At 46.1% G+C, this 125,781-nt stretch overlaps 4 protein-coding genes and 1 long non-coding RNA gene across 8 annotated transcripts; 2 read left to right on the forward strand and 3 right to left on the reverse strand.

Moving 5' to 3' along the window:
• The first annotated feature begins 6,389 nt into the window (after positions 1-6,389).
• Dynll1 (dynein light chain LC8-type 1) lies at positions 6,390-8,759 on the forward strand. Its single transcript, XM_075982356.1, has 3 exons — positions 6,390-6,539; positions 6,696-6,833; positions 8,338-8,759. The coding sequence occupies exons 2-3, from the start codon at positions 6,702-6,704 to the stop codon at positions 8,473-8,475; spliced, it is 270 nt and encodes an 89-aa protein (XP_075838471.1). The 5' UTR covers positions 6,390-6,539; positions 6,696-6,701; the 3' UTR covers positions 8,476-8,759.
• A 2,253-nt stretch (positions 8,760-11,012) lies between these two features.
• Coq5 (coenzyme Q5, methyltransferase) lies at positions 11,013-30,743 on the reverse strand. The gene is made up of 7 exons (XM_075982342.1): positions 30,502-30,743; positions 26,707-26,856; positions 23,288-23,509; positions 18,268-18,374; positions 13,291-13,379; positions 11,831-11,942; positions 11,013-11,752 (listed from the first exon to the last, which is right to left on the reverse strand). The coding sequence occupies exons 1-7, from the start codon at positions 30,701-30,703 to the stop codon at positions 11,651-11,653; spliced, it is 984 nt and encodes a 327-aa protein (XP_075838457.1). The 5' UTR covers positions 30,704-30,743; the 3' UTR covers positions 11,013-11,650.
• A 4,981-nt stretch (positions 30,744-35,724) lies between these two features.
• Rnf10 (ring finger protein 10) lies at positions 35,725-74,223 on the forward strand. 4 transcript variants are annotated; one of them, XM_075982380.1, is made up of 17 exons: positions 35,725-36,338; positions 52,462-52,658; positions 56,228-56,427; positions 58,350-58,440; positions 60,479-60,663; positions 60,745-60,881; positions 62,681-62,841; positions 63,286-63,411; positions 63,657-63,912; positions 64,117-64,250; positions 66,064-66,181; positions 66,354-66,455; positions 67,551-67,706; positions 69,648-69,748; positions 73,317-73,371; positions 73,456-73,617; positions 73,936-74,223. In XM_075982380.1, exons 1-17 carry the CDS (start codon positions 36,182-36,184, stop codon positions 74,010-74,012), a joined length of 2,415 nt encoding a protein of 804 aa, XP_075838495.1. In that variant the 5' UTR covers positions 35,725-36,181; the 3' UTR covers positions 74,013-74,223. The 4 variants fall into 4 exon arrangements, with proteins under 4 accessions (XP_075838495.1, XP_075838485.1, XP_075838504.1 ...); XM_075982370.1 differs by having other exon boundaries at positions 36,031-36,338; positions 63,654-63,912; XM_075982389.1 differs by having other exon boundaries at positions 36,031-36,338; positions 63,654-63,912; positions 73,939-74,223.
• Positions 74,224-74,905: 682 nt separating this feature from the next.
• On the reverse strand, positions 74,906-77,640 carry Pop5 (POP5 ribonuclease P/MRP subunit). Its single transcript, XM_075982412.1, has 5 exons — positions 77,568-77,640; positions 77,337-77,479; positions 76,410-76,559; positions 76,205-76,288; positions 74,906-76,122 (listed from the first exon to the last, which is right to left on the reverse strand). Exons 1-5 carry the CDS (start codon positions 77,585-77,587, stop codon positions 76,010-76,012), a joined length of 510 nt encoding a protein of 169 aa, XP_075838527.1. The 5' UTR covers positions 77,588-77,640; the 3' UTR covers positions 74,906-76,009.
• Positions 77,641-81,806: 4,166 nt separating this feature from the next.
• LOC142855862 (uncharacterized) lies at positions 81,807-101,605 on the reverse strand. The gene is made up of 3 exons (XR_012911550.1): positions 101,316-101,605; positions 83,510-83,963; positions 81,807-82,966 (listed from the first exon to the last, which is right to left on the reverse strand). It is a non-coding gene; the product is annotated as an uncharacterized LOC142855862 (long non-coding RNA).
• Between the last annotated feature and the right edge of the window lie 24,176 nt (positions 101,606-125,781).

A 125,781-nucleotide genomic window follows, 5' to 3' on the forward strand; every position in this document is an offset into this window, starting at 1 on the left:
TTCAACACTTGCCTGCCATGCAGGAGGCCTTGAGTTCAGTGTTCAGCACCACCCAAAATTAAAGGGGTGGAAGGACTAAGTGGCCGGGTAAGCACTGGAGGCCCATCGACTAAATACGGTAGGCACTTAGGCAGGGAAACAAATCAGAACGTAATGGAGTTTGTTTTGGACAGGGGCCAAATGAAGTTCAGCTGTATCCTGCACTTGCTCGTCTACACAGACGCCTCCCTTAGAGGTGACCTCATCCAGGCCCGTGGCTTTAAATGTCTAAGATAAGCTGGTGACTCCCCAGATTACAGCTCTGGTCTGGACCTCTCCCCAGAACTCACACATCCAGCGGCACCTCTTGTGGAGGTCTATGCAGCATCTCCAGCTACACTTCGTAAAACAGAACTTGCTTCCTCTGCCAGCCCTCCTCACTTCAGTTCCTTCTTACTGTTCAAGCCACGTAGCTGAAGCTATCTTAATTTATTTAGGGTCTCACCATGCAACCCATGCTAGTCTTAATCTCCTTGTGGGCACAAGCGATCCTATGCTCTCCGCAGCAGCAGCTGAGACACAGGTGTGACCCGCATGCCCAGCTGGTGTCATCTCTGAGGGCCCTGTCTCCCTTATGCACACCCTACAGCTCATCAGCAAATCAGCTCCACCCTCAGGTCCAGCCAGAATCTATCCTTCTCTTCTTCTCTCATCCCACCCGTCACTGCTGTCCTGGTCCAAGCCACCAAAGTGTCACTTAGCTCAGGCTGGTCCCCAAAGCTGTGACCCTGATCTCCTGCCTCCACATCTTGAAAGCTAGAATTACAGACATAAGCATGCCCCTCACAGTGAGTTTTCACTTTTTCTACTTTGTTTTTATTCATTATATTCACTTGTTTGTTTACTTTTAAAGGGTTTTTTTTAATTATATATGTGTGGTCAGGCAGTGGTGGTGTACACCTTTAATTCCAGCACTCAGGAAGCAGAGGCAGGTGGATCTCTGAGTTTGAGGCCAGCCTGGTCTACAGAGAGCGTTCCAGGACAGGCTACAAAGCTATACAGAGAAACCCTGTCTCAAATCTCAAAGAACCAACATATATATGGTGTGTGTGTGTGTGTGTGTGTTTGGGTTGGGGGGTATGTCATGTACAGGTACCTACAGGTGTCCCAGGAGGGCATCAGATACCCTGGAATTGGGAGATACAGGCAATTGTGAGCTGCCTGATGTGCTGGGAATGAATCTCAGACCCTCTGCAAGAGGGACATGTGCTTTTAACCCCAAGCCATCTCTCCAGCCCTGAGTCTGTATATTTTTAGTTTTATATTCTTCTGCTATAATACAAGTTGGAGGAAAGAGATTTTTGCTTCCCAGGGCCTCACACATAAGCTCTGCCATGGTAATATGCTCTGGCCTTAGATTTCTTTCTCTTTTGTTGTCTTGAGGGTCTTCCTCTGTAGCCCAAGCTTACCTTGAATTTATGGTTACTCTTTCTGCCCCAGCTTGCCAGGTGCTGTGTTAAAGGCACGAGCCACTGTGTCCAGCAGTTCTCTTGATTTCTGCAGCACAGAGAAGAGTCCACCTGGTACCAAGTCCCTTTAGACAGCTCCCAGGCACCCTGATTGAAGGTCTTTAGGAACTACTCTGGAATCAGATTTTCTCCCAGTGAATCAGAATAGAGATGCCAGAATCAGAGTCCAAGTACCTATTCCTTTGTTTAGAATCCTAGAATAATTAGGTTGACTGAGGATCACTTTGCATAATTAGAGAGTAATACTGAGGTCACCTATTAAGTCATCTGGGCCCCTAGGCTCCTACCGTAGACTACAGGTTCTTCCCATAGTCAGTGCTGGGGTTAATGTGATCTGTGGGCATTGTCTTAACTGAAGTGAAAAGACTCAGCCTATTCTGGGCAACACAACACCATTTTCTACGAGGGGGTTCTAAGCTGAAGTGGAGGGATTAAGCTGAATACAGTCACCCAAGCAAGCATGCACACTCCTCTCTACTCTGGACTGTAGGAGTGATGTGACCACTCTACGTTCTGACTTGACTTCCCTGGAGCTGTGCAGCGAAGAAACCCGTTTCCTAATAACTAGTTACTTATCACAGCAACAGAAAGGAAACTAGAGCCTTCTGCCTGCTCTGTGGCCTGTGCATGGGGACAGAGGGTGTGAGATCTGAGACAGTCAGGAACATGCAGACTCAGTCCACATCTGTAAAGCGAGTTTTATTTTGAGACAAGGTTCACATAACCCAGGCTGACTTTGAACTCCTGATCTTCCTGTCTCCACTGCTTCAGTGCTAACATTCCAGTCATGCTGCCACCAAACCTGGCTTTAAGACCTTTTTTCCAGCCACGCATAGTGGAGCATACCTTTAATCCCAGTACCCAGATGGCAGAGGCATACAGGTCTCTTTGTGAGTTCAAGACCAACCTGGCATACATAGTTCAGAACAGCCAGAGGTGCATAGTGAGGCCCTGTCTCAAAGGGGGAAATCCATTTTTCCCTTTTTCTTTTTGTGTGTGCATGTATTTACATAGGTCAGAGGACAGTTTGCAGGATTTGCTTTTTTTTTTTTTTTTTTGAGACAGGGTTGCTCTGTATAGCCCTGGAGCTCACTTTGTAAACCAGGCTAGCCTCCAACTCAGAGATTCATCTGCCTCTGCCTCTGCCTCTGCCTCTGCCTCTGCCTCTGCCTCTGCCTCTGCCTCCCAAGTACTTTCACCCTTGAGCCATCTTGCTGCCTCTCTTAAATCTCCTGATCTTGTAAGGTGGAGGGGGGCGTAAGACCTAGTGGTTTTAAAATTTCAGTCATATTTACTAAGTACGTTCTCTTTCCTGGAACAGAGGAAAACCTACGGCCTTGCTTATGCTAGGCAACGACTCTACTGCATCCCTGACCCTAGGCAGTGACTTGATGCTGAAGATGGAACAGGGAACCAAAGAGGGAGGAAGGAACACAGAGGCATTAAGTAAGAAGGGCAATACGTGAGCTAATAATTCCTCTGGAGGAATACACGAGGCAGATATCATAAAGGGAATCTAAGTGTCACAGAACTTAATGGTATGACGGCGACAGAGGCAAACAGAGGTCAGGGGAAGGAGACACTTGAGCTGATATCCAACGAGACAGGGCTGGGGCGATGGCTCAACTGGTAGAGTGCTCATCTAGCATGCACAAGGCCCTGGCTTGAACTCCTTGTATCCCATCAAACTGGGTATGGTGAGTTCGAGGCCAGCCTGGTCTACAGAGCTAGTTCCAGGACAGGCTTCAAAGCTAGACAGAGAAATCCTGTCTTGAAAAACAAAACAAAACAAACAACAACAAAAACTGGGTATGGTGGCCCATGACTAAAATCCAAGCACTTGAGATGTGGAAACAGGAAGATCACAAATTCAAGGTCATCCTTAGCTATGTAGCTTTGCTAAATGGATAAATAAAGAGGGTCCCCTTGGGGCTGGAAAGATGGCTCAGCAGTGAAGAGCGCTAGCTGTTTTCCTAAGCACCTAGGTTCAGCTCTCAGCACCCACAAAGCAGTTTCCAACTGTCTAATTTCAGACCCAGGGATCCAATGCCCACTTCGGGCCCCAGTGGGCACGAGGTACAAATGTGCTGCACAGATACACAAATGACCAGAACACCCGTAAACATTTTAAAGAGAGAAAGAGAAAGGAGAAGGAGAGGGTCTCAAACACAGCAGCATGAGGACTGAGCGCCCACTCACTGCTGCTCTTATTCCCATCTCCTCTATTTATTTATTGGGGGTGTACTGAGACAGGGTCCATCTAGCCCAAGCTGGCCCTGGAACCATCCATCCAAAATTGACCTTGAATTTCTGATCCTCCTGACCCCACTCCCAAGCGCCTGACTCCCTTCCCTTAGCCTGCTAGGAATCAATTATATGGCCTCTGGCCCTACTCATCCTAGGTAAGTGCTGTAGCAATAACCCGTTCTCGGTTATTTATTTGCTTTGCAGTGGTCAAGACTGAAGATAAAGGCTCATGCACACTAGGCAAACACTGCCACTACCTACTCCGCCCCTCGCCGTCCTACCCCCCCCCCAGTCCTACCTACTTTGTCTGCTTTAGATACTCAGCTCTTTAGTGTAAACAAAATCAGCCATAGAACCGAGAAAAGCATAAGTGTATCGGCAGAGCAGCTCAGGTTCCAGGGTTGTCAGTAATGCCCCAGTGCAGTGGGAGGGCAAAGGCAGAAAGTACCCTGACCAGTCTCATTTGACAAACCTGTCAAATAGTCTGTCTCAATATTAGCTCCTCACCTCCAGTCCTGCCATTAGAAACACACACGGAGCTGGAATGGCTGCATGGCCTGTTAGCTAAGATCAAGGAGCTGAAAAAGCTTTTGATTGATACACAGACATTTTAGGTAAGGAAGTCTCCATTACTCTCATCTTTTTCTCTTTGGAGCGGTGTGCCTCTGGAAAGCTTAGTGTAAAAGAGTTCTAGGTAAGCCCTGTGTGGTGGTGAATGCCCTTAATCCCAGCACTCTGAAGACAGAGACAGTGGATCTCTGTGGTTTGAGGCTCAGAGCTACATGACAGAAAGACGCTCTCTAAACGAAACAAAACAAAGGTTCTAGGTTAATGAGTGTGAGTGATGAGAAAAAATGCAGAAACGGAAGTAGAAAACTTGAAATTCTACAACCTGAAAATTATTTAAGGAGTTTGAAAGATATGCTACAGGCATTTAAGGTTTGATGGTTCAACACTAGTAACCAATAAGATTCATTTAGCACTATAAGCCATACATAACTATGCAGAGAATCTACAAGCATTCGTTCATCTAGTGCTCCCACGCATCTATCAAGAGGTTTCCTCTTATACTTAGTCCCCCATAGCAAATAAAAAGAAAACAGGTATAAATAGTGCGGGGATGACTCCATTCCCTAACACCTTGCTTTTGACTACCTTTTTGTTTCATTCTGAGGCAATGAATCAGGATATGGTGCATGTTAGGTAAGAGCTCTGCCATCAGCCTATTAGAGAGACCTTATTTATTTATTTACTTATTATCTATTTATTTATCAATTTACTTATTTAGGTAGCATTAGTCATAAATGTACCTATGCCAGAGAAAATATCTTTGAGGATCACTTTCTTGTCTATTAAGATAGTTCTTCCTTTTCTTTTCTTTTTTCTTTCTTTTTTGTGGTTTTTTGAGACGGGGTATCTTTGTAGCTTTGGAGCCTATCCTGGAACGAGCTTTTTTTAGACCAGGCTGGCTTCAAACTCACAGAGATCCGCCTGCCTCTGCCTCCCTAGTGCTGGGATTAATGGCGTGTGCCACCACCGCCCAGCTAGTTCTTCCTTTCTAGAAATAAATCTTAAATTAAGAAGTTTTCCCCAAATGGACAACATATATGAGAAAAAGCCTCACCTGTACACACCCCACAGCCACCCACATTCCAACTCCTGAGATCTGCACTGGCTGGTACACAGACTGGATCTGCTTGGGATGATTCCCTTCCCAAACGCTCCTACACAGGGACTACAATATGAAATAAACATGTAGTGCTACGTTATAAAATTAGGAATTTACAGATGGGCGATGGTGGCGCACGCCTTTAATCCCAGCACTCTGGAGGCAGAGGCCGGCAGATCTTTTTGAGTTCGAGGCCAGGCTGGTCTACAAGAGTTAGTTCCAGGGCAGCCAGGGCTACACAGAGAAATCCTGTCTCGGGAAAAGAAAAAAAAAAAAGGAAAGAAAAAAAGAAAATTTAGGAATTTACGCTGGTGTGATAACGCATGGGGAGACCTAGACAGAACTGCTGCTAATTTCAGGCCACCCTGAGCTACCTAGGGAGACCATGCTATGGTGGGGGTGGGGAGAAGACGAACAGAAAAACAGGGTTCTGTGGGAGATCGTCGCACTTGCTCTCAAGCCGAGGCCTCCTCAGGCACGCACGCACAAACTTAAAGAATGAGACAGCAGAGCCACGACCCTTAGTGCAACTAAATCGGTGGCTCGCCCGTGCTTGGGAGAATCTCTAGAGGCCAGCGGCCACTTGTGTGGCCGTAAAGTGTGCTGACCCCGGGTGGGGTGGAAGTTGAGAGCGCCTGGGGTGGCGACTCCCCGTCTTCTAGAAACTGTGGCTAGAGAACACACCCTAGGCTACCCTCGGTGGGCAGGGCTGCCCTCGCACCCTTCCAGACAGCTGGGTGGTCCGAGCGGGCCTCTCCACCCGGGCTCCGCCTTCAGGGTGTGTGGGCCTGCCCGCGTGCGGCGCATCGCCTGGGCAACCGACGCTGTGCGCGGTGCATTGTGGTCTGCAACAAAATGCAGGGGAAAGATCCTGAAGGAACCATTGAATGCATGAGCCAATAGGAGGAGGCCGTTGGCTGCGCTCAGCCAATAGCGACGTGTGTCGGGGGCGGGGCCGAGGGCGCAGGGCGGGGCCAGGGATTAGGCGGCGGCGGCTGGCGTGGGGCTCCTTAGATGCGCCACGGCTTCGGTAGCGACCGGCTCTTCTTTGCTGCCTGAGCGGCGCCAGCACCTTCCTCGGGAGCTCGCAGCAGCCGGCTGGCCCCTGCTCCACGGTGAGTGAGGGCTCGGGGTTCTCCGGCCCCGGGGCCCGCGGTGTGGGCCGTGGGAGCTACAGCTTGGAAGCGGGTGGGGGCGTCGTCCTCAGGGGCCGGCCCGGAGGGCAGCGCGGCCTGCACCGACCCTTACCTCCCCCGCGCCTCGTTCCACAGGCAACCATGTGCGACCGGAAGGCGGTGATCAAAAATGCAGACATGTCTGAAGAGATGCAACAGGACTCGGTGGAGTGCGCTACCCAGGCGTTGGAGAAGTACAACATAGAAAAGGATATTGCGGCCCATATCAAGAAGGTGAGGACCTGGCACCGCACAGTTCCTTCTCCCCTGTTCCGCGTTCCCTGGGCGCTTGGCAGAGTTTTCCTGTGGCACGCAGGGCGGCTCTGTATAGACAGTTCTAGAAAGGACGTAAATGGATTTTGCTTTTCTCTTGGGAAGACCAGACCCTCAACGCCCGAAGTTGTTTTTTTTTTTTTTTAAATCCCAGCTCCTTGGGGGAAAGCGCCACCTAGCAACGGTTTCCAAGACTAGGGAGCAGCGAGCAGTTCCCCCTACTGTAGGATTCCTGCTCCGAGGATCCATCTGGGTGTTGTGGGGGGGGGGTCTGCTGCGTGGGTGTTTCCAGCCGGGCTAGGAGGAGATTTTGCCAGCCTTCCAGCCGGGAGTTAGTCGGCAGTTCAGGGAAAGTGGGTGGCAGTGGTAGTTGGGGGCATGAGTGGAGGCTTGGTAAATGGCAGTTTGTAGAAAGCTGGCAAGACTGCCAACTTCTCAAGCTGTGTTTGCTGGAAGGAAAGGAAACTGGAACCGAAGCCGTGGGAGGGTTCCAGTGGGAACGGGAAGATGAAAGGCTTCATATGGAACAGAAATGAATACCTTTTTTGACAAACGCAGCAGTATGTGCATCTAGACTGGAAGAAAGGCATTCGGCTTAACAGACGAGGTTTTCATACTGCATGCAGAATGAGATATGAGGAGCCTTAAAGAATTTTACATTGTCTTTGGCCCTGGTTCGATCTAACTAGTGAAGAAATTAACGTTTCCAGTTCTAGTGCCCGTTGGGATGGGGGAAGCGGGAAGCAGATACTCTCTAACTTGCTAATCTTTAAGACCTGGTAATAGCTGCAGAGAGGAGAGCAATTTTAAAGGCTAGAGTCTGGCCTAGCTAGCTGTCAGATTATGTTGCTAGCATTTTTATTTTTCAGTCCGGCTCGATTTAGATAATCTAGGCTTTGTCTTTTGGTCTTTCTACAAGTGTCATTAAGGTCTTTCTGGTCATCCTGGATTTCGGGTAGATGGTAGGAATAACCTGATGGACTACAAGTGCTGATGTCATCTACCGTCATCGAATATGTGAAGTCATCTGCACTAGGCATGGTGGTACACGCCTTTAATCCCAGCAGAGGCAGGCAGATCTCTTTGACTTAGAGGCCAAATTGGTCCACATGTGGGGTTCCAGGACAGTCAGGGCTATGTACAAAGGATGCCCCCCCAAGAAGTCAGGTGCAATCACTGACAGAAATGTCTTGGAAAATGACCCTTCATGTTTGCAGTTCTGTTCTCTGTAGGTGACTTAGAGTCGGGGAACATTCTTTTACCCTAGGAATTTGCTAGGGTTGTGAGTATAGCTCAGTGGTAGGGCGCTTTCTTTCCTAGCATGCCCAAGGCCCTGGATTCAGTCCCAAGTGTGAAAACAATTGAAGATGCCAGCATTTGCCCTTTCTGGTCTTACAGGCTCTGGTTTTTCTAGAAAGTGAATTCTCCAGGTACACCACTAAAATTCTGTTTTATTCTTTCCCAGGAATTTGACAAGAAGTACAACCCCACCTGGCACTGCATTGTGGGGCGGAACTTCGGTAGTTATGTGACACATGAAACCAAACACTTCATCTACTTCTACCTGGGTCAGGTGGCCATTCTTCTGTTCAAATCTGGTTAAAAGCATGGACTGTGCCGAACACCCAGTGATCCATCCAAAAACAAGGACTGCATCCTAAATTCCAAATACCAGAGACTGACTCTTCAGCTTTGCTAAGGGAACACCTCGTTTGAATCTGTTGTGTTTTGTGCGGAGCATCATCCTCTGTACAAGTTTGTGGTTATAAAATAATTAGTTAAACAGCTTACATTTGTATTTATTTTCTATGCCATACTTCTGTACCCCCCCCCTTTTTTTCCCTCCCTTAGGCCATTCCTTTAAAAAATAAATCTGTTTGAGATGTATGTGTGTGTGTGTGTGTGTGTGTGTGGTAGTTTGTTCAGGTAAGATAGGGTTGGAGCAGCTTACTAGGACTGCAGGGTTGAGGACTCACTGGGATTAGACATTTTAGTGCTCTTGGAATGTAATGCTTGACTGGCCACACTGGTTTCTCCAGATTATTTGGGCTATTAGGACCCATCCCTGTCACCCCAGCACTCAGGAAGCTAAAGCAGCACTATAGATTCCTGGTGGGCCTAGATCAGAGGGACAGTGCCTTGGGACTTAGCTCACTGGGCTGTGCTCAGAAATCAATTAGTAAACGAATCAGTTTCACGGAACAACCTGATTAAAGCTTGGTCACCAAGAGCTTCCTGTTGACAATTTCAGAGAAAAGCATATATGAGATTCCTTCCAGGCTGAGAACCAACCCACACTTACTTTATGGAAGTACAAGGGTCCCAGCAGGGCTGCCCTTTTACCATTTTCACAAGATAAAGCCTTGCTGCTTCACAGAATAGAATGCAGACTTGAACTGACCACGATCTGGGTAGCATCAGGTCAATTACAGCTTTAAAACACTTTTTGCACCTGAAGTTGTTAGAGACTGTGAGATTGCTTTACTGTTGATGTATGCCTGTGGAGGGCAGCTGGGCAGTAGGTTCTACCGTGTGCCTGCCATGACTCAGACTCAACAGCAAGTCTATTCCATAATTCATCTTACAGGCCTGTTGGCTTTTTGTGACTATCTTATGAAGCCCAGACTGACTTCACTTGCTCTAGCTGAGGATAACCTCTAACTAATCTTGAACCACTTGCCAAGCCCTGGGGTTGCAGATGTACACCATCTCTAGGTCGTTTTACCGCTTTGTGATAGTTGGCATGAAAAGATGGGGTATTTTGGAGTAGGAGCCTACAGTTAGGGTATTTCAGATTTGTATCTATTTGGACAGGTAGAAATGTTTCCATAAATTGAGTCCCTTTCCCTCTTTATGACCAGCTGTATATTATTTGAAACCCAACTGGAATTGACCATCAAAGCTGTAGTGCGCTAAGCAGACGATGGTCTTCATCAACACTCCTTAGACTAGACATTGAGGGTTTTGATCTATTTGATCTGGCCCATGCTTTCTGTCAATAGACTGGTAGCTTTTAACTTTCATTTTCAGGTTCAGATGCAAGAAAACATGTTGCTTATAGAAATAAAATTGGCTGGATGGTTTATGGATTATCAGTGCCTGCTCCTTCCTGTTAATGTAAAAGCCAATAGTCTCCAGCTGGCTGAGAAAAAAAATGTAGTTTAGCATGTCAGCTGCTCTTTCCTGCTGTTCTGAGACATCTGCAGTTGGCTGTCTGGGAGCCATTTGGAGACAGACAAGGTCTTATGTGATCTGTTAGTGACTCCTAGTGTGCTGTAGCTCTATTTATTTTGTTGTTGTCTTGATTTTGTGTTTGGAGACAGGGTTTCTCTGTGTAGCCTGGATGTCCTGGAACTCTGAAGACCAGGCAGGCCTTGAACTCACAGAGATCCATCTACCTCTGCCTCCCAAGTGCTGGGATTAAAGGCATGCACCACCACCGCCCAGCTTCTGCAGTTTCTTAGCAAGACTTGATACTAAATAAACGTCATGTTCAAAATACACGTGAAGCCTCTTAGCATCACACTGGACTGTACAGTACATGCTCTGCCTAGACCCATAAGGAATGCCGAAGGGGCAGCCTGTAGTAATGGTCTGTTAAGTTTTTTGAGGTAAGCATGAGCTCGGTGCGCAGCCCTAGCTGGCCTGGAGCCTGCTGTGCAGACTTGGCTTCAGCCTGCAGCCGTCCTCCAGCCACCTGGGTGCTGAGGCTGCAGTTTTGTGCCATCATTCAAGGCTCATAAGTACATGTATTCTTTAGATTTATATCTGTTTTACTGTTTATGTGTATCACTGTTTGCATGTATGTGTGTGCACAGTGCCCACAGAGGTCAAAAGAGGCATTGGGTCCCCTAGCATAAGCTACAGATGGTTGTGAACCACAGAATCAAACTTCAATTTGCAAGCATAGCGAGTGCACTTACCCACTGAGTCATCCCCCAACCCTGTTATAAATTATTTCCTTCCCCACTCTCTTCTTTCTTTTTACTATAAACATGTATAAATGTATTCTGACAAGCCCCGTTTACTAAGACTGCTTTCCTGATGGACACGAGGATGGTGCCTGGTGACAAGACTGACAGAAGGATGCTGACATGCACTGCCTTTGTTTCACCTCCCCCAAGAAAAAGGGACAAATAGTACCCACAATGTAAACTTTACTGCTTTACAAAATCCTACTTTTGCTTGTTTGCTTCTGGTGATGAGAACCAAACCCAAGCCCTCAACAGGCTAAGCATGTGCTCTCCCACTGAACCGCACCTTCAGCACCTGGTTAGTCTAGTATGTGCTCACCGCTGAGCACCTCACCAGCCCAGGGTTCTAATATTGCCAGCATTCTGACGTGGACCTGGGCTTTTAGCCCTAGATTCAACACTAGTCTGAAGGGCTGGTTCAAACCATCCTTGGGTTCCAGTGATCCATTATCCCTCTGGAAGGCATCTGTGACAGACGAGCTATGAGAAAGTTTCAGTACTGTGTGAGTGCTGGTTTTACCTGACTCCACACTGCACAGCCAAGTGTTAGCAGGAGTTCAGCAAAACCAGACGAGACACTTCTGGGAGAAGGCCCTGGTGGCCCGGACAGCTACTAATGAGAGCTGCAAAAGTCAGCAGGGGTTTGTTTCTTCCTTTTTGAGACTGGTCAATGCAGAACATGAATCCAAGGTTTGATGGCCTTCAAGAGAAGAGAGATGCTCAGCTACCGTCTCATCGGGGAGATTATCTTCCAGCTCCAGACCTCCGCTCAAACAACCGGTTTGTGTTGCACACAGAAAGGAGCTAAAGTTTGAAGCCAGAATGAATGGCCACGATTCCTGTTGTCAGGTTTTCATAGGTCACCTTCTGAAAGCCTGCATCTTCAATCATCTCCTTGAATTCTTCCTGAAACACAAGAGAAGCACATGGGATGCTTGGGTTTCGATCTCAGGGTGTTGGCTGTAAATTACAAAAGCTCTGTACCTGATTTGGGAACTTCCGAATACTTTCCACAAGGTACTGATAGGACTTCCAGTCTCCTGCAATGACCTCCCCAATGACAGGGATGACCTGGAAACTGTACAGATCATAAAGCCTAAAAAAAAAAAAATTTAAAAAAGGGGCAAAGATTAAGATTAGAGTGGATTCTGGGTGTATTCCCTGTACCAATAACATAAAGAAAAGTGTGGGGCTAGGGGAGATAGCCCAGCGGTTAAGAATGCTCTCTGTAGCCAGGCATGGTAGTGCACACACTTAATCTCAGCACTTGCAAGGCAGAGGCAGGCAGATCTCTTTGAGTTTAAGGCCAGCCTGGTCTATCTAGAGAGTTCCATGACAGACAGCCAGGGCTACATAGTGAGACCCTGTCTCAAAACAAACAAACAATCTTTACAAAAATGTGCTTGGATCAATTCCTTAATATTAAGTGGAGAGCCGGGCGGTGGTGGCACATGCCTTTAATCCCAGCACTTGGGAGGCAGAGGCAGGCGGATCTCTGTGAGTTCGAGGCCAGCCTGGTGACAAGAGCTAGTTCCAGGACAGGCTCCGAAGCTACAGAGAAACTGTGTGTGTGTGTGGGGGGGGGGGGGATAGTAAGTGGGACAGTGCAAGCCAGGAGTCGCTGACTCAGATGTCTACAGGGGTCAAGCAAGTGACTGAAACAAGGCAAGTAGGCCAAGAGCAAGGCCAAGAGGCCCACAGGGAGTGACGGCTGTGTAAAACTGGAGGAAAGGCAGTTAACTGCCTCTGACGCCTGTGTGGAGGAGTACACCCTACCAAGCAGTGACACATCTCATGTTTTCCAGTGAAGCTGGAAATCCAGGTTTCATGTTAATTTCCTAATTTTACGTTTTTAGCTAGCTGGTGGGTTTGAGATAATCTTATTCATTCTGTAGACTAGTCTGGCCTGAACTCATACAGACACAAGCAAGGGTTAAACTTGAAGTGATCCTCCTGCCTCAGCTTCCTGAGTGCTAGAATTACAGGTATAAGCCACCACACCTAGGATTAAATTTCTTAAAATACCATATGAGTGAGCCTGGCGGTGGTGGCGCACACCTTTAATCCCAGCACTTGGGAGGCAGAGGCAGGCAGATCTCTGTGAGTTCGAGACCAGCCTGGTCTACAAGAGCTAGTTCCAGGACAGGTTCCAAAACCATAGAGAAACCCTGTCTCGAAAAACAAAAACAAAAACAAACAAACAAAAATACCATATGAGTCAAATAAAATGAACCGTGTGGGCTAGCATGGCCTCTGGGTGTTTGCTGAGGCTCTTCTGGTCCAAGCATTTTCACTAAGAACTCACTGACCTTTTCAAGAATCCCTGCCCCTTGGTGCCTCTGAACTCACAAAGTCAGACGCCTGTAGCTTACTGGTTATTTTCTATTTTGGGGTGGGGAGCCTTTAGCTAGACAAGTTCATAAAGCTCTGCTATCAATGCTAACCTGGATATGAGGGGATCATTCACTTGGCTAAACTCCAGACAGAGAAACCGTCCTCCTGGCTTTAGGACCCGATGGGCTTCCTGGAGTGCCTAAGAGAAAGAGCAAGAAGAAAATCCTCAGCAGACCTCTCCACAATTCCAAGGGTCAGAGGCTCGTTTAGTTTCTATGTGCACTGAATGAAACATTCCCCATAAATTCCCTTTTACATCCTTAGGATTTATAATGCAGAAATTACCCCATGTTCAGGCACTTGCTGCCCTGGGACTAGAGAAAGTTGCTGATCAGGCAGACGGGCACAGCTCCATGAAGATGAAGCTTAGAATCATGCATTAGAGCCACAGTGCGCGTGTATCTGTGCACCACTTGTGTGCCGGTGCTTGCAGAGGGCAGAAGAGGGCATCATATCCTCTGGAACTAAAGTTAGACACAGGTGTGAGCTGCCATGTGGATGCTGGGAATGGAAACCTGGGTCCTCTGGGAGAGCAGCCATTGAGCTATCTCTCCAGACTCCAACATAACAATTTTAATTAAAGGAATATGACAGAAAACGACACATATGTGGATCATTCATTCTATATGGCACAGAATGCAGCACAACTTTACCCATTGAGAGCCTGGTGAGCCGGGCGATGGTGGCGCACGCCTTTAATCCCAGCACTTGGGAGGCAGAGGCAGGCGGATCTCTGTGAGTTCGAGACCAGCCTGGTCTACAGAGAGCCTGGTGAACATCATGGGAAATCTGCACAAATACAACCTACTTAGCTATTGTCAAAGAAGGAACTAAGAGTTTTATGTGATAACATGGAGAAAAATCACCACATAAGCCCAACCAATGGCTCAGGCCTATAACCCCAGCTACTTGGGAGACCACACAAGGCCAGCCTAACTTAATGAGACTACTAATGAGTATCTATAAAAAGCTCTTAAGCAACACAGACACATACAAAATCACTGATTTATGTGTGCGTGTGTGTACTTGTGTGTACGTGTTTCTGAAGACTGAACTCAGGGCCTTGCACATGCTAGACAAATTCTCTGCCACTTAACTGCAACCCCAGTACACACCTGGCCTTTTCCCTGGAACTTGCTCTATGGACCAGGCTGGTCTCGAAATCAGGGATCCGCCTGCCTCTGCCTCCTGAGTGCAGACTGAAAATGTGTGCCCCACAGTTAGCTCCTCCTGCTTGTATAGCCAGCACTTTACTGGGTGAGCCATCTCCCCAGTCCTTCCTAAGCACTGGGGTTATAGACATTGCCAGCACACCCAATTTAACAGACACACTTAAAAGGCACCAAATGCTGGGAGGTGAGTGTGAGGTTATCACTGACACAATCTTCAACTTTGATCTTATTCAAAAGTATTTCATTTTAATCTTACTTTTTTGTTTTTGTAAGATACAGTTGTTACTGGGTCTGGCTACAGGACAAGAACTCATCACATAAGACTCCTGTGGCCTTAAACTTGCAATGATGCTCCTGCTTCTGCCTTCTGAGTGCCATATCACAGGTGTAAGCCACAACAACAGGCAAAAACATGTTTCAGTCAGAGCATATAATAAACCTTTTATAGAGAAAGGGATGGCCATAAAAACCAAGCTACAGAGTGGGTGCTGGCTGCCTAGCACCACTACAAACTGCACAGAGCAGCAGAGAGAAGGGTTCGTTCTCACTTACAATCTGATAGGTTCCAGGCTGGAACAGGGTAGACCTTTGCCTGCAGACTCTGGTGAAGAGGTACAGGATGGTAAACTGCTCACCTTCACCTTGAAGTCAAGAAGCAACAAAGAAGTGATGTGGGAAGTCCTTCTGTATATGTTTTGTGTTTATTGGTTAATGAATAAAGAAGCTGGTTGGGCAAAGGCAGGGTGGTATAGAGCTAGGCAGGAAAACTAAACTAAATGCTGGGAGAAAATAGGCAGAGTCAGAGAGAAGCCATGTAGCTGCAGGAGAAAGACTCCCTTCAGTAGGCCACAACTAATGGGGAACCTTGTTAGCCAACTGTCTTTAAGAGGTGGGTCTTAGTTAAGGCGTGGCTTCGCTGAGTCCCAGGATAAAAGGTGTGCACCTCTGTGTGCATGCTCCCTGCACCTTTTCCCACAGGAATGTGCTTGGATTTCTCGTTTCCTATTTCATTAGTTTCCCCCTTATAATAAATATAATTGTTTTATCCTTAGCTAGCCTGGTCATTTCTACACACGACCTCATGGTGAAGATACATAGATTAATAAAGACAGGTTAATTTAAGATGTAAGAGCTAGCTAGCAATACGCCTAAGTGATTGGGCAAGCAGTGTTTTAATTAATACAGTTCCTGTGTGATTATTTTGGGTCTGGGCAGCCTCCAACTACAAATAAGGTGAGTTTTTGTTTTATTTTTTGAGACAAACTCTCATACAAGAAGCAGTAATACTTAGCCTTGGTTGTTTTAAATAGGATCTATCAGGCCAGGAGACATGTGCCTTTTTTAATCCTAGCACGCTACAGCCAGAAGCATACATAATGAGTCTAAGGCCAGCCACGGTAACAACATGAGACCTTTTCTCCAAAACAGACAAAACAAGCCCACAAAAACCAAAACAACGGCAACAAAGATAGGCTCTAGCTATACAGCCAAGACTGGCCTGCAACTCTAGCTCAGCCTCCCAGATCCTGTAATTGCTGTATATGTTGACATGCTTGGCTTAGGAAACTACATTCTAGCAAATTATCAAACCCAGAGAGAGGGTGGCAAAGACCCTCTGGCCTGTAGCCAGGGAGAAATTATATCTGAACTGGAGTGCAGTTTAGTGGACGGAACCTTAGCCTGGAGGAATCTATGGACGTCCCAGTAGCTAGTATCCTAACTAACTGGAGGGCAATCATGTGGCCGTTTGCAGAGGCTTATGTGCCCACGCCTGGTGTCACAAATAGTGCAGAATGTGGAAAAGACGGAAAATTTTCCCTTCATAGTAGCAAAGTAATTATTTACATGATTAATTTGTCTCTTCAGAGAGAGTTGTTGTTGTTTTTTTTAATTTATTTAACTTTATGTACATTGATGTGAAGGTGTCAGATCCCCTGGAACTGGAGTTACAGACAATTGTGAGCTGCCATGTGGCTGCTGGGAATTGAACCCGGGTCCTCTGGAAGAGCAGCCAGTGCTCTTAATCATTGAACCATTTCTCCAGCTCCCTATGTTTACATTTCTTTTATTTTCTCTTTTAAAGATGTATTTATTATGAGTACAGTGTTTTTGAACACCAGACCTCATTACAGATGGGTGTGAGCCACCATGTCGTTGCTGGGAATTGAACTCAGGACTTCTGGAAGAGCAGGCAATGCTCTTAACCTCTGAGCCATCTCTCCAGCCCCAAAGTGCTTTTTTTTAAATTAAAAAATATAGCTGGGTGTGGTGATACATACCTTTAATCCCAACACTTGGGAGGCAGAAGCAGGTGAAGCTCTGAATTCAAGGGCAGCCTGGTCTACACATGAAGTCACAGACAGTAAGTTCTATGTCAGGACTATATATGGAAACCTTGTCTCAAAAACAAATCACACACACACACACACACACACACACACACACACTCTCTCTATATCTATACCTACACCTATATATGAGTGTGCATGTGTGTATGCGCACATGAGCATGCACGTGGAGAACAACTTGCAGGAGTTGATTCTTCCACCGTGTATTTCCTGGACTGAACTCAACCCATTAGGTCTGGTAGCAAGTGCATTTACCTGGCACTTTTGATTTTGGTTTCCAAGTAATAAAATAGAGAAAGGGATAGAGGTGGCAGAAAGAGGGGGAAGTAAGGGAGAGAGAGAAAAATAAAAACAGGATAGGGAGAGAAGGGCAGGGAAGGAAGAAGGCTTAGAGAAATGCTAGACAGGCTAGACAGCTCAAGGCCCCTAACCGCCAGGAGGCATGAGCACACTCAACTGACCTATGGGGTTTCCACAGGCACCTAAAGGTCCACAGCACCTCTCAACAGCATTACCCTCAGGTCTCTTGGAGAGTACTATTCAGACCAGAGCAATCCCTACAAAGAAAGTCTTGCCTAGGAATAGAGGGGTCAGACAGTGGGGGCCCACAACACAGAAAAGAAGCCAGTTTCTTGCATATAGTCTTTAAATGTTTGACAGAATGTTCAGGAGGAAATGAAGAGTTGAATCCTATTGAGCTATGAGCATTCTCTTCCCGCTATACTGGAACCATGATGTTCCCTTCTGCCTGTACAGCATCTGAGTGCCTCTTTCTGTGTCTGCACGCCTCTGACCTGCAAACTCACACAGCTTCACAAAAGGAAACAGGAAATGCCATGGTCCAACCATGAAGAGAATGTCAGTGCCAACCCGAGCAACCAAGAACTGGTTCTGGCTTAACATTGTGGCAACTAAGAAACAAAAAAGCCCTAGGGCTGGAGAGATGGCTCAGTGGTTAAGAGCACTTACTGCTCACACAGAGGACCCAGGTTACAGTTTGCAATACCCATATCAGATGGCTTCTAACTTCCTGTAACTCCAGCTCCAGAAGATCCAACATTCTCTGGTCTCCAAGAGCACTTGCATGACACAGTGCATAAAGACTCACAAAGGTACATACATATATACATCAATAAAATATATATATATATATATATATTTTTTTTTTTTTTAAGAGAAGAGCTATGGAGATAGCTCAGTGGGTAAGAGCACTTGCTGTGGAAGGAAGAGAACCTAAGTTCAAATCCTCAGCACCCATATAAAAGTCATGCTTCTCAGGGCCAGTATACCAGCATACACACACCATACACACACACACACACACACACACACACACACACACAGATGAGAAAGAGGAGGAAGAAACCTCTAAGTTTAAATAGTCACTCCTCTTAACTACTGGGCCCAGAAAAGAATCTTCCCTGTCTTCACCTGGGATAGCTCCACTCCAGGGGAACTGCTATCCTGAAAATCACATGCATCCCAGGGATGCTAGATCTATTCATACCCGGTCAATGTGTGTGACATTCCGGATCCCAAAAGCAATGGTGTAAACATCAAATTTGTCATCATCAAAGGGCAGTTCTTCAGCATCTCCCAGTACCCATGCAAGTCCTGGAAGACAAAACCAGTTCTGGATATAAGTCTAGGTCTAGGTAGCTATTTCCCACCGCACCACAGAAGTAGTGAATTTGAGGATTCTGTAGGAAGCCAAACAAAAGTGTAAGTGCCCTAGGCATCAATGTGTGTGGCCTTGTGGTGGGGGTGGGAGTCCAGTGGCATAGAGCCCATGATGCAAAGTCTGGGTAATGCCAGAGTTGAAGTGAGAGAATTCAAGAACTGTTTGGTTGTCGTGGAATATTACTTTAACTATGTAAAGATGTGTTACATTTGTTTATGCTGCATTTGTTTAACGATGTAAAGATGTGATGCCTTGCCTGCCTAAGGCACCTGGTTGGTCTCATAAAAAGTTGAATGGCCAATAGCCAGGCAGTAGAGCAATAAGCAGGGCTGGCAGGCAGAGAGAATAAGTAGGAGGGAGAAGAGAAGAGAGAATGAGAGAGGAAATGAGGGAGACACCAGCCAGACAGACATGGAGTAGGACATACAGAATGAAAGAAAGGTTAAAAAGCACCAAGTCAAAATGTAGATGAATAGAAACAGGTTAAACTAAGTTATAAGAGCTAGTGGGACAAACATAAGCGAAAGGCCGAGCATTCATAACTAATAATAAGTCTCCATGTCATGATTTAGGGGCTGGCGGTCTGAGAAAGTCTGCTACATTTGGTGTCATGGAGACTATAGATTCGGTGTCAGAAAACACCTGCCTTCTCCACTGTATTCCTGGCTGCCTTCACTGGTGTCCTCCAATTTTAAAAACCTAACTTATAGCAGGGCAGTGATAGCGCACACCTTTCATCCCAGCACTTGGGAGGCAGAGGCAGGCAGGTCTCTGTGAGTTCAAGGCCAGCATGGTCTACAGAGAAAGTTCCAGAACAGGCTCCAAAGCTACACAGAGAAACCTTGTCTAGGGCTGGAGAGATGGCTCAGTGGTTAAGAGCATTGCCTGCTCTTCCAGAGGTCCTGAGTTCAATTCCCAGCAACCGCATGGTGGCTCACAACCATCTGTAATTGGATCTGGTGCCCTCTTCTGGCCTGCGGGCATACATGCAGACAGAATACTGAGAATACTGTATACATAATAAGATAAATAAATCTTAAAAAAAAAAAAAAGAAACCTTGTCTAGAAAAAACAAACAAGGGCTGGAGAGATGGCTCAGTGGTTAAGAGCATTGCCTGCTCTTCCAAAGGTCCTGAGTTCAATTCCCAGCAACCACATGGTGGCTCACAACCATCTGTAAAGATGTCTGGCGCCCTCATCTGGCCTTCAGGCATACAGACAGAATATTGTATACATAATAAATAAATAAATAAATATTTAAAAAAAAAGAAAAACAAACAAACACCCACTAATTTATGTGGGGACAGCTACCCAGCAGCATTTCTGTTTCAGCGCTAGAGATCAAACCCTGGGCATTCTGTGTGCTGGGCAAATGCTGCCATTGCACTACATATCTGGCCCTACCTTAAAGCAATGTTTTCCCAACCAAGTGCTTCATAGTTAGCACTGTGATAAAGAGTTATGGCTTTAAGGTTTTACTTACTACTTTTTTTTAAAAAAAATAGTTTTCAAGACAGGGTTTGTCTGGGTAGCCCTGGCTGTCCTGGAACTCACTATGTAGACCAGGTTGGCCTTGAACTCACAGACAGTCACCTACCACCACCACCCAGCTCCAACTTTCTTTCAACTTTTTATTAACTAAATTATTCAAGACTGACCATAAAACAAACTCACTCAAGACCAGGCTGACCTTGAATTTTTGATTCTCCCGCATCAGCCTCCCAAATATCTGGAATTATAGGTCTGAGTGATTGGTCTGGTTCTAAATTCAAACGACAATGGCTCCTCATCAGTATAGCTGTGTCCTGAAGGACAGTGACTTCGATTCCATTTACTAAGGACCAGCAAGGCAGCTCCTAGGAAAAGGTGCTGGTGCTAAGACTGACACCTGAGTTTGAACCTAATGGGGGAGCTGGGTGGTGGTGGCGCACGCCTTTAATTCCAGCACTTGGGAGGCAGAGGCAGGTGGATCTCTGTGAGTTCAAGGCCAGCCTGGTCTACAAGAGTTAGTACCAAGACAGGCTCCAAAGCTACAGAGAAACCCTGTTTCGAAATACTAAAAAAACAAAACAAAACAAAAAAACAAAAACAAAACTACATGGGGGAAGGAGAGAACCATTTCTTACAAACTGTTCTTTGATCTCCACAAAAACACATTTATACACACACATATAGGCACACAACGGAAATTAATATAAAAACTCCAACACTGTCAAATAAACATTATGGGAGGCCACTATTTTGGATTATGCTCTTACACTAGGTCCAAGAGACCAGACTGAAAATTACGGTGGATGTCTTGTGCTCAAGTTCCTACATCCATGTGGAAAATGACCTGTGAAACTTGAGGACTAGCACAGGCCCTCTGACTTTACTCCTACAAAAAGAAAGAAAGAAACACTCCGCTGATAGCCACTCATGCCCTTCTGGACTCGTTTACAAAGACAGAGAGTCTGAAGCAGCCAGTTGGCTTTTGATTCTTCCCTTCTGTTTTCTCCAGTCTTTATCTTTTCATAAAACCAACCTCCTTGTTTGGTCATCAGAACATCAGAACATTTTGCTTCCCTCTGTGGAGCAGGCTGCCCTTGAACTCAGACCCACCTGACACTTCCTCCCAAAAGAGTTTCCGCCTAATTGACTACATCTGGAATAATGTCAGCAAAGGACAGATTCCAACCATTTAGCTCAAAGGATTTTTGTTGTTTGTTTCTGTGTGTATGTGTGACTGAGTGTATGTAAGTGCACCACACATGTACAAGAGCCCACAGAAGTCAGAAGGGGGTGCTGGAGCCCTGGAACCTGAGTCTCAGGCAGTTGTAAACTGCCATTTGGATGTTGGGAACCCACTGCAAGAACCGTCTGCTCTTTCAGTCACCAAGCCATCTCTCCAGCCCCTAGCTTAAAGACCGTAAGTGGCTTTACTTTTCATTGCTTAATCAGGCAAGTAGAGGTAGAACTGACTATCAGGGGCTCAGGACCAGCCCTAGCTGCTAGCCTGGATAATGTGACATTTTGTCTCCAACAATAGCGAATTTCTAAGCAGGTTCATAGCCACACTGTAGAGGAGATGGCTCCAGAAATGGAACATTACCTATCATTTCACTGTTTGTTTTCTGTTCTCTATGGCTGAGCACCAGACAAAGGAAATGCATTTATCAGTTGGAGTAAAACGCTAGTGTCTTTGTCCAGAGACTGCCTTCTGGCTAGCGTGGATAGCGAACAAAGGAGTCCCTCATCATGAAAGCCAAGTGGGCTGTAGTTCGTCTAGGCAGCTTCTTCTTGATGTGTGAGGAGGAGGAAGAGAATAATCGGCCTAAAAAAACCAGACATTCAAGTGGGAGGGAGGACAGAGAAATGCTGACATTGCCCAGAGTGTTGACAGAGGACCTTCTTTGTGACATGCCCTTGTCTCTCTGGCTGCCTGCACTGCCTTAAAGGCACAGAAGAGGGCAGTCTGGCAGTCCCGGAGAGCTAAGTCAAGAGGGCAAGCTTTGTTGTTTGTTTGAGATGGTTTCACTGCTTAGCCTGAACTGGTTGGGAACTCACTACATAGAGCTCTCACAAAGGTCTACCTGCTTTTGCCTTCCAAATTCTGGAATTAAAGTATGTACTGCAGCCGGGTGGTGGTGGCGCATGCTTTTAATCCCATCACTCGGGAGGCAGAGGCAGGCAGATCTCTGTGAATTCGAGGCCAGCCTGGTCTACAAGAGCTAGTTCCAGGACAGGCTCCAAAGCTACAGAGAAACCCTGTCTTGAAAAAAAAAAGTATGTATTACAAGTCGTTGGTGGTGGCACACACCTTTAATCCCAGGGTTCAGGAGGCAGAGGCAGGCAGATCTCTGAGTTCAAGGCCAGCCTGGTCTACAAAGTGAGTTCCAGGACAGGCTCCAAAGGTATGAAGCTTGGTTGTCTAGGGCAAGTATTTTGAAATATTCAATGGTCAGATGTAAAATCAGTGGCAGGGTAACATAGTCAGCATGTGCAAGAACCTGGGTTCAATCTCCAGTACTTAAAAAGGTTTTTAGAAAGAAAGAAAAAAGGAAGGAAAAGAAAATTGTGTGACTTAAGAAGCTCCTGTTATGAATTCAAGGCCAGCATGGTCTACAGAGTGAGTTTCAGGCTAGCCAAGGCTATACAGTTAAGACCCTGTCTCAAAAAAAGCAACAACAAAACCAACAACTTGAAGATTTTTAGAGCATGAGATGGTTCAGTGGGTAGAGGTGCTTGCTGCCAACCCTGACAACATAGCCCAGTTCCCAGGACCCACGTGGTGGAAGGCAAGAACCAACTCCCACAAGTTGTCTTCTGACCTCCACACACGTGCTATGGCACCAGTATAATCTCCTCTAGCCCCCATAAATAAAAACATAATTTTAAAAAGTAACAATGGGGCTGGAGAGATGACTGGGCTGGAGAGAGGGCGCAGCGGTTAAGAGCACCAGCTGTTCTTCCAGAGGGCCTGAGTTTGATTCCCAGCACCCAGCAGGTTTACAAGCATCTGTTATTTCAGTTCTAGATCTGATGCCCTCTTCTGCCCTCTGCAGGCACCAGGCACCCACATACTGCAGAGACATATATGCAATCTAAACATTATACAGATTAAAAAAGAAAAACTGCAACAACAAAAAAGAGGATCCTTAAGCTCTTTGGGCCACACAGCACCGCCCACCAAGCTTAGCCCGTTGTTCCAATTCTGGAACCACCTATAAGCAGGGCTCAGCCACCATCTTCAGTCCCTGCTGACTGGTTACACGGCCAGTGGCTGGACCATAAACACTTGAGAACTGATGTGCATCGCCTTACTTCCGAAGCCGGCAAACAATGCTGCGTCGGCTGAGGGACTCACCGGTTGTATGTCCTTGGTCCACGGCTTTCTGCTTTCCAACCTTTAGCATCTCCCTGTTGATGTCACAGACCGTGACGAGTGAACCACCTAAGGGGTCCTCTTCATTCTGGTACTTTTTGGCAATTTCTTCCCAGGATAAATTTTGCTGAGCCCGTAACTGTCTCCTCTGTTTCCTCTGATGCTGTGCCTGAACATAACGAAGGAACCGGAATGCAATGTCACCTGCGGGAAGCCAACAGAAGGACAGATAAGAATGAAACCAAGCAAAAAGTATCCAAAGCCCCAAAGAGCAGAGGCACGAGGCATGTGATGGAGGAAGGCCGCTTCTGCTCCTTTCAACAGAACCGTTCCTCCCTCCACCCCCAAAAAGAATGCATCGTGTTGTCTAGGTGTGTTGTCAGGCCTTCAACTCCTGATCCTCCTGATATAGCCTCCTGAGCTGGGACTATAGATGCATGCTACCATGCCTGAGTTACACTAAACCTTTCTCCTTCCTTCCTTCTTTTCTTCCTTCCCTTCCCTCCTTTTTTTTTTTTTTTTTTTTGTTAGTAGAATCTTTTTTATTCAGGAAAAAAAAAAAAAACAATTTTTTTTCCAAACACACACAGGAGGGGGTATGGGTAAGGGGAGGTATCTGTCTGTCCAGCCCCAGCCCCCGGCCCATGTGGTTTTGGCAGCAATAAGGGAAATGGGGTAATGGCTCAAAAAATAATGGTATGTGTGTGTATGGAAAGAAAGGGTGCAAAAGCTGAAGGGAGCGGTGGGGAAGGGGACAGATGAGGTCAGTACTGGGAACGCCGCAGGTGGGAGGCCATTTCATAATATTCTTGTTGATCAAACCACCGTGGACACATTCTTTGCCTATCAGCAGGACTAGCGTCTTGGTAGTCATGGTGACAGTAACATTGAAGGTGGGGGCTCCTCTGGTGCTCTTGGTACGAAGATCCATTCCTTCCCTCCTTTCTTATTTTCTCATTTGATACTGTTTCATGTAGCCCAGTCTGGCCATGAGTTCACTAAGTAGCTAAGGATGATTTTGAAGTCCTAGTACTCATGCCTCCACTTCCTGGGTGCTGGGATTATATGTATACATCACACAACTGGGGTTTAAAGTAATTTTCACATTGAGGGCTGCAGGTGAGGCTCAGTGGGGAGAGTGCTTGCCTAGCATGAACAAATTAAGGGGCCCCACACCTAGCAGAGCATACACCAAATAACCAAACATGGCTGTGCATGCCTGCAATCCCAGCACTTGGGAAGTGGAGGAGAGCTATGTAATGCGTTTAAATTTAGCCTGTGATACATGAGACCTGTCTCAAAAAAAAAAAGCCACTTATGATGGCACATGCCCAGTACTAGGGAGGCACGTGGACCTTTGTGTTAAAAGGCCTGCCTGGCCAGGCGGTGGTGGCGCACGCCTTTAATCCCAGCACTCGGGAGGCAGAGGCAGGCGGATCTCTGTGAGTTCGAGACCAGCCTGGTCTACAGAGCTAGTTCCAGGACAGGCTCCAAAGCCACAGAGAAACCCTGTCTTGAAAAACCAAAAAAAAAAAAAAAAAGAAAAAAAGGCCTGCCTGATCTACATAGCAAGTTCCAGGCCAGACATGGCAACATAGTAAGACCCTCTCTAAAAAACAAAAAACTACAAAAGTAATATAAGTAGTATAAAATGGCTCTCTGCATCTATAGGTTCCAATCTACAGATGTGACTATGGACCACTAGGCAGTGAGGCCTACCAAACCCACAGACTTTGTCATCATCCCCTAAACAATACAGTGAAACAGCAGCTCACCTGGCATCTGTAGCTGCCATGTAGCTACCAAGGGTTTGAAGCAGGAGCCGAAGCAAGCGCTCTTCCACCAAGCAACACCTCAACCCAGCACACATTCTGTCAGTGTTATTATTGCTGCTTTGTTTTAGACAGGAAGGGAGTTCACATTGTCTAGGTTGTCCTCAAGTTTGCTATGTGGCAGAGGGTGACAGTTTCTGTTCCTTTGGCCCCCACCTTCTGAAGGATTGGACTGTAAGTGTGTATGGCCGATCCTGGTTTCTGTGGTTCTGGGGACTGAATCCAGAGTTTCATGCATTCATGCATGCTAAGCAAGCTCTCTGCCAACTAAGCCACATCTCCAGCTCTTAATTGTTTGCTTTTCTTATTAGGTTTATTTATTTGTTTGTTCTTTTTTTTTTTTTTTTTTGAGAAAGGGTCTCTCTGAGTAGCCCTGTCTGTCCTGGAACTCAATTTGTAGACCAGGCTGGCCTTGTACTCAAGACTCAAGAGATCTGCCTGCCCTTGCCTCCCAAGTGCTGGGATTAAAGGTGTGTGCTACCACCTCCCGGTATATTAATTTATTTTTAAGATTTTGTTTCTATTATGTGTATTTTTGCATCTGTGTGTGGGTTTGTGCACATAAGTGCAGTGCCTGTGGAGTCCAGAAGAGGGTGTTGGACCCCTGGAGCTAAAGTTACAGACAGTTGTGAGCCACTTGACATGGGTGCTGGGAACTGAACTAGAGCTCTCTGCAAGAGCCGTGTTTACTCTTAACCATTGAACCATTGCTCCAGCCCCTATCTGTTTGGTTTTTGAGATAGGGTCTTGATTTGTAGCCCAGGCTGGCCTCACATTCACTATGGAATTCAGGCTGGCTTGGATTCTCTTGCCTCAGCCTCCCAAATGCTGAGATTAAAGGCAGAGATGTACACATTCTTAGCATTTTTCTCTGCAGGTGCTCAGTGTGCAATAAGGAACAAAGGCCTACAGTATGCTTTGATGCCTGATGTGGGAGTGGATAAGGCAGGAAGGCAGCCTAAATAGCTGATGTCCTGAACAGCTTATGTTGTGTGAGAAAAGGCCTTTCTCCAAACAGAAGGAAAGGAGTTTAAAGGCCAAACGGAAGATAAACAGGCTGGAGCAAAGCTTTATGACACAAATTTTTCTACAGTACTTGTGAAGCCATGGTTTACTCCCAAGCATTGAGGAGGAAAAACAAAACAAAACAAAAAACAAGCTGGGCATGGTGTCCTGGGCCTGTAATCCCAGCACTGGGGAGGCAGAAGCAGGAGGATCACAGGCTGCAAGGAGTTTTAAGGCCAGCTTGGGTTGTTACAAAGGGAGTTTAAGGTCAGCCAGAGCTACACTGTCTCAAATACAAAAAACCAAAAATCCAAAGAGATAAAGCAGTCATTCAGATAATGAAATGTCACAGAACACTTTTTAGTTGGTAAAATCTTTTCTTAGAAAAAGCACCAGGCACGAAGCTGCCCTGGAGCGACACGCTTACCCTCTATTCAGAAGTCAGCAGCATAGGGATCCTTCAGTCACCACCGCTAGCCAAATGGCAGGTGCGGTAGCCACTTCACCAGCAGACAGGTCTAACACGATACTCAGCCTTTTCAAGGACACCAAGCAGGGTATTACCTGTGCCTCCAGCCACATCAAGCAGTTGGGTCCCGGGCAATGGGTGCATTTTCCTGATCAGCAAATCCTTCCAAGCACGATGGATGCCGAGACTCATCATGTCATTCATCACGTCATACTTCTTGGCCACACTCTCAAACACCTGATAGACTGGCATGAGACAGACACAGTTATCAACGGGACTGATGTGGGGGAAATCTAAAGGAAGAAACAAAGGGATGCTTTCCCTCTTGAAAGTGTCTGTCTTTGCAAGGTGATGCTAAGCCATAATGCTTAACATTAAACCTAAGATGCACCTTAACATTATGTTTCCCTTCTCATGGTGCTGGGGATTGAACCCAGGGTCTTGCACATGCTAGGTAAGAAGCCCATCAGCGAGTGATTTCCGCAGACCCCAACACCACCCTGCATTAAATGCTTAAAGGTTCACTAGAGAAACCAACCTATTTCCTAACGCCCAGCATCCCCATTCAAACTCAGTGCTGGATTAACTGTGAGTGTGAGCATGAAATACAAGCTTCAGGCAGTTTTTATTCCATGACTCATTACGAAATTAAGAAGTATATGTCATAATCAGTAACCAGTTATGTCATCTACTTTATAGACTGCAGGCTGCTGTGTGTCATCATGGATCAGTTAATCAGCGTACACTCATTCATGTCAGACTACAATACTTCCACTGTGTCCTTGTCTCTTGGTGACAAACCCATTTGGTATACTTAAATAAATGAAAGAGGAAATTGAGCAACAAAGATGAGTGACCAGGGGAATAAGGGTAAAGATTAGCGAGCGTGACTAAAGCCCTGAATTTAATCTCCAGCACTGCCAAAAAAAAAAAAACCCCAAAAAACAAAAAGCAAGCAAACAACAATAGCAACAACAAAGAGTTCATCACAGAAATGGTGGAGCAGAATGAGAATGGTGTCAGTGCAGTCACAAGCAGAAGAGGTGACTGTGGGGACACAGACCCTGATGTGGCTGGCCCAAGAGCCTCTAGACCCACAGCAGAGGAACTTTGTAAGGGTAAACTTTCTAACCTGGGCGAGGCATAAGGATTGTGGCAACCGGGTTCAAGATGACTCAGAAGTGGTAGAAAATAAAAATTAGAGGGTCAGGGAGATGGCTCAGCGGGTGGAGCACCTGCCACAGGGTCAGGGAGATGGCTCAGCGGGTGGAGCACCTGCCATAGGGTCAGGGAGAGGGCTCAGCGGTGGAGCACCTGCCTCCAAGCCTGAAGATGTGAGTTTGACCCATAAGACCCATGTGGCAAAGGAGAGAACTGACTCCTGAAATTTGTCCTCTGACCTCCCCGGAGCCCACAGACACGCACACACACAAAATCAATACAGATGTAATAGATTTGTTTTAGAATTTCCATTAAAGGGGTTCTTAGAGGTATTTCATGATGGTGAGAACACAAGTCACCTCTTCATGCCCAACAGAAAGTTTAGAAAGGGGTTAAAGGCAATTTGCCAAGTCATAGGACCCATGCTTAATCTCTATTATAAACACCATGACAAAGGGGCAAAGTGTTCAAATTGCTCCTGGTGCATTTTAATTAAACTAAAACAATTTTATTCTCAGTGTTTGGAATTTTTCTTAGGATTTAAACGTTTTAAGCTAAACTTTAAAATATGAGCTAAATCCCATTTGTGGGCTTTTAAATATATATATTGATATTTAATATGTATTAAATATATATACTTATATTTAATATGTATTATATATATATATATTTAAGAATGATATGTGTGTGTGTGTGTGTGTGTGTGTGTGTGTTTGTATAATGGTTTTTATCAAGACAGGGTTTCTCTATGTAATATCCCTGGCTATCCTGAAATTGACTTTGTAGACCAGGATCGTCTCAAACTCAGAGATCCACCTGCCTCCCGAATGCTAGGATTAAAGGCGTGCACTAGGACATCCAACCCTTAAAATACATTGATTTTTATTTTATGTGTATGAGTATCTGCCTGCACGTATATGTCTATGTGCCACATGAGTGCCTGGTGTCCATGGAGGCCAGAAGAAGGTATCTAAGATCCCTTGGGACTGGATATAGACCAGTTGTTCTCAATCTTCCTAACACTCTGACCTCTTAATACAACTAACTCCTCTTGCTGTGGTAACCCCAAACATAAAAATTATCTCATTGCTATTTCATAACTGTAATTTCGATACTGCTAAGAATCATAAGGTAAATATCTGTGTTTTCTGACGGCCTTAGGTGACACTTTTGAAAGGGCTGTTCCACCCCCAAAGGGGTCATAGCAACCCACAGGCTGTGTTGTTATGGACAGTTGTGAGCCATCATGTGAACGCTGGGAATTAACTGGGTCCTCAAACGCTTTTACTGCTAAGCCATCTCTCTAGATCCTTGATTGATTGATTTATCTATCTCTAGCCCATTTTCTGATTTATTTATTTTTGAAGAAGGGTCTTGATATGTAGCCCAGGATGCCTTGAACTTGTGATACTACCACAGCCTCCTGAATGTTGGAATTATAAGTATGGGCACTACATTCAATTTTCTTTCTTTCTTTCTTTTTTTTTTTTTTTTTTTTTTGCGATAGGGTCTCTCACTATGTAGCTCTAGCTATCCTAGAACTAACAGAGATCCACTTGCCTCTAGCTCGTGTGTGTGTGTGTGTGTGTGTGTGTATGGTGTGTGCTTTGATTTTTCGAGACAGGGTTTATCTCTGAAGTTCTGAAGCCTGTCCTGGAACTTGCTCTGTAGACCAGGTTGGCCTTGAACTCACAGAGATCCCCCTGCATCTGCCTCCCGGACACTGGGGTTAAAGGAGTGTTGGGGTTAAAGGCGTGCACCACCACAGCCCAACTTATGTGTGTATTTTTTTAAGGGGAGGGAATGGTATCTTTCTTTAGTAAGAAACTAAGAATGGGGACTCTGTAGCCAGAAAACCAAATGGTGTTAAAATAGTAGTTCTCCCACTTTAGTAGTCTTAAATTTGTCTCTGTAGAGACAGGCTCTCACTATCTGAGGCTAGCTTCAAATTCGAGGTATAGTGGATAATTACCTTGAACTTCTAACCCTCCTGTATCCACCTCCCTGGGATCACAAGTTTACACCACCACACGCAATTTACCGGGCTCTATCGATCGAACTGAGCCACGCAAGGGAGAGGCAAGCACTCTACCAACTGAGCTCCGTTCCCCACCCGACTACCATCTTAAATTCTGCAAGTTCTTGTTTAACTGTTTCCTAAGAAAGTGATTAACATTAGCCACTAGTGGGAAACTGAAGTGAGAAATGGGGGTGGAGGGATGTCTACAAGGCGCCTGGCATATAACCTCGAAACTGATGACATGCTGTGCTTAAAAGAGTGGGCAAGTCGGGTTTGGTGGCACATGTCTTTAATCCCAGCACTCAAGAGGCAGGTGATCTCCACACGTCAACCTTGACACTGAGGGACACAAGGGGGTGTGTGGCGTGGTGTAGCTTCTCAAACGCCTGCATTCCCAGTGTATCTCTGTGAGTTCGAGGCCAGCCTAGTCTACAAACGGCAGTTCCAGGACAGGCTCCAAAGCTACAGAGAAACCCTGCCTGGAAAAACGAAAACAACAAACAGAAGAAACACTCCCCAGTTACAGAAAATGAGACTCCAGTAGTGGGAAGTTGAGTCTGGGAGTTGGGTACTGCTCGGAAGTCAGGACTGTAGGACTGTAAGGACCACAGCTCTAGGGCTAACAGGACGTTAAATCAGCCCGCAGATGGGTGAAGGAAATCAAATCGATGACAGACAGGTCCCTCCATCCGCCCTCTGGCCCGGTCACCTTTGCCCCCTTTCTCCTCCTCCGACACAGTCTCAAACCCGAAGTGCGTTTCTGCGGCTCGCTTCTCTTCGGACAAGGACCGCGCACTCGGCGTGGCTCCGAGCCAGAATCTATGAAACCCGGGGAGCCTGAAGTCTCCCGCTGCCCGCGACCACCCGCGGCAGCAGTAGCGCCACAGACCACAGCTTCTGGGAGCCGCCATCTTGATATCCCGGCGACTGCAAGCGGAGGGCAGGTCGGGTTGCGTCACCAGCTGGGTGACGGCGACCGGCAGGAGTCAGTATTAGTAGAACGCACCCGAAAACGCCCGTTGTTAAGACGTCATGTTTGGTTTAGGATTTGAAAACTTGAACAAGTGTACAACAGGTGTTCCCTAACAGAACTTAGAATTCACCAAGAATGAGGAGAGCTCGGAGTGAGGCCCTAGTTGTGTCTGCTGCCAACCAGTACCTCTGCATCCCGCGTGCTAGAGTGCTCCACTTATGTTTTCTGGTGCGGAATCTGACTTAAATTGAGGCATGTTGTTGTTAAAAGACCAAGATTACGTGATCAAAAATGTTTTGGCTTTAATTATATGTAGATGTATATATGTATGTATGTACACACACACACACACATATTACTGTGTGTCTCTGAGGGTATGTGTATGTGAGTGTAGGTGCCTGTGGAGCCCAGAGGCATCTGATTTCTTGGTGCTGTAGTTCTAGGCAGGTGAGCCTACTTATCTGGGTGCTGGTGATTAAATTCCTGCGCTTTGCCTGAGTGATAGGCATCATAACAGGTGAGCCATCTCTCCGCTGCCTACGTGTTTTGGTTTTGGTTTTTGTTTTTAAATCTGGAACTATCTTACATAGTCCAGGGTGGACCTGAACTCATAATATCCCTGGTTCAGTTTCATCCTGAGGACTGAGAACATAAGCCCGTGCTACTCCCATCCCTTTTTAGTGTCTTTTGGATTGGACTCTGGCCCTTGGGCACACTTGGCCAAGGTCGTGCCAGCGATCTACATCCTGGTGCTTTTTAAATGTATTTAATTTTGTTGTTGTTGATGTTGCTTGTTTTCTGGGACAGGGTTTCTCTGTGCAGCCCTGGCTGTTCTGTAACTCGCTCTGTAGACCAGGCTGGCTTTGAACTCAGGTATCTGCCTGCCTCAGCTTCTGAGTGCTAAAATTAAAGGCATGCACCACCACCACCCAGTGTACTTGATCTTTAAATTTTCATTATTTGTGTCTCACACGCACAGGCATACACATGCCAAGGTCCATGTCTGGAGGTCAGGAGATGATTTTCAGAAGTCAGTTCTCCATGGGTTCTGGGACTTGAACTCAGAACCTTGGGCTTGCTCAGCAAGCACTCTGACCTGCAGAATCACCTTGCCAGCCTTTATCTTTTATTTTGAGATAGATGTCACTAAGTTGGCAAGGCCTTGAACTCTGTCACCCTACAGGCTTTGGAAATTTTGACCTTCCTGTGAGGAGGAATTAAAGGCCTGCATCACTAGGCATGGCTTCCTTTTATTTTTATTTATTTGTTAACGGAAAGGACAAGGCATTACAGACCATCTTGTACAAAAGCAAGCATAGAGGCTGCGAAGTTTTTCTTGATTTCTGTTTCTGTTTTAATTCCCCTTTCAAATGTATATTTTCTGTAAATATTTCAACAAGGAGAAAGTGCCAAGGATCCTAAAAAACTAATCTGAAATGAAAAGTCTCTTCTTGGTTTAATATAGCCCAACAGATGGACACCTACTGCATTGGGAGTCTCTGCCCCTCTCTTCCATTTTTATGAATGGCAGAAGGAAGAAACTATTCATCCACACACTTAGAATTCTCCGGTCTTTGCTATGTGCAATAAAATTTCATCACAGAATTTTAGTACTCCCAGCTCATCTACTTATGTGTAAGAATGGATCTCAGGATTTGGGGCTGTTCCTTTTGGACATCACATTACACTTTCTAACTGAAGCTCTGTGTGTGCGTGTGTGTGTGCGTGTGTGTGTGTGTGTGCGCGTGCGTGAGAGAGAGAGAGAGAGAGAGAGAGAGAGAGAGAGAGAGAGAGAGAGAGTCTATAAAGTGTAAAGAAAGCAGGACCTGATGGAGAAGCTCTGTAATCACAGATACTTGACGAGGTGCTGAGGTAGAAGAATCCTAATTCAAGCTCAGCACTGACAATTCAGTGAGACCTTATCTCGAAGTAAAAGGCAGAAAAAGACTGAGGTCAAGTCCTTGCCCAGCATGTCCAATGCCCTAAGTTCAGTACCAAGGATCCCTTGCCCTACAAACAAAAGAGCAAAGCCAAACAAAAACTGGGAGATTATTGCTTGTGAGGCCAAAGCAGGAATAGTAAGAGTGTGAGGTCAGGGGCTAGAGAGATGGCTCAGAGGTTAAAAGCACTGGCTGTTCTTCCAGAGGTCCTGAGTTCAAGTCCTAGCAACCACATGGTGGCTCACAACCATCTATAATGACATCTGGTGCCCCCAGAACTTAAAAAAAAAAGGTTTATTTGATGTGTATGAATATTTGGCCTGCATGTATTTAAGTGATTTTAAGTGTACTTCATGTGTGTCTGGTGTCCTCAGAGGCCAGAAAGGGGCATCCGACATGTGAAACTAGGGATGGTTGCAAGCCACCCAGTAACCAAATCTCAGCTGCAAGAGCAGCAAATGCCCTTAACCACTGAGCCATCTCTCTTTTTTTTTTCACTTATTTGTTATATACAACATTCTGCCTCCATGTATGCCTGCAGGCCAGAAGAGGGCACCAGATCTCATTACAGATGGCTGTGAGCCACCATGTGGTTGCTGGGAATTGAACTCAGAACCTCTGGAAGAGCAGCCAGTGCTGTTAACCACTGAGCCATCTCTCCAGCCCAGGAGAACCTTTCTAAATGATGCTTGCAGGCCAGTGAAATGGTTCAGAGCCTAAAGGTGCTCCCTGCCAAGGCTAACAGTCTGAATTCCATCCTGGTAGGAGAGAACTGATTCCCACAAGTTGCCCTCTTACTGTACATGTGAACCATGGCACATGCCCCATACACTCACACACACACACACACACACACACACACACACACACACACACACACAAATTAAGCAGTCTTTAAAGATTGGCTATGGTGGTATACATGCACCTTTGCTTCCAAGAGGCTGGTGAGACAGCTCAGCAATTAGAGCACTAGCTGCTCTTCCAGAGGACCTGGGCTTGATTCCCAGCACCCACATGGTGCAGTAGCTCCAGTGCCAGGAGACCCAGTGCCTCTTCTGGCCTCTAGAGGTGCTAGGCACGCGCATCATGTGCAGACATACAGTTAAAAATGAAGTAAATGAAAATTGAAAAGTATGCTCCTCTTGGTCTGCATTCCACTTTAACTGTGATTTCTCCCATACTATATAATGGCTCATGTACTATATGATAATAAAAAACCAGAGAGTTTCAAATTAGAGTTTGATTCCTGTTTTGTTTTTTTTTTTGACACGGGGTTCACCATGTATCCCCGGCTGGCCTGAAACCTAGAGAGCTCTCTGCCTCTGCCTCTAGATGGATTTTTACTATTTATAAATCGTGTGTATGTGTACCTGTGTGTGGGTCTGTGCACATGCGTGCAAGTGCCTCTACAGACTAGAAGGCATTGGATCCCCTGGAGCCGCAGTTCCAGGTGGCTGGGAGCTGCCTAACTCAACAGAACTCAGGTCCTCTTGAAGAACAGCACAGTCTCTTAGCCACTGAGCCATCTCTCCAGCCATGCTTTATTATTCTCCTCATCTCACCCCCGCCCCATGATACTGGGGATCAAACTCAAAGCTTTGCCCATGCAAGTACCCTCCCACTAAGCTATACTCTCTCTTTCTCTCTCTCTCATATGCGACGTAATCTCACTATATAGCATAGGCTACCCTTACATTCTATATTTTCTGTTTTGGTTTCTTGAGTGTTAAGACTACAGGCATGTACCAATCTGGTTGCTAAAATTCCACTAATCTTCTGAGGGAGTAGCTCATAGGTTGAAAACTTATTTGTGTGTATGGGGCTCTGAATTTGATCCATAACACCATTTAAAAAAAATTTAAAAAATGGAGTTCTTCTGTGTGTCGTGTGTCCTCTACTTGGCAGCATTTTTTAAAAAGATTATTTATTACATATACAGTATTCTGCCTGCATGTGTGCCTGCACCCCAGAAGAGGGCACCAGATTTCATTATAGATGGTTGTGAGCCACCATGTGGTTGCTGGGAATTGAACTCAGGACCTCTAGAAGAAGAGTTAGTGCTCTTAACCACTGAGCCATCTCTCCAGCCCACTTGGCAGCATTTTTAAGAACTCCTCTGCATAACTAGCATATCCTCACTTAACTATACCACGTCATTTCCTTCTTACTGATTTTTACATATGATGCAGCTTGCATGCATTATGAATGTTTTCCCACATATACACGTGTGCATGGAGTTCTGAGCTGACGCTGAGTGTCTTCCTCCATGACTCTCCACATTCTTTACTGAATGAGGGTTTCTAGGTGGACTCGCCATTTCAGCTAGTCTGGCTAGCCAGTCTGCTCTGGACATTTCCCCATCTCTGCCTCCTATGCGCTGGAATTGTAGGCGAGCCATCACACTCCACTTGGCTTTTTATAATTTTTTTGTGTATGGATGTTTTACCTGTATGTATATCTGTGCACTATGTGTTTGTTTGGTACCAGACAAACACCCAAACACTTTTTTTTTTTTAAATTGTCCAGGGGGCTGGAGAGATGGCTCAGTGGTTAAGAGCATTGCCTGCTCTTCCAAAGGTCCTGAGTTCAATTCCCAGCAACCACATGGTGGCTCACAACCATCTGTAAAGAGGTCTGGCACCCTCTTCTGGCCTTCAGGCATACAGACAGAATATTGTATACATAATAAATAAATATTTAAAAAAAAAATTGTCCAGCCCTTGGCAGGCAGAGGCTGGAAAATTTGTGAATTTGAAGCCTGGTATACACAATGAGTACAAAATGAGTACAGTTAGGGCTATCTGGTGAAACACGGTCTCAAAAACAGGAATGTGGGAGGAAGTGAGGAAAGAAAGGAAAAAAGGGAAGAGAGAAAAATCAATAGTAATAACAAGTCTTACGTCGGTCCCTCCCCTGGGGACCCATTCCTGGACCCGGATGTTGGCGAAAACTACACTTCCCGGAATGCACCACGCGCACACGGCGACTATATAAATAGTCCATCCGGGTTCTTTCAGATGCTGTTTGGCGACTCGTCGCCATTCCCGGAGCACCTCGGCCTCGGTTCAGAGGCGAGTGTCGGACGCTGTGTCGGAGACTCCGGTCCCCGGCACCGAGACAGCCAGCCCTCTCTCCTGCCCCGCGGCGGGAGAGCGTGTCCGGCCGGCCGGCGGGGCTCGCGACCCTCCCGTACCTCCCCTTCCCCCGCAGCCTCCGCCCCGCCAGGCCCGGCCCGGACCTCCGAGCCCCGGCCTCCTCCTCCTCCTCCTCCAGTCACCGCCGCCGCTGGGCCCAAAGCCCCACCTGTCGCTTCTCCTTCCATTTTGAGAAGCTGAGGAAGGAAACAAGGAAAAATGTCGCCATGAAGGCCGAGAACCGCTGCCGCCGCCGACCCCCGCCGGCCCTGAACGCCATGAGCCTGGGTCCCCGCCGCGCCCGCTCCGCTCCGACCGCCGTCGCCGCCGAGGCCCCCTTTGATGCCGCAGAGCTCCCCCAGCGCCGCCGCCACCGCCTCCGACATGGACAAGAACAGCGGCTCCAACAGCTCCTCCGCCTCCTCGGGCAGCAGCAAAGGGCAACAGCCGCCCCGCTCCGCCTCGGCGGGGCCGGCCGGCGAGTCTAAACCCAAGAGCGGTAAGAGCCAGCGGAGGTCGGGTCTGCGGGGTCACTTGGGGACAAACGACCCTCCCTTCCCTCGTCCTGTGGTCCAGTGTGTACGGTTAAGCTGCTCTGCACCGCGTGGTTAATTTAGGCCCTTGCATTCATATTCAAAACAGCTGGCTGAAGTAGGCGCTATTCTTAGCCCCATTTTGCAGGCGAGGAATCTGAGATTTAGAAAGGGTTAAGGTCATCCAGGTAACAAGTACCTCACAGCAGGCTTTAAGACCTAGGTGGTTTTTGTGACTCATCAGTCCACGCTCCAAAACCACTGAGTTTGTGTTGGATTAACATTGGGTAGCATTCCAGATTAAATAAGAGAGGGTGAGGCCCGAGGGTTTTCAGACTTACATCTGGCTCCAGAGCTGCTCCTTTAAGAGGACTCATCGTGGAATGGTAAAGCGTGCGGAGTCTGTATTCAGTCTTTTTAGGTTCAGTCCTTGAGTTTGCCTTACCTGTAAAAGAGTGCAAGAAGTAAATGAGCAAAGTACTTGGGGGTACTTGACAACTACCTGCACCAAAAACATTATGCCAATTTGTGTGTGGTTATAGGTGTTTTGCTTTCACGGGGAAATATGTCATTAATATGTGCTTAAACATAGCGTATGATAAGTTAACGATCATGCACAAAGTACTGGGCTGAACTTTTGTCTCTGTTGTCGCTATTCTAATTGTTTATCCAGTGTAGCAAGGTGGAGTTGTTCCCTTTTAGAGAATCAACTAGACTGTAGGTTATTGGGAATTGGCAGAATCCTCAGTCCAGCCTTCTCCATCATGTTTCAGAACTATGTACAAATCCTTGTTCTCTTTTAGACTTTCAACATATTAACTATAATAGCAATGTGGGGTTTTGTTTGTTTTTGAGATTGTAATTTAATTCCAGTGTTTCTCCTTCCCTTTCCTCCCTCCAAAGCTTCCCATATAACCTGCCCCCCTCCTTCAAATTCATGGCCTCTTTTTTCATTAATTGTTTTTGCTTGCATATATGTATTTTTGTGTATGTATGTATATATTTTTGTGTGCGAATATATCAGTGAACATGCCAGACTAGATGGGGGACCCTACAAGGCCTCAACCCTACACAAAGGACTACAGGCAACTTAGTAAAACTGGGAGAAGGAGAGGTGATCCCCAGGGAAAAGAACACTGGTTGTCAGTGCTCAAACAATCAGCCTTGGGAAACCGTAAGTGCAAGTAACATTATATGGACTCAGAGTAGGTGTGTGTGACAGGGGACCTTTGGAAGTAACAGTCTGATTCAAAAAGCTGTAGGCCAGAGATGTGGGTCAGTGGTAGAGCTACTTGTATACTTGCCTAGAGTATACAAGGGCCTGGGTTTGATCCTTTCCACCCCTCCGATTTAAATGAAAAGGAAGACCATTAAAAAAACACACCAAATTTTTAAGGTTTACTGACTTTGAGAGTTTCTTTGCAGGGTGTGACAAACTCCTTTATCAGTTGAGGGTTTGCAGAATTTGCCTGCGGAGACCAGTGGTCACCATCCATGATATACTAGTGTTTTAAATATCTAAGGAGGAATTAGTGTAACTTCAGGCCAAGTCAGGAATTGTGTAAACTAATTTTGGAGTCTTCCGCCAACATGTAGCTTTATCATGAATCTTTTTTTCTTGGCTGTTGTTAGGATATATCTCAAATTGATGGACTTAGCTTTTGCACCCTGCTTGGAGATGTAATGTTAAGCTTTGATTACCCAAGAATTCTCAACTAACTTTTTAGGGCCCTATTTAAGTCACTAAAATGCATCCATGCATGAGTCAGCTGCAATAAATGCTTTGTTTGTTGTTTAGTGAACCACAGGCCAAAGCTGTGATAGACCAAACAAATAACAGAGGGCCAAAGAGGGCTCACTGCTGGGCAGGTGGAAGGAAGGAACCAACTTCACGTTCTCCCTCACAAGTACTCAGTGCACATACATGATTATGATATATTTTTAAAAATTAAAAAGCTGATGTGTGTAAGACATTCCTGTAGAGGAGAATGTTGAAATTATCTAGCAGTGTGCTACCCGGCGTTGTTGTAGCTGGACCAAAACAAGTAATTGTCAGTGGTAGCATTTCAGCAGAGCTGTGTGTGATGAGTGGTGGTGGTTTAGGACATTCTGACTTTGTCCTTTTTTTTTTTTAATTAATTAATTGGTTTTTCAAGACAGTGTTTCTCTGTGTAACAGCTCTGACTGTCCTGGAACTCACTCTGTAGATCAGGCTGGCCCAAACTCAAGAGATCCACCTGCTTTGGCCTCTCAAGTCCTGGGATTAAAGGCATGTGCCACCACTGTCGGTCTCTCTGTTTTTTTTTTTTTTTTTTTTTTAATTTTAAAAAGTCTCACTAAGCGGGCTGGAAAGATGGCTCAGTGGTTAAGACTGTTCTTCCAGAGGACCTAAGTTCAATTCCCTGCAACCACATGGTGGCTCACAATCATCTGTAATGAGATCTGGTGCTCTCTTCAGGCCTGCAGGCATACATGGAGGCAGAATGTTGTATATATCATAAATAAATAAAATCTTTAAAAAAAAAAAGCCTCACTAAGTAGGCTAGGCTTGCCTAGGAGACTCTAGTCGCTTGACTGCCTCCCAGGTGCTGATGTCATTCTGTTTTCTTGCAGTTAAATACTTTATATAAAACACACTTAAAACACAGTTAAGATTTCAACTGAATGTAGTTAGTGGCTCACACCTGTAATCCCAGTGCTCAGTTGCTGGAGAAGGACCACCTCAAATTCAAGGCCAGTTTGTGCTGAACGGGGAGTCCCAGACTGCCTGGGCTACAGAGTGAGTCTCTGCTTCAAGTGTCAACAGTTTATTTATTTAACCCTGGGTGTCCTAGAATTCATTCCATAAACCAGGCTGGTCTTGAACTCAAGATCTGCCAAAACTCTTGTTTCTTTGAAATAAGGTCTCCCTGCCTAGCTTTGGCTGGTCTCAGACTCTGAGGGCTACCTGTCTGTGCCTCAAGTGCTGGAATTAAAGGTGTGTGCCACCACACCTGCTTGCTTATTTGTTTTAGTCTGGATGGTACTGTGCAGCTGAGGTTGGCCTCAGACCCTCCTCCTTCCTCAGCCTGGAATTGCTGGGTTTACACTTAGCCTGCCCAACTGAAATGTTTTTATATAGTTTAACTTTAAATACTACCTAGGCGGTGGTGGTGCACGCCTTTAATCCCAGCGCTAGGGAGGCAGAGGCAGGCGGATCTCTGTGAGTTCGAGGCCAGCCTGGTCTAAAAGAGCTAGTTCCAGGACAGTTCTAGTGAAACCCTGTCTCGAAAAACCAAAATTAAAAAAAAGAATTATTTATATTATATATATACACACACATACAGTATTTAGTTATGTACATTTTTGCTGGAGAGTCAATATCCTCTTGTTTTAGTCTCCCTTTTTATTATGCCATGTATGAAAGGGACATTTATTTATTTACTATCATTCACAGAGATCCACTTGGCTCTGCTCAGCTTTTTCTTTCCTAAAATATGGGTTCCAGTGATCAAACTCAGCTCTCAGGTCCTCAAGCATATTCAGTGGGTGCCTTTAATAACTAAGCTACCTCACTGGCATAATAAATTTTTTTTCCTACGTATATTTATTTGGGATAGGTGGTCAGGCTTGGTGTCAAGCACCTTGACCAGCTGGAATTAAAACTGGCCCTACTTTTGATCGCCAGACTGGAGAGACTACAAAAGACTTTTTTTGTTGTTTTTTTCTCAAGACACTGTTTCTCTGTGTAACTTTGGAGTTCAGAGAACTTGCTCTGTAGACCAGGTTGCCCTCAAACTTACAGAGATCCACCTGCCTGTGTCTCCTGAGTGCTGGGATTAAAGATGTGTGCCACCATTGCCCAGCTGTACAGAAGACTTGGGTTTGGTCCTCAGCCCCACAATGTTCTGGCCTCCATAGTCACAAACATACATGTGTACAGCCATGTATGCAAGCAAAACACCCATATACACATAAAAAGTAAAATAAGGTCGTGACGCCTTTAATCCCAGCACTTGGGAGGCAGAGGCAGGCAGATACCTGTGTTCTAGGACAGTCTTATCTCCAGAGTGAGTTCTGGGACAGGCTCCGAGGCTACAGAAAGAAAACAAAACAAACGAATTGCAAACTGTAAATGAAGCCGAGTGCAGTGGGCACAGTGTATAACCCAACACCATGAGTTCGATAGCCACACTAGGCTATAAACAAGCTTCAGGGCAGCCTGGTTACATAAGACCCTTTACCAAGCCAAATGAGAAACACTGCGTCTGAGAGCACTGCCGATGAAGCCAGTGTTGAGAACTGATGCAGTGACTTTGAGATGGGGCACTGACCAGAGGCTTGTTTTAGGAGTATTCCAGAGGCTGACTCATTGTTGAAAGGACCTCTTGAATTTCAGAGTCCCGACTTGGAATAGAAGCGTGAAATGAAAGATACAGTTTCACTTTCTTTTGCCAGTGCAAATCACACACACACACACAAAACTTACTTGGTTTCTAGAGACAGTGTCATGTCTCTAAAACCGAATCCCATTCTGCCTTGAACTCCCTGATCCTCCTGTCTCCATCTTCCAAGTACTGGAACCTAGGGCATCACCACCACTAGCTTAGTTTTTCCTTTTTTGTCTCTCTTTTGTCCCATATAAAAGAACTCCTTGGTATCTATAAACTGTGTAAGTTATAACTAGTCATTTGCTTTCTTTCTCTTTATTCTCTCTCTCTCTCTCTTTCCTTCTTTTTTTTTTCTTGTAGAAACTAGAACTAGCTCTTGTAGACCAGGCTGGCTTTGAACTCACAGAGATCCTGCCTCTGCCTCCTGAGTGCTGGGATTAAAGGCGTGCGCCACCGCTGAAGATTCTCTGAGGAAGTAGGGTATAGTATGAGCTGTTTATATCCATACAGAAATGATGAGTTGCAAGTGTTGCAGTGATAGCAGGTAGCTCGCTGGCACATGCTGTGGCCCAGATACTGATATGGCTCTCTTCATTTAGAATATTTCATTCCAGCAGGATCTGGTTTGTTGTCAGTTGAGTCTCCTCTGAAGACGCTTGTCAACTGCTTGGATGGTGGATAAACAACTTATTTGCAATTACAGCATGAACCAGCATCAGAAACTTTGGCTGTTTTTCAGACCTTGGCAGTGCTGCATGTTAGAACTGGACCTGGAAATGTTGATGATTTTCCCCACCTGTGAGAAACTGACCCTGGTTTGGTGAGGGGGCAGGAGAGATGGGAGAGTGGTCTGCTGTCCTTGGCAGGGACTTTCCCATTTGGAAAATAAGGAACAGTTAAGGCATTGGATTAAAGTTTTAGGTCTCTTGTTTATTGATTCTTAGATCTTAGGTTCTGGATTTGCACCATCTAATTAATGGTTTTATCAGTTCAGGACTACGTCTTGATAGTATTTCTTGGTAGTTCTCAGTTCTGGCTCTATGTCAGACTCTCTTGAAGACCTTTACATGAGTAAAGGTGTGCGGCCTTTTTCTTCCAGTTTCTTCAGTACCTCTTACCCCCACCCCGTCCAAGAGTTGCAGTTTAATCCTCGCTAGCCTCAAATGCACACACAAATGCTGCAACCTCTGGAAGACCAGGGTTCAAGGTGAGCTACCTTGCCTGATTCTCTTAAGTCTATTTTAGGCCCCCTGGGTCCTAGACATTCTTTTCATAAATTTTTATTTTATTATTTATTTTTAATTTAGTTTTTTGAGACAGGGTCTCTCTGATAGCCCAGGATGACCTGGAACTTACTGGTACACCAGGCTGGCCTTGAACTTGAACTATAGAGATCTGCCTGCTTCTCACTTCCCAGGATTAGTCATGTGCCTCTACACCTGACTCCTTGTTTTATTTTAAGGGTAGGTGTGTGTGTGTGTGTGTGTGCGCGCGCGTGCAAGAAGGCCAGAAGAGGACATTGTATTACCTGAAGCTAGAGTTAGAGATGGTTGTGAGTTACCTAGTGTTGCTAGGGACAGAACTTGGGTCCTCTGGAACAAGAGCATGAGGGACTCTTAACTACATCTTTAGCCCTCTTATATGTTTATTTTTGGCACTGGGTACAGAACCTAGAATCTCGTGCATGTTGGACAAGGACTTGACCATTGAGTTTCATCTCCAGCCTATTTTATTTTATTTTATTTGAGAATTAACTGAGATGGGCTAAAACTGAGTTTGCAGCCAAGCAAGCAGGCCTTGGACTTTGGACCTCCTGAGTAGCTGAGGTCACAGGCCTGTGCTGCCAGTCCTATCTTGCTTGGCCTCCCCCTCCTACCTCTTTTTTTTAATTTCTTAGTCTTGGTCTTGTTTAGGCTTCCTTGAACTCTCGTCTTCTGTCTTCTTGCCCTTAGTCCCTAAGAACTGTAATGCCCGGCAGCATTCATAAACTCTAGAAATGACCCTGATGTACAGCTGGAATTGGGAACCACCATTCTGAGGTTTAAAACTTGACCAGAAAGCAAAATAACAGAAATGGGAAAAATAAAAATAAAAAGGGAGGAGACAAAAAAAAACGTTTCTTCTAGGAACTTGACTTGTTTTCCAGAATCTAAAGTGGATCCTCTTGTTTGTTCAGAGAGAGGAGTTTGTTCACCAGCATGTCCTGGAAGCTGTCTACAAAACATCTCAAAAATAGCACTGTGCGTTTGTTTTATCTTCCAGTCCCAGGCAGGACAGTACCATCAATCCTCGGCTACCTGTTGCCTGGGTTTAGAGATAAGAGCCAGTTTCTAACTTGAGATGTCTCCCTTCAGGCTTTGAGGTGTTTGGAAGACAAGAGAAGGGAGTTGATTTTAGGGCCTGAAATTCTGAATTCTTATGTGGTCAGTTAGTTGTTGTAATCTGATTTAGAAATAAGCAGTTCACTGTCCATCACTGAGTGGTTTTCAAGTGTTAGGAAACCGTTTCTCTGAGAGTGTGGTAATAAATGAAGAAACAAGCAGTCTTACCAAGTGCCAGTTTATCTTGATAAAGTCTTCTCAGTGTAGCATTTGGCTTCATTCTTTTTTTTTAAATATTTATTTATTTATTATGTATACAATATTCTGTCTGTGTGCTTGAAGGCCAGAAGAGGGCGCCAGACCAGGTGGTTGTGAGCCACCATGTGGTTGCTGGGAATTGAACTCAGGACCTTTGGAAGAGCAAGCAATGCTCTTAACCACTAAGCCATCTCTCCAGCCCCTGGCTTCATTCTTAAAGATACTGTGAGGTATCTTTTGTTTGTTTGCTTGCTTTTAGATTAGAGACAGGGTTTCTCTGTGTAACCATCCTGGCTGCCCTGGACCTTGCTTGTATACCAGTCTGACCCTGAACTCACAGAGTTCTGCCTCTGTCTCCCATGTGCTGGGATTAAAGGTGAGTGCCACCACTGCTCAGCCCAGGTATCTTTCTTTTTTTTTTTTTTTTGGTTTTTCGAGACAGGGTTTCTCTGTAGCTTTTTTTTTTTAATATTTATTTATTGATTTGTTATGTATACAATAGTCTGTGTATATGCCTGCAGGCCAGAAGAGGGCACCAGACCTTATTACAGATGGTTGTGAGCCACCTTGTGGTTGCTGGGAATTGAACTCAGGACCTTTGGAAGAGCAGGCAATGCTCTTAACCACTGAGCCATCTCTCCAGCCCTCTCTGTAGCTTTTTTGATGCCTGTCCCAGAACTAGCTCTTGTAGACCAGGCTGGCCTCGAACTCCCAGAGATCCGCCTGCCTCTGCCTCCGAGTGCTGGGATTAAAGGCGTGTGCCACCACCGCCTGGCCCAGGTATCTTTCTTAAATAGGATCCCCACCCCCTATTTTATGTACCAGAGACCAAACCTAGGGCCTTGTATGTTCTGTTAGCATCAGATAAGGAGGTTTAGAGAATATGTTTTCCTTGTTTCTCTTTCTTTTCCTTCCTTCCTTCCTTCCTTCCTTCCTTCCTTCCTTCCTTTCTTTCTTTTCTTCTGAATCTGGAAAGAGGACTCTGCAGTTAAGAGCATTGAATACTCTTCCAGAGGACTCAAGTTCATTTCCCAGAATCTACATGGCAACTCATATCTGTTAATAACTCCAGTTTCTGGATCTATCACCCTCCTCTGGCCTCCCTGGGCACCAGGCATACACGTGCTACACAGACATACTTGTTTTTGAGATAGTCTCATCCTGTAGTCTAGACTGGTTTTATTTCAGTCCTCTGCCTCTCGAGTGCCACGGTTATAACTCTGCACAACAGGTGGTGGCTTAGCTCTGATTTCTACTTGCTACCTACCACTGCTGCTGTTCTTGATAATAACTGTTGCTGACTGTCATACGCTTACTAGACAAGTGCTGGATTACTGAGCCAGACTCCATCCCCAATTCCAACTAGTAAATTCTGGTTAATATCTGTAATTAAGGCATGGATGTGGCGTGGCAGTTTTCTGTGATGGCCTGCTTTACTCTTACTGCTGCCATCTCCTGGAGCTTGTAGTCATGACCTTGGCTGCAGCTGGTTAGGTTTGGAGCGCCTGGTGTGTCATTCTTCCCATAAAGTGTGAGTGCTTTCAAAATTAGGATTTATGGACTGGCAAGATGGCTAGTAGGTAAAGGTGCTTAACACCAAGCCTGACAACCTAAGTTTGATAAATCCTTGGGACTGTATGATAGAAGGAGAGAACCAACTTCGGCAAGTTGTCCTTTGACCTCCACGTGCACACTGGGACACACACTAGAAATATAGTTAAATTAGAATTCATATTTTTTTCTTAGATTTATTTAGCATGCTGTACAATAAGCTCGTGATCTTATGTAGAAAGTTTCTTTTAAGTTAAAAAATTATTCAGGTTGTAGCTGGGTATGGTTGCTTGTACCTGTTGTTTCAGAGGGTTTCCTTAGGTTTGAGGCCAGCCTGAGTTACAGTATAGTGAGTTCTAGGCTAGCTTGAACTATAGAGTGAAATCCTGTTTCAAAAAACAAAACAAAAAAGTGCCCCCTCTTTTAAAACAGTAATACTTTTGTATTGGAGTCAGAATCTTTGAGGGTGAGTCTTGAGTGCAGGACTCTCCTAAAAGATTGTATGTCAGATTGCTTGTATGATCTAAAATTCCAGTGCTAACAGAGATTAGTATGGGTCCTAAACATGCAAATATATTTATTTATTTATTATTTTAAAAACTACTCTAAGCAGACAAACTACTGATGTTTGTAAGAAAGAAAAACCTTATATATTTTCTTCACAAATACGTTTCTTTTATAGAATTTAATTTTTTTCCAAGTATGTTTCTTTTTAAGTGTATGTTTGTGTGTTTGTTTTTTTAATATTTATTTATTTATTATATATACAATATTCTGTATATGCCTGCAAGGCAGAAGAGGGCACCAGACCTCATTACAGATGGTTGTGAGCCACCATGTGGTTGCTGGGAATTGAACTCAAGACTTTTGGAAGAGCAGGCAATGCTCTTACCCTCTGAGCCATCTCTCCAGCCCTGTTGGTATGTGTTTTGAGGCAAGGTGTCATACTCTAGCCCAGGCTGTCCTTCAACTTCTGATTCTCCACTTCCCAAGTGCTGCAATCACAGGCTAGTGCTAGGATTGCTCATGTGCGGCACCACATCCCATGTTTGTTTGTTTTTTTGTTTTTTTTTTTTTTGGACAGGGTTTCTCTGTGTAGCCCTGACTGTCCTGGAACTCAAAACGTAGACCAGGCTGGCCTTGAACTTATAGAGATCCACCTGCCTCTGCTGGGATTAAAAGTTTACTCTGCCACTGCCTGGCAAACCCAGAATTTTTTTTTTTTTAACATTTATTTCTTTATTATGTATACAGTGTTTTGTCTGCATTTACATCTGCAGGTCAGAAGAGGGCACCAGATCTCACTACAGATGGCTGTGAGCCCTTTTGTGGTTGCTGGGAATTGAACACACACACACACACACTTTGGAAAACTTTTTGTTTATTTGAACCTGTTTTTCTGAGACAGGTTTCTGTCTAGTCCTGGCTTTCCTGGAATTCATTCTGAAAACCTGGCTGGCTTTGGACTCAAGAGATATGCCCGCCTCTGCCTCCAAGTCCTGGGATTAAAGGCATGCGCCACCACCACTCAGATCAGTTATATATATTTTAAAAAATGATTTATTAATTTTTTATTTTCTGTGTATGAGTGTTTGTTGTTCCACCTGCATGTATGTCTTTGATCCACATGTATGCATAGTGCTCAAGGGGGCCAGAGGAGGGTGCCAGACACTCTTGAACTGGAGTTACAGATGATTCTGATCCCATGTGGATGCTGGGAATTGAAACTGCGATCCTAGCCGGACAGTGGTAATGCTCGCTTTTAATTCTAGCACTTGAGAGGTAGAGGCAGGCAGGTTAATCTCTTTTGAGTTCGAGGCCAGCCAGAGCTAGTTCCAGCACAGCCAGGACTATACAGAGAGACCCTGTCTTGAAAAACAAACAGTAAATGGAGGCTTTTTCTGACCTGCCCAGTCCTGAAGCTCTTTCAAAATAATCACTCAGAGGGTTAATATTATTTACAAACTGTTTGGCCTATTAGCCCAGGCTTATTATTAACTAGCTCATACAACTAAATTAACCCTTTCTATAAGTCTGTGTCTTACCATGAGCCTCATAACTTGTCACCTCACATCTTGCTTTTCCTGCAGCTGCTGGCATCTCTCTGACCCTGCACTTCTCCCTGTATCGCTGCCTAGATTTCCTACCTGGCTCTATTCTCCCTGGCTGTTGGCCAAATCAGCTTCTTTTTTAACTAGTGGTAATAAAACACATTCACAGCATACAGAAAGACATTCTACAGCAACAAACAAAAATGAAACTGGGTTCTCTAAGAGTAGCAAGCGCTTTAGCCCCTGAATTCTCTCTCCAACTCCAAGTTAATATGTTTTAATATAAACAAAATGAAGTTATATATGGAGGGGAGGAGTCCAAGTCCTCGGTTTCTGAGGCTCTTGCTGGAATCCCTTAGAGTCTGAGCATCCCCAGCATTAGCTGAACCAAAGGCTGTGCACTTGCAGTCTTACCTACTCAGGAGGCCTAAGCCTGGGACTCAGTGAGTCTGTGCATAACTGTCTTTTTGTTTTGTTTTGTTTTGTTTTTCGAGACAGGGTTTCTCTGTAACTTTTTTGGTGACTGTCCCGGAACTAGCTCTTGTAGACCAGGCTGGCCTCAAACTCAAAGAGATCCACCTGCCTCTGCCTCCCCAGTGCTGGGATTAAAGGCGTATGCCTCTACTGCCCGGCCCGCATAACTGTCTTAAAGAAAAACAAAGTTTGCACTTTGAGTCAGGGTCTTACTGTGTAGCAATGTAGCCCTCGTTGGCATGGAACTGGCTATGTAGATGAGGTTGGCCTCCAGCTCGGAGACCTGCCTGCCTCTGCATCTTCCTCCAGAGTGCCAGGACTGTGCAACCATGTGTAGCTAAGTTTTTCCTTTTTCTGTTTAAAGTCAATAAACTATGTTTCCATATTGCAGTAGGATGACAATGTGATTTGGGGACCTTTCTGTTTTTGTGAGGTAGTTTTGTATGTATGTGCTATGTGTTTTATAATCTTACAGTTTGATTTTGATCTATTTAGTTGTATATGGTTCTTTTTCTTATCTTCCATTCATTCATTCATTCATTTTTTTTTTTTTTTGACAAGGTCTTACTGGCTATCCTTACAGAGATCCTCTTGCCTCTGACTAACACACACTGGGATTCAAGTTGTGCGATCATACCTAGCCATGTGATGGGCTCGTACACATGCCACAGTGTGCATGTGTAGGTCAGAAGACAGGTTATAGGAGTTGGTTATCTGCTTCCATCATGTGGGTCATGGGAGTTGAACTTGGTCCCTCAGACTTGGTGGTGGTCGGTTTTAACATGCTGATCTATTTCACCTGTTCAGTGTTTATTGTTCTTAAAATTTCTTTTGCCTTAATTTTTTTTTGTCGGTGTGCACATATGGACACCAGACATTAGTGTTGAGAATCCTTGTTGTTTCTACCTTATTTTTTTAAAAAATATTTATTTATTTATTTATTATGTATACAATATTCTGCCTGTGTGTATGTCTGCAGGCCAGAAGAGGGCACCAGACCTCATTCCAGATGGTTGTGAGCCACCATGTGGTTGCTGGGAATTGAACTCAGGACCTTTGGAAGAGCAGGCAATGCTCTTAACCACTGAGCCATCTCTCCAGCCTCCTGTTTCTACCTTATTTTTTTTTGGAGTGTATCTCTCACTGAACTTAGAGGTTGCCTTTTTGGCTAAACTGTATATCCATCAAGGCCATGAACTCCAGCCACCTCTGCCTCTCCTCCAGGTAGAGCATCTAGCTCTTTATGTGGACACTGGGGTCCTCACACAGAGCCTCTTGTCCCATCCCCCTTTTTTGGTAAATGGGCATGTGTAGTATACTGACCCAGGTTTTTTGTTTAATTCCATTAGTAATTTGTAGGTATTGGCAACAAAATTCCTGAGATTTATCCTCTTAGTTAGGGAAAACAAAAAACAGGGCAGCCAGGCTGAGTGTTGCATGCCTATAATTCTAGCGAGAGGCAGGAGAATGGGGGTCGATCCCAGGTTATTCTTGCCTGTGGAATGGGTTTGAGGCCAGCCTGGAGCTATGTGAAACCTGTCTCCAAAACAAACCAAGCAGGCTCTTTTTCCTGAAATATAGATTGTCAGCAGATGGACTGAAAAAAGTATTGTTACTAATTTGAGAAATTGAAGTTTAAAATTAGAAACCAAAATCCAAATAAAATAAAATTAGAAATCATTTACCCTTGCATTTGAACAAAGTTTATTAAAGTTGCCATTGTACTAACAGGAATGTAGTGAGCTTGACATTCTCTCTTTTATCTATCTATCTATCTATCTATCTATCTATCTATCTATCTATCTATCTATTTGTTTATTTATTTGGTTTTTTGAGATAGGGTTTCTCTGTGGCTTTGGAGCCTGACCTGGAACTAGCTCTTGTAGATCAGGCTGGCCTTGAACTCACAGAGATCCGCCTGTGCCCCCCCCCCTTGAAGGCGTGCACCACCACCTCCTGGCTGACATTCTCTTTTATGATGCTGTTAGGGTATAAATCAATTCTTAATTTCTACAGTGCAACTTCAGGGTATGTAAAGGGATTTTATGATTGTATTTCATAAGCTAATTTCATTTTTTTTAAAGTCTATGTATTGCTCGTCTCTGTGAGGTTTTTCTTTTTAAAAATATTTATTTATTTATTTATTTATTTATTTATTTATTTATTTATTTATTTATTTATTTATTATGTATACAGTATACAATATTCTGTCTGTGTGTATGTCTGCAGACCAGAAGAGGGCAGCAGACCTCATTACAGATGGTTGTGAGCCACCATGTGGTTGCTGGGAATTGAACTCAGGACCTTTGGAAGAGCAGGCAATGCTCTTAACCACTGAGCCATCTCTCCAGCCCGCTAATTTCATTTTGAATATTTGATATGACCATATAGACCTCTTTATAAAAAGCTCCAGTACTGTTACTAAACTAGCAGAAAGTTAGACACTGCCAAATGTATTGGTTATATTATACTGTTAGTTCATGGAAAGCAACTGTGTAGCCATTCACTGTGATTTTTGAATAGTAGGTGACTTTCAAAAAAATTTTAAGTGTGTGAGATGTGTTTGCCATTTATATGTGTGTGTCATATTGGTGCCTGGTGCCCACAGAAGTCAGAAAAGGGCATCAGATCCCTTGTAACTGAAGTTATAAATAGTTGTGAGCCACCGTGTGAGTTCAGGAACTGAACTTGGGTCCTCTGTAAAAGCAACAAGTGCTTTTAACATTGACCTATCTCTCCAGACCCGACTTTCTTTTGAGACATAGTCTTGTATAGCTCAGACTGGCTTTGGTTTTTTTTTTTTTTAAATATTATGTATACAATGTTCTGTCTATGTGTATGCCCGCAGGCCAGAAAAGGGCACCAGACCTCATTACAGATGGTTGTGAGCCACCATGTGGTTGCTGGGAATTGAATTCAGTACCTTTGGAAGAGCAGGCAATGCTCTTAACCACTGAGCCATCTCTCCAGCCCCTCAGACTGGCTTTGAACATCAGATTTCTGCCTCTGCTTCCTAAGTGCTAGGGTTATAAGGGGAGCCACAGCTCTTGGCTGTTTATTTTCTTTGCTTTTACATGTATGTGATGTATACAAATGTATAAGCTTGTTTGTAGGTGCACAGGTGTGAAGTTGCTGTCAAATGTCGTCCTTGATTGCTCTCATTTATAAATTTTATTGTTTATAGATTGAGGCAGGGCCTGGAATTTGCTAATTTCTAGTTAGTCTAGCCAGCCATTTTCTTCTGGGATTATAGGCGTTGTCATTACTTGCCTAGCTTTTACATGGATTCTGGGGATCAGAGCTCCTTCTGAGCTTTCAGTGAAGCACTCTTATCTACTGAATCACCTCCTTAGCCCCTTTACAGTTTTTGATTCTTGGTCTAGGGAGATGACTCACTAAGACAACCTGGTGCCAAGCCTGATGACTGTACTTCTTTTTCTCCAGAGCCTGCACAGTGGTAGGAGAGAACCCATTCCCACAGTTGTCCTTCTCACTCTACACGTATGCTGTGCATGTGCATAGAGACACGTAGACACATGCAGAATAAATAGCATGTAATAAAACTTAATCCAGAATTTCATTGTATAACTATATAACCAAAATTTGCCTGGAATTCACCATCTAGCACAGGCTGACCTTGAGCTTTTGGATGATCTTCCTGCCTCAGCCTCCCAAATGGGTAGATCAATATGTATGAGCCACCATGACTGGCTGAAGACTAGAGATATATGAAATTGCTCATAAAGTAACAAAAGAATATTTTGTATGCGACATGTGGCAAGTATATAAAAAGAAGCCAGGCATGGTGAGGGCGTGCCTGCAGGCTCAGTGCTCAGGGGCTGAGGCAGGAGGAAAGTTGAGTTCTAGGACAGTCTGGCCTGTAGAGTAAAGCCCTAGCTCACAGAGCAAAAAGGGGAGAAAGGAAATTTGAGCATTTAATGAAGTAGTAGTTCATGGGTACTTTCAATTGTTTTATATTTTTATAATTCGGTGTATATTCTTCCGAATCTGTTAATGAATATGTAATTCTTTTATGTAATTGAAGAAAAAAGCCAGAAACATTTTTTGAGAGGAAGTAATTAGAACTGATCTGATGTTCTCCTAGAGCTCAGCTTTTGGTCTGTCAATTTGTTTTGTGACAAACTGTCTCTTGCCTTGGCTGTCCTGCAATTTACTGTAGACCTTGTTGGCCTCAAGATCTCCCTACCTCTACCTACTGAGTGGTAGTAGTAAAGGCATATGACACCATGCCAGGCCTTGTTTTGACTGTGTCCTTTGCTTTACAGAAGCTTTTCAGTTTCAGGAGGTCCCATTTATTGTTTCTCTCAGTGTCTGTGCTGCTAGGGTTATATTTAGGAAGTGGTTCCCTGTGCCAATGCATTCAAGTGTACTTCCCACTTTCTCTTCTATAAGGTTCAGTGTGGCTGGCTTTATGTTGAGGTCTTTGATCCATTTAGACTTGAGTTTTGTGCATGGTTATAGATATGGCTCTATTTTCATTTTTCTACATGTTGATATCCAGTTATGCCAGCACCACCTGTTAAATATTAAATATGCTTTCTTTTTTCCATTTGATATTTTTTGCTTCTTAATCAAAGATCAGGTGTTTGAAGATGTTTGGATTAATATCCAGGTCTTCTATTCTGTTCCATTGTTCCTCCTGTCTGTTCTTATGCCAATACCAGTCTGTTTTCAGGACCTGGCCTTGTTTTATATGCTTGTTGGATATATCTGCTAAAGCCTAGGTCATCCTTCTGTAGAGTTTGTACAGAATTCTACACTATAGTAAACTCAAGGGCAGTGTCTGCCTTGTTCCTGTCAGGCTTCCAGAACAGATCCATTCCTTTAGTACAGAATGACTGTCCCGAAACCAAACAAAGCCCTGCCTTGCTGTGGTTGGTTTTTCTTAAAGCACCAAGGCTCTGGTCTAAGCTTAGCTTTTTTTAGAGGTTGTGGTAAGGCACATTTTCCTTATTTATTAATAAATATAACTCTTCTAGAAGATAAATCAGCCATGCAGGTGGAAAAACATAAAAACTTATTACTGTTTCCTTTTGCTTTCAGATGGAAAGAACTCAAATGGATCCAAGCGTTACAGTCGCAAGCGTGAACCTTCCTACCCCAAAAATGAAAATTTTAGCAACCAGTCCCGTCGCTCCAATTCACAGAAAAGCAAAACTTTTAACAAGATGCCTCCTCAGAGAGGTGGTGGCAGCAGCAAACCCTTTAGCTCTTCTTCTAATGGTGGAAGACGAGATGAGGTATGGAACCCAAGAATGGCTTTACAGAACTTTGTTTTGGTTTGGTTTTTCCTTCCGCAGAAGGAAAGAATCAGAGAGAGAGAGGGAGAGAGCAGGTATTCAAGCTGTCCTTAGAAGCTGAAGGTTAGCCAGACCTGGAACCTTGCCTCTTTTCCTCCCCTAGGGGCTATGAAAACCTCCGGGGGGGGGGGGGGGGACGACACACACAACACTTCACAGTCACCTTTGAGAAAGGAAAGCAGATGTGTATTGTCCTTTACTATCACTGTTGCATTTTATGTGCCCTTTGGACTACTTAAGAAATGATTCACTGTAGTGATATTTGCTTTACAGAGTAAATGCTGATGTCCTTAGTCCCAGACACCTGTCTTTAGGAGTTCCTTAGATTGTTGTTGAGAATAAAGATTCTTGATATGGAGGGTGTTCTAGCTGCTGGATTTAGGAAGCAGCATAAGTACTAATGGAGAAGACACTGCTCAGTGTCCTGTTGACTGTCTGTGCTGTGTAGCCATTACAGAACAAGACAGATTTAGTAGATGTACTTGTAAAAGGATTACTTACTTGTTGGGATTGTGCCAGCAACAACTGAGGAGTTTGAAGTGCAGCGTTAGACAAAGTATTCACTCTTTGTCCTCTAGGGGCTAATTCTCTAATCTGGCATGTCAGTCACAAGTATGCTATATACCTGATGGGTTAAACAGTGTAGCTGGGGGAAAAGGGAAAGAATTAAAAAAAAAAAAATTACGTGCTGGAGGAACTCTTGTTCTGTGTGGTACTTTCTTTTTTCTTCCTTTTTTTTTTTTCCATAGTGTCTTTTTGAGAGGTATCACTGTATGGCCTAGTCTGCTGTATATCACAGGCCTGTGCCATCAGTCAAGCTGCAGAGGTAGATTCTGAGAGAGAGCTGAATGAAGCAAGGGAACACTGCTAGAATTTAAAACTGCAGAACCATGCAGGGAGTACCACAGGGTGTTGTGGGGAGCACTAAAGAGTGTTGTAGGGAGTACTACGGGGTGTTGTAGGGAGCATTACAGGGTGTTGTAAGTTGCTCAGACTCAAGCACTGATTTCTGAATAGGAAGAAGCCAAATAAGGGGTACAAAGAACTGAGAGCCATTGAGAAATGCTTGTCACTTTGCTCAAGTACTGCTGTTGAGTAAGACTAGACTAGAAAATGTGAAGGTTGGTCAGTAGGTCATTAGCCTTGGGTCATTGGGGTGGAATGATGACAAAAATGTGCTTGGCCTAGAGTCGTGGGACAGTGGGAAGATGGGAAGAAGAAATGGCAGCATAGCCAGTAATTTGCTATCTGTGCTCTAAAGGGAAGTAGAGCGGTGAGGTGGTGGTTTAAGTGTGAGAGGAGCTGGAGAAAATGGCATATCAGGAAGAGCGCTCTGCTGTTGCAGAAGGCTGTCTTTGTCAGCTCACAGTCCCCGTAACTCCAGTTCCAGGGGATTGTTGTTGGCCTCTGGCAACTGTACTCTGATTCACACACCCATATATAGACACAAACATATACACATAATTTTAAAAAATATTAATGGGATCTTGGTTTTTTTTTTTTGGTCTTGTTTTAAGATAGGGTCTCATTGTATAGTCCTGGAACTCTGTAGACCAGACTGGCTTGAACTCACATAGATTCAACTACCTAGAATTCATTTGTTTTGAGGCAGGGTCTCACTGGATAGCTGTCTGATTGGTCTGGAACGTATATGTAGACTAGGCTTAGATTCTCAGAGATCTGCCTACCTCTGTCTTCTGAGTGCTTGGGATTATGGGCATGTAGGCCACCACAACTGGCTTAGTAAAACCTTTTTAATTTTTTTTTTTTAAAGTATGAGTGCAGGAGAGATTTTCTAGTGAGGGATAGGGAAGTGACAGCATATCTCCTAACAGGGAGGCTGATGAGAGCAAAAAAATCACTCAGGGAAAATGGTTGAGGGCTTCACAGTGCTCTTGACTTAGACATGTAGGAAGAAGCAACAGGGTTGGCATAAATGAGAGTCTTGCTGATTGATTCAGCCACAGTAATGAGAGGGCGTGGCAGCAGGCTGTGGTGCTCTTAATTCATGGTGCTTATTTTCTCAGTGTAAGGTGATCTGAGAGTGGGTTTGGGAGCTTGAGGGGTGAAGGGTTTTTTTGGGAGAGTAGGATGAACGGGCTGAAGTGTAATTGCAGTATGGCTGCTAGCAATGTAAGGGGCTACTCTATTGAGACTTCCTTGTGTGACTGTATTCATGTTTCTGCACTGGAGCTGCTGGGGTCGGGGTAGGGAGGTATTGTTGTTTAAATTCAGCAGATAGAAGAAGGAATCCTAGGAACTAAGATAAGGAAAGGGAATTTGGGAGATTGGATCATTGGTTCAGTGACCTGAGGGTAGAGGTAAAAAATTGGAATTAAGCAAGTGTGGAAGCACATACATATCTCTGATTTTACTTTGTCTGGAGACAGAGATGGGAGTGGGGTGGAGGTGGTGGGGTGGTGGACTGAGGTCTCTAGAGTTCCAAGCAAGTCAGGACTACATAGTGAGACTTGTCTCAAACATAGACAATCCACAAACAAAATTGTGAGCACAGTGAGTTTCTGGTTCAAGTGATGCTCAGGTATGACAGTGAAGAGATACGTTTGTCAACAGCATGGTCTGAACTGTAGAATGGTGCTGTCTAGTGGAAAGCAAGCTGCAGGCCTGTGGTCCAGCGTTTGGGAAACAGGAGCATGGATCCAAGGCTCTACAGCAAGACTGCCTCAGATGCAGTGCTCCTGCACGCCCCCTCCCCAAAGCCATGTATTTGTTTATTATTGTGTGCGTGAGTGCTCTCCCTGCATGTATGTCTGTGCAGTAGTTCTTGTGCCAGATACTGGAAAAGGCCAAAAGAAGGTGTCAGATCCTCTGGAACTAGAGTTAGAATCTGTTGTAAGATGCTATATGGTGGCTAGAAATTGAACCTCTGCATCAGAAACAAGTGCTATTTTTTGAAATGGTCTCATTCTATAGCTTTGGCTGGCCTACAGATTTGTAGACCAGGAGCTGGCTTGAATAGTAATGGTATTAAAAGCATGTAGCACCACACCTGGGGAATTATTATTATTTTTTTTTTTAGCAGATCTACTGATCAAATCCAGGGCCTTGCACATGCTAGTCAGTGTTTTACCACTGAGCTATGTCCCCAGCTTCAGCAGCATGATTTTCTAGTTGTCACATTAGAAAGGTGGAAAGATAAGCTATACCAGGCTTTTTCTTTTTTTCTCTTTTTGCACCAGACGTCATTACAGATGGTTGTGAGCCACCATGTGGTTTCTGGGAATTGAACTCAGGACCTTTGGAAGATTAAGCAGTGCTCTTAACCACTGAGCCATCTCACCAGCCCCCACCAGGCTTTTTCTTTTGGGACCACCAGTCAGCTCCCAAATCATACTAAAGGCGTTTTCCTCTTTTCACTTCCATACATATCTTAGGCAAGCATTTAAACCAGTGTTCTATTGTCTTCAGCCATGTGGAAGCAGGATTGTGTTGATTTCTGCTATCAGTTGGTAAATTCTTTCAGTCTAAAATATTGTCATTCTTTCTAGGTAGCAGAGGCTCAACGGGCAGAGTTTAGCCCTGCCCAGTTCTCTGGCCCTAAGAAGATCAACCTGAACCACTTGTTGAATTTCACCTTTGAACCCCGTGGCCAGGCAGGTCACTTTGAAGGCAGTGGACATGGCAGCTGGGGAAAAAGAAACAAGTGGGGACATAAGCCTTTTAACAAGGAACTTTTTTTACAGGCCAAGTGAGTATTTCCACTCCTAAAATGAAATTGAACCTACTTAGATGGGTTGAACTCTGTGAAGGAAACTTCCTCTAAACTATTATGGGGGAAAAAATAGGAAAGAAATTGATGTTGTCTTTTTTTCCTGTCATGTTTCTGAGTGAATGTTCTCAGCACTTAGAGAACATAGTGCTTGGTGTTACTTCCGGGGCTAGGAATGGTGTGTGGTCTGAGCCTTGCTATGTAGTGGACTGGGAAGAAATCATGGGTCCAGGGAGGGTGGGGACCAAAGAAGAACAGTTTTGACTTAAGTGTTTGTGCTTAGCTTAGTAGAGGAAGAGCTGAGGTGCAAGCAAAGATCTTCAATGGTAAGCTCTTCTTGGAAAGGCCAGTGTGGTTTAGCACTGTTTCTTCTGCTCTAATTGTACAGATCCTATGCTTTGCAGGGCACACTTGACTTTGAGTGCTGTGGTTCTTTCCCTTATGCAGTTAATACAATGTTTCTTAGGCTGTGGATTCTAGCTGGAGCCACCATTGTGAGTGGGAAACATGCCTTGGCTTTTTCTCAAAAAAATATTTATTTATTTATTTATTTATTTATTTATTTATTATGTATACAATATTCTGTCTGTATGTCTGCAGGCCAGAAGAGGGCACCAGACCTCATTACAGATGGTTGTGAGCCACCATGTGGTTGCCGGGAATTGAACTCAGGACCTTTGGAAGAGCAGGCAATGCTCTTAACCTCTGAGCCATCTCTCCAGCCCCTCTCTCAAGGCTTTAACTCTAGTTACCAGGCACTTTTGATCAAATGGTTGCACAAAGTTAGCACTCTGGGGGCTGGAGTACTAGCTTCTGTTCTAGAGGACCCAGACTCCTGTTTTTTTATTTTTTGACACAGGGGTTTTCTGTATAACCCTGATTGGCCTTAAACTTGCCTCTGCCTCCCGAGTGCTGGGATTAAAGGCATTTGCTCTCATCACCTGGTGAGGACCCAGGTTTTTTTCCCAGCACACACATAGTGGCTCACAGCCATCTGTAACTTGTTACAGGGTGCCTGATGCCCTCTTTTAGCCCTGAGGGCACTACGTTCAGCTGGTATACAGGCTGGCAAAACACCCATACACACAAATTTATGTTAGCCTTTTTTTTTATTGAATAAACATAAGCAAACAAAAAAGTATGCACCCTGTTTTTCAGAGATTTTATTTTAAACTGTGTGTGCACATGAGTGTTGGTGTTCAAAGTGGGACAGGCTTTCAGTTCCCCCCAGAACTGGAGTTTTAGACAGCCTTGAGCCTCCTGACATGAGTGCTAGGAACTGAACTCAGGTTCTCTGCTTGAGCAGTATTTTCTCTTAAAGTGACATCTCTCCAGCATGTGTGTGTTTCTCGTGCACATGTGGAGGCCAACTGTTATGTTCTAGGAAGTTCTAGGAAGGCTCATTGCTAGGAACTGATAAAGATGGAGTAGGCAGGAAAGCTGCCCCTAACCCTCCCTTCCGCTTTTGTGAGTCATTAGATAGAAGATTGGCTCTTGGGTATAAACCAAAGCATCATTGTGTACTTAAATGCAGACTGCTCTCAAATGATTGAGAATAGCTTTCTACTGCCTGGAAGATGAGCTGTATTCATAGGGTCCAAGGGTTGAGGGAGGAAGTCTCAGTCTGAGCTAATTTTAGTTCAAGGGAGAACAGCAGGGAACTTGGCTGGACTTGGAAGCAGAAGAAATAGTTAATGGATTTGGGCATCTGCCCACTGAGTCTAGACTCCTCATGGAGCCAAGGCTCAGAGCTGTGGCAAATGTCTGGGGTTATGCTGTCACAGCCTCGCCTCAGCTGCTCTTCACCAGCATCATGATGGCCTCTGAAAGGTGACGAGTTTGTGCTGAGGCCCTGGTGATCTGACAGTCTCCATACCCTCTGTCTTTCCTGTTCTTTTTAGCTGCCAGTTTGTGGTGTCTGAAGACCAGGACTACACAGCTCATTTTGCTGACCCTGACACCTTAGTCAACTGGGACTTTGTGGAACAAGTGGTGAGTGGAGCAGCGTCAGCGGGAGAGCTAAAGAAAAGCCATTAGCAAGCAGCGTTAACTTAGGATACCTTTTTTTTTCTTTCTTTCTTTTATTTTTCGAGACAGGGTTTCTCTGTGGCTTTGGAGCCTGTCCTGGAACTAGCTCTGTAGACCTGGCTGGTCTCGAACTCACAGAGATCCGCCTGCCTCTGCCTCCCGAGTGCTGGGATTAAAGGCATGCACCACCATCGCCCGGCTGGAAATCAATTTTTGACTAGCCTTATGGCACATATTTTTACTGAGGTCAGTTTCTTGTTCCTCTTGGAGTTTATTTTGTTACCAAGTGGACTTGGGATATGGAAGGCTCTGCTCCAAGGGTATGTAAGCATTCCTTTCTATCAGTCACTTGTCAAGGAAGTCCTAACCAGGACTCTGTTAGAGGAGCTCTCATTACCTTCCTACCCAGGCTGTGCTCAGCTACATAGACTTTTCTTTACTGGCAGCCACTTGTTGTAAGTAGTATCAGATTATCAAGTGGTTGCATTTTCTGCAAAGCCATGCTTGCATTTTTTTCTGGTTAGGTTATGAACTTGTGTCTCCTTGCTGATCCTAATGGTATATGATCTAGTTACTTTAAAATAATAAGTGCTATTGCTTTTTATGTATGTTACTCTGACAAATTTGGACTCCTGTTACTTTAAAAATTTATACAGTCATCTAAGAATGACATAGAATGCCTTAGAAGAAAAAATATTTTATATACATTGTTTAAAAAGCAAACACACGTAAAGTGAAGGTCTTCACTACTCTATTGGAAGATGATTAGTAAATTAAATGTGAACTTTTATGCCTCTACTAAATATATATTTAAAAATTGTAGCCGGGGTAGAGAGGTGGCTCAGCTGTTGAACCAAAGGACCAGGGTTCAATTCCCAACACCCATATGGCAGCTTACAACTGTCTGTAACTCCAGTTCTGGGGGATCTGACTTCTTTACACAGACATACATGCAGGCAAAACACTAGTTACTGGTCATAAATAAAAATAAATAAATTATTGTAGCCGGGCAGTGGTGTTGCACACCTTTAATCCCAGCACTCGGAAATAGAAACAGGCAGATCTCTGAGTACAAGGCCAGCCTGGTCTAGAAAAGGAGTTCTAGGACAGGCTCCATAGCTACTGGAAACCCTGTCTTGAAAAACTAAAAATGTAAATGGAATGCTGTAATTTAAGTCATTTTTCCCTGTAATGTAGACCCTCCAAGTGTCTGGTTAACTGTCCTATTTGATTAACCCATGATTGTGGCTTTCTTAATTTACTTAAAATGTGTTGTGTATCCTTATACTTTTACTATTAAACAGGCTTTATTTATTCTTTTTTTGTTTTTCGAGACAGCGTTTCTCTGTAGCTTTGGAGCCTGTCCTGGAACTAGCTCTTGTAGACGAGGCTGGCCTCGAACTCACAGAGATTGATCTGCCTCTGCCTCCCCAGTGCTGGGATTATAGGTGTGTGCCACCACTCACTGCCCAGAGCCTATGTATTTGTAAGTACACTGTGTGCAGGCCTGGTACCTGTATAGGCCAGAAAGGGGCGTTAGATCTCCTGGAACTGGAGTTACAGAGGGTCATGAGCTATATTGTGAGTGCTGGGAACTGAATCTGGGTCCTCTGCAAGAGCAATGTCTTTTTATTGCCGTGATGAGACATGAATTATAGAAGAAACTGTTTGATTGAGCACTTGCTTACAGTTTCCGAGGATACGTCCATGACTGTCCTGGAGGGGAACGCGGCAGCAGGCATGGTACTAGAGCAGTAGCTGAGAATTTACATGTTGAAACAACACCCAGCAAGCAGAGACAGAGCTAACTGGGAATGGCATGGAGGCCATTCTCATTCAGACCACACAGTGAAGCAGCAAGTGCTCTGACTGCTGAGCCGGCTCTCTAGCCGACTCTTCTGTTAGACAGTCTGGTAAAGAAGTGGTGAGATACAAGAGACTTTCTCAGCATCTCCATAGTCAGTTCTGAAAGCAGTGATGTTCTGCTGTCATTGTGTTTCAGCGCATCTGTAGCCATGAAGTGCCATCTTGCCCAATATGCCTCTATCCACCTACTGCAGCCAAGATAACCCGCTGTGGACACATTTTCTGTTGGGCATGCATCCTGCATTATCTTTCACTCAGTGAGAAAGCCTGGAGTAAATGTCCCATCTGCTACAGTTCTGTGCATAAGAAGGATCTCAAGAGGTAAGACTGAGAGTCATTAGACCCTAGCCTGCTGCCTTCTCACTCTGCTTCATCTTACTCTGCTAAACGTCGTTGTCTCAGTGTTGTTGCCACAGAGTCACGCCAGTACGCTGTGGGTGATACCATTACAATGCAGCTGATGAAGAGAGAGAAAGGAGTGTTGGTGGCCTTGCCTAAATCCAAGTGGATGAATGTAGACCAGCCTATTCATCTTGGAGGTGAGCATGAGTCATTTAGAGGGTGCACACCTTTTATCCCAGCACTCTGGCGGCAGAGGCAGAAGGATCTCTGAGTTCAAGGCCATTCTGGCCTATAGGGTGAGTTTTAGGACAACAGGGCTAGACAGAGAAATACTGTCTCAAAAACAACAGCAACAATAAAAATCCATCCTTTGGCTAAACCAGTTTTAGCTATATAATGAGAACCTATCCCTAAACAGGGGCAGCCTAGCATGCACAAATCTATAGGTTCAACTCCCAGCACTGACAGAACAGAAACACAAGGGAAGAGCTAGCCAGAGTTATGCACACTTGTAATCCTAGCACTTGGAGGCTGAGACTGAAGGACCAGAAGAAGTTCAAGGTCACCCTTGACTATAACAAGTTGGAGCCATCCTGAGCTTCATGGGACAACTGTCTCAAAAAACCAAAGTATTAGGGAAGTAAGGAAATAAGCCATCCATGAGTCTTTTTCCTAAAGGTACCCCCAAAATGTTAGGCTTCTTCAGCTCACTCATTTTTTTGAGATTGGGGTTAGCTATACTAGTCTGACAACTGTTATGTTGTATATTGTATGGCTCTAGGATTTTTCTTTTTTAAAGATTTATTTATTGGGGCTGGTGAGATGGCTCAGCGGTTAAGAGCATTGCCTGCTCTTCCAAAGGTCCTGAGTTCAATTCCCAGCAATCACATGGTGGCTCACAACCATCTGTAATGAGGTCTGGTGCCCTCTTCTGGCCTTCAGGCATACATGCAGAAAGAATATTGTATACATAAAAATAAATAAATATTAAAAAAAAGATTTATTTATTATGTATACAACATTCTGCCTCCATGTATGCCCGCACGCCAGAAGAGGGCACCAGATCTCACTACAGATGGTTGTGAGCCACCATGTGGTTGCTGAGAATTGAACTCAGGACCCCTTGAAGAGCAGCCAGTGCTCTTAACCACTGAGCCATCTCTCCAGCCCTGGATTTTGCTTTTTCAAGACAGAATCTCATTATGTAGCTCCAGCTGTCCTGGAAGTGACTATGTAAAATAGGCTGGCCTCAAACACACAGAGATCGTGTTTTATTTTTAAAATAATTTAAATGCGGGGCTGGAGAGATAGCTCAGTGGTTAAGAGCATTGCCTGCTCTTCCAAAGGTCCTGAGTTCAATTCCCAGCAACCACATTGTGGCTCACAACCATCTGAAATGAGGTCTGGTGCCCTCTTCTGGCCTGCAGGGATACACACAGAATATTGTATACATAACAAATAAATATTTAAAAAAAATAATTTAAATGCTTTTAACTGCTGAGCTGTCTCCAGCCCTTATACAGTAGATGGACGATTCAGTGCTTGTTCACATCACTAGTGCCTCATTCTTAGAAAACACCTTTCTAAGCATTTCCTTATGGTTAGGCTTAATGTTCTAATTAGTAGATATTAGACTGATTTTTTAAAATTATTTATTCTCATGTATATTGGTGTTTTGCCTACATTTATGTCTGTGTGAGGATATCAGATCTTGGAGTTAGAGACAGTTGTGAGCTGCCATGTGAGTACTGGGAATTAAACCCGGGTCCTCTGGAAGAGCCACCAGTGCTCTTAACCGCTGAGCCATCTCCCCAGCCCTTTTTTTCTGGTTTCTTAGACTTCTTGAGTTAACTTAGTTTAAGATTATTGTTAATGTTTTCAGGAAGTTATACTTAGTCTCATTTTTTCCTAGGTCAGAAAAAGTATGTGTGAGACAGTTTTATTCAGTCACAGCACCTGAGAGCTGTGTTTTTGTGATCCATTGCCTTTCTTGCAGATGAACAGCACAGCCAGTACTCCAAGTTGCTGCTGGCCTCTAAGGAACAGGTGCTGCACCGAGTAGTTCTGGAAGAGAAAGTAGCCCTGGAGCAGCAGCTTGCAGAGGAGAAGCACACTCCTGAGTCCTGCTTTATCGAGGCTGCTATCCAGGAGGTTAAGGTAAGTAATTGGGAACGGAAAACCAAGTTCCCGCAGATCCAGGAGACTGAAAACGTTATTTAAGTGGTAAGAGGAAGGAAGGATTGACTTTGAGAGCTTTCAGATTCTTTGAGAGCTAAAAGTAACTACTCAGAATGTTTTTGTGACTCACTGTCATGATGGGTTTCTTTTTGAGCTGTATTCTCAGTTAATAAGCAAGTTAGTTTTGTCCTTGTCTAGGAAAATATTTAGAGTTATGAAGGTGTTTTGGGAGACATTGTGGAGTGTCTGCCAGGCCTTGGCAACACTTGTTAAGAAATTGGAGTAAGTTGAATTAGCCAAAGAAAGAATTCAGTATCTACTGTATCCTCTCAAACAGGATTCTTCAACGTGAGCCGTGAGAATCACTCTCTTGCTTGACCTTCAAAATGAGTATGTTTCTGGTCTTTTCTCTGGTGGTCTTAGATTCGGGAAGAGGCTCTGTCTGGAGTAGCTGGAGGCAGAGGGGAGGTCCCTGGAGTTGTAGCCGCTCTGGAACAACTGGTGCTGATGGCTCCCCTGGCGAAGGAGTCTGTTTTCCAACCCAGGAAGGTCAGTGTGCCTGTTAGAACTGAGTGACTGCCGTTCTTAAGACTGCTGTGGGCTGTGGGGCTGGTGTAGGAAGAGATGGTGACTGTTGGCTGTGTCCTTGTGACCAGGTCTGTCAGCTTTTTCCAAGGATGGGGATGGCCATGAGAGCTCAGATGAGCATCCAGGGATCTTAGGCCTATCTTTGCCACATCATTTCATGGAACAGGGCATAGTACTTTCTGTTGACCTACGGTTTGTTCCAGCAGGGTGTGCTAGAGTATCTGTCTGCTTTCGATGAAGAAACTGCAGAAGTTTGTTCTCTGGATTCCCCTCGTCCTCTTGCTCTCCCTTTGGTAGAAGAAGAGGAAGCAGTGTCTGAGCCAGAAGCCTGTGAGGAGTCAGAGGCAGCAGATGACAATCTTGGGGAGGGGACCATTTGTACTGAGTCAAGCCAGGAGGAACCCATCACTATGCCAGGCTTCACCCAGCTGAGCAGCTCTCCTTGTTACTACTTCTACCAAGGTGAGGGACCCAGGAGGAGGGCTGGTTTCCTTAAGAGGTATTTGAAAGGGATGACCTGGTACTCTGAACAGGGGGAGGCGTCTTTACCAGATCCTGGGGGTTGACTGACTGCTTTTCAGCAGCAACTAGGAGTGGCAGGCCTAGCTGGGAGAGGTCCCTGCTGAAGGCTGGCCTGGGCTTGTGTGACAGAGCTCTTGTCTTTAGCGGAGGATGGACAACACATGTTCCTGCACCCAGTCAATGTGCGCTGCCTTGTGCGGGAGTATGGCAGCCTGGAGCAGAGCCCAGAGAAGATCTCAGCGACAGTGGTAGAGATTGCTGGGTATTCCATGTCTGAGGTAAGGCTTTCTGTAGAGGGGAATAGCAGGATGTGACATTAGTCTAATCTCTTTGGGGTAGGCCTAACTAGAGTAAGACTATAGAGACCTTTGGGGCCCTTAATAAGTTTGTTGTGGTTTATTTGTTTATTTATTTTTGAGGCAGGGTTTCTCTTTTATATCCCTGGCTGTCCTGAAACTTGCTACTTAGAACAGACTGGCCTTATGCCTCTGCTTACCAAGTGCTGGGATTAAAGGTGTGTGCCACCACACTTGACCGTTACTAATTTTTTTGAGAGGGTGTCTCATGCAGCCTAGGCTCTATAGCTAAGGATATCTGAACTTGTGTCTCTCCTACCTCTATCACAGAAGTGCTATGGTTTGTTTAAATTGTTTTTTGTTTGTTTAAGCTTATTGTAGTCCTGGGTAACAACTCAGTGTGTGTGTGCTGGCGCATTCTGTCACTGAGCTACAGCTCTATCCTGCGACCTGATTTATATCTCTTTGTTAGAGATGGTGCAGTGAATTGTGTTAAATGTTAGATGCTGCTTTAAGATCGTGCCAGGTCTCAGTGTCAGATGGACTGCCCTGCTTCTCGAACTCACAGAGATCTGCCTGCTTCTTCCTCCTGAGTGCTGGGATTAAAGGTGTGAGCCACCACTGCCCAGCTTAAATTGATTTTTATTTATTTTTTGAGGCAAGATCTTGTTATGTAGCTCTCTGACTATGCTAGAACTTGTTGTATAGACCAGGCTGGCCAAGTGTGCACCACCATACCCTCGCTTTTTCTCTCTTTTTACCGTTGAGAGAAATGTTCAAAACCCCAAAGTCTGTCAATGTTTTATGCTTGGTCACACAGACAGGAGTATGTTTTTAGTTTTGAAAGGTACCTTTGAAATATGGTTTGGTTTACATATGTGAATTTTTTGTCATTCAGTAAATATGTGTTGATTATAGAATTGTAGATGTAAAATAAAAGATCCTTGGGTGACTGGCGGTGGTGGTGCATGCCTATAATTCCAGTGCTTGGGAGGCAGAGGCAGGTGGATCTCTGTGAGTTCGAGGCCAGCCTGGTCTATAAGAGCTAGTTTCAGCACAAGCTCCAAAGCTACAGAGAAACCCTGTCTCAAAAAAAAAAAAAAAAACAAACAAACAAACAAAAAATCCAAAGTTTGCATGAAATAAATCCAGAAAAGGAATAGAAACTTAAGTGAACTGACTTTGGTTTTGTGTTCCACTCAGTAGGTCTTGCTTTACCCTTCCTCCTTTCCATTGTCATTGATTCTATCAGTGGTTCCCAGTTCCAGGCTTTTTTTTGTTTCATTGTCATTGAGTACATACACTTTGCTTTTTCCTGTTTGCTCTCTGATAGTGGACCCCAGACAGTTAGAAACAATGGCCAGCTTTAGATCAGTTTGTTACTGGGCTCAATTTACTCACTTGCAGCTCAATCCAAGGAACCCTGAGTCTGATGAATTGATGAATGGTTTGTTTTTTTTTTTCTGCGTGGTGGGGGGTATGAGTGCTCTGTAGGCCAGAAAAGGGCATCAAATCCCATTACAGATGGTTGTGAGCCACTGTTGGGTGCTGGAAATTGAACTCAGGACCTCTGGAAGAGCAACCAGTGCTCTTAACCACTCAGTCATCTCTCTATCATCCCCGCCCCCATGGATGTTCCACCTGTAGGTTGCCCATAGTATCTGCCTTTCAAAAGAGCAGTAACAGTGGCATTCTTCTTCTGAGTCACAGCGCTGAGTGTGTATACTGTTGGGATGTTGGGCTGAGATCCTTTGCTCTTAAGAGCTGTTGAGCATTGGTTCTGTTTTCAATGTAGGATGTTCGACAGCGCCATAGGTATCTCTCTCACTTGCCACTCACCTGTGAGTTCAGCATCTGTGAACTGGCTCTGCAGCCTCCTGTGGTTTCTAAGGAAACTCTCGAGATGTTCTCAGGTGAGAAAGAACTGTTTTGCTTCTCTTTGTACTGGGAACCTAGTATGGGAGGAAGGGCTTAAGCTATATCCTGAAAGAGTCATTTGTCTAGGCCAGATGACCCACTGGCTACTAGTCATCTAGTAGTTAATGATGGGTGATCTGGCTTTCTTACAACTTGACCAACCCACAGATGACATTGAGAAAAGAAAGCGTCAGCGCCAAAAGAAGGCTCGAGAGGAGCGACGCCGAGAGCGGAGAATTGAAATGGAGGAGAACAAGAGACAGGGCAGGTGTAAGTTCAGGAGCTCTTGTGTTTGCTTAGCTTTGCTGTGTGTGAATCTATGCGGCTCCTTGCAGAAGCCAGGCTGCTTGCTTATGCTCTGCCATTTGTTCCATGGTAGGGAATTGGAGTGCTGTTCAAAGTGCTGGGGCAGCTGCCTGCCTTAGACATGATTGTTCAGACCCATGGAAAACATGTGCAGGGTTTGGGCGTGAGAGCTCTGTTGATCAGGATGCAATCTTCTGATTTGACTCTAGAATAAGTCACTAAGTCTAGGGGATTAATGTGACTTGAGGGCCTCATTATCCACTAGAAAACAAGCACTAGAGCAGGGTCTGGTGACTTAGACTGGAAACTTAGATGCAGAGATAAAGTAAAAAAAAAAAATGCTGGGCGTGGTGGCAAATGCCTTTAATCCCAGCACTCAGGAGGTAGAGGGTGTCTGTGAGTTCGAGGCCAGCCTGGTCTACAGAGCCAGTTCCAGGACAGGTAGGACTGTTACACAGAGAAGACCTGTCTCAGAGAAAAGGGGGGGCAGACAAGCTGAGGACTGGGGAAAGGACTAAGCTCTCCCAGTTCCATCTACTATGGCAAATAAAAGTTGGCTTGGTAAAGTGAAGTGAGTATATGCTTGGGCTTTTAGAACCTTGTAGCAACTATACACCCTAAACTTTAAGAAAACAAATGTCTCAAAAAAAAGTTTTATTGTCTTTTTTCTCTTCTTATTTCATTTAAAGTTTTTTTTTTTTGGTGTGTGTTTTGTTGAGACAACAGCTCACTGTTTAGCCTGAACCTACTTACTGTGTAGACCTGACTGACCTTGAGCTGTCTCTTAAGAGCTGAAGCTGTCTAGGCTTGCACCATAGCTAGTCTTCTCTTTTTGAGGGAGTGGGGGTACGGCTCTGGTTTATATAGCCTAGGATGGCCTTAAATTTGCTCTTACTGTTCCAGCCTCCTTTATTCTGGATTACACATAGCATGGATTATTGTATGAAAGCAAAGGCATAGATTCTTAATTGTTTGCATCCTCTAGGCTCTCCAGATTGCCCCTCTCTAGAAAAATTCCAAACAGTTATGTAATGGACTTATTTAACCTTTGCTTTGCAGATCCTGAAGTCCACATTCCCCTAGAGAACCTTCAGCAGTTTCCTGCCTTCAATTCCTATACCTGCTCCTCTGATTCTGCTTTGGGTCCCACCAGCCCAGAGGGCCATGGGGCCCTCTCCCTTTCTCCTCTTAGCAGAAGTCCAGGTTCTCATGCAGGTAAAGAGTTGATATTTAGTGAATTCTGCCACTGGCTAGAGCTTTAATTTGATTTAATTTTTAAATGTGTGTGTGTGTGTGTGTGTGTGGTTACTGGAAGCCAAACCCAGGTCCTCTGCAAGAACAAGTGCTCTTAACCACTGAGCCATCTCTCCATGCCCTAGACCTTAAACAAAGTCCTGGTGTCTGAATTTACAACTCTGACCAACTTTATAATGTGACATTTAAGTGAAAAACTTGATAGTCCTGAGTTACACTGATTGTTATTTTATCGCCCTTGCCTGTTGGTTATGCTGGCTTAGACCTTGTGGGCTTCTCAACCTCAGAGCAGTTTGTTTCCTCGGACCCATCTGCTCTGGGGTTTGTTTTTGTTTTATTTTCCTCTTCTAGTTTTCACGTTTGAGCATGTTTGTTACTGTCTCTGTTATAATATTGATTGTAATTAGGGGAAAAATAAGATTATTAAATGCACAGTAGGAAATGGTTTATTTAAAATTTTATGGACTGTATGTACCTGCTGTGGTACACTGGGCCTTTCCACTTCAGTCATCAGTGTCCTACAGACTTACCTATAGGCCATTCTTAGGAAGCCATTGCTTCAATGGAGTTAAGAGTCCTACTTCCTAGGTGACCGTAGTGTGTGTAAAGTTGACATAAAAACTAGCCAGCATAGATCCTGAGACTAATAATGTACAGGAACTTTAGTGGTAGGAACTGGGGCTAGAACTTGGTTCTTGAGGACAGTCTATGATGCTTTTCCAGTTAACTGGGAAGGAAATTGCTACATGAAAGAATGCTGTGACTCACCGGTTACACTAACTGAGGGGTAGAGGATGTTTTCATCTGACAGGTTTTGTTTTGTTTTGCAATTTTGGGCTTCTAAGGCATCAGGAAGAATAGTTTGGTCCTCAGAGTGAAACTGCCAACTAATGTTGGATTAGTGTGGAAGCCTGCTACTAGGAGAGACATGGTGCCCTTGCCTAGCAGTCCCCGAGCCAGTGGAGAGACTGAAGTGTGAGAAAGGACAGAATACTACTTAGGACTCTTGAGAGGAAGACTAATTTGGTGTGTGTCTTAAATCCTGAGTGTTTCCATGTCATGGTGGCCGGCCATAAAGGAGAATCTGGATGGGTTTTTTTCTTGAAGTTGTCTGCCCACATAAAACCAGTCAATAGCAAACAACTAATCTTTGAGAGCCAGCCTTTTGTTTTTATATTTTGAGACAGGCTTGCTATGTAGCCCAGACTGACTTTGAACTCACGATGCACCTGCCTCAATTTACCAAGCGCTAGGGTTACAGTCAGGAGCAACCCTAGCTTTGAAAGCCAGCCTGTGTGGACGGTGTAAACACTTTCCGGGGAAGGGCTGCATCCCAGTGTTGCAGTGACGTGAAGAAATCCCTTCTCTGTTCATGGTGTAGGTTGATGTACAGTGTTTTTGTTGTGTAAGAACATGTCAGAATTAAAACACTTGAATTGGGCTGGAGAAATGGCTCGGCAGTTAAGAGCATTGGCTACTCTTCCAGGGGTCCTGAGTTCAATTCCCAGCAACCACATGGTGGCTCACGACCATCTGTAATGAGATCTGGTGCCCTCTTTTGGCCTGCAGGCATATGTGCAGACAATATCTTATACATAGTAAATAAATATTTTTTTAAAAAAACACTTGAATCAAGGATTACCTTTTGTTATCCAGCCCTGACTTAGTCTTTCCTTCTCTCCCTCTTTCCCTCCCTCTCTTGAGAGGTAAGGTGCTCTCAAGCCAGGCTGATCTGGAACTCACTACATTGCCGGAGCTGACATCAAACACCCTCCTGCCTTAGCCTTCAGGGTTGTGGGTTTACAGGCATGTGTCGCCATGCCTGGCTTTCATGGCTATTGTTAAAGGATGCTCATTCTTTGGAACATAACTCATGTAATGAGGTCTCTGATTCCCTTTCAGACTTTCTGCTGACCCCTTTGTCACCCACTACCAGTCAGGGCAGTCCCTCCTTCTGCGTTGGGAGTCTGGAAGAAGACTCTCCCTTCCTTTCCTTTGCCCAGGTAAATCTTTTGCCCACATGAGCTCTGCTGCTTGTCTGGGAACCTCATCCAGGGATCGTTGCACCTCAGCCTAGTACAGCTGGACAGAGAGCCTCCTGATGGGCGAGAGCTTCCTGTGTAGTGGAACTTTAAGCAGCAAGAAGTAGCTGAGGGCAGATGTATGGAGAGGGCAGCCAACCACCAGTTGGATTGCTCGTCAGATGCACTATGGTGGGGGACTTTCTCAAGAACAGAGTTCTTACTAGTTATTGAGAATCCAAGTTTTAATTATTTAAGATCAGTGGACAGTGTCCTAGGTGAGGGGCTGCATCAGTTAATTTCAACTGGTTCTAGGATCTTGGGTGTAAGTAATATTTATATAATGTAGACTAAATCCTCTACATCTTGAGAGGGAAAGGTCATCCTAGTTACCCTGTAACTAGCCACCGCCACATTCCTTGGTGGTTAGGTAGGAAGACAACAAGCAAACACATTGTCGATCTGTGCTCAGGTAATTGAGACAGGTGGGTGGACAGCTTCACAGGAAGCCAGACCTTAGAATCTTTAATAATAATGCGTTAGTCTAGATCATTAGTTCTTAACCTGGGGGTCGCAGATCAGATATTTACAGTACAATTCACAACAGTAGCAAAATTACAGTTATGAAGTAGCAGCAAAAATAATGTTATGGGCCGGGCGCATGCCTTTAATCCCAGCACTCGGGAGGCAGAGGCAGGCGGATCTCTGTGAGTTCGAGACCAGCCTGGTCTACAAGAGCTAGTTCCAGGACAGGCTCCAAAACCACAGAGAAATCCTGTCTCGAAAAACCAAAAAAAAAAAAAAAATAATAATAATAATAATAATGTTATGGTTGGGGGTCATCACAACATGAGGAACTGTGTTAGAGTCGAAGCGTTAGGAAGGTTGGGACCCAGTTGTCTAGCTGCTTCTCAGTTTACAATGAGATTACGTCTGGTAAACTCCTAAGTTGAAAGTAAGTAAAAGATAGATTTGATGGTAAATGCCTCGTGCCATTAGCTGCTGCACTGGGGTAAGGAGGATGGTTATGAGTACACCTTCGAAAGGAAAAAGATGGAGACTGTCTACTTGATAATAATGGTCTTCTGTGCTGAGGCGTAGACCAGAATTAAACGGCGTGGTAAGCCAGACTGAGGTGTTGAATTTGTATTTTCCTATCATGGCCTTTTTGGTACTGGGATTATAGGCATTTGCTTAATTTTATATGCTTCCTTTAGCTGGAATCTCATTAAAACTAGCTCTGTCAAGAGTGACCTTGAACTTTGAATCCTCCTGCCTCAGAGGGGTTATTAGTGAGCCAGCTAAGTTGTTGAAAACTGTTTTACTGACACTATTTCTTTCTTCTCAGTTTTACTTTTGAAAAGTTGAAAGAATAGTATCACAAACATTATATTTTACCCGGAGTCACAAATTGTGTTTTTTCTTCTTTTTCCCCTTCTCTCCCCCTGTGGTTGTGGGTTTTTTGTTTTGTTTGGGAAAGGTCTCGCATAGGAGTGCAGGCTATTCTGTAACTTGCAGCATAGCTCAGTCTCTGAGTGATCCTGAGCCAGGATGCTTTCTCTTTTCTGTGTAGAGAGTTGCAGATACCACGGTGGCATTTCATTCCATACCCAGAAGAGGCATATTGAGGACAGTAGTATTTTCTCTGAACAACCAATGTCACATCCAGTAAATGCAGTTGTTACCATGTCTAATACTCCAGGGTATTGCTTTCTCCCCACTTGTTCCAGTGTTCTTCCTCATTCTCAGTTCAGGATGCTCTCAGAGATTCCTTACATCTAGTTTTTAAGTGTCTTCAGCCTCTTTTGGCCCATTATAGTCTTGTTCCCCTTGAATGAGTGGTTTTGAAACATCCAGACCAGTTTGTAGTTTTGCCATCTAACTCAGGCTGGCTTTGAACTTCGGATTCTCAAGCCTCAGCCTCCTGAGTGCTGGCATTGCAGGTGTGCACCACCACTCCTGGCCTATAGTTTGGATTTGTCTGTTTACTCATGACTAGTTTAAGATTAAACACATAAATATTTCTTGGAGAATAAATATTGGTGATGCATTCAAATTGTCTTTTAAAAATAAGAGTCCAGCCCTGGGTTTGAACCCCAGCACCATTTTTAAAAAAGGTAGAATCAGATGTCATAATATTCAGATTTAAAAATCATGAACTCTAGGAAGATCACCACAGTAAAAGATAAAGGTTACTTAAGAGCATGCCTGAAATCCCAGCACTTAGGAGGTAGACAGGAGGATCAAGAATTCAAGACCAGCCTGGGGTATAGAAGACCCTCAACAACAACAAAAAACATTACCCAGGGAAACCAGCACTTGCTAGCACAGCACAACTTATCCTGAATATTCGTGTCGCTCTTTGGGACACAAGCTTTAACTTAAGGCAGGCTCGATTGAACCCTATGCCGGGTGTGGGTGGACTGGAGTAGAGAGATCCTCTGTAGGTTTCTCAGTGCAGAAGCCCATGCCTATAATCCCAGTACAAGTTCCAGCTCAGCCCAGGCTATAAAAACAAGAACAAATACTGATAGGATACATACAGTGACCACAGTTAGAGCTGGCCTTACCATGTAAATGAAGACAGTTCCTTAAGGGCAGAGGGACTGTTGTGACTTACTATACTTAAGTAAGATGCAGTCTGTGGCCGCATTTAAACAGTGATAATTGAGATATTTGGAAAGTAACAAGGGGTAAAAAGCACTGTTGGGCTTTTACAGAGTAGGAGGCTCAGTTATCCATATATATGCTTCATTAAGATGGATGGTAGGCTGGGTGTGGTAGCAAATGCCTTTAATCCCAGCAGAGTCGGGTAGATTTCTGTCAATTTAAGGCTAGCCTGGTTTACATGGTAAGTTCCAGAACAGGACAGCCAGGGCTATGTAGGGAGACCTGCCCCCATCCACCTCCAAAAAATAAAAATAAATTGGAAAGGTATACTGTATATGCTACTTACCCTAAATTTTGTTTGTTTTTTAAAGATTTATCCATTTATTATATGTACAGTGTTCTGCCTGCACAGAAGAGGGCACTAGGTCTTACTATAGATGGTTGTGAGCCACCATGTGGTTGCTGGGAATTGAACTCAGAACCTCTGGAAGAACAGCCAGTGCTCTTAACCTCTGAGCCATCTCTCCAGCCCCCTAAATTTTGTTTTTTAATTTGTTTTTTTGAGTTGGCATCTCTAGGCTCCATACTAGCCTTAAACTCATATATAGTCCTGACTGGTTTTGAATTGTAGGTAGTTTTCCTGCCTCAGCCACCCAAATATTGGGGTTATAGGTATAAACCACAATGCCAGCCTTGAGAACGTCAGGAAAGAACATCAGAAATAGTATTCCTGATTTAAAACTGTAAGCACCTCTTGTGCTTATCCTTAGTATTCTTCACCTGTTTCCTAAGGAGTAAAGTCCTTTGGGGTTCACCACTGTCTAAGTCATGGCAGAGAAGACATGACACTTTAGAGAGGGGCTGAGAGTTTGTGGAGGCTGATGCTGGAAAAGGGTATTGGTCAGACGTTTACGTTCTTCCTTTTGTCCCCACTTGGCAGATGCTGAGGGTCGGGAAAGCAAAAGCAGATGTGCCCAAAACCGCTCCAAAGAAAGGTGAGAGCTGGACAGGAAAGGGCAACTTAGGACCAACTCCTTTAAACAAGAAAGAGCTCTAGAATTTTAACTTTTGTTTTTTAGATGAGAATAATAGCTTGGTTCCTCCTGCCCCTGTGGACAGCGATGGGGAGAGTGATAACTCTGACCGTGTTCCTGTGCCCAGTTTCCAGAATTCCTTCAGCCAAGCTATTGAAGCAGCCTTCATGAAGTTGGACACACCAGCTACTTCAGACCCTCTCTCTGGTAAGGGCGGAAACTCACTCAGCGCTGGGCTCAGGCTTAGCCACATATGCTGCCGTTCCTGCCGGTCTTGAGGCTTTGGGTCTTGTGTGTTCTATATGAGCAACAAGTGCTCCTAACCACTGGGCCATCCCTCCAGCCCCTAGGCTGTAGACACTTGAGTTGGTTGAGGGTGGTTGCAGACATTAACCTCAGTGCTCACCTGACACCCGTGTCATTAGGCAGGGATGGGGTGGCAGAGAGATTCCAAAGCCTGCTCACTCTGCTGTGAGTGAAGCAGGCTGGGGTGGCGGTGTGGGCTAAGACTGCTGTTTCTTTCAGAAGACAGAGGAGGAAAGAAACGGAAGAAGCAGAAACAGAAGCTCCTATTCAGCACCTCGGTGGTCCACACCAAGTGACACTACTCACCCAGGCACCTTCTCCATCTGGTTTCTTTCTGTGCTTTTGTTTTGCTGCTGTAATTTTTAAGTATTTGAGTTTGAACAGATTGATTAGCTTGGGGCGGGAGGGGGGGTTCCACAATGTGAGGGGAACCAAGAAAATTTTAAATACAGTGTATTTTCCAGCTTCCAGTCTTTACACCAAAATAAAGTATTGACACTCACGAGAGACACCTTCCTGACCTTAGTTCATCTGTAGGTTAGTCTTTTTGATTCAGATGTTAATTTTCTCAACCAAAGTCTGTGTGGTCTTGTTTGGGCTTCCTGGCTTGCCAGCACAATTCTGTGGTCGGTTAAAATAGTTGAATCTCTCCTACATGTTAAATTCTCCTTGTCAAAGATCCAGAGGACTAGGATTAAGCAGGATTAGGATATCTATATCTGGTTTAACACCTAGGTTTAGGGAACTGCTGTGAGCTCAAGGCTGGGTGGCTACAGTAGAAAAAAAAAGCAAAATTGGAAGTTTTTCTTGTAGGAAGTGGCTACTCTGACCAGATCTCAGCTGGCAGCTAGCCCCAGGGTAACTTAGCCTTTGCACTTAGGTATGAGTTTTGCCTGGTGATTCTTTAAGAGAAGCTTCACCAAGAAAGCTCTGGACCCTGTCACACCCCCTAATAGCTTTCAAAAAAAAAATTGACTTCAGGCATGTCTGTGTGTTGGATCCCCCTGAAACTGGAGTTACCTCACATGTGTTTGTGAGAATGAGTGTGTGTGGGAATTGAACCCAGATCCTTAGGAAGAATGATGAATAGTCTTAGCTTCTGTCCCCAAGCTTCTTTTAAGTGACAGTCGTTTAATGGAGGCATAAAGGGTTTCCTATGGCTGTGAAGAAACACCATGACCACAGCAGCTTTTATAAAGAAAACATTTAATTGGGGCTGGTTTACAGTTTCAGGTCTCATCCATTATTTTCTTCATGGTGAGAAGCATGGCATTGCAGTGCTTCAACAGATATGGTGCTGTGAATTTTATATTTTGATCCACAGGCAGAGGAAGCAACTGTGAGCCATACTAGGTATAGGTTGAGGCACAGGAACCTCAAAGCCTGCTGCTGCAGTGACACAATTCCTCCAACAAGGCCACAACTCCTAATGACCAAGCTTTCAAACACAGGAGTTTACAGGGGCCATACCTATTCAAACCACCATACAGGGTGAGTCCATAATCATCACGGAAAGCATGGCAGTAGACAGGCAGACATGGTGCTGGGGAAGTAGCTAGCATCTTACATTTCATCCATTAGCAGGAGGCAGAGAGCTAATTGGGAACAGTAGGCTTCCCAGATAGTCCCTCCATCTGGGAACCGTCCGCATTCAAGCCAGCAATCCTCCCAAGTGCTATCCTGCCTCACTGGGCCAGCTGAAAGCTACATTTCTTATCAAGCCGCCGGATCAGTGGTCAGGCGGGTATCCTGGTGTCTGCAGTCCCAAAATATACTGGGCCGACCCTAGAGTATGTCATTGTAGTTGGTGGTTAGTCACCAGTATTTCTGCTTCACACCAGTCTTCCTCACCAACACTTCTCTGTAATTGTGGCTGTTCTGGAACTCACTCTGTAGACAGGGCTGGCCTAAAACATCTGCTTACCTCAGCCAGCCTGGTGTTGGGATTAAAGGCGTGTACCACCATGCCTGAATTCTTATATTAAGGGACTAGGAATATTAAAATTCATCTAGTACCACACAGCACATTCGAGGCCAGTGTGATAGCAGAGACCTGGCCAAGCATGAATTATATCAATACTTTATGTAGTTTAAGAATGTTGCTTTGGAAGCCAAGAATATTTATTCCACCCACTCGGCTCAGTGGTTACATAGGAAACTTCTGTACAGAGCCTCTAGGACCATGAATGGTAAAGGCAGCCATGACCTGTGCTCTGGCTCATAGTTTGGAGAACTGTGGGGCGCTGCTGCCAACTCCAACTTCCTGGTCCCACAAGTGGGCCTGGAAACAGGGTCATTCTATTGCTTCCGCAGTGTCCTCACCAGCAATGTCTGAGAGCTCCTCGGGCGGCTCTTTCTCCAGTAGACGGCTTATCGAGAAAGACTTCTTAATGGCTTCCTGCTCCCCTAGAGGAGAGAAAGATGTCCTTGGGCATCACCTTACCCGCTGAGCCTCAGTCCTTGCTTGCCCTGGCCGACTGTTGCTTACCTTCATCAGTGCAATTCTGCAGCAACCGCAACAGCTGTCTCCGGTTGTACCTTATCAGGAATTTCTGACAGGTTCTAATTGTACCTGGCACATGAAGAGTTTTTGTGGACAACAGTTTGTGAAACAGTCGCTGTCTTTGGGGGCAGGGGCGGAGAACTGTTACTTAAGAAAACAGCCACCGCACACAAGCTACCACCACTCTTACCTCCCACGTGCAGTGTGTTGAGAAAACACGAGTACCGGTGTCCTTTGCTCTCCAAATGTGTGATGAAAGGGAGAGCTGACCACAAAAGCCGGTAGAACTCCTTTCGGCATCGAAGTAGCACTACTCCGGTGTAGGCATTGACGTAGCGAACTACGGTAGGAAGGGAATAATTGGAAAACTCCCCATTAAAACAAAAACAGGGAAAACCCTAGTATGTGCCAGGAACTGCTTTAGACAAAAGTCAATGGAAGTATGCATCACTGAGTAATATTTTTTGAATTTTGGGATGTTTTGCCTGCATGTATGTATATGCACCACGTATGAGCTGAGTGTCATCTTCTGGGACCAGAGTTAATCACCATGTGGTGCTGGGAATGGAATCCTGGTCCACTGAAAACCTCAAATGTTCTTAACTGCTGAACCCTCCAGTCCCACCAGTCCTGCTAAAAAACATACTTGAAAGGTTTTGTTTTTCCTTCGATACGGCCCCGTTATGTCATCCTGGCTGGACTACAACCACTCTCTGCCTCCCGAGTGCTACGACAAATTCATGGCCAAGGTACGCAGCTTGAAAGGGAATTTTAGGATAGACCTTCCAATGTCAAGCAGTCACTGACCACTCAGGTCAACGAATGGAGTGAGAGAGAAGCTCCACCGTATTTAATCTGCAGAATTCAAGTTTAAGCGTACGGTAAAGGGCTGAAATGTGGCATTCGGAGAAAAAAGGCTTTCGAGTTCATCCCGCTTTTCCTTAGAATTCCTGTGCACTCGTCCGTCAGAGGCGCTTTAAACTTTTAAAAAGGGATAAATCTGACATTTTAAAACGTGCTAACGTGACCTGTCAAATCATAGCTCTTACAAGGATTCTACATCTTCAGTTAGCCTAGTAACTTCAACTCCCTCGCCCCGGCTGCGGGGCCCCAGTACCTGCAAAGCCCACCGAGCAGGCGGCGGCGCCGAAGGTCCCGTGCACCCGGGCGATCGTGTCGCGGACGAGGCCGCCGAGCACGCGGTCGTCCAGGCTCAGGCGGCAGCGCGCGTCCTCTGACACCAGCTCGCACAGGAGGTACCTGCGGCAGACGGCAGCGGTGAGCGCGACCGGGGCACGCGACCCCGCCGCGAGGGCGCGGGGGGGGGGGGGGGGGGAGCGCTTCTTACCTGTGCTTGTACCGCACCATGGCGTCCGCGCCGGATCCGGGAGGAAGGCGGGACTGGGCCCGACAGGCCGAGTGCCCTGTCAATCTCCACGCCCCGCCTCCCCCGGAGAGAGTAAGAGCGCATGCGTCCGCCTCAGGCGGGGATTTCTCACTGAATGTCTGGATTAATTTGTATTCCCCAAATCGTCTGACCGGATGTGGTAACATAAAACAAGACATCTTCCACAGCTATTTGCAAGATTCGTGATAAATTCGCAATCTTCCACAGGTTTAGGGAACCAAAGAACTCTCTCTTTCGCACACTGCAATAACCAACTATCCAGAACCACCGAGATCAGCGTCCTCCTTGGCCAGTAGGGAGTGCCAGAGACCCACAGTGTGTCCGAGTTCAATCTAGCCTGGGAACAACAGCCTCACTACTCTTCTGCCTCCCTAAAAATAGCGTCCCTGACACTTCCTGGTGTCGGTCTCAATCCCAGCCCCGCGCCCATTTTATAGGTGCGGTTCAGGCCCAGATAGATCAGTGTCTTCTACCTAACACTGAACAGGCCCAGAATTCAACCTTGGAACCATTCGTCTCCAAAGTCCCAGCGCTGGGGCGCTCCAGTCCACTCCTGTGCTCACTGCCCACTTAGTGTAACAGAACCATAGGCCTGGGTTCGGATCCCCGGTCTAGGTACAACGGCAGCGGGTGCTGTCAGGGAGGACACCAAGTCCCTAGAGCTCAGCTTCCCTTCTAGTCCCGATTATTAGGAATTGTTAGGATGGAGGCGTAGATAGGATTCACTGGCACGGGCCGGCACAGTGAGTTCCTAGGGAACTAGTAAATAGTGATGAATGACTGACACCAGGAGAAAACACCTCGATCCCGGCCAGCCGGGACGGTGCGGGCCAGACGCCCCCGATGGGCCGCCGGCGGCGCAGCCTCTCCCGGTAGTCATTAGCCCCCCCGCTCTCGGATCAGCCAGTCGATAATTACACGTCTCCTAATGAGGCCGGCGGCTGTTTGCAATCACCCGGGTCTCCGCCGCGCGGGGGCGGGAGTCACCGGGCCAGCGTCAGGCCGAGGAAGGGGCTGAGGCTTAGAGGCGGACGCACGCAGGCATGACTCACGCAGGGATGGAGCCTAATCCCCGCTGAGTCCAAACCTGTGCGCGGAGCCCATTCATCACCCACCGCCTGCATCCGTGGGGTGCTGGCGCTTACTATTATTACAGTTGTCTTGGAGAGACCGGCCCCAAAACCAGGTCAGATGGTCAGATGAGCGTGGATCGGATCGGATCAGGGTGAGTGGAGCTTGGGTTCCCTCCTGTTCGGGTCTGACGGTTCCCACTCCCAAGTTGGCCCTTTTTTTTGATCAACGACAGGACGGAAGGTTAGCTCCAGCAATGCATTTTAAAAGCCTGTTTTGAAACCACTCACATAACCCATAAATGAGACTGGAAGTCTGGAGAATTCCCTAGGCAAGTGGTTGGGGTAGTTGCTAAAATGATAGTTAGGGGTCAGTTGAGATGGCTTAGTAGGGAAAGGAGCTTGCCGCCAAGCCTGAAGAATCTTGGGAACTCATATAGTGGAAGTCCTGGAATGGACTCCCGAAAGTTGTCCTCTGACATCCAAATGCGTACACGTGTCTCCCCTAAATAAATTTAAAAATCGCAGTTAGATGGAGGCGAGAAGGCAGCTACAAAGGTGTGGGGGGGTGAGTGTGTGTGTGTGTGTGTGTGTGTGTGTGTGTGTGTGTGTGTGTGTATGCTCGCGCACATGCCCCTAGCCTTTGCTCCTTTTCCTCTTTGAGACAGGGTGTCAGTGTGTGACCCTGGCTGGCCAGGAGTGCACTGTGCAGATCACATCAGCCTCACATTCCCAGAGGTCCACCTGGCTCAGCCTCCTGGGTACTAGGAGTGCGTGCTCTACTATACTTGGCTTTAGGTGCTTTTGTTTTGAGGTGCTGGGGAATGCATTGTGGGTGCTAGGCAAGTCTGCGCTGCCAAGGTACATCCCCAGCCCCAGTGTTACTCTTGGGTGCTTTCAGTATCGAGGGAGTCCCTTTTGGAGTCCAGATGCAACCATGGAGGATGGTGACCCAGGAAACTTGAACCTGCTTGACAGTTTCTACAGTGCCACTACTTCCTGCCTCTAAGTCTATCAACCAATTTTCTGCAAAACAAAACAAACAAAAAGACACCGGTATGGGGACAGTTTAGATAGTCCCATTTGCTTGGCCAGGGGCCTGAGGAACCAGTTCTCGCTGCCCTGTGGACATTGTTCCAGTCCCTGGCTTTGGGGACTACAAGTCACTCCCCAGATTAATGTAAGGTCCCAAGTGCAGAACTCTCATTTAGTTCTTTCTCCACCAGGAATTTATAGCACAGAGTTTCTTTCTTTCTTTTTTTAAGTGTTTTGCCTGCGTGAGTGAGTACCGCATGCATGCAGTATTTTGGGAAGCCATAAGAGGGCATCAGCTCTCCTGGAACTGGAGTTACAGATGGTTGTGAGCCACCATGTGGGTGCTGGGAACAGAACTGGGTCCTCTGGAAGAGCAGCCAGTGCTTGTAAGTTCTGAGTAGTCTCTCCAGCCCCCACACAGTGATTATTATAACTGCTTATTTGACCTGGCAAAAGGCACCTCAGTATCTATTGGGAAGAGTCGATGTGTGTCTGTGGGACTGGGCAGCCGTGGGCCAGGAAAGGGCTAAATACTTTGCCCTAACCATCACAGCCGCCTCGTAAGGTGTGCGCTTGGTGTTATCAAGCCTAGTTTACCTAGTGAGGCAGGGCGCCAGGAGAACAGTGACCTGTCCATCTGCTCACAGGCAGGCTCAGGAGCAGTGCTTGATCCAGATAGTTTGGTGGAAGGTGCGCTTGGTTTTTGTTTTAGGGGAATGGTTGAAGAGGTCTCCTTGAATAGCCCTGGATGGCCTGGAACTCGGGGGTAGGCTGGCCTCAACCTGCCTGCTTCTGCCTCCCCAGTCCTGGGATTAAAGGCCTGGACGGACATATCCAACTCTAGATAGCATGTTCAACTACAATCCATACAGCTTTTCTGTCTTTATCTGCATGGGAGATTTCCAGAAGGTGACACAGGAAGCTGCTGATGGTGACTGCCTCTGGAGAGAGGAATTAGAAGTGTTAAGTAGGAAGAGAGATTCGCTGTTTATCCTGTGATTTGTTTTTAAAGTCTCTGGTAGCCCAGTCTGTCCTTGACTTGCTGTGTAGCCCAGGCTGTCCTTGACTTGCTGTGTAGCCCAGGCTGTCCTTGACTTGCTGTGTAGCCCAGGCTGTCCTTGACTTGCTGTGGTAGCCCAGGCTGTCCTTGACTTGCTGTGTAGCCCAGGCTGTCCTTGACTTGCTGTGTAGCCCAGGCTGTCCTTGACTTGCTGTGGTAGCCCAGGCTGTCCTTGACTTGCTGTGGTAGTCCAGGCTGTCCTTGACTTGCTGTGGTGTTGATCTTCCTGCCTTCGCTTGAGTGAAGGAATCACAGGTGTATGACATCACACACACATCCTGCAGGGCTGGGGATTGAACTCTGCTCAGTGAGCTACATCTCTATCCACGCCCCCCCCCCCAACTCCCTCTTAGTTTGAAACAGGGTCTCACTCTGTAGCACAGGCTGACATTCATATGTGGGTTTTTTTTTGTTTTTTTTTTTTTGTTTTTTTTTTTTTAATTTTTCGAGGCAGGGTATCTCTGTAGCTTTTGGTTCCTGTCCTGGAACTAGCTCTTGTAGACCAGGCTGGCCTCGAACTCACAGAGATCCACCTGCCTCTGCCTCCCGAGTGCTGGGCTTAAAGGCGTGCGCCACCACCGCCCGGCTTCATACGTGTTTTGATACAGTGACTCATTGCATAGTCCTGGCTGGTCTGGAACTCCTCAAACTCCTCGTTAGGATTGCAGATAAGAGCCATGACCTTCAGCTCCATGACCTTCTGTCCTATTTTCTCTTGATGCTGGGCACTGTGTGGTCATTGCCTCCCTTTGTTATGGTCCTAACCTCGCCGGGATGTGTGGCGGGTGGGGAGGGCTTTGGAGGTGACTGGAAATGATTAGGTTATGAGGTTGGGGTCTCATGAATGGAAATAGTGTCCCTATGAGAGGAATCCAGAGAGCCGTGCGGGGGACACCCCAAGAAGACAGCTGCGTACAAACCAGGAAGTGGGTCCTAATCAGACACCAAGTAGGACTTGCCAGAATTGTGAACAAAAAAAACGCTCATTGTTTTTTTTCTGTTGATTAAATTTTTTATTGAGTGCTCCATTTTCCTCTGCTCCTGTCCCTGACTCTCCCCTCCCGAAACGCTCATTGTTTAAGCCACAAGGTGGTATTTTGCCACGACAATCTGAACAAATGGCTAGACACATGTATGGGTCAGTTTCCTAAGTTAAAGAAGTTCCTGGACCCAGTCCCCCAAAGTACATTATCACTAATATTCACCTCAGCTGAGGAAAGAGAGCTGAGCCCACTGAGGTGACCTGACTGGTTTGGCAAAAGGAATGCTGGGATTACAGATGAGCCAAGACACCCTGCTGCTCCCTTGTCTTCCCTGAATGGTTTTTTTTCCCCTTTATGATGATTACACAGTTTCTGTCATCCCTGAGAAGGCGTCTGGCTCACCATCCCATCTTTTCTGAGTGTAAGCTCAGAGCAGCCCTCGGACACCTGCAGGTCCAGCCGACTCCCATTCTTGCTCCAAAGTGCAGGGCCAGTCACACTGCTCCAGACTCCAGCAGAACCTCCTTGGAATCTGTCCTCTCTGTTTACCCCAGCGTGATGATGGCTGTGTTCAGAGCTGGTGCATCGCCTCAGCTGGAGAAAGTGGCAGAGTCACAGAAGCCTGGCTGGGGTGGCCAACATCCAGGGCATGTCTGTGACGGACAGCCTCCGGGTTCGGGATGTTCCCAGCACCTTCCCACCGCTCACGCTTGGAGGGAGAAGGGCCTCAAAATAGCTGTTGCTTCCCCAGCCCGGCGCTAGGCCAGAGACAGGAATAGACATCTGGGGGTGGCTGCCTCAGCCTCCCTCAGGGCCTTTGGGGGCTGGGAATAGACAGAGGCCAGACCCCTCCCCTAGCATGGTATGTCAGTGTCTTCATGTGGTAACCTGTCTATGACAGTCCAAGTGTCAGAGGTGCTCCTGTCTCATCTGGTCAGTCTCTAGCTCTGGTCAGACAACGGCCGTGGCCTGGTGGGTTCCAAGTGCCCTTTACTGCTGCCTCCTGCAGTCCTCTTGTAGCAGGCATCCAGGGTCACATGATTGAGGTCACATGGTCAGGCAGAGGCCAGAGTAATGGTGAGGTAGCCTCCTGGCTCTAGAGAGGTGGAATGCGGAGAACTCAACCTGCCTGGTCTATCTCCAGCCTCCACATCCTGTGTCCTGCATGCTCTTGGGCCTCAATTTCCTGACCTGTAAAGTGAGTAGAATAAACTGGATGTGGTGATGGATGGCTATAATCCCAGCACATGGGAGGCTGAGGCAGGAGAACTGTGTAGTTCAGGGCCAGCCTGGAAGACTCTATCCCTTCCATACCAAACAATATTAAAATATTGAGTACAAGAAACACCCGCCTGCTAGAGCGGTTGTGAGGGCCAGATGAGTTGACATGTCAATGTCATTATGACTGGTGTTTTCTTATCACACTTTTCAATCTTAAGGCACTGGGTGAGCATGTTATGTGCTGGGTACCACTACGAAGCCTATATTAATGTAGCTCACACAGAAGCCTCTTCTGAATCAGCCACTATGCTAGATGTGTTTCGAGACAGGGTAGATAAGGCTGACCTGGAACTCACAGAGATGCCCCTGCCTCTGCCTCCTGAGGACTGAGATTAAAAGCTTGTGCTAGACACATTCCCTCATTTTATTCTTCACATTCACCCCTGAGGAGCCTTTACCACAGCTCCCTTTTATACAAGTGGGGAGAAAGGATCAGAGAGCTGAAATCCTTACCTCAAGCCACACAGCCGGAAGCTAGAAGAGGCAGGATGTGAAAGGCTTCCTGTCCAGGGCTCTTTGTGGGGAGGCGGACAAGCGGCTCCTTTGTTAGCGTTGTTAGTTCACGCTAGGTGTCAGGTTCACGGAGAAGGGCTTGCACTCGCTACCGCTCTGCCCTGCTTTCTCAGACCTCTGCCCAGGTTTGTGTGCTTTGCAGTCTCTTGGGACAGGAAGCCCCAGTCTCGTGTCTCTCGCAGCGTCCTGGATGAGGTAGCCCAGCCAGAAGCTCCAGTCTCTGCCTCCCTCGCGTGCCTCCATGACTGTCCCTGTCCCATCTGTGGCGGAAAAGACTGGCTGCTGAGAAGTCTGGAGACTGGATCAGCCTGCGACATCAGAGTAGGCTTCCTGGAGCTGGCAGAGTCTCAGCTGAGGAAAGGTGGTAGGAGAGACATAGGTAGCAGAACAGCATCTGCAGGCAGGGAAAGGACCGAGTTCCAGAAACCGAATAATAGGGTGGAAGCGGGAAAGGGCATCTAGGCCATAAAGATGCCCTGGGGTTAGGCCTTCAGGAGCTTGCTGCCCACACTACGGCACTTGCTTCCTGTTTGCAGGACTGAGAAAGGGTCTAGACGTTTCCATCCAGTTGCAGGGAAGGGCAGAGCTCAGGACGCTGCGATATGAATGGGGACCTGGTAGGAAAGCTCAGCAGCCAGCCGGGAGAAGAGAGACAGACCGGGGAAGTAGGGATGGAAACAGGGGTTCTGAAAAGTGTTTGGAGGTCACACTGGTGGGGCCAGTGAGATGGCTCAGTGGGCAAAGGTTCTTGTTGCCAAGTGTGAAGACTTGAGTTCAATCCCTGGGACCCACATGGTGGAAGGAGAGGACCAACTCTTGGAGCTGAGCTCCACATATGCACTGTGGTCCATACATCCATATACACACATGCATGCACACCCATATACACAACCACACCCCCACAGACACCCATATACATACATCCATGTACACACCCACCCACCCCCACATACACACACCCCACACCCATATACACATAGTCATGCACACCCATCCATATACACAACCACACCCCCCACAGACACCTACCCACACACGCACACACACATACATACACACACACACAAGTAATTTATTGTGTTTTCTTTTTCTAGACAGGGTCTCACAATGTAGTTCTGGCTGACTTAGAACTCACTCTGTAGATCAAGCTGGCCTTGAACTCCCAAAGACCTGCCTCCCTCTGCCTCCCGAGTGCTGGGATCAAAGGTGTGCCCCACCATGCCCAGCTCACAAGTGATTTTTGTAAAACTAGCCCTGATGACATGTTGCAGCACCAAAGGTCACCCAGAAACTTTGTAACTTAAAACAGCAGCTTCTCTTGCATGTACTGAGTACAGATCTGCACAGCGGTCTCGCAGGATGCTGGGCTAGCTGGAATGGCTCCCTTCACAGTGAGAGTCATCCTGTGAGCTGGACCCCTGGTTGGGACAGTTCAGCCTCAGTACACCTCCATGTGACCTCTCCAGCCCAGAAGCCATGGGGCCTGCACTGTGGCACATGCTGGCAATCCTGGCACTTGGGAGGTGGAGGCTGGAGGATCAAGAGTTCAAAGCCAACCTGTGCTACATAGCAAGACCCTGCCTCAAACCAAAAACAAAGCAGGGGCTGAGAATGTCTCGGTGGTTAAGCACTTGTCCTGCAAACATGAAGACCAGAGTTCAAATCCATAGCACCCCCATAGGAAGCTGGGCTGAAGACCTGAGTTCAAATCCTCAGCACCCCCGTAGGAAGATGGTCATGGCTTGCATTCCTGCAACACCAGTATTTGGGATAGAAACAGGCAGATCTCAATAGTCAGACACACTAGTCAAAACAGAGAACTTCCAGTTCAGGGAAAGAGTATCCAGACATCCTAGTCTGGCCTCTGCATGTGTACATGGACACACACTCACATGTATTACAACATGCACCCCTACACACACACACACACACACACACACACACACACACACACACACACACACACCCCAGAACTACCATGTCTTTTCTGGTCTCAGAAGACCACTTCTGTGTAGCCTAATCACCAACAACAGTCCCCAGAGCAGCCTGACTCAAGGCAGGGGACATAAACTCTGTTATGATTGTTCTGTGTATGCATTGATCACAGTGTCCACTAAATGACATTTGGCACATTTGCAAGGGTTTGGGGAATTAAGCAACCACCTTCCTGGTTTCAAAACAATTTTTTTTCAATCTATGCACATGAAGCAATCACTCTGTTCAGGCCCTTGCAACCACTAATCCAGCTTCTGTCTCCATGGCTTTACCTATTTTGAGTATTTCATATAGAAGAAATCCTATGTGACCTTCTGTGTCTGGCATCTCTCGCTTAGCTCAGTATCTTCAGGGTTCACAAGGTTCAACCAACCTATAAGACATATCATTATTACCTTTTTTGTTTGTTTGTTTTTGGAGACAGGGTTTCTCTATGTAACAGTCCTGACTGGCCTGGAATTCACTCCGTAGACCACGCTGGTCTGGAACTCACTGAGATCCACCTGCCTCTGCCTCCCAAGTGCTAGGATTAAAGGCGTGCATCACCACCGCCTGGCGAAAGGAATACATATTCATAGCATACAGAAGAATTATCCCATAGCAGGGGGCAGGAGGGCTGAATAATGCTTCATTCTATGTCTGTAGACTACAGTATCTTTTTTTCATTTTCTTTCTTTTTTTAATTAATTTATCTTTTGAAAAAGGATCTCTCTATTATGTAGCCCCGACTGTCCTGGAATTTGCTATGTAGACTAGGCTAGTCTCAAACTCCCAGAGATTCACCTGGTGTAGTAGTGTATACCTTTGATCCCAGCACCTGGGGAGACAGAGACAGGTGGATCTCTGTGACTTCAGAGCCGGTCTGGTCTACAGAGTGAGTTCTGGGACAGCCAGAGCCACATAGTGAGACCCTGTCTCAGAAAAAAAACAAAATTCCCAGAGATGCACTTGCCGATGCCTCCTGGATGTTGAGGTTGAAGGTGTGCACCGCCACTGCAGTTTAAGCCTAGAATGTCTTCACCTGTAAACAACAGGCTGTGTGGAGAGCCCTGTCAACAGCGGTGAACAAAGGCCTGAGCTCCTGTTTCGGTTCTTTTAGAGATGGAGTTATTGTTGTATCGTAATTCTATGTTTAACTTTCTGAGCAACGCCAGACTGCTTCACAGCAGCTGCACCATTTTACACACCCACTGGCAATGTTCGGACGTAGTGGACTCAGTTCACTTATTAAGAACTGAACACTCAGCTTGATACAGCAAGGAGGTAGATCTTAGGAGAGTAAGCTGCTCTCCAGCCTTCTTGAGTGGAATAAGTAACCTGAAGGCCTCAGTGATTGAAGTCTGAGTCCCATATTGTCACCAAAGGTCACATAGAAGCCCAGGGTTTGGGCCACAACCCGAGGCCTTGGTGGTGTCTGCCAGAACCATCCCGAGTTGATGTCATCTGGACCCAGGCCACTAACAAGGGCCATGTCTGAGTCCGTGGTCCAGCTGGAGTCTGTGTTGAGGTCTGTGGCCCACGTCACCTCAGGAGGCCTTAGGAACTATGCAAGATGAAATCAGAGGGCCCTGCTGAGCTGGCCCACTGTTCACTGGCCCTGGGAAAGCCGGCCTTGCCTCTCGCTGGACACTACAGCAAGAGAGGTGGCCCCCACCCCTCACCACAAGTGAGGGTGAACTGACCCCGAAGGGGAGCTGACTTCACCCCCTTGCCTGGGGCAGGTGGTCCCAGTGGCCCAAGTGACTAGCTCAGCTACCACCCAGGCCCACAGCCAGGCCTTGGGTTGGCCCACCCTAGCATCTAGGACCTGCTGGGGTTCGTGAAGGAACTGGTCCTGTGGAACACTACCTGCAGGGTCTCCATGACTCGGGGCAGCAACAGGATATCAGAGAAGAGTTCCCGTGAGGATCCAGTGAGGATGGTGACCAGAAACCAGAGGCCTTGACCAGACCAGTGGCTCATTGCAATGAACATTTACTAGTAAAGCTGATAGGACAGAAGGGTGTACTGTGTCACACACTGAGGCCCCCAATGTCACCAGGATGAAAGAAGAGGTGTTGGAGAAGCAGGAAAGGAGAAGCAAGAGGGGGTTTTGTTGTTTTGGTTTGCTGTTCTTGTTTTTGTTTACTTTTACTTTGTTTTGTTTTCTTTTGTAGGGGGCACTGCAGGGGCGAGGGGATGATATGGGGGATCAGGAAGTGAGCAGAGTTGAGGTGCATGATGTGAAACTCTCAAAGAATCAATAAAGGAGTCAAAGAAGAAAAGAGAGGAAAGGAAAAGACCTCAGTGGAGCCAGGCATGGTGGCGCACGCCTTTAATCCCAGCACTTGGAAGGCAAACGCAGGCGGATCTCTGGGAGTTGAAGTCTACCCTGGTCTGCTTAGTGAGTTCCAGGACAACCAGAGCTACCTAGTGATGCCTTGCTTCAAACAAACACAAAGCCCTCAATGGCACTGGAGAGATGCTCAGTGCTTAAGATCACTTGCTGCTGTTGCAAAGGACTCAGGTTCAGTTCCCACATGGCATCTTACAGTCATCTGTAACTCCACTTCCAGAGAATCTGACACCTTCCTCTGACACGAGCGATGCACAGACTTGCACACATGCAAAAACCCATATACATGAAATTTACAAAATGAGAGACTTTGGGGCTGGTGAGGTGACTGAGGGGGTGAAGGTGCTGGTTATGCAAACCCGGCATCCTGATCACTCTAGAACCTATGCAAAGATTGAAGGAGAGAACTGATTTCACAAAATTGCCCTCTACAGACATGCTGTGGCACGCACATACACACATGCACACACGCATGCATGTATACACACACACATACACACACACACACCATTAATAATAGCTTAGAGTCCCTGTGTTGGCAAGTCTTTTCTCAACTTGACACAAATTGTAGTCATCCGGCAAGAGGGACCTCAATTGAGAAAATGTCCCCTTCAGACTGACCTTTAGGCATTTTCTTAATTAGTGATCAATGGGGAAGGGCCAGCCTGCTGCAGGTGGGGCCATCCCTGGGCAGGTGGTCCTGGGAGGTATATAAAAGCAGGCTGAGCAAGTCACGGGAAGCAAGCAAGCCAATGAGCATCACCCCTTCATGGCCTCTGTGTCAGCTCCCGCCTCCAGGTTCCTGCCTTCAGTTCCTGCCTGACCTCCCTGTATCATGGACTCTAAAGTGTAAGATGAAACAAATCCTTTCCCCTCAGATTGCTTTGGGTCATGGTGCTGTATCACCGTGGTAGAAACTCTGACTAAAACATGGCACCTGAGCACTCTCCCGCTGTCTCCCTACCATGTGAGGACAGTGGTCTCTCAGGAGCCCGCCCTTGCCAGAAATGGGCTGAGGGGACACTTTCACTTCAGACTTCTAGCTTCTAGACTTAGCAGTAGGCTAGAGGCCACTCCACCCAGCCCACGGTTATTACAGCCGTTCTAACTGGTCAGGGTGACAACAGCCCCTGCTTTATTTACAGCCGTTCTAACTGGTCAGGATGACAATGGTCCCTGTCTTTCCCCTCCCTGCTCTTTCCCCTCCCTACCAATGCTTATCTATCACCCTCTCCTCACTTTTAGGAATCTTGAGATTAACTAATGAACAGTAATATTGAATTGTTCTTCTTGATTTATTTTTATTTTATGTTCATTGGTGTTTGGCCTGCATGCGTGTCTGTGTGAGAGTGTCAGAATCCCTGGAGCTGGAGTTACAGACAGGTGTGAGCTGCCACATGGGTGCTGGGAATTGAACCCAGATCCTCCAGAAGAACAGCCAGTGCTTTTAACCACTGAGCCATCTCTCCAGCCCCGAACTATTTTTGCAAACGTTTTATTTATGTGTGCGTGTGTACCTGTGTTTTGGGGAGGGAGGACTTGCATGCCATTGCATGCATGTGGAGGTCAGAGGACAACCTTAGGAGCCAGTTTCTCCAGCACAGTCCAGAGGATCCAACTGCATCCTCAGGCTTAGTCACAGGGATTTGAACCACTGAGCCATCTCGCCAGATCTCTTTTAATTTAAAAAAAAGATCATTTACATGTGTCTGTGGGGGTTCTAGGGGTTCCCCTAGATGCCAGAAGAGTGTATCCTAATCCCTGAGCCATTTCTCCAGTCCCACCTTTAATTTTTAAAAGAGTTGGGACCGAGTGTGGTGGCACAGACCCTTAATCCCAGCAGTCAGGAAGCAGAGGCATGCATCGTCTCAGCCTTCCAAGGGCTGGCATCAGAGGGGTGGGCTGCGGCCGGGCGGTGGTGGCGCACGCCTTTAATCCCAGCACTCGGGAGGCAGAGGCAAGCGGATCTCTGTGAGTTCGAGACCAGCCTGGTCTACAGAGCTAGTTCCAGGACAGGCTCCAAAGCCACAGAGAAACCCTGTCTCGAAAAACCAAAAAAACAAAAACAAAAACAGAGGGGTGGGCTGCTATGCCGAGACAGATATACACGTTTCATGAAAATTTGGAAATCTGAAACAACTTCCTCCTCCTCCTCTTCTTCTTCTTCTATTATTATTATTATTATTATTATTATTATGTTGCAGGTCTCACTTTGTAGGGCTGGCTAGCGGGCTTAGCTGGTCTGGAATTTACTATACAGACCAGACTGGCTTCATACTCACAGAGATCCACCTTGGTCTGCCCCCTGAGTGCTGGGAGCCATCCCTTCTGAGCTGAAGCGGTGGCGGCTAGGACAGCCTGGGGAAAGATAAACAGAAGAACTCAGCCCCAGACACAGTGCTGAGTGGGAGGCCTCAAGAGCGCTGTGGATCAAATAAATGATAAGTGCTGTGTGGAAAGTTCTGGGTCTACTCAACAAATATTTATGGAACATTTTATACTAATGCTGGCTAACATTATGTGGTATTGACCAAGGGCCAGGGGCTTTGCATGCTGGAAAAAATTGAGCCATAATATATATAGAAATAGATACTATCTATATCTATTTCTCTCTCTCTCTCTCTCTCTCTCTCTCCATATATATATATGCATATACAGTAAGACACACAGCTCATCACATCTTACATACCAGATAAGCTCTAGAACATTCTCAGCCCCCAGACTGTGCCTTCTCACATATGTTCTGTTTAGTTTTCCTGATACTAACAGAAGGGAAGCCACGTTGCAGACAACCGCAGGGTCAGCCTAAAGCACGAGGGAGTCCTTGTCCCTGCCAGTCCTCCTGACATCCAGGAAGGCCGGTCGGTCTTGGGAGGCTGCAGCTCTTCACTGAGCTATGACTGGTCTCTGGCTAGGAATCCTCTGTGTTCCTGTGTCCGGGTGAGGGGGTGCAGAGCCACTTCCCACCCCGCCAGACAGCAAGGCCATCATCTGGGAGCACTGTGGTCAGAGGCTGGACAGCGGGCATGCGGCCGACAAAGACTGTTAAACAGTACAGGGCAGAGGATCAGCTTGTCCTGGGCTTAATTGGCCTGACTGTGGAGAAAAGGACCCTTGCTGTGTCAAAAGCTCTTAGGCCACACTTCTGAGCTTTCCTCAGAACAGCAAGGAAGATCCAGAATGCCCTAGAGGCGGGAGGAGGTGCCACATGGCCCCCATGTATTAGTGCCAGCCCCTTCCAACCTGTCTTCACTACAGCTAAAGCTAGTCTCCTTGTGGTTCAGCCTGGGGCCTTTGCGCCCAGTTTTCTCGCCATCTGGAACCCTCTGCCTCCTGGACTTCCCTGTCTTGCCGGCCTCTTCACAGGACTTCTCTCTGGACAAATTGCCCTACTTAATGCTGCCCCTACCAGCCAGCACACGGAGCCAGATGGCCTGGGTAGAAAGGTCAGCTCTACTGCTTAATGGCTGTGTGACGTTAGGAAAATGACTTCACCTCTCTCTGCCACCATTCCCCCAGGTATAAAACAAGGGTGGCAATATTACCTCGAATCACATAGGACTGTCATAAGGAGTTACATTATTTAACTTCTGTTAGCAGTGACTGGTCCACAGGATGTGCTTTATAAAGATTTGACCTTTTTTTTGAGCAGTGTTGTGACATATGACTGTATCCCCCCCAACACTTAGGAGATGGAAACAGAATGGGAGTTAAAGGTCATTCTCAACAAGATAATAGTTTGAAATTAGCCTGGTCTACGTGAGACCCTGTCTTAACAACGTGAGATTTTGCTCACAGAGCAATTTTCCCATCCTGAAATTATTGTGCTGTTGAGTTGTTATTACTTGATTCTGTTTCCTCCAAAAGAAAAAGAGTCCTATGAGGACAAGACATTGGTGTGCTCTGTGCAGTAGCGTCTCTGCCGTCTCTGCCGTCACGGGACAGGGCCCGGCACAGAGGAGAACGACAGGCTGTGGCCGTCTGCTTGCAGCCTCTCCACTCCCTGGCCTTTGCCGCTCCCTCTACTTGGAACTCTTCCCCAGGAAGAAGAAGATCTGCCTGCTGGTGTTGGGTTCCCTGTTTATCCCTCTTCCACTCTCTATCCCCAAGATCCAGACAGTCAGGGAACAAAAGCAGACGCCCCAGGGTTGGGCGCTCCCGCTACTGCCCCCTGTTCAGCAGCCAGGGAAACAGAGTGGAAAAAGAATTCCCTCAAGGTCATCGTCTCACAAGGGAACCAACAAAGTCAGAGCAGCTCGGCCAGGCCAGGCGATTCCTTTTTGTTAAACCGTGGGGTGGGGGGTGGGGACTTGGGGGGGTGGGGGGTGGGGGCTTGGGGGGGTGGGGGGTGTTTCCCCCAAGCAGACTAGCAAGCGCATGTGGCCAAGCTGACCTCTGTCTTTCATACTTACTGCATGTGGTGACTGTGTCTCATGCCAGGGCTGGAGCTCAGCATCACGATCTGACTCACCTGGCCACTTGGTGAAGCGAGAGCTCAGAACAGATGAGCCCACATTCAGCCCACTACCTGTGAGAGAAAAAATCCTCCCACTGAGGCTCGGAGAAATGAAAGGCTTTGACCAAGGACTGTAGTGAATCCATAGCAAAGTGTCCTCACTGAGCCCTGAATGTCTCACTTGAGACCTGAGGCCATTTCCAGTGTCCTTATTGGATCTGCCATCTGCAGGGCCTGGAGAGCGGCTGTGGGGGAGGGGCCAGGGCAGCTAGGCTGTATCAAAATCTAAATTTCTTTTTATTTTTCTTTATGTATACTTTTATGTGCCTACCTGAGTTTATGTGCACCATATGTGTGCAGGTGCCACAGAGGCCAGCAGAGGGCGTTGTGTCTCACAGAGCCGGTACTCTGGAGTTGTGAGCTCTTAAGGTGGGCGCTGGAAACCAAACATGGGTCCTTTACAAGAACAGCAAGTGCTCTTCACCACGGAGCCACCGCCCCAGCCACCTCTCATTCTAATTGGGGGTTGCTGCTCACCACAGCATGCAAGTAGCAGGGCAGAGGACAACTTTTGGTTCTCTGCTCTCCTCCCACTACAGGTTATGAGATCAAACTCAGGTTATACAGCAAGCACCACCATCTGTTGAGCATCTAACTGAACTGGAAACCTAAGACTTAAATTTCTTTCTTTTACGATTTATTTATTAATTATATATGCAGAGGGCACCAGACCTCATTACAGATGGTTGTGAGCCACCATGTGGTTGCTGGGAATTGAACTCAGGACCTCTAGAAGAATAGCCAGTGCTCTTAACCTCTGAGCCATCTCTCCAGCCCCAAGACTTACATTTCTATATCATCTCTGCAGGCCTTTGTCCATTCCCCTGATAGAGAAGGAGAGAGAAAGGTAACTCCTTTTGCCCCAGAGCTACTAGTCAATTCACAATTAAATGATCATATGTTTTTTTTTCTTTCAGTTTATTTATATGGTGGATTACATTGATAGATTTGCATATGTTGAACCAGCCCTGCACCTCTGGGATGAAGCCTACTTGATCATAATGGATAATTTTTCTAATGTGTTCTTGGATTCGGTTTGCCAGTATTTTATTGAGAATTTTTGCGTCGATATTCATGAGTGAGATAGGCCTGTAATTCTCTTTCTTGGTTGGGTCTTTGTGTGGTTTTGAATCCAAAGTCCAAAGAATCAATGAAACAAAAAGTTGGTTCTTGGAGAAAATCAACAAGATAGACAAACCCCTATCCAAACTAATTGAACAACAGAGAGAGAACACGCAAATAAATAAGATCAGAAATGAAAAGGGGGACATAACCACAGACACAGAGGAAATTCAGAGAATCATTAGATCTTACTACAAAAGCCTGTATGCCACAAAACTGGAAAATGCAAAAGAAATGGACGTTTTTTTAGATAAGTACCATATACCAAAGCTAAACCAAGACCAGGTGAATGATCTAAATAGACCTGTTAGTCGCGAAGAACTACAAACTGTTATCAAAAATCTCCCTTCCAGAAAAAGCCCAGGACCAGATGGTTTCAATGCATAATTCTACCAGAACTTCCAAGAAGAGCTAATACCTATACTCCTTAATGTATTTCACAATATAGAAACAGAAGAGTCATTGCCAAATTCCTTTTATAAAGCTACAGTTACCCTGATACCAAAACCACACAAAGACCCAACCAAGAAAGAGAATTACAGGCCAATTCACAATTAAAAAAATAAAACACAACAAAACACAAAAAACCAAACACTACTTCTTGTTCTCAACTACCCTGTGGGACAAGTATGCATTGAATCCCATTTTCCAGGTGAGAAAACAGAGGCTCGGAGTAAGGAACCCACAGGGAGAGGCGCACACCTTTAGTCTCTGAGTTTAGATCTTTGAGTTCGAGGCCAGCCCTGGTCTACAGAATGAGCTCCAGGACAGCCAGGGCTACACAGAGAAACCCTGTCTCAGAAAACCAAAGGGTGGGGGGGCGAAGGAGAAGATTCACATCTCAGCAGCCTGGCTTCTGAGCCCATACGCTTAACCATATGCTACAGCACAGGGCAACACAGTAAGAATGCGCACCAGCCACTGGGGCCCTTATGATGGAACCCAAGGAAGATCTCCCGGCTAGCTCGGCACAGTTTTCTGGGACCACAACCCCTGCGGGGGCAAATACATCTTTCACTAATTGTCCTCCCATTCTGATGCTCCCGGCAGTCTTGGCTGGATTTCCGAATTATTCTCACCTTGATTCATCCCAGCTTCTCCCGCAGAAGCGGTGAGTTATTTTGGGGACTTGATGGCTCCCTCTGGCTGCCCATGACCCCCCTGCCCAGTTGCAAACACCTCTCCCTCACAGTGCACGCTTCATTAAGCAGTTCTGCCGCTTTCTGCCCCCTGCAGCTGTCGTCAGCTCCCAGTCTGAGCACCTGCCCTCCTGCCCGCTCCCTTGCCCACCCAGCTTCCGTTAACTCTACCCTGATCCCTGGCCCCAGCTTTGTCCCAGAGTAATGACCTGCCCTCCGATTTAAGAATTCTTCCCCAATAGAGCAAAACCTCCCTGCACCATTTGGTGAACCAATACTTTTGGCTGGCATCCACATTCCCTGTTTCAGCAAGAGCTCAGTCTTCAATGTCACTCAGCACCCCCCTTCAGGGGGGGAGTTGTTAAAAATTACCAAGGATGAATTTTAGGTTATGAATATCTTACCACAATTTATAAAAGTGCACCCAAGAGGGTGCAAGGATGCCTCCCCCCCATCCCCTGCCGCCACCGCTACTGTCTTATGTCACAATGCGTGGGGCTGACGTCATAGGGACCGGCGTGGGTTCTGCAGTAGCTGTCTGTCTGTTTCCCTCTGCTCCTGGCTCGCCCATCTTCCAGCTCCGAGCTCTGCCAGGGCCGCCTGCAGGCCTCGCTTGCTTTTCAAAAATAACTCGAGTCTCTCACAGAGGCCCGGGCTGCTTCCTGGGTGTCCCGGGGCTGCGCTGATCCCCGCAGCACAGAACTTCACCAGCTTTGACTCTGGCCCGGCTGATGAACCTCAGCGTCTGCTGGAGTAGGTCTTGTATTACTATGGCCACTGTTAACCGTCAAGGAGGAAGGACAGGCAGATGTCCTCGGTCCCAACAGGTCCTGCTTTCACGCTAGTGCCCTGGACCGGCAGAGCACAGGAACTTGCCCTTGGTTCCAGTTAGCTGTTTTCTCCTTGTTTCTCTTAAATATCTGCTTCCCTGTCTAAAGTAGGGGATTTTCCCCCCATTTTATCTTCTTCCACTCCTCTCCAGGGTCTCTTTTTTCCTCCCACCTCTGAGACAAGGTCTCACTATTTAACACTGGCTAACTCAGAATTTGTTATGTAGACTAGGCTGACCTCAAACTCACAGATTCCCCTGCCTCTGCCTCTTGAGTGTTGTACCCTCAGGATCTTATGTAGCCCCGGCTGGCCTCAAACTTGTTACATAGCTGGGGACAATATCATTGAATTCTCCTCTCTCTCTCTCTCTCTCTCTCTCTCTCTCTCTCTCTCTCCGTCCTTCCCTCTTTCTTTTGTTTTTCAAGACAGGATTTCTCTGTGTAGCAGCTCTGACTGTCCTGGAACTCACTTTGTAGACCAGGCTGGCCTTGAACTCACTGAGATCTCGGCCTGCCTCTACCTCCCAAATGCTGGGATTAAAGGCATGTGCCACCACGTCTGGCCTTCTCTCTCCTCTCAAAGCTGTGTGGCCAGCTCCTATTTATTCTGAGACAAAGTCTCACTAGTTACTGTGGCTAGCCTGGAACTCACAGCTATCCCCTTCCTCTGTGAGTTGGTCTGCACATGACACAGGGCATGTGAAAGGCTGAGGACAATCTTTAGGAGTGAGTTCTCTCCTCCCACCACATGAGTGTCCCGGGTTTTAAACTCTAAGTCATCAGGCTTGGTGCCAAGCTCCTTTCCCCACTGAGCCATCCTGACAGTCTCAGTGTGCATGTCTGTAGGCGATGTGCATGTGAAACTGAAGGCAATGGATCCTTCTGGAGTTATAGTTGGTTGTGAGTCAGCTGACATGGGTGCTGAACTCAGGTCCCGTGGAAGAGCCGTGCATGTTCTTAGCAGTTGAGTTGAGCCAACCCTCCAGCTCCTATTTATTTTAAAACAAGGTCTCACTATGAAGCCCTGGCTGCCCTGGCACTCTCAGAGAGCCACCTGCTTCTACCACCTGCTTCCACCGATGCTGCGTGCAGGTGTGTGCCACCAAACCTGGAGGAAGTGGTTTTAGACAGGCAAACAGGCAGCCGACAGAAACCACGTGGTAAGTGCTCTGTGATTTAGCTAATGTCGTTACTGCTGCAGAACAAACTACCCCCAATGCAATGGCTTTTAGCAGCAGCGGCGGCAGCTACTTATTTATGAGACATGGTCTTGCTATGCTGCCCTGGCTAACCTTGAACTCCTCAGCACAATGGATCCTCCTGCTTCAGCCTCCTGAGCAACTGGGACTAACTTTGGTACAGAGCCTGGCCGAAGCAAGAACATGGATTACCTTGCATGGTTTCTACTTTTCATTCGGCCAGCCTTTGTTTATTTGCTTTTGTTTCTCTGTGTAGACCCGGTTGTCCTGGAACTTGCTCTGTAGACCAGGCTGGCCTCAAACTCAGAGCTCCACCAGCTCCTGCCTCCCAAGAGCTGGGACTAAAGGCATGTGCCACCACCACCCGGCTGACAGTCTGTGTTCTAAAGGCTTGACTGGGTGACACTGGCTGCCCTGGAGGGTGGTAGTTTTCCCCAGGGCTGTGCATGTGTCCTTAGGACCTGGAGCTGGCTTCTACAGAAAAACTCATCCAAGAGCAAGATCTTGGTGTGTCTAGCGGGCTTATCTAAAAACCTACAGACTGTCATTTCCACAAGGTCCTACTAGTTATGTAGGTGAGCCCTGCTCAGTGAGAAGGGCATGACACTGGGGTTGGAGGCCAGGAAGCAGGACCCATCCACGACCTACCTTGAAAAACTGAGGACCCAGATACAACTGGCGTCCAGGAAGATTGCTTGATGGCTGGAGCAACGCAGCAAGACCCCATCTCAAAAGCAGGGGATAGGCATGGTGATTCACATTTTAAATCTCAGTATTCGGGAGGTAGAGGCAGGCAGATCTCTGTGAGTTTGAGACCTGCCTCATCTACACAGCGAGTTCCAGGCCAGCCAAGGCTACACAGTAAGGTCTTCTTCTAAACAAAACAACAACAGACAAGGCAGACGCAGCAGTGTGCTCTTGTAATCCCAGCACTCAGTAGGTATTGGCAGGAGGGACCAGGAGTTCAATTCTCACCAATGTCCAATGAAGACAGCGTTTCACAAGCTGCTGTGAGGCACGCCTTTGATCTCAGTGCTTGAGAGGCAGAGGCAGCAGACCCCTGAGTTCAAGGACAGCCTGGTCTACAGAGCAAGTTCTGGGCAAGTTTTATAGACAAAACCACTGGCTGATCTGATCTGGGCAATTCTTCAGTTGAGTTTCCTGCTCTTCTGGTGACTCAAGGTTGTGCCAAGAATGCAATAAAAAACTAGCCAGAGGGACTAGTGGGGTGGCTCAGGGGTCAGAGCTTTTGTCAATCATACAGAGGACCCCGGTTCAGTTCCCAGCACCCAGATGGTAGCTTACAACCACCTGTAACTCCAGTTCCAAGGGATCTGATACCCTCTGCCGACCTTTCTGGGCTCCTGTATGCATGTGGTGCACATATATACATGCTCAGGTGCACACATATATACATCAAATTATTTTTAAAAAAGAATAAAGCTCTGAAATTCACAGGCCAGCCTTTGTATAAATACACATCCCATTGTCTCAGGTAAATGGCTAGGACTAGAATCAAGGGACTGTAGACAGGTGTATGTTTACTGTGAGAGGCTCTACCAGTCTTCCCAACAGAGCTGCTCTTTTACACCCTGTATTCTCACCAGTACTGTGTGTTTAGAAGTTTTGTTCATCTGAGAAATTCATTCTAGCATGAGAAGGGCTGTCTTATTTTGGTTTTAACTTGCACTTCCCTGCCAGCTAAAGGTTTTGAGATCTTTTCTTGTTCTCTTGTTTGTTCAGTCATTTTGCCTACTTAAAAAAACAAAAAACATGATTAGAGACAGGAAGTAGAGGCAGGTCTACAAAAACGGGAGAATTCTGGGAAGAGGAAAGCCCATTCCTCTGCAGTCCTGACCCAGTCACACAAGAAGCAAGATGTGACTGCCTCGACGAATAAGATGAGAAGCTGTGGATTCCTCCTAGGCTGAGACAGTTTGACCAATGAGATGTGTCTGTTCCTGGTGGTACCAGTAGCTTCAAGAGGTTGATGAGAATCGAAGAGGCTCCTTATGGAGTTTGTGTTAAATGTTTCAAGACTATCCATTTGGGCAAGAGACTGCTCTTTCCTGGGCCACTTGACAGTATGCTGCATGAACTGAACATGCAGAACCCACAGGAAAATGGCTGCTGAACTTTCCAAAATAAGATGGGACAGTCCTTCAGGGTTCTTGCTTCATGAAAGTGTTTGCCAGATATTCTGCCGCACACAAAAGAAAGTGTCTGATGAATTTTGCCTAAATAGGTGGGACAGTCCTTCAAATTTCTTGCTTCATGGAAGAGTCTGCCAGACATTCTGTGGGACACAGAAGAAAATGACTGACAAACTGCCAAGATAGGCTGGATAGCTTCGAATTTCCTGCATCACTGAGAAGCCTGCCAGATAGTCTAGGCCTTTAGGCTGAAGATAGATGCTCCAATGTTATAGAAAAGCTTTGGGTGACTGTCCAGGTAGTCAGATATCTCTGTCATTTCTAGAGTATTTGAAATTGCTTACAATGTGCTTCCTGTTTATTTAGGTAATATTACCCTTCTGGGGTCTTTGATAAAGTTGAAAACTAGATAGTTATAATTATAGTTTTCCTTAGTTATGATAAAAAATAAATTAGATATGAAACTTTAGACTGACAAAGACAGATACAATAGATGATAGAATATTTTCTTTAATTTTGTCAAATACAAATAGACAAAATATTACAACTGTAATTCTTGCTTGATACCTGCTTTGAATTTTACTATGTTAAAGTTAAAATCTTCCTTTTTAATTAGGCAAAAAAAGGGGAGATTATATAGGGTGCCCTTCTGTATGCTGTGAATATGTTTTATTACTATTGGTTAATAAAGAAGCTGATTTGGCTAATAGGCACAATAGAACAAGGTGGGCGATCCAAGCAAAGATACATGGAAAAAAGAAGGCAGAATAGAGGGAGATGTCAGAGCCATCTGAGAAGCAAGACTTGAGTTAAGAAGCTACAAGCCTCATGGCAAAACATAAACTAATAGAAGTGGGTTAATTGAAGTTGTAAGAGCTAGTTAATAATAAGCCTGAGCTAATAGGCCAAATGGTTTGTAATTTAAAAAAATGATTAATGGGGATGGAGAGATGGCTCAGTGGGTAAGAGCACAGGCTGCTTTTTCAGAGGACCCAGATTCGGTTCTCAGCACCCACATGGTGGCACACAGCCATCTGTGACTCTAGTCCAGGGGGGATGTGGCACTCTCTTCTGGCCTTCTATGATACCAGGCGTGCATACATACATGCAGACAACCACTCATATACACAATAAAATAAAAATATTATTACTGTGTGTGTGTACAAGCCACAGTTTAGGGGGATTGGGAGGGGAGTGAACAATTTTGAGTCAGTGCTCTCCTCTACTTCTACATGGTTCAAGGAGTCGGACTCAGGGTGCCACACTTGTTTGGCAAGCACCTTTACTCTTGGAGCCATCTTGCAGACCTTGCCTGCTAAGAGTTTGTTTTCCTTGTCTCAGGTACTAACGGAGAGTTTCTCTGTTTAGTCCTAACTGTACTGCAACTCACTGAGATCCACCTGCCTCTGCCTCCCAAGGGCTGGGATAAAGGCATGCACCACCACCACCCGGCAAAGTAAAAAGAGATCTTAACTCCCACAGATTCTTTGTCATATATGTGTATTCATATATATCTATATATATAATGAATACTTTTCTACTAATCTTTTTCTTTTTTAAAATTTATTTTTTTTATTTTTAAATTGTATATGTGTGTGTATACCTGTATTTGTGTTTGTGCACATGAATGCAGGTGCCTGTAGAGCCCAGAGATGTTGCCCTGGGGCTGGAGGCACCTGGTACGGATGCTGGAACCTGAACTCAGGTCCTCCTCTGCATGAGAGCAGCTTGTGCCGTAACTGCTGGACTGTCTCTCAGGCCCTAATTTTTTTGCCCCCTGAGACAGGGTCTCACTATATGGTAGGATTGGCTCTGTCCGCAGTGCTGGAATTACAGGCACGTGTCATTACACATGGTAAAAACATACATTTTTGAGGCTCATCCACATTCTGATATATATAAGCATTTGATTCCTTCTCATAGCTGAACACTCTTCAACTGTATGGATATACCATAGTTAGTTTACCCATTTGCTTAGCCTTTCTAATTTGTAGTATCTTGTGATTTTAATTTGTACTTCATCACCTAGACACCTGAGCATCTTGGCATGTGATTATTGGCTATTTGCATATCTTTTGTGGAGTTTGCTTTTATTAAGCTTTAACTGATTCTTTGACAGCTTCATAAGACATATATAATGTGTCTTGATTACATCCATTCCCTGCTCCTTCAGACCTTGCAACACATCCCCCCTCCCAGTTTTAGGGCTCAGGCCAACTAATTTGCATCCCCCTTCTGTTTTGTACTAGTGATGGAGCCTGGCCTTGCAAAATCAACATGTCACGGCGCTGTCCCCCAACCCCCACATACAGCTGTAGACACTATTGTGTGTGGGTTCCTATGTGCCAAGCGCATGTTTGGTTCTGGTGGAGAAAGAGAACAGGCCCGCGAAACGAACAGGCCGGCGTACCCATGAAAACAAGTTCAGCTTTGTCTAGTTCCAGATTTCCTGCTCACCTTAAGGTCCTGGGAGGCCCCTGCTCATCGTCTCCGGAATTCCCGTGAGAGTGGTCAGGACGTGGATGCTGGGGGCCGACAGATGTGGCTTCACATGGGCAGACCTGGAGGAAGAAGCCGCGTCTTCCTTCCTTAGGACAGCCCCGGTTGGCCATCTCAAGTGTCATAAGCATGTTGCCACCAACGGTCACTCTTTAATATCCAAACAGGAAGGGGGTGGGGAGAATTTGGACTTGAACCCAGGCCCACCTTCTACTTACTGCTCCAGATCCGAGCCTGGCTTCAGATCAGGGCTCAGGTCTTCTACCCCATCTGCTCTCTGCCTGTTCTCTCTTCCTCGAGGACATCTGTATAGGATAGAGGGTCAGGATGGCCGAGAAGGTAGCCAAGCCTGGACTTGGGATCGCTAACACCACGGGAAGGACGCTCTCCTTGCCTGCAGGGAACGGACCCTGAGTGCCACTTTGCCTCCCAGCCCCTCCTCCTCCCGCAGCCCCTGTAGTCGGGGCTGAGCCGGAATCCGTGGGGAAAGGAGCGGGATTTCGGCTAAATATATACCAGGCTGTTCTAGAATCCAAATAGAACAAAGGAGCAGGGTGTTAAGTTGATTTTTATAAATAAAGAGAGAGGGAGTGAGAGAATATTTTTTCGAGATGTTTAATAAAATCGCCTTGTGAAGAGGCAGGAAAATCACTGGGCTGCGGTGGGAGGCTTCGGAGGAGGACGGGAGGGAGGCGAGAGAGTGGGGGATGCGGCTTCCTTGCTGCCGGGATCCATCCCTTTCCTGCCACCAGGGAGGGACAGTGGCGAGGAGAGGGGCAGAGAGGTAAGGGGAACGCAGGAGGGTCCACGGCAGGAGGAGGAGAGGAGCGAGGATTACCAACCCTAACAGTTACTGTGTGCTGAGCGCCCGATGCCAAGTCCTGCGCTAGCTTTCCGCCTGGTCCCTGCGCCAACGATGTGAAGCTCTTGGCCACCGGAGCTGTGCGATCTGCCCCAGCCATCCTGACTTCACCTCTCCCGTCTCTCCCTTGCCCTCTGTCCCCAGTTCTACCACCAAACTCATCCTGCGCCCGAGGCTTGCACCTACCTCACAGCGGGCTCTTATCACCCATCACTCAAAATGAAGGGCACTATTTGTCTGTTTTTTGAAACGGTCTCTCTGTAGCTCTGGCTGTCCTAGAACTCACTGTGTAGACCAGGCTGTCCTCAGACTTACAGGGATCCACCCCCTTCTGCCTCTGCATGCTGAGATTGAAAGTGTGCACCCCCCACACCCTGGCTCAAATGTCACTGGCTGCCTTATTAAAAAAAGAAGCCCCCTTCTCCTGCAGTGTGAATCGCAGCCCCTTGTCCATTTTTTTTTATTAACATAGCCCTTCAGAAATCATGTTTGCTTGTTATGTCTCTGTGTGTCCCCTCACCAAAGTAAAAGTTCCCAAAGACAGAGGCTGTGACCACCTACCGCATAGTGCCTGGTCCTGTGGCAGGTAATAGGGACTATTTAATATCGACTTGCACAAAGCTCAGAGAGAGGAAGGTACTTGCCCAAGGTCACACAGCTAGAAAATGACAGAGCCAGGTGAGGACCCAGATTCGTCTGATACCCCAAATGTATACCTTTCTACTCCGTCAGGCCTCTAACATGGTGGAGGGATTTTAAGGGGATTCGTTAGGAATGTGCAGATTAGAAAGGGCAATGACCAGACAGAACCCTGGAAGAGCAAAGGGTATTGGGACCAGTGAAGCCAAATTCTTACCCAAACATTTCTCTTTAAATAATGTGGATGGGCCAGGCTTGGTGGCACAAGCCTTTAATCCCAGCACTCAGGAGGTAGAGGCAGGTGGATCTCTGTGAGTTAGAGGTCAGCCTGGTCTACAGAGAGAGTTCAAAGATAACCAGGGCTGCATAGAGAGACCCTATCTCAAAAAAAACAAAAAAAAAACAAGAACAAACAATAACAACAAAAAAAAAACCACACAAATAAAAAAAAATAGGGAAGGGGGCTGGAGAGATGGCTCAGCGGTTAAGAGCATTGCCTGCTCTTCCAAAAGTCCTGAGTTCAATTCCCAGCAACCACATGGTGGCTCACAGCCATCTGTAATAAGGTCTGATGCCCTCTTCTGGCCTGCAGGAATACATGTAGACAGAATATTGTATACATAATAAATAAATAAATTTAAAAAAAATAGGGAAAAAAAACAATCCCTGGGTGAGACTGATGGCTCATTTGCTGCCAAGCTGAAAGTCTTGCACTAAACCCCTGTGACCCATGCGGTCCTCCAAGTGTCCTCTGGCTTCCACAGACACCTCAGGGCACGCGTACATCAGTCTCATGAATAATCAACATAACTGAGAAAGGAAAAGTGGCAATGCACCAGATACAGAGACATGGGGGCTGGGGAGATGACTCAGCTAGCAAGAGCTTGCATTACTCCGGCTGGAGTCCAGTTCAGGGCACTCACATCAGGCAGCTCAGAACTGCCTGTAACTCCATCTCCTGGGCCTCTGTCACCCTCTTCTGGCCTCCAAGGGTACCTACATTCACATTCACATACACACAACTAAATAAAAATAAATTAAAAATATAAAGAAATGATAAACTTTAAAAAAAAAACTTGAGATGTTTCGTCGTGTGCCTCAAACTCTCCAATCTTCCAGCTTCTGCCTTTTAAGCACTGGGAATATAGGTTTGAGCCAAAGTGACTGAATTAGTCATCTTTATGGGAAGCCTGGGGGTGTAGCTCCCTTGGTAGCATGCTTGCCTAGCATTAGTGAAGCCCTGGCTTCTATCCCCATTACCACATAAACCAGACAAGATTGGTCACACTCCTTATCCAGTTCTCTGAAAGTTGGAGGCAGGAGGATCAGAGGTTCCAGGTTCCTCATCTGTATCATGAGTTCAAGGTTAGCCTGGGCTCCAGAAGACCCTGTCTTTAAAACAACAGAACCCAATCCTTGAGGGCACAGTGGAGTAGCGGGGAGCCTCTCACCTTGCAGGCTGGTGCTGCGGCCAGGGAAGCCGAAGACACCCACTCCTTTTGTGCTGTCGTCTTCCACTTCCGCACACAGTGTCTGCTTGTGTCTTTGGGCCTCCGGCAATATGACTGTATCTTTCTGTTGACTACAGATTCCACCATCTGGGATACAGTGTGGCCTCAGACAAATCATGTAGTTCTCTCCCAGACTCGGTTTCCATGTTCCTGTATATGGTAGACTGTGAGACTCAGTCTAGAAGACTGGAAATATTTGAGATCAGGATTTTGTGCTTCAGGGTCAAGGCAGGTGTGAGAGGACCAATGGACACTTTTATTTTATCTTTTTAGTTTTTTGAGACAGGGCTTCTCTGTAACTTTGGAGCACACCCTGGAACTCACTCTGTAGACCAGGCTGGCCTCGAACTCACAAAGATCCACCTACCTTTGCCTCCCGAGTGCTGGGATTAAAGACGTGCACCGCCACCACCTGGCTATTGTCTTCTTGTCATTTATGTCTGGATTATAATACAACTGAGCACAGGGGCCGTTACTCCATTAGTTAGGCAGCTACTGCCTGCCACAGTCGGGCTGCACGTTGGATTCTGACATCATACACTTCCTCAGAGCAGGTGAGGTCATCATTTTCCGAAAGAGGCTCCTATGAGTGTGGCGAAGGTCACAGGGTTGCAGAGCTGCCAGAGCCGAGCTAGGACAGCTCAGTGATTTAAGGCACACACCACCGAGCCTGAGGATCTGTGTTTGATCCATGAACCTACATGGATGGCTAAGACTCCCAAAAACTATCCTCTGATCTCTACACGTGTTTTACGACATAAGAATGCATCCCCCACCTCACACACACACACACACACACACACACACACCCTAATTAAAAAAAAAAGTCTGGGCAGTGGTGGCACACACCTTTAATCCCAGCACTCGGAGGCAGAGGCAGGTGGATCTCTGTGGTCTGCAGAGTAAGTTCCAGGGCAGCCAGGGGAAATCCTGTCTCAAACAAAACAAAGCAAAACAAAACAAAACACAAGCACAAACAAAAAGAAGTCAAAATTTGGGCCTGAAATCCAGGCAGGACCAACTGTAGATACTGAGTTGAAATATTATACAACCCTGTGTGCCCCAGATCTAAGAGACAGTCGTCTTCTTGATGCTCCAGAAAGGACCTGGGAGAAGGAAGAAGTGTGTGTGGGGGGGGTCATGGTTAGAAACGGAGGCCCTGCCTTGGGATGTCCCAGGCGGGTATCTGACAGTGGGATGTCCCAGGCGGGTATCTGACAGTGGGAACATTGCTGCAGCTGCGGGGGGGGGGGGCGCTCTGGCTCTGCGGCACTGACTCACATAGCTTCTCGGTTCCCTTCCCTGCTACAGGGGAGGCTATTTATAACCTGCAGGTTCCCAAGCCTCCTGCAGGTTTCTGCAGCTACCTGGGGCCATTCTCCAGGGCTGCAGGGAGGTGTGGGCAAGGTCAAAGCTAAGAATCCGTCTTCTCTGCTCTGGCTCCATAGGCAGCACAGAAAACACACTCAACTGACCAGGGTCACTCTGGGGATGTCCAGCTTACCTAGGCAGGTGGCTTCTAAGTGGCATGAATGAATGAATGGGTGGATGGGTGGATGTGTGGGTGGGTGGAGGTGTGGGTGAGTGGATGGAGGATAGGTAGATGGGTGGGTGGGTGGGTGGACAGAAATAGCATTTGCCTTTTACTTGGTTAGATAATTCTCTAGCTTAGCTTTCCCTGTGGGTTTCCTAACTTCTTTGAAACCAAAGACTTGTTTTCTGTTTTAAGCAAGGTCTCACTGAGTAGACCAGGCTGGCTTCAAACTTACAGACATCCTCCTGCCTCTACCTCCCAGTATGCGGACTAAAGGTGTATTCTACCATGTCCAGTCATGGAGCCAAAGTCTTTATGGTGCCCACAAAGTGCCTACATTCCCTCCCTTGTCCGCCGACTGTACCCTCCTCACCCTCTGCTCCAGCATCCTCCTTTTTCCTCCTAGGAACACATCATGGCCTCAAGCTTTGCTCTATTTCCTTGTTCAAGGACATTCTCCCTTCAGAGACATTTCCCTCCCAGTCCTCTTTCAGGTTTTCGCACAGTCAGCGACTTCACGAGGCCTTCCATGGTCCTTCTACATCACATCCCACCATGCATTGCATGTCCCATTTCCTCGGCCTCTCTACTCACCTTCCTCCAGCATCCAAATCAAGTGTGTGTGTGTGTGTGTGTGTGTGTGTGTGTGTGAATGCAGTTTCCCCAGTGGCCAGAAGAGGGCATCAGATCCTGAGACTGGAGTAACAGAAGGTTGTGAGCTGCTATGTTGGGGCTGGGGATGGAAGAGCAATAGGGACCTCTGGAAGAGCAGCCAGTGCTCTTAACCACATAGCTATCCCTTCAGCCCCCAATTTATCTTCTTTAAAAATGTTTGTATGTATGTATATATGTATGTGTGTGTAGGTGTATATGTATGTGTATGTGGTGTAAGTACATGTTTGTGCATGTGTATGTATCTGAGTATGCTTGTATGTATGTATGTGTATGTGGTGTATGTGTGTACACGTTTGTGCATGCGTGTATCATGGAGGCCAATATCTGGTGTCTTTCTTGACAGCACTACCTTATTTTTTATTTATTTTTTGAGACACGGTTCCTCAGTGTACTTGGAGCTCACTGTTCAGCTAGGCTGTGTGGCAGACAAGCTCTAGGAATCCTTCTGCCGTTATCCGCACAGACATAAACACAAATACATAGACATGGAGCCTCCACTGAGAAAAACAACACCTCCATAAGATCAGGCTGTAGGCAAGGGTATGGGGCATTTTCTTAATTAGTGATTGATGGGGGAAGGCCCAGCTCATTGCCTCCCTGGGCTGGTGGTCCTGGGTCCTATCAAACAGCAGACTGGCTGGCTGGGCAGTGGTGGTGCACACCTTTAAGCCCTGCACTAGGGAGGCAGAGGCAGGTGGATCTCTGAGTTTGAGATCAGCCTGGTCTACAGGGTGAGTTCCAGGACAGCCAGAGTCACACAGAGCTAAGCAAACCCCAAGGTTTAACACTGTGCTTGCCATTTATTTAGACAACACTACATTTGTGTTGGGAAAAGTTAATTTTCGGTGGCTAGAAAGATATTTATCTTTCCAGTGATTAAGAGCACTGGTTGCTCTTTTAGAGGACCTGGGTTCAATTCCCATCACCAGAGGGCAGCTAGCAGCTATCTTAACTTCTACCCAAGAGGATCTGACATCCTATTTTGGCTTCCATAGGCACCAGGCATGTATGTGGTACATAGATATACATGCAGGCAAACAACCATACACATAAAGTAAAAAATTTTCAGTGTTTTTTTTTGGAGGGGGTTGTTTTTGTTTTGTTTTTACAAGACAGGGTTTCTTTGTGTAGCCCTGGCTGTCCTGGAAATAGCTCTATAGACCAGGCTGGCCTCAAACTTACAGAGATCCTCCTGCCTCTGCCTCCTGAATGCTAGGATCAAAAGTGTTTGAGACAACTGCATAGCAAAATAAAAAAAATAAAGTTGATTTTTATAAGTAATGGGAGGCAGTTAAAGTTTTATTTCTTTTCTTTCTGGTTTTTTGTTTTTTGTGTTTTTGAGATAAGATTTCTCTGTAGTTTTGGTGCCTGTCCTGGAACTAGCTCTTGTAGACCAGGCTGGTCTCAAACTCTCAGAGATCCGCCTGCCTCTGCCTCCCGAGTGCTGGGATTAAAGGCGTGCACCACCACCACCACCTGGCCATTTATTTCTTTTTTTTTTTATTGATATTTATTGAGCTCTGCGTTTTTCTCTGCTTCCCTCCCTGTCTCTCCCCTCCCTCCTTCAATCCTCCCCCAAGGTCTCCATGCTCCCATTTTACTCAGGAGATCTTGTCCTTTTATACTTTCTATTTCCCATGTAGATTATATCTATGTAAGTCTCTCTTAGTGTCTGCATTGTTGTCTAAGTTCTCTGGGATTGTGGTTTGTAGACTGGCTTCCTTTGCTTTATGTTTAAAAACCACCTATGAGCAAGTACATGTGATAATTGTCTTTCTGTGTCTGGGTTACCTCACTCAAAATAATGTTTTCTAGCTCCATCCATTTTCCTGAAAAATTCAAGATGTCATTTTTTTCTGCTGTGTAGTATTCCATTGTGTAAATGTATCACATTTTTCTAATTCATTCTTCTATCTAGGGACATTTAGGTTGTTTCCAGGCTCTGACTATGACAAACAAAGCTGCTATGAACATAGTTGAGCACATGTCCTTGTGGTATGATTGAGCATTCTTTGGATATATACCCTAAAGTGGTATTGCTGGGTCTTGAGGAAGGTTGTTTCCTAATTTCCTGAGAAATTGCCACACTGACATCCAAAGGGGTTTTACCAGCTTGCATTCTCACCAGCAATGCAGAAGTGTTTCCTTTTCCCCACAACCCTCCAGCATAAGTTGTCATCAGTGTTTTTGATCTTGGCCATTTTTATGGGTGTAAGATGTAATCTCAGAGTTATTTTGATTTGCATTTCTCTAATGACTAAGGATGTTGAACATTTCCTTGTCTTTCAGCCTCTGTTGAGAGTTCTCTGTTTAGGTCTATACTCCATTTTTAAAATTGGATTATGTAGCCAGGCGATGGTGGCGCGCGCCTTTAATCCCAGCACTCGGGAGGCAGAGGCAGGCGGATCTCTGTGAGTTCGAGACCAGCCTGGTCTACAGAGCTAGTTCCAGGACAGGCTCCAAAAAGCCACAGAGAAACCCTGTCTCGAAAAAATAAATAAATAAATAAATAAATAAATAAATAAATAAATAAAATAAAATTGGATTATGTGATCTTTTGGTGTTCAATTTCTTGAATTCTTTGTATATTTTGGAGATCAGACCTCTGTCTGATGTGGGGTTAGTGAAGATCTTTTCCCATTCTGTAGGCTGTCGTTTTGTCTTGTTGACCATGTCCTTTGCTTTACAGAAGTTTTTCAGTTTCAGGAGGTCCCATTTATTAATTGTTTCTCTCAGTGTCTATGCTGCTGGGATTATATTTAGGAAGTGGTTCTCTGTGCCAATGCATTCAAGCGTACTTCCCACTTTCTCTTCTATAAGGTTCAGTGTGGCTGGCTTTATGTTGAGGCCTTTGATCCATTTGGACTTGAGTTTTGTGCATGATGATAGATATGGGTCTATTTTCATTCTTCTACATGTTGATATCCAGTTATGCCAGCACCACTTGTTAGATATGCTTTCGTTTTTCATTTGATGTTTTTTGCTTCTTTATCAAATATCAGGTGTTCATAGATGTGTGGATTGATATCCGGGTCTTCTATTCGGTTCCATTGGTCCTCCTGTCTGTTCTTATGCCAATGCCATTCTGTTTTCAGTACTGTAGCTCTGTAGTAGAGTTTGAAGTCAGGGATTGTGATGCCTCCAGAAGTTCTTTTATTGCCCAGGATTGTTTTGGCTGTCCTGGGTTTTTTGCTTTTCCAAATGAAGTTGAGTACCATTCTTTTGAGGTCTTTGAAAAATTTTGCTGGGATTTTGATGGGCATTGTGTTGAATCTGTAGATTGCTTTTGGTAGGATTGCCATTTTTATTATTTTTAAAAATATTCATTTATTCATTATGTATACAATATTCTGTCTGTGTGTATGCCTGCAGGCCAGAAGAGGGCACCAGACCCCATTTCAGATGGTTGTGATCCACCATGTGGTTGCTGGGAATTGAACTCAGGACCTTTGGAAGAGCAGGCAATGCTCTTAACCTCTGAGCCATCTCTCCAGCCCCCAGGATTGCCATTTTTCCTATGTTAATTCTGCCTACCCAAGCTCATGGGAGGTCTTTCCACTTTCTGATGTCTTCTTCAATTTCTTTCTTCAAAGATTTAAAGTTCTTGTTATACAAGTTTTCCACTTGTTTGGTTAGAGTTACTCCGAGATATTTTATGCTATTCGTGGCTGTTGTGAAGTGTGTTGATTCTCTGATTTCTTCCCCAGCCCTTTTATCATCTGTGTACAGGAGGACTCCTGATTTTTTTGAGTTAATTTTGTATCCTGCTACATTGCTGAAAGTGTTTATGAGTTGTAGAAGTTCCTTGATAGAATTTTTGATAGATCAGTTATGTAAACTATCATATCATCAGCAAACAGTGAGAGTTTGACTTCTTCTTTTCCAATTTCCGGCCGTTTATTTCTTTTCTTGTTTTAAAAGGCAGGTGTGCATGTTTGTGTGTGTGCAGGTGTGTATGTGCTTGTGGAAGAGAGAGCTCCTATTCCTTGGGTGTCCCTCCTCAGGGGCCATCCATCTTGTTGTCACTGAGTGACCTGGAACCCACTGATGTAGCCAGCCTGACTGGCCAGTAGCCTGACTCTACCTCCCAGTCCTAGGATTTCAAGGGTGCACAGGGCACAAGAGTTTTTTTGTTTGGGTTTGATTTTTTTTTTTGTTTTTGTTTTTGCTTTTACAGGGAAGCCAAGGAATCATCTCAGGTCCTTGGGCTTTTGTAGCCAACATTTTTACCAATGGAGCCATCAACCCACACTAGAACATTACTTTTGAAGTTATAAATATGAGCCTCAGATTGCATAGACATTTGAAAAGCAGAGAAATTTGAGCTGATATCACAACACTGTGACCTGAACCTTTGGATAAACTCTAAAATCAAGAACAAAAACCACAAGTGCCTCAGTTGTCCCCTCTGTAAAATGAGCTCACCAATCCCTACTATTCAAAAGTGTTAGTAGTGTATTTGGTGAGACTGGAATAGTGTAGGGCCATGCCATCCGGTGGGCAATGTTCAACATGGCACACTCACCTTCATCAAGGTCTCACTACCTGCTGCCCCTGAGCTGGCCCAGTTCAACTGTGCGGCTGTGATATCCTGGAGCAGGTGAAGCAATGTCACTTCATATGTGTCCTGCACGTGCAGAGCCACCGTTTTTCATCGTCATGTGACCTGCAGGTGCTCCACAAACCTGCAGGTGCAAGGCCTGAGGGGCTTCCCACTGTCCCGGGGGGCTCAGCAGGAAGTTCCTTCCTGGAGCCACTGTGTGTGTGTATGTGTGTGTGCTCATGTGTGAGTGTATGTATGTATGTGTGTGTGAGTATGTATGTGTGTGTGTGTGTGTGTGTGTGAGTATGCATGGGTGTGTTTGGTGTGGGTGTGTATGTGAGTATGCATGGGTGTGTTTGGTGTGTGTGTGAATGTGTGAAGGCAAAAAAATACAGTGAGGGAAAGAGTTTGTAGATCTTCCAGGAAAGCTTTGTTGACTTTCTCATGTTTTATTTTTATTTTATCTGTTTATTTAATTTTTTTGGAGACAGGGTCTCAAATAACCCAGGCTAGCCTTTAACTGACAGCGTAGCCAAGGATGACCTTGAACTTCTGATCATCCTGCCTTCCCCTTCTTCATGCTGGGATTATACATGTACACCATCATACCCAGTTTAGACTCTCCCTGTGTTTGAGAGGCTCTGCAGGGTGCCCTTGAGGGGCCAGAGGAAGCTGGACCAAGGAGGCGAAGGGTGGCATGTGGCCACCATCAGGCAGGGCAGCAAGCCTTTCTCTGGTGTTTGGCCATAAGGACACATTCTCCAGGACGTGTAAACTGTGCGGAGAAGGCACGGATGGATCCAAGTTTGAATGTGGAGGAGATTGTGTAGCAGGGCAGAAACGCTCAGACCTTCAAGGCAGACACTGAGAGCTGAGAGTAAGGATGCTTGAGGAGCCAGGCTGTGTAAAGAAATCTGGACTTGATCCCAAGAGCAGTGGGAAGCCACTGAAGCTGTGGATGTGAATTTGATAATCCCGCACTGAATAATCTTTTCACACTGCTTTCTGCTTTGAAAAACGTGGATTTTGATTTCTCTACTTGCCATACTGAGTTTCTCTCCTCTCTTTCTCTCTCTCTCTCTCTCTCTCTCTCTCTCTCTCTCTCTCTCTCTCTCTCTCTCCTGTGTGTGTGTATGTTTCAGATATAGAAAATAAGAAAGCACTGGAATCGTGTTTATTTTCAGGGTTAAATGTGCCTAACAGAGGCAAACTGCCTTGCGTTTTCTGTGTGGTCTATAAACGGCAATTCCCTTATCTTTCCTCTAAATTCCATTCCATAATTTCTGCTATTTCAGGAGCATGGAAGGCGAGCAAGCCTCCCTGCAGACTGAAGATAAATTTCACTGGAAGGACACTGAGTCAATGTGCCTCGCAATTTGATTGGTTCAGAACATCAAAAGGTGCTTGTTTTACTAACTTATTATGCAAATAGCAAGCTTCCTCATGATCATGAAACATACCGTTTGATTTATGGAAATGAAATTCGCATCTAATTTTTTAAAATATTATTTTTAAATTATATGTGTGTGTTGGCGGGGTGGAGGCCAGAGGTGTCGGTTCCCCTGGAGCTGGAGTTGTAGGTCTTTGTGAGCATCCATCATAGGTGCTGGGAACTGAACTTGGACCTTCTCAAAGCTTTCCTAACTCCTGAGCCATCTCCCCAGCCCCAACTTGGTTTTGTTTTGAAAGACAAGGTCTCGGTATGTGACCCAGCCAGGCCTCAAACTTTCACCCTTTCTGATTCAGAGTGGGGGTGCTCCTGTTAGCACCACATCCTGCCGCATTGACCTTTTTGAAGTTTGTTTGTTTTTTACATTTCTTTGCGTGTGTGGGTTGGGGTGTTGTGCACGCCTGTGGAGGCCAAAGAACAGCGTGAGGGAGCAGGTTCTCTCCTTCCGCCAAGTGTTGAACCCAGGTCATCAGGCCTGGTGGCAAATGCCCTCCCCCATGGAGCCACCTCACCAGCTCAAACTCACCTCTGAGAAAGTACATTGATTTACTACAAAGAAGACCTGAACCCACCTAGTTCATGTCTGTTGTTTCTCACACACGTACACACACCCAACTCACTAGCCACATGGACTCTCGAATATTGGTGGATTGATTTAAATACTGAAACATATTTTCCATTAAATATTCACTCAGGGGCATCAGGCTCTGGAGTTTTCTCTTTAGAGCTGTTAACATGAATTCTGATGGCACGAAAAAACTTGTTCTCTGAATTATATTTAGCTCATACAAACTCCACTGCACAATTATGTTGTAAAGAGGAATTAGACTTTCTTTTTACGTTGTTATTATAGCTTTGGGAAAAGGTAAATGCATGAACTAACTACACAAAGCCATAGCATGCTATATTATTAGTGTTACTTTTCTTCCCCCTTTAACATGGCGTAGAGCCTAGGACAGGTTGATGTGGTGCGGTATGTGTAGAGAGGGTCTACCTAAGAAACAGATGGCAGCCGGGTGGTGCATGCCTTCAATCCCAGCACTCGGGAGGCAGAGGCAGGCGGATCTCTGTGAGTTCCAGGCCAGCCTGGTCTACAGAGCTAGTTTCAGGACAGGCTCCAAAGCCACAGAGAAACCCTGTCTCCAAAAACCAAAAAAAAAAAAAAAAAGAAAGAAAGAAAGAAAGAAAGAACCAGATGGCATTCTCAAATTGGATGACTGGATGATTAGAGAGGGTTTAATAGGTTTGGGCAGAGTACAAGGGAACCACAGGATGGGTACAGTGCCCAAGCCCAGAAAGAGAGGGTTCTGGGGCCAAGCTCCTTTGAGGAAGGGTGACCTTCTATGCTAAGACATCACCAACCTGAGGCACTTTGCTAGGAAGAGAGCTGAGGGGTATTTGTTGTTGTTCTGTTTGCTTGCTTTTTGTTTTGTTTTGTTTTGTTTTGTTTTTGAGAGGGTTTCTCTGTCTCACGTCTGTGTAGCCCGGCTGTCCTGGAACTAGCTCTTGTAAACAGACCAAGCTGGCCTCAAACTCACAGAGATCCACCTGCCTCTGCCTCCTGAGTGCTGGGATTAAAGGTGTGCATCACCACTGCCCAGCAGCTGTGGGGATTTAATCTCTACTTTGTCCGCGCTCAGTCCCCTCCTGCTGTTCCAAGAGCTGGAGGGCGAGGGAGCAGGGCCTCAGGGCAGAAAGCAGAGTGGTGAAGAACAGGAAGGTGGATCTGGAGGGCTGGAGGAGCGCAGAGAAAAGATCCCAGGCTGTAGGTTTAATTTCCATGTTGGATAAAGATGATGGAGGGGCGGGCACTATGGTGGCTCCATGGGTAACGTGGTTGCTGCCACGCCTGGTGATGACCAGAGATTGCTGGTGCCTGGCCCATGATGGAAGTATAGAACTGACTTCAGCAAGTTGTACACACACACACACACACACACACACACACACACACACACACACAGAGTGTGTGTGTGTGTGTGTGTGTGTGAGAGAGAGAGAGAGAGAGAGAGAGAGAGAGAGAGAGAGAGAGAGAGAATTAAAAATAAAACAAATCTTAAAAAAAGGAAGGCTTCTTCTGTGTAGTATTCCATTGTGTAAATGTACCACCTTTTCCTTATCCATTCTTTTCGAGGGGCATTTAGGTTGTCTCCAGGTTCTGGCTATGACAAACAAAGCTGCTATGAACATAGTTGAGCACATGTTCTTGTGGCATGATTGAGCATGCTTTGGATATATACCCAAAAGTGGTATTACTGGGTCTTGAGGAAGATTGTTTCCTAATTTTCTGAGAAATCGCCATACTGATATCCTAAGGAGCTGTACACCAGCTTGCACTCCCACCAGCAATGCAGGAGTGTATCACACAGCAGAAAAAAATTATGACATCTTGAAATTTTCAAGCAAATGGATGGAGCTAGAAAACATCATTTTAAGTGAGGTAACCCAGACCCAGAAAGACATGGGAAATAGAAAAAGACAAGATCTCCTGAGTAAATTGGGAGCATGGGGACCTTGGGAGAGAGTTGAGGGGGAAGGGGGGAAAAAGGAGGGGAGCAGAGAAAAATGTATAGCTCAGTAAAATCAATATATATATGTGTGTGTGTGTATGTATGTATGTATGTATATATATATATATATATATATTAATGAAAAAAAAAGGAAGGCTTCTTTATTCTCCGGAAGTACTTGTTCAGTGTTCTGAATAGTAATATGACCTCATTGATCCCAAGATTAGATGTTACTTCCATGAAAGCAAGAGAGACCAGGTAAAGTGGGCAGGTTCCGCAGTTGTGAGGGCCAATGGCAATTACGTTCCTTCCTATGGCTGTGCCCTTTAGGTAGCAGGGGAACAGTTATTTTTTAAGCAGAGAAACCAGAAAAGGATTTGCTGGCACAGCTCTGGAAATGGCCTTGTTTTTATGAATGGAATGAATTGTGGTCTTGAATTTTTTTATACATTTATTTATTCCGTGGGAGAAGGTATGCATTTGTCACTGCGTGCACATGTGAGGTCCGAGGACAATTTGCTGACCGGGTCGGTTTTTTTCTTTCTACCATGTGGGTCCGGAGGACGAGTGCCTTTACCCTCTGAGCCGACCGTTCCTGTCCTGGTCCCCTATTTTCTGAGTACCTGGAATCCCCTCTTACGTGAGGTCCTCTAGGAAGAGGGGAGGACTGGTCTCCTTTAGTGACATGACTTTGACAAACAAATCAATTTGTTCCGTTTGTTTCCTTTTTTGAAAACAAGCAATCTCCAGCGTTACATAATCGAATCTTCATGGCTCGCTGGGTTGTTCTGTCCTCCTGAGGAATCGGCAGATGGTGCCAATGCGGAGACCCAGGCACACGCCTCGCCGGCCTCTTGAGAGCGGCTCAGTGTCTGTCTCTCTGCCGTGGGGTCCCTCGCTGGCATTTGCTTCTCGGGGATCAGTTTGCGCTTCTCATTCCTTAGGCACCGCTGGCTTCTTGCCTTCAGCGACCATGCCAAGATTAATTGAAAACGCTGAAAGCCCATAAAAAGAAAAAAGGGCAGAGAAAAATATGTTGGATTCTGCCCCACCCCCCAACCAACACCAAAGCTTTCCTCTATTTCAGCTAAAGGCTTCATTCAGCCTGGTCCCTGTGTCGTTCTAGATTGTTAAATTACAAGGAGGGTAAGAACGGGGCTGCCTGAGCTCAGAGGGTAGAGAGATCTGCCCAGGGACATCTCGAAAGTGTCTCACAAAGCAAGACATATCCTGTAGAAATGATTGTTCCCTAGACAGGGCAGTTACTTGGGGTCCACCCTTATACCAGTGATGTCACCCCTGCTCAGGAAAAATTCTCGCATGCTCTGTAGGTGAGAAGCTCCCAGCTAGGCCCTCAGACGGAACCACGGTGTGTTTAGATGTTCTTGCGGTCCCTGCCGGCTCTCAACCAAAGGCGCCCGGCTTTGTGCCTACTTAAACACGGAATGCTTCCCTGCCCAGCTCTAAACACACCTCTAGTTTTTAGGTGCCTCAGCTAACACGTCAGTCTGTCGAGAAGCCCCAGTTCTAGGAAATTTCAAGCCGACCTGCTTTTCCATGAAGCACTGTGGGCTTCGTTTCCAGCCATTCAGAACCAGTAGGTTGGTCGGCTTGGTGCAGGGCCAGGCGCCGCTCCAAGGTCACAGATGTAACCGCCCGTTCACAGACCGCACTGTTGGCTGACTCGGGGTTTGGATGGAACCTACAGGCGATTGAAATATAAAACTCTCCTGCCTGTGGCAAAAATCATGGCTGATCCTTGAAGGTCATCTGGACTGGCAGGTCACTCAGGGTCCTGCTTGTATAGGCAAAGGAAATGACCTGTCTGAGAGAGGAAAATAACTATGCAGGATTCTCTTCTGAATTTGATCCTCCTCTGCTGAATCTAAGTACAGGAGACTAACTTTCTTTTCTTTAGACAGGCTCTCAGGTATTCCAGGCTGGCCTGGAACTTGTCATCTTGTCCAGGATGACCTTGAGCCCCTGGTTCTGCTGCCTCTACCTAAGGATGTTGAGATGTACACTCTACCCAGACTACATATTCTGGGGCTTTGTGCGTGGCAGGCAATCACTCTACCTGTGAGCTACACCTCAGCCCCTAAGACTAACCACAGTTTTACAGGGTCTCTCATGTAGCTCTAGCTGGCTTTGAACTTCAAGGATAACCTCGGGCTGCCTTCACCTCCCAGATGCTGGCCTCACAGGTGTGCACTACCTCCCCATGTTCATTTTAATTCTTTTCATTTATTATTCTAGCACTAAGTGAGAGTTGATGAGCTCACTCAGAGGGTAAACAAACCAGTTGCCAAGCTAAGCAATCCAAGTCGGATTCCCAAGGTGCACATGGTGGAGAGAACCGGCCCTCAGGAGTTGGCCTCTGACCTCTGCATTGCCATGGCACACGCACATGTGTACACACATACACTAAACAAATGAATGTAATAAATTTAGAAATAAATATTAGGGCTAGTGAGATGGCTCAGCGGCTGAGAATACAGGCTGCTCTTCCAGAAGACCCAGCTCAATTCCCAGCACCCACATGGAACTCCAGTTCCAGGGCTTCTGACAGCCTCACACCGACATGCATGCAGACAAGACACCAAAGCACATGAAAATAAAGATAAGTTATACTTAAAAAAGAAATGTTAAGCCGGGTGGTGGTGGCGCACGCCTTTAATCCCAGCACTCGGGAGGCAGAGGCAGGTGGATCTCTGTGAGTTCGAGGCCAGCCTGGACTACAAAAGCTAGTTCCAGGACAGGAACCAAAAGCTACGGAGAAACCCTGTCTCGAAAATCCATAAATAAATAAATAAATAAATGTTAGGGGCCTGGAGAGATGGCTTGGTGGTTAAGGGCACTGCTTGCTCTTCCAGAGGTCCTGAGCTCAATTCCTAGCAACCACATGGTGGCTCACAACCATCTGTAGTAAGATCTGGCGCCCTCTTTTGACCTGCAGGCATACACGCAGACAGAACACTATACATAATAAATAAATCTTTAAAAAAATAAAATAAATATTAGACGAGTACCCATGATGCCATTAGGGTTAGTCCTTGTGTTAGGAGTTGAGTGTCCAATAGTGACTAGACGGGGAGACACACAGCAAGGGGCCACCCTGACGAGAGTGTGAGCAGGGTCATCTGAACTAGACGGGGAGACACACAGCAGGGGCCACCCTGACGAGAGTGTGAGCAGGGTCATCTGAACTAGACGGGGAGACACACAGCAGGGGCCACCCTGACGAGCGTGTCAGCAGGGTCATCTGAACTAGACGGGGAGACACACAGCAGGGGCCACCTTGACGAGAGTGTCAGCTGGGTCATCTGAACCTGGGCTGCATTTTGTCGGATGGAATGGTGACTTGTGTGCTGTGCACGGCTCACACATGTGTCACCACTCGACCCTGGGGTATATGACATCAGGATTGAAGAATTAAGGAGATGGACATGGTGGTGTGTGTCTGGAATTCCTGCCCCTGGGGGCTAAAACATGAGAATCATGAGTGTGAGGCTAGCCTGGCCTGCACATAAGAAGTTCCAGGTTGGCCTGGGCAGTATAGTGTCTCAAAAGGGCTGGGGGAGGGGGAGGCATTGGGGATCGTCATTTCCTGAACCAGTCAGGAAATGTTAGGTTTCTAGACAGTGTTAGAAGAATTCTCCTTAGGGGAAAGGATGGGGAAATAGAACATAGGGTAATGAAGGTGGTGAGCAATGACAGCTGGAGATCAGGTGTACACCGCTGAGGATTGGACCAGGACCTAATGCGTGCTAGGCAGCCTTTATACCACTGAGCTGTACACAACACGGCTCAGACGGGCGTTTCTACAAAAATAACAACCAGGGCCAGCAAGATGCCCCCCCCAAGATAGGGTTTCTCTGTAGCTTTGGTGCCTGTTCTGGAACTAGCTCTTGTAGACCAGGCTGGCCTTGAACTCACAGAGATCCATCTGCCTCTGCCTCCTGAGTGCTGGGATTAAAGGCATGCGTCACCACTGCCCAGGTTGGATAGAATCGACTCCAAGAACGTGATCTCTGACCTCCGCATGCAAGTGCACGCATTGTGTGTTATAGCCGGCCCTTTGGTTCAAAGTGAGAGAGTCTGACCCGGAGTTGTTTGTTTTAGGCATATTTAAACCTGGTGACAACCATTATTGTGAAGATGATCTCAATGCCCAGCAAAGCCCACCTAAATCTCAAAGGAACAAAGGAGGCTGAACCTGGCACTTTCCGTGAAGGACAGGTTCTATAGATTGACTGAGGAAAACCAAGTGTACGAGAGTGGGCCAGAAAGTCCCTGGCCACACAGATGGCACCAAGGTCACCACGGTCACCAAGCGAGAAAGAGAGTCCGCTTCAGCCTTCTGGGCAGAAAACAGGTTTTGTCTTCCTTCCCTTGAAGAAACAACAAACAGTGCTTGTCTGTAAGCGCGAAGCCCTCCACACTCCCTACAGTAAATAAATAAATATAATAAAAGAAAAACAATAATCTGTATGGGACAGAATTTCTTTCATTTGAGAAAGCTTTTTGCTTAAACACACACAAAAAAATCTCTCCTTCATCCATGTAACAAATGAGTTGTACTGCCATTGTTTTGAAAACCACAGTTCATGCCCTTAGGCTGTTCCAATAGTTTGTTCTTGTCAGGATCAATTATTTTTGCTCAGTCTCTCCTGCTTGCTTGGTGGTTTTTATTGAAGGACTTGTATGCCATGAGGTGCTTGGCTTTAAGTGTGACATTTGGTTTTGACCCAAATACGCATTTTTATAGCTACGCTCTTTTCCATTTTCCTTGGAAAATCTTGAAATCCTCTTAAGTGATGAACATTTATGACCAAAGGCAGATTTTCAGAAGGAATCCTCTATTTAGCATACCGACCATCCCCTCTGCCTCCCAAGAGAAAATTCTCCTGTGCTCACCAATCAATTCACAGGACCGAGAGCCCCGAGAACAGTTTGTAATCCCAGATTTCTGAAGCCTAACGGAGAGATTTGTGTGATCTGAAACAAGGGGAGATTACGTGCAGAATGTGATTCTGACAAGAGAAAGAAGCAAGCGTAGGTGAGGGCCATCCACAGAGCATCAACCCAGGTCCACTGTGGAAATGCTGGACAGCCTGCAGGACTCCAGCAGGCACGAGCAGTTTCCGAAGGAGTCTGCTAGCTGTCCATCATCCGGCAGCAAGGTCCTTGAGAGACAGACCCATGAACACACTGGGAGTGCGGCCCTTCATCCTGCCAAGCTCTTTCATGGGCTCTCTCGAGTTGTAAGACAGTCAAATGCATCTCTTCTGGGCTGACGCTGGGGTCCAGCCCCTCGTCCCCATCTCACTGCCCTGGCATGGTGAGATGTCCTTCCTGAACTCCAAGAACAGTTTTCCTTTCTGCATACTTCTCGCCTGACGGGTTATACAGTCAAATGGCAGAGCAGCATGTGATTGTTTAACAGTGACATCAGGCAACACCCTGTGGGGCAAGGCTTCATGTGAAAGTACTTTGAGGACTGCAGAGATGGCTCAGAGGTCCTGAGTTCAATTCCTAGCAACTACATGGTGGCTCACAACCATCTGTGATGAGATCTGGTGCCCTCTTCTGGCGTGCAGGCATACATGAAGGAAAAACATAATATGTATAATAAATAAAATCTTTTTTTTAAAAAGTACTTTCAAATCTATAGAGGTATGCCTAATCCAAAGGGTTAGTTTAAGATGGTCTCTACATGGCAGGCAGGGTGCTTTATAGTAACTGCGTTTCCGTTACATCTCTCCGCTGGTGAGACAACCATTTTTTCCCGTTACATCTCTCCTCTGGTGAGACAACCATTTTTTCCCGTTACGTCTCTCCGCTGGTGAGACAACCATTTTTTCCCCACATCTACACTTGCCCATTTCTTAATATTGCAATTTCCCTAAACTAATTTCCCTGAACTGAATTCTTCATTAAATTCATATTACCTGATTGTCAGACTTTTTAAAAATCCATGAAGAAGCTAACCGAGGTGTGGGTCAGGATTATAATATCAGCTCAGAGGAAGCTGGGGAAGGGGAATTGCTACAAGTGTGAGACCAGCCTGGGCTGCAGTTCAAGGAATCCTGGGTCAGCTTGGCCTGCAGTATGAGATACTGTCTCTAAACAGAGCGGTGGGTAAGGTGACTAGACAAATAAAGGCCTCCAAACCTCACAGAGTGGTTGAATGGCCCGGACTCAACACGGTAGAAGGAGAGACCACTTCAGGTTGACCTTTGATCATCAAGTGTGCACTCCCCTTTATACAGATAAATCAAATGTGGGACTGGAGAGCTGACTCAGCGGTTTGGAGCATTGGATGCTCTCGTAGAGGACCCAAGTTTGGTTCTCAGCAGCCGCATGGTGGCTCAAAGCCATGTATAGCTGCAGTTCTAGGGGACCTGATGCCACTTCTGAACTCCACAGACTCCTGCATACATGTGGCACACATACATGTACTCAGGTACAAATAAAGTAAATAAAAAACCTTTAATGTAATAAATAATACAAAGTCTATGAAGAAATGCATGATATTGACTTGCTATTTTATTGCCGGTGCTTGTCACACAGTGGGCATGGGTTAGTGTGGGCATGCGTTAGTGTGGGCATGCGTTAATGTGGGCATGGGTTAGTGTGGGCATGGGTTAATGTGGGCATGCGTTAGTGTGGGCATGGGTTAATGTGGGCATGCGTTAGTGTGGACATGCGTTAGTGTGGGCATGCGTTAATGTGGGCATGCGTTAGTGTGGACATGCGTTAGTGTGGGCATGCGTTAATGTGGGCATGGGTTAGTGTGGGCATGCGTTAATGTGGGCATGCGTTAGTGTGGACATGCGTTAGTGTGGGCATGCGTTAATGTGGGCATGCGTTAATGTGGGCATGGGTTAGTGTGGTCATTCGTTAATGTGGGCATGGGTTAGTGTGGGCATGGGTTAGTGTGGGCATGGGTTAGTGTGGGCATGCGTTAGTGTGGGCATGCGTTAGTGTGAGCATGCGTTAGTGTGGGCATGCATTAATGTGGGCATGGGTTAGTGTGGTCATTCGTTAATGTGGGCATGGGTTAGTGTGGGCATGGGTTAGTGTGGGCATGGGTTAGTGTGGGCATGCGTTAGTGTGGGCATGCATTAATGTGGGCATGGGTTAGTGTGGGCATGGGTTAGTGTGGGCATGCATTAATGTGGGCATGGGTTAATGTGGGCATGGGTTAGTGTGGGCATGGGTTAGTTTGGGCATGGGTTAGTGTGGGCATGGGTTAGTGTGGGCATGCGTTAATGTGGGCATGGGTTAGTGTGGGCATGCGTTAATGTGGGCATGGGTTAGTGTGGGCATGGGTTAATGTGGGCATGCGTTAATGTGGGCATGCGTTAATGTGGGCATGAATTAATGCTTTGCTGTTATTGGTTCTGTACATCTCAATGAAAACATTTTATTAGCTTTTGGGGAACCAAACTCTTGACATTTAGAAGTGTGAACCGGCCTTTAGTGGCTGAGTTATCTCTCCAGTTCTTCCTTGGCCTTTTGGAATATAACCCTACCCCCTGGAAGAACATTCTAGCATACTGGAACCAGCACATGGCTTCCTCTCTGTTGACTCTGCTTGGCCTCAGCGTAGCTTGCTTGTGCTTCTTGTCCGCGTGGTGAAACCTGGCCTTCTCATCAACACATGGAAGCCCAGGCCAGAGACACCAACACTTGGGTCATGTCTGATGCTCAGGTGACTGTCTTCCTGGGTCCCAAAGCCAAAGCTGAGTCTTTCCTAAGTCATACACCGAACCTTTAGCCCCTTCTCTTGGACCTCTTCCTTCCCCACCCCACTGCTTTTCGGTGTGAACCGCAATCCTTTTATCTCTCTGATGCCAGTATATCTAGCTTTGTAGAACATGGAGGAGGCTGGCCTGCAAGCTGTCTGTCTGCCCTGCCCTCCAGACAGACACAGGCGGAGTTCACCCCATCTGCCCTGATGGAGACCAGGAGCCTCACTCACTTCTGTTCGATGAATGAATCCAGCTGATCTGGTCCTCTTGTCTTTTTAGCTTCCCCAAAATAGCTGCGTTTTCTTAGAAAACAATGCAGTTCTGCTAGCATCGCACCCCACCTCAGCTTCTTCAAGAATTCTCATTGCCTGTGAGATGAGCTACAAACTCTCCAGTCTCACATTCCAGGTCTTTCCTGGTCTGGTTCCAAACCATTTTTCCTGGCCTGTGTCACACCTTTATTCTCCCCTCCTCCTCAGTTGCCAGAAACTTTCCCAAGAGCACTTGGCCATCTATATACACTATTCCCTCTGTGGGGAACAACCTTCCCCTGAACCTCGTTTTTCAGTTGATAGCGTTCACTTGCCCTTCAACACACAGACACACACACAGATACATACACAGACACACACACAGATACTTACACATACACAGACACACACACAGATACATACACAGACACACAGACACACACAGATATATACACAGACACACAGACACACACACAGATACATACATAGACACACACAGACACACACACAGATACATACACAGACACACAGACACACACACAGATACATACATAGACACACACAGATACATACATAGACACACAGACGCACACACAGATATATACACAGACACACACACAGATACATACACAGACACACACAGACATAGACACGACACATATACAGACACACACACAGACACACATACAGACACACACAGACACATACGACACACCCAGACACAGAGACGCACAACTCAAATGTCACTTCCTCTGCAGCCTTCTCTTACTCCCCTGCTTTGAGCTTCTGTAGAACCCAGCCTGTAATTCTCTAATTGCCTGCTTCCCGTTCTATTACAGTTGGCTTTCTCCTTTCTGTTTGTTTTGTGTTTTGGGGTTCTTTTTTGCAAGTTCCCGGAGCACAGTTTACAGGGACTGGGTGTTAACGTTTTGTTTGTTTTGCTGTGAGTCAGGGTTTGTTGCAGCCCAAGCTCATCTTGAACTCTGCATGGCCACAGATAATCCTGAGCTCCTGGCCCTCCAGAGCCCTGGGGTAAAAGCACGTGGCACCCTGCCTGGCTAGGTCACCTCACCTCTTCTTTACCACCTCCACCAACTGTCACCCCAGTCCCAGCCGCCAGCCATCGCCTCTCCCTAGTGCTGTGAAACAACACCTGCCCTCCTGCCACCATATTTCCACGCTCCCCACCTATGGGGACACCATCCGTGGCGATAAGACATGCTATGATCAAAGGTCTTTAAGTATCTGGCCCCCACCTTCCTGCCCACCACTTCTGGCTCACTGCAGCCCTTCCTGCCTCTTGGCCTTCTTGGGCACAAGCTCTGTTATCCTCAGGACATTTGAATCTCTTCCTCTGTGAAAACTCTTTTCCCAGGTGGATATATGACTTGCTTTTTTTTTTTTTACTTCATTTTTGTTTTCTGATAAAAAATAAAATTCCCCTTGCAGAGATGCCTTCCCTGGCAGCTGTCTAAACGGGAGCATAGTGCATTGGCAAATGCTCGCCCAGCACACGCTAGGCCCAAATTCTAACCCTTGCCCTGCTTAACAAAGGAACAGTGCTTGTTGAGTAGATGTTTCCCTGTATGCACATGTGCAGACACCCGGTCGCATACACATGTATCAGATACCTAACAAATTCACAAATCTTAATTCCAGCTCACATCCAGGATTATCTGAGCTGTGAATACATATGTCTCAGCCATTTGTTCTATGAGCTTAATTCTGATTTATTTCACTTGCTTTAATAATCATGTGACAACCAGGTTCTTAGGGTTTTCAGATGAGTGGCGGGCAGAGGTCTTTCTCAGGAGTGCTTAGGTTTCAGAAAGGCTAGTGATGGGCACAGCAGGGATTTAGAATCAGCCCTTTGCTGCTCATTGGCTGCTGAGAGATTCTGCTCAGTTCACCTCCTGAGGTTTATGTTGTGTGTACATTGTATTTAATCCTCCAAGCACTGGTTATTCTGAGGTCTGGAGCAGGTTAGATACTGCCCAAGGGTAGTTCTGTTAGGTAGACCCTGTTTTTCCCATCAGACATCCCAAGCGTTTTTAGGGTTGCAATCCCCTCTTGCCTCCCACAACCTCACCCCCACCCCCACCTCTCATCCCCACCCCAATCCTACATACTGGTTGTTAAGAACCTGAGCCATTCATACTGGTCAGTAGTGGTGCACACTTTTAATCCCAGCACTCGTGAAGCAGAGGCAAGCGGATCTCTGAGTTCAAGGACAACCTGGTCTACAAGCGAATTCCAGGTCAGCCAGGGCAACAGAGAGAACCCAGTCTCAAACAAAAAAACCTGATCCACTTTGATGAGGCAATTCTGGAAGTCATATTAAGTGAACTGGGAACAAACTGTAAAATTTTCCTTGTTCCTTTGGTCCTGTGCAATTGCTTTACTGGGCTATCCTGGATTTTTGTTTGTTTGCATGTTTTGCATTTTATATGTTTGCCTGCTTGTTTTGAAACAGGGTATCATTCTGTAGCCCTGGCTGGCCTTTAACTCATTCCATGTGTAGAGTAGGATAGCCTCACAGAGATCTGCCTGCCTCTGTCTTCTCAGTGTTGGGATTAAAGGTGTGCACAACCATGCCTGGGTTTTTTGTTTGTTTGTTTGTTTTTTGTTTTTGTTTTTTTTGACAGGGTCTCACGTAGCCCAGGCTAGCCTGGAACTCTTTATGCAACCAGGA

Source organism: Microtus pennsylvanicus, chromosome 1 (genome assembly GCF_037038515.1).
Source record: "Microtus pennsylvanicus isolate mMicPen1 chromosome 1, mMicPen1.hap1, whole genome shotgun sequence".
NCBI classification, from domain to species: domain Eukaryota; kingdom Metazoa; phylum Chordata; class Mammalia; order Rodentia; family Cricetidae; genus Microtus; species Microtus pennsylvanicus.

Excerpts from the sequence above, each read along its gene's own strand:
- Rnf10 (XM_075982370.1), top strand. The coding sequence starts at position 36,182 with ATGCCGCAGAGCTCCCCCAGCGCCGCCGCCACCGCCTCCGACATGGAC. Across the intron at positions 73,372-73,455 it reads CAAAACCGCTCCAAAGAAAG|ATGAGAATAATAGCTTGGTT; the intron begins GTGAGAGCTGGA and ends TTTGTTTTTTAG. Across the intron at positions 73,618-73,935 it reads TACTTCAGACCCTCTCTCTG|AAGACAGAGGAGGAAAGAAA; the intron begins GTAAGGGCGGAA and ends TGTTTCTTTCAG.
- Pop5 (XM_075982412.1), bottom strand. The coding sequence starts at position 77,587 with ATGGTGCGGTACAAGCACAG. Across the intron at positions 76,560-77,336 it reads CTGCTCGGTGGGCTTTGCAG|TTCGCTACGTCAATGCCTAC; the intron begins GTACTGGGGCCC and ends TTCCTACCGTAG. Across the intron at positions 76,289-76,409 it reads CAACACACTGCACGTGGGAG|GTACAATTAGAACCTGTCAG; the intron begins GTAAGAGTGGTG and ends TTCATGTGCCAG.
- Coq5 (XM_075982342.1), bottom strand. The coding sequence starts at position 30,703 with ATGGCGGCTCCCAGAAGCTGTGGTCTGTGGCGCTACTGCTGCCGCGGG. Across the intron at positions 13,380-18,267 it reads ATGTCACACACATTGACCGG|GCACTCCAGGAAGCCCATCG; the intron begins GTATGAATAGAT and ends TCTTTCTCTTAG. Across the intron at positions 11,753-11,830 it reads TTCGGAAGTTCCCAAATCAG|GAAGAATTCAAGGAGATGAT; the intron begins GTACAGAGCTTT and ends CTTGTGTTTCAG.
- Dynll1 (XM_075982356.1), top strand. The coding sequence starts at position 6,702 with ATGTGCGACCGGAAGGCGGTGATCAAAAATGCAGACATGTCTGAAGAG. Across the intron at positions 6,834-8,337 it reads TTGCGGCCCATATCAAGAAG|GAATTTGACAAGAAGTACAA; the intron begins GTGAGGACCTGG and ends ATTCTTTCCCAG.